Source organism: Macaca nemestrina, chromosome 6 (assembly GCF_043159975.1).
Source record: "Macaca nemestrina isolate mMacNem1 chromosome 6, mMacNem.hap1, whole genome shotgun sequence".
Taxonomy (NCBI): Eukaryota; Metazoa; Chordata; class Mammalia; order Primates; family Cercopithecidae; genus Macaca; species Macaca nemestrina.
Window position 1 is genome coordinate 180,147,818 of NC_092130.1, and position 122,056 is coordinate 180,269,873.

The 122,056-nt window shown below is 59.2% G+C and overlaps 1 protein-coding gene across 5 annotated transcripts; it reads left to right on the forward strand.

Moving 5' to 3' along the window:
- Positions 1-15,439: 15,439 nt before the first annotated feature.
- LOC105464574 (solute carrier family 12 member 7) lies at positions 15,440-118,266 on the forward strand. Of its 5 annotated transcripts, XM_071099128.1 has the most exons (25): positions 15,442-15,543; positions 15,733-15,939; positions 78,094-78,188; positions 78,681-78,803; positions 83,059-83,205; positions 83,756-83,810; positions 85,287-85,417; positions 86,723-86,964; positions 88,175-88,386; positions 89,084-89,251; positions 91,228-91,326; positions 92,312-92,369; positions 93,031-93,205; positions 94,209-94,327; positions 94,784-94,882; positions 95,589-95,708; positions 96,390-96,494; positions 97,231-97,399; positions 103,252-103,447; positions 104,383-104,552; positions 104,673-104,804; positions 107,695-107,802; positions 110,541-110,719; positions 115,160-115,293; positions 116,190-118,266. In XM_071099128.1, exons 2-25 carry the CDS (start codon positions 15,747-15,749, stop codon positions 116,279-116,281), a joined length of 3,321 nt encoding a protein of 1,106 aa, XP_070955229.1. In that variant the 5' UTR covers positions 15,442-15,543; positions 15,733-15,746; the 3' UTR covers positions 116,282-118,266. The 5 variants fall into 5 exon arrangements, with proteins under 5 accessions (XP_070955233.1, XP_070955229.1, XP_070955230.1 ...); XM_071099132.1 differs by lacking the exons at positions 115,160-115,293; positions 116,190-118,266 and adding an exon at positions 111,733-112,098 and having other exon boundaries at positions 15,440-15,543; XM_071099129.1 differs by lacking the exons at positions 15,442-15,543; positions 15,733-15,939 and adding an exon at positions 58,205-58,400.
- Positions 118,267-122,056: the final 3,790 nt, after the last annotated feature.

Consider the following 122,056-nt stretch of genomic DNA (forward strand, 5'->3'; position numbering starts at 1 on the left):
ACCATTTCTGGGCTGGCACAACAGCCTAAGGCCGTGGGTCCCTAGAAATAGAAAATAGATCCTGCGTGTTGTAAGTGGTCCGGCCTGGTGGTCAGGGCTGCACACGGGGCCTTTGGGCTGTGGCTGGGTGGTGGTCATTTCAGGAAGTTGTGCAGTGGGGTCCTGTGATGGGGCATGTGTTGGGATCTTTATGACCTTGAGAATCATGGTTTTTGAGGGAGACCAAGGCCTCTGTGTCAGGGCCAGCCTGATGGGGGTTAGGGGCAACTGAGTTCAACACCAGCAAGCTGGGAAACGTGCAAGTTATCTCTTCCTCTATGCCTCAGTTTACTCATCTGTCCATTGTAGTAATACTTGTGTTTTTAAGGATTCTGCAAAAATAGCATCATGCATATGAAATGCCTGCAGGTTCCTGGAATGGACAGTGCTGAGCAGAGATGGCTGTTATTCTATTTCAGCAACCGAATGCCAAAAATGCGGAGGGGGCGGTGCAGCATAAGGCGGATCTGCCTTACGAAACGGGCAGGGGCTCCACACGTGGGAAATGGCACAGACATTTGGAAGAGTGTGTGGCGCTTTTTCAGGAAATGCAACATCCTTTCACTCTGTGACCCGGCCACTCCCCCCAGGTGCTTACTGGAGAGAAATGGACGCAGACGTCTGCACAGATGCAGGCACAGGAAGGTTTGTAGCTGCTGTATTTTAATATTTTAATTGCCCCAAACTGGAGATGACACAGCGTCCAGGCTCAGGAGCATGACTGGCAGCTGTGGCACGTCTGCGCCGTGGAGTGCTGCTTGGCACCAGGGGCAGGGGCTGTGGACAGAGCTGTGGACACAACAACATCAGGACCACGGTGGGCGAGGAGACAGGAAGGTGGGGGCCTTGTTCTGTGGGGTTCTGGAGCAGGCAAAGCATGCCTGGGGCAGAGACGGCCAGGCCAGCATTACCCCTGGGCGAGGGCCGACCGCAAGGCCAGGACGGAGCTTTCTGGGGGTGGTGCTGATGCAGGTGGACCCAGCTGTCTATGTGGAGCCCACATTCCCCGCTGCCAGTGTCTATGCTGGAGGGCTCAGCTCACCGGCAGTTTGTCCCCAAGGTGGTGCTCAGTCACCATGCACAGGACATTTTTGACCGAAAGTTCTGTTTCTGTCATAAATTGCTCCCTGACCACACCTGCCCTTCTGAAAGCACCTGGTACCCAGATGTGCCCATCCCCAGCTGCATTTCCTGGGTATGAAACTTGAAGGAATTTGTAGCAGGGAGGATGGGACTAAGATTGTGTGTGTGTGGAGTAGGCAGGCGCTACCGAGAGCCCTGCGACCACTCAGGGTTTTGCTTGGCCATAAGGAGCCATGGAGCCTTCTAGGTTGAGGGAGGCCTTTGTGGAGAAAGAAGGAAGCACCTGGATCAAGAAGGTTATTTCAGTTCTTGTCATCATCACCTTCTGGACCGTAAGTGGCAGGCACAATGCTGAAAATAACAGAAGACAGAGGCTACTTTGACTCAGATGTCTGGGCAGGCAGGGCTGGCCAGGAAGCTGGAGGCAGGACCGACCACAGCCTCTCTCTGCAAATCTGTGTCATTTATTCCCTGATGCCAGCACCCTGGGGGTCCCCCTGCCTGAACACCTTCTGGCTCTTCTTAATTGCTCTGAACACCTGGCATCAACTTGATGGGCAGGTGTTTCCCCCATGCCTCCTCTCCCTGTACTGCCCACCCCACAACTGACCTTCCCTGGGTTCCCCACACACCCCTTCAGTGCCTCTCACTTCCCTCCTGATGGTAGGTGTCTCAGGACAGCTACTTTGGGGGGTTTCCCTTTGTGTCACCAGCCACATAAGGTATCTCATTCTCTGCACGTCCCTGTACCATGAATGGATGGATTGGTGGATGGGTAGATGGATGAATGGGTGGATGGATGAATAGATGGATAGATGGGTAGAGGGGTAGATGGATGGGTGGATGGATGAGTAGATAGGTGGGTAGGTGGATGGATGGATGGGTGATTATATAGAGTGGGTGAATCGATGGATGGATGGATGGATGGATGGATGGATGGATGGATGGATGGATGGATGGATGGACAGATGAGTGGGTGGGTGGGTAGATGGATGTATGGGTGAATGGAATAATGGATAGATGGGTGGATGGATAGATAGGTGGGTGGGTGGATAGGTGGATGGATGGAGGGATGAATGGAATGATGGATAGACGGATGGATGGATGGATGGATGGATAGTTGGGTGGGTAAGTGGATAGATAGAAGGGTGAGTGAATGGATGGATGGATGGATGGATGGGTGCATGGACAGATGAGTGGGTGGGTGAATGGATGGATGGATGAATGATGGATGGGTGGGTGAGCAGATGGATGGATGGATGGATAGATAGAAGGGTGAGTGAAAGGATGGATGGATGGACAGATGAGTGGGTGGGTGAGTTGGTGGATAGATGGATGGATGGATAGAAGGGTGGATGGATGCATGGATGGATAGATGAGTGGGTACATGGATGGATGGTGGGTGGATGGGTGGGTGGATGGATGGGTTCATGAGTGAATGAAAGAATGAGTGAATGAATGAGTAGGTGAATTTGTTCTTCATGCCCTGGAGCTGGATCTACCCTACTGTGTCTGTGTGGCCTGTGTCCTATGCACCAGTCTCCATGAACTATGCTCCACACAGAGGCAGGAGCCTGACTCCTGAGAGATATGGGTGTAACCTCTCAGGGTGTTACTCACTGGGGCCACCCAGGAGCTCCCTGCAAAGGCAAAGGCTCCAGGTCTCCCAGTAGGCAGAGCCTCAGTCTCCAGGACTCCCAGTAGGCAGAGCCTCAGTCTCCAGGTCTCCCAGCAGGCAGAGCCTCAGTCTCCAGGACTCCCAGTAGGCAGAGCCTCAGTCTCCAGGTCTCCCAGCAGGCAGAGCCTCAGTCTCCAGGACTCCCAGTAGGCAGAGCCTCAGTCTCCAGGACTCCCAGTAGGCAGAGCCTCAGTCTCCAGGACTCCCAGTAGGCAGAGCCTCAGTCTCCAGGACGTGGCCTGGGGCCGGCATTGTTCCAGCCCTGGGTGGGGTCTTTTACATAAGCCTCTAAGCGCCACCCTAGGAGGGGCTGGTCTTCCCACTCAGCCCTTTGTGTCCTTAGGGGCGAAAACATCTCCTTGCACCCTAGGGGGATGATATTGCTCTGGTGCACCAGGGCCCTTATTGTGTGTCCCAAGAGAGGAGAGGGCTGAATCTGGTTTTTCTTAATCAGAGGGATGGTGTGGCCAGCCTGGGAGGAGGGGCTGCCTGGGCGGAGGCTTCTATGTGGACGTTCAGAGTGCGGCTGTGCTGGCTCCCCAGTGCCTCCTGTCTCGAGGCACAGCTCTCAGGTGGATGGAGGACGGAGGCCCTGGAAACCATGGGCCCGGCTTGTCCCCACCCTGGTTCTGCAGCTTCAGCTGGTGGACAAGAGCTCCCGCCAGTCCCCGGGCCCCCAGAGTCTCAACCTCCCTCCTTGCTCAGAGTCTGTGCTTGTGTCCGGAAAAGGCACGAAGCAGAGGTTGCGGCATTGGCCCCAGACACTCCCTCTGAGAGCCCTGTGCCCACCCTGGGCCTCATGAGCCTCTCCCAGTCAACTGGCTCTGCACGAAAAGTACCCTCTGGAGACAGATTTATCCGAGTGCTGGCTCTTCGTGCAGCCAGATCATGTGGTTTCTGAGGCCAGTTCGGGGAGCTCAAGGGACACATGGCCACGCCTCCCACAGCGCTGGTGGCTTCATCTCAGCAAATTAGGAACAAAACCTTCTCAGTCAATCAGGGTGGGCCCCTGGAGGAAGTGGTGAGGTCACAAAGGTGGAGCAGCTGGCTGTGTGTGTCTGTGTGTACCTGTGTGTATCCGTGTGTATCTGTGTGCGTGTCTGTATTTCTGTATGTATGTGTGTCGGTGTGTGTGTCTCCATATCTGTGTGTCTGTGTTTGTGTGTATCTGTGTCTGTGTATTTCTGTGTGTGTCTCCATATCTGTGTGTTTCTATCTGTGTGTTTCTGTGTGTGTCTGTGCGTGTCTGTGTGTCTGTGTGTGTTTGTCTGTGTGTGTCTGTGTCTATGTTTGTGTGTACACAGATCCACACTGTGAGATGAGAGGCCAGGGGGCTATGTGGCTGGTCCTGGTGGCCCTAGGGAGGAACCTGATGTCCCCGTGGATGTGACCTCCCTGGGCCTGAGTCTGTCCCCGAGTTTTTTGGGCTCCCATGACCCTCAAGCGAGCCCACACCATCCCTCCTGCCCACTGCCGCTTACCGGGCTGAATCCTTGGTGGGCCACAGCCCCCACCAGCTGCGTGCAGCAGTGCCCAGGCCACTCACAAGGGAGACAGAGCTCACGGGCATCTGCAACCCCCTGCACCCAAGGGCCACAGGCTTCTCTTTGGGAGACACCTCAGCGGGGCTTAGGCCAGCGTCCCTCGAGCACCTCTCACTGGAACAGGCTGAGGCAGCCTGGAAACCTAACCTCGATGGGGAGCCCGGGGCCCACAGGGCTGCAGGATCAGGTCACAGCGCTGGGCCAGGCCATGGGTCAGGTGGCCAAGTTTCCATGTTTGCAAGGTTCAAGTGGGGCAGGTCTCACCGTGGGGAGGGGCCCGTGGGCAAGGACTGGCACAGTGATCTTTTGGCATCGGGCAGGGCTGCAGAGCAGGGAGGCAGGCCAGGCCCACCATGGGGGTCTCTGGGCACCCTGACCCTGGGGGTATCCCAAGACTGATCTTTCAGCCCAAATCCAGGAGGCCCATCTGTGATGTCACCCCTGACCCCATAGCACTGGGCACGGCTGCTCGATGAGCCCAGGTAAGAACCAGGACCATGTGCCCCTGATTGGCTACTGGAACTGGGCCGTGGACCCCTCGACTGTGGCTGAGTGTCCCCATACCCCTGCCATGGCCCAGGGGAGAACACCACCCTGACCAGACTGCCTCGCCTGCTCCACAGAAAAATGTGTCCAGGGCCGGGCGCGGTGGCTCAAGCCTGTAATCCCAGCACTTTGGGAGGCCGAGGCGGGTGGATCACGAGGTCAGGAGATCGAGACTATCCTGGCTAACATGGTGAAACCCCGTCTCTACTAAAAATACAAAAAACTAGCCAGGCGTGGTGGCGGGCGCCTGTAGTCTCAGCTACTTGGGAGGCTGAGGCGGGAGAATGGCGTGAACCCGGGAGGCGGAGCTTGCAGTGAGCCGAGATCACGCCACTGCACTCCAGCCTGGGAGACACAGCAAGACTCCGTCTCAAAAAAAAAAAAAAAAAAAAAAAAAAAAAAAAAAAAAAAAAGAAAAACGTGTCCAGAATGTTACTGCTCCCTCAGCCCTCACCCCCTGACTGGCCCCCACAGCTGGCTAGTCAGGCCCTTGCATCACACCTAAACTGAGCACTGCAGGGGCAGGCCCTGGAGATGACTCAGACCTCTGACCCCAGGAAATCCCCAAGGGGTGGGAGCGCAGCCCCTTCCCAGTGGGGAGCCCCAGAGCTCACTGCAGAGCACAGGAGTAGGAGGTTGTAGAGACACTCTCAGGCCACCGAGAGCCCCTCCAGCACTCAGGGCCTCCCTGGGGCCCAGCCCAGCACCAAGCTCACAGCTCCAGCTGCTCACCGGCTCCCTGGCCCCAACCCCCCTCCCCTTCTTCCTAGCAAGGTGGCCGAAGGCTGTGGCTTGGTTTGCTCGTCTATAAAGTGGGGACAGCCATGGCCCCTCCCGCAGGGCTGCCATGGGAAGGAAAGAAGTTCTCACAATAAGCCCTTAGCTGCCTCCTGGCAGGGAGCGAACACGCCCCTTGTGCTGAGCTCATTGTTAAAGAAAGAAATAAACAGACGTCAAAAAGGAAAGAGTCCGGTGACAGGAGGGGATGTTTCGGAGGGAAGAAAAGTCATCAAATCTGGCCAGTCAAAAGCCAAGTTTCTTCCTCAAGAAAAGCAGAAGTTGCCTTCATTGTCATTCTCACCAGGCTGAGGCAGGCGCCAGCTCTCAGCCCCTGTCCCTGAACAGACCTGCTGCCAGGCGGAGGCTGCACCCCAAAAGCCGGGCCCCTGAAGGTCTGGATGTTTCATTTCCGCTCTGCTCAGCGTCCCCTAGAGCCCAAATTCTATCCCAGGCCCAACCCTGTGCACATCACCCACCCTGCAAAATCCCAAGGGCAGCCGCACCTGAGACACAGATTCCTTAGTCTGAGAGAGGACACGCCCACCCCCAGCCCCAGGGCCTTGAAGGGCATCCTCAGGTGCAGGAGGCACACGATAAATGCAGGGGTGACTGGGGGAGGGTTCCAGTGGGTGGCCACCCAGCCAGTGCTGGGTCAGCTGCCCGTCCCGTCATGGGACCCCTCAGGGCCAAGGCCGCCTCAGGAGGACTGGCCATAGGAACACAGCGAGGCCACATCCCCGGGCCACAGACAGCTGGCTTTGCTGACGTGCGGTGGGCAGCTGGCCACCACCCAGTGAGTGGGCAGAGGTCTCGGCCAGAGTGGACCTGGATTGGGGCTGGAAGAAGATTCTAAAAGCAGGGAGGGTACTGGAAGAAAATGAACTCTGCTTTGGGTCATCTGCAGACCCCAGGAAGCTCCTGCTGTGGCCTTGTGTGCACAGAAAGCTGGGAGCCTCCGTGTCCGCATAGTGAGGGCGCCCCGGCTGGATGCGCCTTCTGGACAGTGGGGATGCAGGAGCCTCCCACTCGGCTTCTGTCGTGACTTGCTTCTTGGCTGCTCTTCAGTAGCCGGGCACATGTCCAGCACCCTCCGTCTCTGGGGACTGCACATCCTAGCCACAGCCTCACCCCAACCCCTCCCATAACTCCTCCCTTGGCTAGGGGCCAGCAACACAAGGCCGGGCTGCCTAGCTTAGCCTAAACGTGACCTCCATGGATGGGCAACAGCTGAGGCCCTGGAGCAGCTCCTCCTCCTGCAGGACCCCACTGGCCTGGCCCTGGTGAGGGTGATCCCAGACCTGGCTGAAGGTCAGCAGATGCTCGGCTCTGTGGCGGCCTCCCCCGGCAAGGGGCTGTGCCCTGCAGCTGCAGCTTTCCATAAGTAGCGCTGTCTCCACGGCACCCTCAACCCTGGGCCTTCGTCTCCAGGAAACGCCACTGAGCTAGCTGCTCACAAGGGGCAAATCGTGGACCAACAGACCACGCGGGAGTAGACAGCTGAATGGGACACTTTATTTCAGCAGGTGAAGTGGCGCCCGTGAAAACAAGGTGTAGAGCACCAAGGGGACGTTTCAGGGAGCGCCTGGGCCGGAGGACACAGTGGGTGTGCACCTGGCAGCCAGAGTTACAAAGCGAGTCTGTTGTCTCTCCCACCACAGAGCCTGCCCAGAGGGAGGTCCCAGCCCACAGAGCCAGGGAGCAGTCTCACGCCCTGCACCGTGGGCCATGGAACAGGCTCCGGGGATGGAGCTGGGCCACCTTCGCCTGGTCCTGGAAGTCAGGAACAAGAGCAGCATTCACGGAGGACAGGGCGTCCTGCAGAGAATTCCCCTGCAGTGAGTCATCTCATCCTTGAGCCGGTCCTAGGGAGGAGGCACCATTGTTCTCCCAACTTCCGAAGTGAGAGGCTGAGGCCCTGGGAGGATTCACCTCGGCAAGGGTGTGCAGGAGAAGTGCATCAGTCTGCTGTTGTTGGTAACACCGCATAACAAGTCGAGCTGCAGTTACTTATCCCTGCTCACTGTCGGAGCCAGCTGGTCTAGGCTTATCGGCCTTTCTGGGCTGCGCTCGGGGCTGAGGTTGGGCCCGGAACCTCTCCCCAGGTCTCTCACCCTCCAGGGTCCGGCAGCCTTACCTGGGGTGTGTTTCTTATGGTGACAGCAGAGGCCAAGCCCAGCCTGCTAGAAATCCATTATTGATCCACTATTGATCCAGAGCAGAGCGTGCCTGTGTCCTTCGGGGGTGGAGGGGGAAGGGACCAGGTGTTTGCTGAACAATAATTCAAGCACCCATCGTGATCTCGAGATAGAGGGAACAGAACCCAGCCCTCAGCGGCAGTGGTGAGGGCCACGGAGGCTCTGACCCAGGTCAGCTTCTTCTGCTGTGCTCCCAGCTCCTCCCAGACCTCACGGCACCCCCAGGCACCCCAGGACGGGCCCCTCCCAGAGCTCTGCCCTGAGCAAGAGGATGCCTCCTAAGGAGCAGGGAGGCGGGTGCCACGCGGGAACCCCGGGAGCCATCCCTCTGTCAACATCCAGGGCTGAGAGGGCTACGAGCCCTGCCTGGGCTGCAGAGCGAGCCCCCCGGCCCCCAGGCAGCAGCGACCTCTGCACTCTGCACTCCTTCCCTGCCAGGCCCCTCACTGCCCACCAAAGTGGGGACGCAGGGGCACAGCAGGGGCCCTGATTCTTGGCCAAGGAGACCTCACCCCTGGCCAACGTGGGCCTGGTGGGTGACGCCTTCCCTGGGATGGGCCCTGAGGCCTCCTGATCTGCATCCTGGCCTCCTCAGGAGTAGCCACTGCTTCTCTCTTGATGACCAAAGAGCCACGTCTGCGGCAGAACTCAGGAAGAGACGAGCACTGAGACTCACTCAGGAGGAGCACTGAGACTCAGGAGGAACACTGAGACTCACTCAGGAAGAGACGAGCACTGAGACTCACTCAGGAAGTGAAGAGCACTGAGGCTCACTCAGGAGGAGCACTGAGACTCACTCAGGAGGAGCACTGAGACTCACTCAGGAAGAGAAGAGCACTGAGACTCACTCAGGAGGAGCACTCAGACTCACTCAGGAAGAGACGAGCACTGAGACTCACTCAGGAGGAGCACTCAGACTCAGGAAGAGACGAGCACTAAGACTCACTCAGGAGGAGCACTGAGACTCAGGAGGAACACTGAGACTCAGGAAGAGACGAGCACTGAGACTCACTCAGGAAGAGCACTGAGACTCACTCAGGAAGAGACGAGCACTGAGACTCACTCAGGAAGTGAAGAGCACTGAGACTCACCCAGGAGGAGCACTGAGACTCAGGAGGAACACTGAGACTCACTCAGGAAGAGACGAGCACTGCGACTCACTCAGGAGGTGCACTCAGACTCACTCAGGAAGAGACGAGCACTGAGACTCACTCAGGAGGAGCACTCAGACTCACTCAGGAAGAGACAAGCACTGAGACTCACTCAGGAGGAGCACTCTCACTCAGGAAGAGACAAGCACTGAGACTCAGGAAGTGAAGAGCACTGAGACTCACCCAGGAGGAGCACTGAGACTCACTCAGGAAGTGAAGAGCACTGAGACTCACTCAGGAGGAGCACTCAGACTCACTCAGGAAGAGACGAGCACTGAGACTCACTCAGGAAGAGACGAGCACTGAGACTCACTCAGGAAGAGACGAGCACTGAGACTCACTCAGGAGGAGCACTCAGACTCACTCAGGAGGAGCACTGAGACTCAAGATGTGGATCTTCCAGGAGCCACAGCCCAGACTGGCTCATCTCAGCATCTTATCGAATAGAACGTATTTCCATTTGTGTGCCTTTTAAAAACTAATAGACTTTGGCTGCGCTCACGCCTGTCATCCCAGCACTTTGGGAGGCCGAGGTAGGCAGATCACTTGAGGTCAGGAGTTCAAGACCAGCCTGACCAACATGGTGAAACCCCGTCTCTACTAAAAATACAAAAAGTAGCCAACCACGGTGGTGGGCACCTGTAATCCCAGCTACTCAGGAGGCTGAGGCAGGAGAATCGCTTGAACCTGGGAGGTGGAGGTTGCAGCAAGCCGAGATCGTGCCACTGCACTCCAGCCTGGGCTACAGAGTGAGACTCTGTCTCAAAAGCAAACAAACAAACAACCTAATAGGCTTTAGAGCAGTTTCAGGACTGCTGAAAAATTAGTGGAAAGTACACAGTTCCCACATACCTTCTCCCCACCCCATGAACAAACTGATTATCACGCGACGTCTGCTGGGGTTGACGAATCAGCACTGACGCACTGTGATGAGCCCAAGTCCATCAACCCCTGCTGGGTTCACTGAGCTCTAATCTAACTTTTCACTCCCTTTTGAACCTGCCTGGCTAGCAGCCCCCAAGGCCACTGAGGGGGCACGACTAGGGCTGGGAGGCGCTGCCAGGGGGAGGGAGGGGCAGTGGGAGAGGCCGGGCAGACTCTCCCCACCTGCTCCTGGGCACAGGCCATGTCCTCCCTGCACCTGTCCCCTGTGTCTGCACAGGCACCTCCCGCACGGCCAGGCCTGGGCTGCAGATGTTCTCTGGGCCTTCCCTGGAACACCACAGCCAAGCTGGAAAATCTAGCAGAAAAAGGCGACTCAAGGCACAGACAGAACATTTCATCTGAAGGGGCTGGACCTCACCCCCATAGCACCAGCACACGCCAGGCGCCTGACGCCCTCTTTCTCCTGGGCCTGCACCAGGGGATGGACGCTGCATTCCTCACTGAGGCGACTCAGGTTCTTCTAAACTCTGGGGTTGGCAGCCAGTGTCCTCCAGGTATGAGGGAGGAATCCAGGTATGAGGACATCTAGGAATTGTTGTCTGTGGGGGAGAGAGGGAGCTGGGGTTTTATCGCGTGCCCGGGAGCCTGTGAATGTGGACAGATGAAGCCTCTGATGACTGGCAGTTTGTGCAAAATAATACAGGTGGGGAGGGGAGTGGATTAGGGGTGGAGCCGCGGGCGTTTGCTCAGGACGCCCCCCTCACACAGGTTCAGATACTGGGATGAGGCCCTGGGAAAGGAAACTGCCCAGGCCCCTTCCCGGGACCCCCGGCCGCACAGGCCCCCCTGGTTTCCGGAGCACTGGGCCTGATGCCCCCGCTACGTTTTCCTTCCAGTAGCCTCGATGTGGCCAGGAGTGGGCTTTCCTGCCTCTGCGTGATGAGTAGGCCTGGGCGCACGGCTGTCTCTGGCCCGTGGCACGTGACCGCAATGACCGTAGCCCATCCACACAGGGAACACCTCTGCGGGCTTCTGTGAGGGACCCGGATGTGCGTCTCCTGCAGCCTGGTGCCCTCAGCAGCAGCTCCAGGCCCTTTGCTGGCTGGGGTGGGGGTGAGGAGCCCTCGCTGACCGAAGGCAAGGCCGGGCTGCTCTGGGATGACCGTGAGATACGGTTCAGGAAGCTGGGGGGACCCGTGCCTGGAGCAGCTCCCCATCTGGGATGGGGGCGTCTGCCGTCTCCTCGCCACACTTGCTCCTGTATCAACACAGCTTCACCTGTGGAGGGGACACATGGGAGGCTTCTCTGAGTGTCATCGGTTGGGAGCACAGGCAGAGAGAATGCGGGCAGGGACCAGGCCATGCCGTTGGCAGCGGAGCTTACACGCAGGAGTCCACAGCCGGGCTGGCTGGCAGGCACCGGGATGTCAGGTGCAGGGGTCGTCCCATCCCCACACTCCAATGCCCTCCGCCCAGCCTTCCCAGGAGGCCACCCTTGGAGGCCGTCGCCCCCACCCGGGAGAGAACCCTGGCATAGAGCAGAACCTGTGGACGCCTGTGGGGAGTATCAGGGACTGCTCCAGGAGCCAGAGAGGACCAGTATCACCCCTGACGGGCAGTGTGGCTTTGGCGCTCCCTGCCTGTTCTCCCACCACCCTTCAGCAGCTCCTCTCCAAAGTCAGCCCCTCCAGGGCCCCGTCACAGGGTGGGGGGAGGAGGCGTCCCATCGTCCAACGTCCGGTTCAGTAAATGGTGGGGAGAAAGAGTCAAAAACATCCTATCTCCTGCCTCTTGCCTCCACCCATCTCTCTCTGTCTTTCTCTCTCTCTCCCTCCCTCCCTCTTCCTGTCTCTCTCTGTCTCTCCCTCCCTCTGTCTCTGTCTTTCTCTTCCTCTCTCTGTCTCTGTCTTTCTGTCTCTATCACTTGCCCTGTCTCTTCTATCTCTCTGTCTGTTTTTCTCCCTCCCTCTCTCTGCCTCTCCCTTTTCTCTCCGTCTCTCCCTCCCTCTCTGTCTCCATCTCTCTCTGTCTCTATCACTCTCCCTGTCTCTCTTCCTCCCTCTCTGTCTCTCTCTCTCTCCCTCTCTTTGTCTCTCTCTTTCTCTGTCTCTGTCTCTGCTCCCCACTGCACTCCCATCCCTCCTCACTCCCAAAGGCTCTCCCATTCCCTGGTCACCTACCTTCTTGAGGCTCCCCCAGGAAGGCCTCCAGGTCTGTGATGAGACCCCAGGGATGTGACAGCAGGTGGGAGTGAAGTTGTGGGAGCCCAGGTGCGGGTGACCCCTGGAGGTGATCCCTGGGTCCCTCTGACCTGACTGTGGAATGAAGGCCGGGGATGGGGGGAGGTGGGGGTTGCCTGCATGGGGCCTCTGACCTGGCTGCGGAATGAAGGTGGGGGTGCCTGCATGGGGCCAGACCACCCACCTGGCCCTCGCAGTCGGCCCCCCACAGAACTTGCATCGTAAGTGGCAAGTCTTACTGTTTGCAGATCAGACCTCAATTTTGCAAACTGACAATTGAAAAAATTAGGAGCTATAAATAGGTTGTTAGTCGAAGAGATTAAAGTTGTCATTACAGACAGTGGAAAACAATAACACCGAGAGGCCACGGCTATTTTCAGGGGAAACTGCATAAGCTTCACTGTTTTCTTTATTTAGCAAGATAAACAAAAAGCATGAAGGAGTACTCAGATCAAGACGGGAGGAAGAACCGTCTTGAAAGAAAGTGATAGAAGCAGAATTTAGGACCTGGAGAGGAGGATAAAGCAGGAACAGCGGTGAGCCTTCTCCCCACCGAGGGACGCGCGTGGCCGGTGCACCTCTCCCCGGTCCTCAGCCCTTGTCCTCTCCCCATCCACTGCTCAACACGGAGAACTTACGGGAGCCAGGCTGCATTTTTCTGTCTTTAATGTTTCATAAAAGAACCTGGATTCTTACATCCTTTCTCTCCTGTGGAGGCGTCAGATGATCGGAGCCGGTTGGGCCTCCTGTGTCTCCAGTCCTGTCTTCGGAAGACATTCACCACGGTCCTCCCGGGACACACGCAGCCACTGTCCACGGGAGGCCAAGGGGGCAGTGGCCGCAGTGAGCCCCGTCGCCCAGGCTGACTCAGCATGGCTAGAGGCTTCTAACCGGCTCCAGGACCTCCCAAATTTCTGGAGCAGCCTCCAGCCCAGGGACAGGGTGAGCAGAGGGTGTGGCTGAATGGCAGAGATTGGCGCATTTGGAAATGAAAGCTGGAGACAAGCTGCCCTTGGGGCAGGAGTCCGGAGGAGCTCTCACTTGAGGAACCTGAACAGGGGAGGCAGAAGGCGGGGAGGTGAGATAATCTGAGTTGTGGGACCTGCTTCCTCCTCAAGTCCATCCCAAGCTGCCTCTGGGTCTCAGGGGAGGCATCCAGGGTCGGCCTCATGGGGAAGGGCAAGAGGCAGCCTCCAACTTCCCGGCCGGCACAGTGCTTCCCGGAGACACCAGAACCACCCTCACGTGGGTCCAGGCCAGACACGCAGCTCCACCAGCAACACAGCCCTGGATATTACCCTGGAACTTCTAGGAAATTCCAAAACAAGAACAAAGGGGTGAAAAGAAAACAGAAGAAGTAAAAACAACCAAAAAGGAAAAGATATCATTACTTACAGGTTAAAAAAATTCCTTGCAGGCTGGGTTTGGTGGCTCACGCCTGTAATCCCAGCACTTTGGGAGGCCGAAATCACTTGGGGTCAGGAGTTCGAGATCAGCCTGGCCAACATGGCGAAACCCCTTCTCTACTAAAGTACAAAAATTAGCCGGGCGTGGTGGTTCGCACCTGTAATCTCAGCTGCTCGGGAGGCTGAGGCAGGTGAATTGCTTGAACCTGGGAGTCGGAGGTTGCAGTGAACTGAGATCGCACCACTGCACTCCAGCCTGGGTGACAGAGCAAGACTTAGTCTCCAAAACAAAACAAAACAAAAATTCCTTGCAAAATGCAAGAAGTTGAACTGGAAATGTATTTGAATAATAGGATTTAGAGTTCTGCGAGGTAGAAGATTACAAAAGAAACACACAAGAGCAAAAGGTGTTTGGTTCAGTTTTTACACGTCAGTCCAGTAGTGACAAGAATGTGAATACACACACATAAATTAATGGAAAAAATGTGAGGACCTAGGTGCAAAGATTTGACACCATAAAGATGTCAGTTCTCAGCAAATTTATTTATACATTTAGTGACTTTTCAACCAAATCAGAAATGTATTTGGGGAGAAACTTCCAAAATATTCAAAAGTTCATCTTGGAAAAAGGTGTGGGCAGGTAGGAACAGGTGTGAGAAGGTTGAGCAGGTGGGAACAGGTGTGGACAGATGTGAACAGGTGTGAGCCAGTGTGAGCAGGTGTGGGCGGGTGGGAGCAGGTGTGAGTAGGTGTGAGCAGGCTGGAACAGGTGTGGACAGATGTGAGCCAGTGTGGGCAGGTGTGGGCAGGCATACATGCAGGTGCCATGAGTGGAGGTGGGGTGATGGTGAGAGGGTGTGTTGAAGAAAGGAGTTCTCATCCTCCCTGGTCTTTCCACCAGTGCTAGATGTGCCCTTGAGACCCAGCCTCTGGTGATTTGTCATCTACAGCACCACAAACACGGGTAGGGCACGTTTCTCAGCCTTCTGCACATGAAGGTGTGGCCGCAGGACTAAGTTCTGGCTAACAGAATAAGCAAAGGTGCTATGTGCACTCCTAGGCTGTACTCTGCAAAGGGGTGGCTAGCTACCTTTCCTGTGTCCTCACTCTACTGCTGGGATTCAGATGTGATGGCTGGACCAGCAGCAGCCACTGCAGATGATGAGGGTAGAGTATGACTGGAGGCAGCACAGCTGACCACTTGCTCCCTCTAAGTCACTGGATGTCACCTGAGGCCCTCCCCACACCCGGGAGCTCTTACCCTTGCCTCCCTCTAGAACATACACTTCACAGAGGCAGGGGTTCCCTTCTGTCATCTGCAGGGCCTGGCACAGGTCAGTGTTCATAAATATTTGTTGAATCTGTGAATACATATTGTAAAGTGCTCAATACTTCCACGCAGGGTGGTGGTAACAGCGTCATTAGAAGGGAGGAAAGAGCCAGTTGCAGAATTTGTGCAGCTACAGCAGTTGCAGGAATCCCACTGAAGAGCAGGGGGGACTCTCCCAAGACTTTCAGGGTCCGGGGCTCCCAGTGCCTCCGGAGCCAGGCTGGCCTCCGCCTTCCACCCTGGCTGCCCCGGGGGGCCTTTCTCCCCAGGTGGAAGTCCCAGGAGGAGGCCTCTGCCCCGCACGCTGAACCCTACTTGGCAAAGGGCTGGAGTTTGGGGATCGGGGAGGCGGAGGCCCCAGGTCAGGGCGCCCCTCTCCACAGACCCAAACGCCAGCGAGACCTCCACCCTCACCGGCCCCCTGGACCCGGCCCTCAGTGGGCGTCGCCAGAAACCCCAGGCTGCAGCGCTGCCGCCAGGGTGATCCTTGTTGGTTCCAGGCGGCGCAGAGCGAGGTCTGTTCCTCCCCTCGGGCTTCGGCACCGCGCGCTGACCCGACCGCTTGGCTGGGGCGTCTCCAAGGTCACGCAGCGAGACCCGAGGTCGCTCTTCGTTCTTCGGGGGCTGAGGCTGTGGTCGCCCCGCCGGCAGGGGACCGCCGCCAAGGTGCCAGCCCGGGTCCGCTCCGCCCTCCCGCCCAGTGCCCGCGCCGCGCGGCCCCATCCCAGGCGGTGCGCCTCGTCCCTCCCTCCCTCCCTCCCTCCCTCCCTCCGGGCCTCACTCCCTCCCTCCCGGCCTCCCCCGCCCGCCCCGCCGGCCCCGCCCTCCCCGCGCTCAGGTCGCCGCTCCCCGCAGCCGTCGCGGACACCATGTCCCAGCGCTTCTTGGTGACCCCCGCGGCGGGGGATGCGGGACCCCGGGCCGAGGAAGGCGGCAGCCAGCGCCCCATCCCGAGCCCCCGCTGGGCCCCCGACCCCGGCCTGGACCCCGCAGCCGCGCCCGAGCCGCCAAGCGAGGACCCGCTTCCCATCCTGCGCTACTGCCGCGAGCCCGGCCGCTACGGTAGGTGCGCGCAGGTGCCGAGTCCCCTCGAGGGGCGCAGGTGGGCGGCGGCGGCCTGGCGGGGCGGGGCGGGGCGGGGCGGGGAAGGTGAGGCTCCTGGTCAGCCGGGGGTCGGTCCCTGCCTCGCGTCCCCCCAGCCCAGCCGAGCTCTGGGACCTGGGCCAGTTCCCTGCGGGAGTCCCGCCCTGTCCGCGGCCTGCAGGTGACACCGAGTCGGGGCAGGGGCCAGGGAGGACGCCGTCCGCGGGGATGGACCGACAGGTCCCGGGGCGCCCTCTGAGCTCGCCGTTCCTGCTGCTGCAGAGTCCATACCGGGTCACCTCGTGGGGAGGGAGAGGACCAGGCAGGAAAGGGGGCCCTGTTCCCGCTCAGGGCTGCCTCTCTCAGGACCACTGCGGGTCCCTGAGGCCTTGGGCGGGGCTGTGGTTTGATTGTTTATAGCGCGGAAGGGTCGCAGGAGTCTGGCCCGGAAGATCTGGGAAGCACTGGGGGCTCGTCCCTGCGGGGAGCAGAGCCGTGTGCTCCTGACCACTCGCTGCACACACGGGGGCCCCCGAAGCGGGCGGGGCGGGGGAAAGACAGAGGACCCAGAGCCAAGTCGGCTTGCAGTGGGCTGAGGAGGGCCCTGCCTCGGATCATGGAGTGTCCTGCCAGCCTTGGCCACACAGAGGCCACCAGGCCTGGACCCTGGCTTGGGCTTAAAGCTCATGGCCCTGAGGGCAGATGTCCCTGAGCCGTCACTCTCGCGAGGGACCTGGGTGCCCCGAGGGTCCGTCTGTTGTTCCCGCCTGACAGGGCAGGGCTGAGCTGCTCTGAACACCTGTGGTTACTGCTATGTCTCACCCTGTGAGGGGGCTGGGGATGAGACAGGTCCCAGGCAGAAGAGCCTCCAATGGGCCCTGGGGGATCCAGTTCAGCGTGTGGGGGCCGTGTGTGTCCGTGTCACCTGTTCATGCATGTCACACGTGTGACAGTCCATAGCGAGGGCAGGCTTTACACGCGATGGCTCAGAGGAGCGAGCATCTCAGGCTCCTCAACTGGTCACTGAGCTGGCCTCCTGCAGCACTGCCGGGAACCATGTGAGTGTCCATGCCTGTGTGTTTGTGTGTCTGTATGTGTGTCTATGTGTGTGGTGTGTGGTATGTGTATATGTCTATGGGTGTGATGTGTGTATATGTGTGTATAGCATATGGGGTGTGTGTGTCTATATTATAACGTATGGTGTGTGTGTCTAGGTGTGTGGTGCGTAGTACGTGTGTGTGTGTCTGTGTTGCAGACACCAGTTCTCCAGGACTGCATGCATTGGTACAGGGGTGTGTGGGAGCTGCCGTCTGTGTCTCAACTGGATTCAGCTCAGTGCCCTAGATAGATTGTGGACACACACGTTTTGGAGACAAAGTTAGGGTTAGGGGTTAGAGATTAGGGATTCGGGGTTAGAGGTTAGGGTTAGGGTTAGCGGTTAGGGTTTGGGATTAGAGGTTAGAGGTTAGGGTTAGGGTTAGGGACACATGTGTGTGGAGACGAAGTGGACGGGGCACCTGCCCTTCTGGGTGGCAGCTGTGGCTCTCAGGTCCAGCCCTGTCCTTCTCCTGACTCCTGAGTCATTTCTTATATTCTAGGGTCATGCCCTGCAATGTCTGATATGGGATGCTCTGGTCTCCTCCCTAAAGGAAGACCCTGTCTTCAAACAGCTGCTGTGTGACACTCCCCAGATGTGCACAAAGGTTTCTCTCTAATTCTGAAGTCAGCCTACTCACCAGGGTGCATGTTCCTTTTGATTTTCTCTGTGGAGCCCAGTAACGGAGCTTGTGATTCTGCAGGTTGCCGGTTAGTGTGAACTAGAGCACCAAGTCAGGGCGGCAGGGTTCTCAGGCATCCTCAGGCCTCATTTGTTCTGGGGGAAATGGTTTGACAACATGGCTTGTGGCAATAGGGGCTTCCCCATGGGCACTGCTCTTGGCGTGGGCTGTTCCTTGGCTCTGTAGTGCCAGGGCCACAGCACCCCAGGCATGGACAGGGTCCTGAGTCGGGCTGACCCTACTGGTCTCCTCCACGCCTCATTCCCCTTTCTAGAGAGCCTCGGCCTCTCCCCCTGGTGCCCAGCACACTGGCCCATGAACCCCCTAGAAGCCCCTGAGGAAAGCATGTGGGGGCAGGTGCAGGTCTGAACTCATCTGTCCTTCCTGCTTCGGGCTGTGAATGTTTGCACATTCATGTCGAAGTGGAGGGAGCTGTTGCCTTAATCTTGGATGGAGCAGGTGAGAGACCCTGTTTAGGCCTAGCATTCCCCCACCCACCTCATCTCCTCTTGGGGGGCGGGTGCTCGGAGGCTGGGCTGGAAGGCCCAGGGGATGGGCAAGCCTGTCTCTTCTCCCACGTCAGTGCCCGGGGGTAGAGACCCTGTGCCCACGGCCGTGCGGTTGCCTGGCTGCCGTGGACAGCTGGGCTCCAGTCCTGTGGGGGTTGGAGGAGGATGGCTCCAGCCAATGATCAGCTGAATGATTTTGTGTCGTGCCCACTACATATGAACAGAAGACCTATTATTTAACACTGCCATTAAGACAATGTAAACTAAGTTTAAAAAAGCAAACAAAGATTTTATTGGCATGCCTTGGGCGCCACAGGAATTGCACGCCGGGCGGGCCATTTGTCCTGGGCTGACCTTCCCTTGCAGATGTGTGGCCCGGTGATCAGATGAACTTTGTAATCCTCCAGAGACAGCTCCTCTTTGCTCACAGGCCCCAGGGATAAGCTAGTAATCCCCGCAGGCCTCCCCCATCTCTGTCATACCTCAGTTTTCAATGCAGGAATCCGGACCGACTTTGTACTCACTTGACTTTGCTGTGAATGGCTGGGGTGTGTCGGTGCTTAGGCAATGTGTGGTGGTGGGGTCTCCCTTCTCTAAGGGGGTCTCCCTTCTCTAAGGGGGGGTCTCCCTTCTCTAAGGGGGGGTCTCCCTTCTCTAGCTTGGGGGGTCTGCCTTACTGGGGAGGTCTCCCTTCTCTAGGGGGTGGGTCCCGTCTGTCTGCCACGGGATGTAAACATGCCATTGGGATCCTTGCCCTGCACCAGCACCCCCCTTGGTCCTGCTGGGTGAGCCCGCAGGGTCAGGCAGGTCCGACAGGGGCTTTCCGGCTGTGTTTTTGTATCAAGGAGGGTGGTATCACTTCCTGCTCAGCAGGGAGCAGCCTGTGGCTTCTACACCCAGTTGGTGGCCGGCCTCGGAGTCAGCCTTGCAGGCATGACTGACCCCTGCACACTGTGGCATCTTCTGTGGGCACAGGGGTGGGCGGCCGGGTGCGCAGGGCAGAGGAGAGATGAGCTGGGGAACCCCAGACAATCACACAGCCTCCTAGTCCCACGGGAGGTGGGATGGGATGGAGGTGATGGGGCCGGCTATGTCACAAAGCAGAGGAGAGGGAAGGGGAGGTGAAGCAGGGAACATCAGGCAATGGCAGAGCCCCTTGGCCCCGTGGGAAGGTCTAGCTGGGTGGTGATAGGGCCATTTCACAGATGGTTCCAGAGGCTCCAGAAGGTGAACATGGCTGCACCCCCTCCCCAGTGAAGGGATGCTTGGCCCCGTGGGAAGGTCCAGCTGGGCGGTGATAGGGCCATTTCACAGATGATTCCAGTGGCTCCAGACGGTGAACATGGCTGCACCCCTTCCCCAGTGAAGGGGTACTGATGGCAGCCCCCGTGTAGCTCCCTTTGTGGGACAGTTTCAGTGGGGTCCCAGATCCAGCTATCAGGACATGGCAGGATCCGTCACCTGGCGTGCCCCCAGACCTGGAAGGGATGAGGAAAGGTAGGTCCCCAGCCTGCAAGGAGAGCTGTGTGCAGGAAGCTGCCCAGAGGACAGGACGTTCAGGGAGGTCCAAGTGGCTCAAGGCCACAGCCGACGGGGAGCACAAGCTGTGCGCCCCTCACCACCCACCTCCTGCCTCCCCACTGGGCTGCACTGAACCTGCTCTAGAGGATGGGGCAGGCTGGAACTCAGGGTCCCTCAGCCCGTTGGACCCTTCCTCTGGCACCGGTTGGCCCTTTCATCCCTGGCCCTGGGACACAGACCAGTTGTGAGTCCCTGATTAGAGGGTTGGACCTTTTGTTCCCTGCAGCTGTTGTTATGGCTGGCGGGGCCATCAGAGCCCTACAGACACTCATAATTATACTGGGAGGGTTGTGTGCGGCCCAGACCACTCTGGGAGGCTAAAGGAACCCTTCTCCAAGTGCTAGGGCTGGCATAGGCCGGGCCCCCTGCAGAGACTCCAGCTTGGCAAGGGCAGCCCACTGACATCTTCAATGAGATGTGTGCCGAGGCTGGGCTGAGGTTTCTGTGTGTGTCTGCGTGTCTCTGTGTGTGAGTGGATGTCTGCGTCTCCGTGGAGCGTATTGGGTTTTTGCCGCTTAAGGAGAAGGTAAGAGTTTGTCGCCTGAGCCTTGGAAACTGCTCTGGCTGGGAAGCAGCACTCACAATAGAAGGCGCCTTTGCAAGCCTGAGCTTTGTGAGCTGGGATCCCGGGGACCTGGAACAGGAGGAGGCTGAGACCTGTCCTTGGGTACTGCCCACGGGTCCAGACCCTGCCGGGCACAGCAGTGAGGGCTCTGGGCCCGCCATCTCGGTCCAGCTCCCAAGGCCGCCCTCCCCATCCGGGGACCCCAGGAGAGCGGGCTGCCCCCTCAGCCATTGCCTTCTGTTGGGGGAAAGCCTCAGGAAAATGCCATGTCCTCAGCTGGCTCCATGCTCTCCTTGTCAGGAAAACCAGCAGCGCCGGGCTGCGTCTGCCTGCCCTCCTGGGCCGCTCAGAAACACGGTGTGCAGAGCCCAGGCGGAGGCCGCCAGCTCTGGTGTCTGAAAACCCGCCGGCCCCACTGGGCAGACTCTGTTTTCTTTTTGCTTAAATATTTCATGGAGCTCGGCCCTCGTGTTAATCCATGAGCTGCCTCTAGTTATCCGTGGAGGACAAGTTTGCATTTTGTCACTTTGCTCTTAAAGAAGTCTCGACTTAGTGATTTTAATTTTGGCTTTAAAAGAAAATGCTTGAACACGTGTCCGTTCTTTCTGTTCTTTAGTGTTTAATTTGGCTTCTTTTTCCACTGGAGGGGGCATGGGTTTTGAGACACCAGCTCCATGTATACACCAGAATTTTCTTTAAATAAAGACTTGACATCTGGAAGAGAGCCCGCAGCTCAGCTGCGTGGGGCACGAGCTGGGGTCCTTGTTGGGGTCCTCACCGTGGGCTGGGCCTTTGGGCCTTGGTGCAGGGCCCCACCCAGGTGCCTCCTCTGTTCCTCTGGGTGAGACCTGTGCCCTGGAAATGAGGGATGGGGTTAGGGGGCAGGTGTGTGTCGGCTCCTGCGTGGCTCTGTCTGGATGGGGGAGGGGCAGAGAAAACTACAAGCACAGACCAAAAAAAATGCAAACACACATCAGAGGACACACACAGAGCGGAACAGCTCCCGGGACAGGAGACAGCGTTTGCAAAGCATAGGGGTGATGAGGGGTTCATACCCAGAGGATGCTAAGAACTCCTACAACTCAACAGCAACAACAGACAAATACACCCTTGTAAAAATGGGAAAAAGGCTTGAATAGCTATTTCTCTTTTTTTATTGTTATTGCTTTTTTCTTTGAGATGGAGTTTCGCTCTTGTTGCCCAGGCTGGAGTGCAATGGCACGATCTCGGCTCACCACAACCTCCGCCTCCCAGATTCAAGCGATTCTCCTGCCTCGGCCTCCCGAGTAGCTGGAATTGCAGGCATGCACCACCATGCCCAGCTAATTTTTTGTATTGTGAGTAGAGATGGGGTTTCACCACGTTGGCCAGGCTGGTCTCGAACTCCTGACATTAGGTGATCCACCTGCCTTGCCCTCCCAAAGTGCTGGGATTACAGATGTGAACCACCGTGCCCGGCTTGAATAGCCATTTCTCCAAAAAGATATACAAATGATCAATAAGGACATGGAGAGATGCTTCACATCCTAATCACCTTAATCACTAGAGAAATGCAAATCAACACCAATAGTTGTGAAGACACCACTTCACAACTATTTGAATGTCTCTTATTTTTATTTTTATTTATTTATTTGTTTTTGAGAGGGAGTTTTTCTCTGTTGCCAGGCTGGAGTGCAGTGGCACCATCTCGGCTCACTACAACCTCCACCTCCCGGGTTCAAGTGATTCTCCTGCCTCAGCCTCCCGAGAAGCTGGGACTACAGGCACCTGCCACCATGCCTGGCTAATTTTTGTATTTTTAGTAGAGGTGGGGTTTCGCCATGTTGGCCAGGCTGGCCTCGAACTCCTGACCTCAAGTGATCTGCCCGCCTCAGCCTCCCAAAGTGCTGGGATGACAGGTGTGGGCCGCTGCACCCGACCAGGCTCTTATTTTTAGAATGGAAACTACCATGTTGGTGAGGATGTTACAAGTGGGGACCCTTGTGTGGTGCTCATGGGAATGTAAAGTGGCATGGCTGGAAAACAGATGTCAGAAGTTCATACAGTAGCATCGTAGCATCATAGGATCCACAGTCCCCTTTCTGGGTGTGGTATCATAGGATCCACAGTCCCCCTTCTGGGTGTAGTATCATAGGATCCACAGTCCCCCTTCTGGGTGTGGTGTCGTGGGATCCACAGTCTCCCTAGTATCATAGGATCCACTGTCCCCTTTCTGGGTGTAGTATCATGGGATCCACAGTCCCCTTTCTGGGTGTGGCATCACAGGATTCACAGTCCCCCTTCTGGGTGTAGTATCATAGGATCCACAGTCTCCCTTCTGGGTGTGGCATCATGGGATCCACAGTCCCCCTTCTGGGTGTGGCATCATAGGATCCACAGTTCCCCTTCTGGGTGTGGCATCATGGGATCCACAGTCCCCCTTCTGGGTGTGGCATCATGGGATCCACAGTCCCCTTCTGGGTGTAGCATCATGGGATCCACAGTCCCCCTTCTGGGTGTGATATCATAAGATCCACAGTCCCCCTTCTGGGTGTGGCATCATGGTATCCACAGTCCCCCTTCTGGGTGTGGCATCATGGGATCCACAGTTCCCCTTCTGGGTGTGGCATCATGGGATCCACAGTCCCCCTTCTGGGTGTGGCATCATGGGATCCACAGTCTCCCTTCTGGGTGTGGCATCATGGGATCCACAGTCTCCCTTCTGGGTGTGGCATCATGGGATCCACAGTCCCCCTTCTGGGTGTGGCATCATGGTATCCACAGTCCCCCTTCTGGGTGTGGCATCATAGGATCCACAGTCTCCCTTCTGGGTGTAGCATCATGGGATCCACAGTCCCCCTTCTAGGTGTGGTATCACAGGATTCACAGTCCCCCTTCTGGGTATGGCATCATAGGATCCACAGTCTCCCTTCTGGGTGTGGTATCATGGGATCCACAGTCCCCCTTCTAGGTGTGGTATCATGGGATCCACAGTCCCCCTTCTGGGTGTGGTATCATGGGATCCACAGTCCCCCTTCTAGGTGTGGTATCACAGGATTCACAGTCCCTGTTCTGGGTGTAGGGGCTCAGAGAGACATTGCACACCCATGTTCCCGGCAGCATCAGTCACGGTAGGCACAGGTGGAAGCTACCCAGGTGTCTGTGGATGGATGAACGGATTTGTAAAATGTGACATGTACTTTTAAACAAAAATTATAGGCAGGTGTCGTTTTGAATGGAGCTCCTACACCAGTCCCCAACACATCGCTCCATTTTGATTTGGCCTAAATGCTAAATGGTGTCATCAGACTGAACCTTTAAGGAAGTAGATAGATCCCAAAGCTGACCAGTTTTCCCTGAAAACAGGAGCCTCCAGTCTGCCTGGTCAGTGTACTAAGGAAGTTCTGCTGCTTTAACCCTTACAACAAGGAACCTGAGAGAACCCGATGTCAACTGTCAGCCTTTCTCCTGCTCCGTGTCCCTGCACCCTCTTTACAAAACCCACTGTTGGTCATTGCCCAGGGGGAGCTCTCATTCCTCGATTGAGGCTGCCCTATTCGTGAATCGAGAATAAAAGCCAATTTGATCTACAGCTAAATTTGTTATAATTTTGTATAACATTTTAATACTACATGTAGTGGAATATTATTTAGCCTTAAAATTATCAACAAAAAAATCTAAAGTCTGTAAAATATTTAAAGAGGTTTATTCTGAGCCAATGTGAGTGACCATGGCCCAGAAAACAGCTTCAGGAGGGCCTGAGAACCTGTGCCTGAGGCGGTTACAGTTTGGTTTTACACATTTCAGGGAGAGAGAAGTTACAGGCAAAGCCAGGCTAGGTGTAATTCCAGCTCTTTGGGAGGCTGAGGCAGTGGGATTGTTTCCTTACAGGAGTTCGAGACCACCCTGGGCAACACGGCAAGATCCCGTCTCTACAAAAAATTTTCTAAAAATTAGCCAGGCGTGGTGGTGCGGACCCACGGTGCCACCTGCTTGGGAAGCTGAGGCTTGAGTCTGGGAGGTGAAGGCCGCAATGATCTGTGACTGCGACACTACTGTCAGCCTGGGTGACAGAGCCAGACCCTGTCTCAAAAAAGTAATTAATTAATTAAATTAAAGAAGTTACAGGCAAAGACATAAATCAGTACCTGGAAGGTATACATCGATTCGGTGGGAAACGAGGGACATCTTGCAGGGGAGCGGGGGATTTAGACGTTTTCTGATCGGCATTTGGTTGAAAGAGTTCAGCTGAAGACGTGAAGGCTTGCAGTGGGTGGAAATAAACGCTTGGGTTCAGCTGAGGGACTGTGGAGGCCAAGGTGCTGGTGACATAGAAGCCTCCAGGAGGCGCCCCAGAGAGGACAGAGGGCAGGCAGGGCCTTCACATGTGTGGGGACTCCTGGTGGGTCTCTCCCGGGTGTGGGACCCTCGGCGGGCCTCTCAGGGTGTGGGACCTGGGTCTCTCTGGGCATGGGACTCTCGGCGGGCCTCTCAGGGTGGGGGACCCTCGGCGGGCCTCTCAGGGTGTGGCACCTGGGTCTCTCTGGGCATGGGACTCTTGGCAGGTCTCTCAGGGTGTGGGACCCTCGGCGGGTCTGGATTTGGGGTCTTACCGCCACAGAGTCTGTTCTGCTCTCTTCGGATCTGTATTTTGGAGTTAGTGTCGGTCAGCTGCACCTCAACTCCTAAAGGTGGGGGGGAGGCGGCCGTGACGAGGCGAGTCCCTCCTCCCTCGTATCATGGCAGGAATTTAGTTTTTCTGGTTGCCCTGGATCCCCTTGTCCAAGAGGGGTGCTCTGTTCACTAGGCTGGGGTATTTTGTTTTTAGTTTACGAAAGAAAGGAAATTCAGACCCACACTCCCACATGGATGGAGGCTGAGAACATTGTGTGAATCAAATAAACCTGTTGACGAAAAGAGCGAAAGTCTGTTAAATATTTGAAGAGAGAGATTCTGACCCACATAGAGTGACCGTGCAGTGACAGCCTCGGGAGGTGGGAGGTGCAGCTGGGCCTTAGACATTTCAGGGGGACATGAGACATCCATCAATACGTTTAAGATATACATTGGTCAGGTCCAGAAAGGCGGGACAGCTCCAAGTGGGGCTTCCAGGTCAGAGGTAGATTGAAAAATGTTCTGATTGGCAATTGGTTGGAAGTTATCATCAATAGAAAGGAATGTCAGGGTTAGGATAAGGGGTTGTGGAGACCAAGGTTTCATCATGCAGATAAAGCCTCCAGGTAGTAGGCTCCAGAGAGAAGAGATTGTATGGCAAGTGTTTCTCACCAGACTTAAGGTCTGTGTTGATGTTAGTGCTGGTCGGCTTTTCCTAAATTCCGAAAGGGAGGAGGGCAGCATGAGGCATGGCCGACGACCGCTTCCCATCGTGGCCTGAACCAGTCTTTCAGGTTAAGGTTGGGGTGTCCTGGCCCAGAGGAGGGGTCCATTCAGATGGTTGGGGAAGAGCCTTAGAATTTTATTTTTGGTGGCCGGGCGCGGTGGCTCACGCCTGTAATCCCAGCACTTTGGAAGGCCGAGGCGGGCGGATCACAAGGTCAGGAGATCGAGACCATGGTGAAACCCCGTCTCTACTAAAAATAGAAAAAAAATTAGCCGGGCGCAGTGGCGGGCGCCTGTAGTCCCAGCTACTCGGGAGGCTGAGGCCGGAGAATGGCGTGAACCCGGGAGGCGGAGCTTGCAGTGAGCCGAGATTGCGCCACTGCACTCCAGCCTGGGTGACAGAGCGAGACTCTGTCTCAAAAAAAAAAAAAAAAGAGTTTTATTTTTGGTTTACACCGCAGAGATGGCTTTGAACACCTCTCGGCAGGCCACCACTGCTCCCACCCCCATGCAGGCACCCCAGCCTTCATTCCACGGCCAGGTCAGAGGGACCCAGGCCTGGAGGTCCATGGTCACCAGCCTGGGCGGTCACCCTCAAGGGTCACCAGCATCTGGGCTCTCACAACTTCACTCCAAAAGCCCACCTGCTGGCAGATCCCTGGGGTCTGGAGACCCTCCCCGAGGAGCCTCTAGAAGGTGGGTGAACAGGGAATGGCCCCTCCTGCTGGGAGTGGGTTCCAGGAAGAACCTCTGGGAGTGAGGAGGGATGGGGCAGCCAGACACAGAAAGGTCAATCCTGAAGGATAACACTTGCAGGCAGAGCCTGGAGTTGTCAAATTCTGGGAGATGGAGGCAGAACGGGGGTGCCAGGGGCTGGGGGAGGGGAATGGGAGTCAGTTTAATGGGTACAGAGCTGCAGCTTTGCACGAGGAAGTTCTGGAGAAGGATGGAGGTGATGGCTTTACAGCATTGTGACTGCATTTAATGCCACTGAACTGCTCGCCCGAAAATGGTTAAAATGGTAAAATGTTATGCGTATTTTATCACAATACAAAAAATACCAGAAAGAAAATGCAAGCAGAAAGTAGGGGCCTAGAGATAAACTAAATCCTCCCCCACCCCCAGCCCCTTCCTTCTGCCGAGGACAGAGGCTCCTGATCCTGGCCTCTAGTTTTCTGAGAGGAGGCCGGTTTGATTAAATCGATTCACACCTAGGCAGGTTCTCCGGGGAGGGGGTCGTGTTTAATCTAAATTACTCTCTGCAGGGTGCTATTTCAGGCCTCTTGGAAGAGATATTTTTGTGCAGGGACCTTCCTGTTTCAAATAACATCCTTTGTGAGCCCTTCCTGACTGGTCCTGGAAAGGTCAGCGAAGGGGCTGGCAGCCTCTGATTTCCTGTGGGCAGATTCCAGGAAGGGGCAGCGAGCCTGGCCCCTAGGCAGCCTGCAGCCTCCGATGGCTCCTCGGTGCTCCGAGAGCACGCACCTGGCCGCAGTTACCCCGCTGGGCACTCAGGGCTTCTGCAGGGACACCTCGGCTGGGAATAAGGGGGAGGGTTGACCACCCCAGCAGCTGTGTCCCCACAGGGGAGGGGTCTGCAGAACTGGCCGTCATTTGCTGCACAGGCCGTGTGACGGATGTGGGTCCTCGCTGGTCTTCCAGGCCCATTGGCAGCAGCCTCTGCCTGGCCCTTACAGCCACTCACTGTCCTCTCTCCAGAGACCCCACACCCAAGTGTGAGGGCCGAGTTCTCGGCGTAGGTTCCCTTTGAAGAAGGGGTGATCCCTGGGCCCCCTGTGGCCTCCAGCTGCTGTCCCACGCGGGCTCTCTCCAGCCCTCCAGGCCTATCCTGGCCTTGCCGGCAGAATGTGCTCCTTCTCCAGCCCCTGCCCGGTCAGTCCAGTGGTGCCGGCTGCTGCTGCGTCTTCCTCCCTGGGATGCAGCAAACTTCACATTTTGCCTCAGGACGTTCCAAGTCAGCCGTGGGAAACTGAACACTGGTTTAAAGACACATTGGTATCATCCCTGCTTTCTGGCACTCAGAGGCCTGTGTATGCATGGCCAGGACGGCAGCAGCACCTGTTTACTCAGATGGGCATTTCAGCAGAGCTGGAACTCAGAGACGCACCTGGTTCCAGTCTTTGCTTCCTTGCCTATAATTTTCTCACACGTCCCCACCACAGCCTGGTGATCCGTGGGTCTGGATGCAGGTGTTAATGGAAAAATATCTGTACTCAATTGTAAAGTATGATGTGGTCTGCTGGTTTGAGGGGTCATTTTCAAGGCAAGTGCCCACCGGGCTGCCTGCCTCATCAACTCACCATCACCCAGCATGACCTTACCATGCCCTCCACCCAGTGTGACCCAGAGCTGAGGGCTCCTCCCATTCCACAGTTGAATTCCTGTCCCCAAACTCTCATGATGATGCTGGGACCAAAACAGGTGGGTAGGGGCGGTAGCGGCGGCCTGGGGGCGACGGTTTTAAAGTTGGGGTGAAAACTCTGACTCTCCCGGATCTCGCTCAAAGGGGCCACTCCCTGTCGGAGCTGCCCTGAGCACCCTGGCAGTGCAAGGCCCTGGCATGGAGCCGGGACGTGGGCCCCTGCCTTGTGGGAGCTTGGGCACAGAATAAGCCCCAGACACTGTCCTCTCCCACCACCCAGTGCTGCGTAGGCCAACTTCCCCTCCCCGAGGTTGGCAGGTGCGTCCAGGTCTCCTCCCCGAGGTTGGTGGCTGCGTCCAGGTCCCCTCCCCGAGGTTGGTGGGTGTGTCCAGGTCCCTTCTCTGATGTGGGCGGGTGAGACCCTCCCTGCAGGCCTCTTCCCCCCCTGCCCATTTCTTAACTCTGGGCTGCAATCTTAGAACACGCTGGTGACAGCCGCCCATCTAGCCAGGGGCAGGAGGGCAGGGTGCCCAGTACCAGGGTGCCCAGGAGGCCAAGGTGCTCAGCGCCAGGGTGCCCAGGAGGCCAGGGTGCCCAGCACTCTGCCCGAGCATGTCTATTGGCCCCGGTGCAGCTGCAGGTTTGCTGGTTGGTACTGAGGAAGGTGCTTGAAGTGGGTGCCGGCGCCCTGGGTGGAGAAGCAGCACCAGGACACAGGGAGAACCCTGGGAAGGCCCACAGAGGCGCACGCAGGACACAGACAGGTGCCGACTGAGTCGTGCCCCTGAAATTCGCAGCTGAGGCCCCAGCCCCCACAGGACTGTATCTGGAGCTAGGATCTTGAGGGAGGGATTTAAGGTTAAATGAGGTTGTAAGGAGGGCCCTGACCCAATGGAATGATAGGACGTGTCCGTGTAAGAAGAGAAAGCGACGCCAGGGATGCGTGCGTGCAGAGGAGCGGTGGTGGGAGGACACGGGAGAAGCCGCCGTCTGCGGGCCACAAGAGGCCTCAGGAGAAGCCGCCCATCGGCCCCTTGGTCTTGGACTTCCAGCCCCCAGGCTGCGAGGGAACAATTTCTGGTGTTGAAGCCCCCGCCCGAGGAGCTTTGTTATAATCGCTGGAGCCAGCGAGGCCGGCCTTACACTTGTCCCTTACCCGAGAGGACTGGCACCAGCGCTGCGGGAGGTGGTGGGATGTCGGGAAGCTCGGGTCTTGGGAAATGCCACCTTCCATGGGCAATCCTTGAGCTGCAGCTTCTGACCCTGCGGATGGAGGGGCGTGCTGCCCGTGAGGCTGTGCTGGGGCCCTCAGGGACGGAAGGCCCTGGGTCACGGATGGAGCCGTAAGCTCTGTGGTGCCTGGCATGGGAACAAGCCTTCTTTGGCCGCCTCTTGGTCCCTGTTACTGTGAATACCAGGGCCCAGCGCCCTCCCGGGGTGGAGAATGGGCCAGGAAAGTCCATTTCTTCTTCTGCTGACCTACTCCTCCTTAACTCCCCTGAGTTCTGAGCACGTTGCCCAAAGAACAGGGGCTCTGAGTAAGTTTGGGATGTGGAGGGGAGGGGCGCATATGGGGAGGCAGCTGATGGTCACCGGTATTCTAGGGGGAAGATGTGGGGAGGGCCGTGAGCAGCTCCTGCTTGGAGTTCCGGGCAGCGGTTCAGCAAGAGGGGAGAGGGACAGAGAGAGACACAGAGACAGAGACAGAGAGAGACACAGAGACAGAGACAGGGAGACAGAGACAGAGACAGACACAGAGACAGAGACAGAGACAGAGAGACACAGAGACAGAGACAGAAAGATAGGGAGACAGAGACAGCCAGACAGAGACAAGAAGAGAGAGACAGAGACACAGAGACAGAAAAACAGAGAGAGAGAGAGACAGATGGACAGAGACAGAGACAGAAAGAGAGAGAGACACACAGAGAAGCAGAGAACGGGGAAGAGAGGGGAGAGGAGAGAAGGGGGAAGGGAAGGAGAGAGGATGGAGAGGAGAGGGGAGAGGAGGGAGAGGAGAGGGGAGAGGGGAGGGGGAAGAGAGAGGAGAGGGGAGAAGGGGAGGGGAGGGGGGAGGGAGAGGAGAGGGGAGAGGGGAGGGGAGGGGGGAGGGAGAGGAGAGGGGATAAGGGGAGGGGAGGGGGAGGGGGAGAGGCGAGAGGGGAAAGGGAAGAGCGGGGAGGGGAGACGGGAGGTGGGGAGGGGATGGGGGACAGGAGAGGGGGTGAGTTTTCTTCCTCCTGATTATGGGGGCACCACGGCTTATAGGGCTGGGCTGCCCCTGCCCTGTGGAGCATCTGGGCTCTGTGTGGAGGGGCCCAGTCCGGGGCCCAGAGGTGCTGCCAGCGGTGGCCGGGTGAACTGACTGTGGCCCAGTGCAGCTCCCGGGAGGGGAGCAGCCACCCTGACGCCACCTGCCCTGCCTCTAGCACCAGAAGCAAAGGTGGAGACCGGGAAGCACCGGGAAGTCCTGCAGGGCTGAGGGAAGGTGGGGGTATCTCCAAGCCACAGCCACAGTTGGCGGCTGGGAGTGCTTCAGACTCCGCATGACCAGATCTGACCCTGCCAGCAGCACCCACGATAATGGTGACTTGGACAAAATGAAAGTTCACTTCTCCCTCACTAAGCATTTTGTTCTGAATTTGCTCATCCGTCGATCGGTCCTGGTGAACCCTCCTGTCTCTGTCTGAGTGTCCAGTGGCCTCTCTGCACCAACGGAGCTATTCCTTGTCCACGCCGTCCCATGCAGCACCACCGGCCACACGTGGCTATCAGCACTTGAGCTGTGGCTGCTGTGGCTGAGGACCTGGATCCTTCATTTTTGAAAAAATGTTAACTTAAATCTAAACTTCAGTGACCACACAAGCTTAGTGGCTGCTGTCCCAGTGAGGTCTGGGTGCTGAGGACACGGCGGGGAAGACAGTCCCCAGGGAGCCTTCATCCCAGGAGGGACAGAAAATGAGCTGGGGGAGAGCACAGAGAGGGAGGCAGGGATGGCTGTGGTGCTGTGGTGGCTGTAGTACCTGTGGTGCCCATGGTGGCAGGGACAGCTGTGGTGCCCATGGTGGCTGTAGTGTCCGTGGCAGCTGTGGTGCCCATGGTGGCTGTGGTGCCCATGGCAGCTGTGGTGCCCGTGGTAACTGTGGTGCCTGTGGCGGCAGGGAAGGCTGGGACAGCGGAGTTACAGGCAGTGACATCTCTCCATTAGGACTGGGAGAGGACTGGGGGTCCTACTGCCCAGCACTTGAGAATGTGATGGTATTGGGAGGGAGGTGTTTGCAGAGGTCATCAAGTGACAGCTCACAGGGGTGTGTCCTAATTCAATATGACGGTGTCCTTATTAAAAGGGGGGGTTTGGACACAGAAATAAGACACTCACAGAGCGGGGACGATGCAGAGACACAGGGAGAGGCTGGGGCGGGCAAGCCAAGGAGAGGCTGGAACCAGAGCCCCCCACAGCTCAGGGGAGCAGCCCAGCCACACGCTGGCCTGAGACTTCAGGCCTGAGACTGCGAGACACGTCCGTGGTGTGCGCAGCCTGGCTGCACTCATTTCCACGGCGGCCCGAGCGGATTGATGTAAACTCCCCGTGTCTACCCTCCCCCTCAGCCTGGCCTCTCTGAAGTTGTCCAGGCCCAGCTTGACCACCTTGGCTGCAGCTCTGCCTCACCCTGAGCCTCCCGAGGGGTTCCCCCCGCCCGGAACATTCTCCCATGGCGTTGTCCCTATGAAGCCACTCCGAGCTGTCATGCCGGTGCAGTGACCACATCCCTCCCCAGCCAGTGCTTGTCGACGGCCCTCCTGGGTGAATCCCCCTCCCCTGCACCCCCTCCGCCAGCCACCTGAGCCCTCCCCGGGGCCCTGGGCTCCTCCCTCGCGCCTCTCGTTGCCTGGTGACCAGAGCTTTCTTGTCCCCCTGGAGTAGAGAGTGCGGAGCCAGCAGTGCGGGTTCCTGAGCATGGGGAGTTCCGGGGTTGCTGGGCACACTGGCACTGTCCTGAACCCCATCTCCCTGTTTACAGAACGACACCTCCCTCTGGGGCAGCTGTGGGGAAGGGAAGCCAGCAGGGAGCACCCCCTTGCTGGAGCTGTACCTGTTTCCTCCTCCCTTGCTTACCAGTGTCTTCCAGACCCAGGGGTGGGAAGGGAACCCGGGGAGATGGAGACACAGGTGTGGCCATGCGGGCAGACTGGTGGTCAGGATTCATCTGAGGGGCCGTGGGGACCACGTGACTCATCGTCTGGGATGTGCTGGCTGCGGCAGGGCCGCCTTCCTCAGGAGAGGGGTCTGCCTGGGTTCCCACGGGGCCCTGCTCCCTGCACCAGGTGGGCCGGAGCTGCAGAGTCCCACACCCCGCAGCTGTTGGTACAAGGTGAGGCTTCTGCCTTCCGTGGACACAGACCCTCTCACACCTGTTTCCGCCCAGCACGCTGTTCTGCAGGTTTCCACACCCCTTCAAATCCAGCCTGGGCCAGGGAATGCTGAGGAGTTTACCCAAACCTGGACCCAGATGCAGCCAAACGCAGGCCCCCACAGCCAGCCGGTGATGGGAAACAGCGTTTCTGGGGGACCTTCTGAGGGCAGGACGGCGCCTTTGGGGTGCCGGTTGAGGACAAGGCTGTGGTGCCTGGTCGCTAACCTCGGAGCATGTGATGCCCTGAGACCTGGGATGCTCCGGGAGACAGGGGTGCAGGTCGGGCATGTCCTGACACCTTCCAGCACGTCCCGGCGTGGTCCGCATCGGTCTTCTTGACACTTCTTGGGATCAGAGCCCTGAGGCCCATGCATCCGGAAATGCCATTTAGAGATGTGGAAAATCCTTTTGACTCACAAAATCTGCCTTTGTCTCAGCAAGTGTCCCAGAGCCGTGGGGACGTAGAGGCCCTAGAATGGGAAGTGGAGCTCGGGAACCTTCAGAATTACTCGCCTTCCCCAAAGACATGGGGCCTGCCAGGAGGAGGGGCGTGGGTCATAAAAGTGGGCCATGGCTACCCCAGGGTCAAGCAAGCTCGCCGTGTGCACTAAGGGAAGCAGGCTGTGCGGATGCCCGCGGAGGAGCATGGGGGCCACTCTGCCTCCTGTTTCCCGGCACCCACACCGCTGGGGCCACTGCCTGAACAGTTCTCGAGGTAACCTCGGCTCCAGGTTCCAGCATGTGGCACCTTTGCCGCTGTGCGGACACCATCCCCTCAGATGAAGCCAGCAAGGCCCAGGCAGTGTCAACCACCCCAGCTCCCAGAACCGCATCTGTCAGGCTGAGCCCCGTCTTGGTTGAGGGCCCAGGGCCCTCGTGAGGATGTAGCTGAGCCCCAGTTGCATTTGCCTGGAGTGATTCCTGCCTTCCAGGGGCTGCTCCCCACCAGGGCTGGGCTTGGGTGCAGGCACTGGGGCTGCACAACCTGGGGAGATGCTACCAGTGAGGGTCCCCCCCCAGGATCCCAGCCGGCTGCCATGGAGGCCACGGGCTCACACTTTCCCCCCTCCTCCTGCCTGCAGACCATGAGGACTCAGCAGCCACCCAGTGGGCCACGCCCATGGGGATGAGGAAGGAGCCCCGCTGTGGGGACCATCCGAGGCTTTCAAAGTGCACCTGCTGCCGCCCAGAGGCACCCCTAAGCTTGGGTGAGGGGCCACCCCTGCAGCCACTTCAAAGTCAGGACTTCAGCTTGCTCTCCTTTCAGAGGCCTGGTGGTGGGTGCAGGTCCACAGGCTTCTGGCCAGTGCCTTGGAGTCAAATATCCCCAGCCCACCTCAGGGCACATGTTTTAGGACCCAGCACGTGTTAGGGACCTGGTAGAAAGCCGAGTGCTGCAGATGAACAGACACCCTGAGTCTCCCGCTGTGCACACAGGACTGTGTCCGGCAGTCGGGCTTGGCTTCCTGGGCCTCTCTCTGGAGCCCAAGTCCTTCTGAGTTTGGATCTTGATCCTGTTTTGGTTTCAAGGTTTGTAGTAAGCTAAATGGTGGCCTCTAAAGAGCTACATCTATGTCCTGATTCCTGGAATCCGAGAATATGACCTTATTTGGAAAAGAATCTCTGCACATGGGGTAAAGTTAAAGATCTCCAGCTGAAGTCGCCCCAGTTTATCTGAGCGGGCTCTAAACCCACTGGCAAGTCAGAGACAGAGGAGAAGAGAGGCACGCAGAGGAGGCCCCTGAGGTTGAGAGGTGAAGCAGGCTGGGCTTCTGGGTGGGGTGGGGACTTGGATAACTTCTGTCTAGCTAAAGGATTGTAAAAACACCAATCAGTGCTCTGTGTGTAGCTAAAGGTTTGTAAATGCACCAATCAGCACTCTGTAAAAACAGACCAATCAACACTCTGTAAAATGAACCAATCAGTGCTCTGTAAAATGGACCAATCGGCAGGGTGTGGGCGGGGACAAATAAGGGAATAAAAGGGGGCCAACCCTCCCCACCCCCCAAGTGGGCAGGCAGCAGGCTGGGGCTGAGCTTGTGTGCTGTGGAAGCTTTGTGTTTTTGGTTTTTTTCCTTCACTTTTTGCAATAAATCTTGCTGCTGCTCACTCTTTGGGTCTGTGTCACCTTTAAGAGCTGTAAGACTCAGTGCAAAGGTCCGGGGCTTCATTCTTGAAGTCAGCCTAGACCAATGAACCTACTGGAAGGAACCAACTCTGGACACAGCCTGACCACTCCTGAGAAGAGGAGGGGCGGGTGCCGGCAGCTATCCCTGCTTCAGGGTCACTCAGGAACCAGGAGCCCAGCAACCAGCCCGACAAGAGAGACTGCTCCTTCTGCCACAGCCCGCGGGACCTCCTGAGGTGTCTTTCACAGCACTGGTGTGGACGCCCTGATTCTTTCTCACGGTGTGCCAGGCCCCCGGGAGCCGGTGCCGGGGGAGGGGCTGATCCGGGTGCCTGTGCTGGCTCCTCCGGCGCCAGCTGGACCATGGGTTCTGATGACACACCTGGGCGAGCAGGGAAGGCAGATGTGTGGCCCGAGGACAGCTGTGTGAAGCCCTGGGGCAGGCCCTGTTTGCCAAGTTCAGGATGAGACTGTGGACCTGAGTGGGGACCACCTGGAGGGAACCAGGGTCATTCAGCACCTGTTACAGGGAGGGGTTGGATGTCCAGGCAGGCTGAGGATCGGGAAGGTGTGTACAACGGGAAGGGAAGGTGCAGTTGGGACTGAAGGCTGTCCCCTAGCAGTCGGGACCCTCTGGGGCTGGGTGGGGTGTACTTGACGTCCCTGGCAGGTGCCGAGCTGGAAGGAAACAAGGTGGGGAGACAGGCAGGCAGGGATGGAGTCCTGGCTCTCTGGGCTAAGGTTCTTCGTTGTTCGTGGTCTGATCCTTGTCCTTTGAGTCCTTGGTTTCGTGGGGCACAGACAGGTGGGGCTACACAGGGAGTGGCTCCGGATCGTTCCTGGGCTCCAGTGCTCGGGGAGGAGGGCACAGGTGGCCCCACCTGTGATTGGGGTATGAGTCCTTGGAGTAGAGGCAGGGTGAACTTGAAGGGGTGAGAACCAGGGGCTGCGGCGGCCTCACTGTGGCTCTGTGCACCCAGCTCTGGGCTGGGAAACACTCGCCGTAGACACGCGTGTGTCTGCATGTGTGTGCTGGTGTTGGAGTGTGTGAGCACGTGTGTGTCCTGGTGTTGGTGTGAGCACGTGTCTGTGTGTCCTGGTGGTTAGTACATGTGTGTGTCCTGGTGTTGGTATATGTGCACATGTGTGCGTGTCCTGGTGTTGGGGTATGTACACATGTCTGTGTATCCTGGTGTTGGTGTCTGAGCACATGTGTGCCTGCGTGTCCTGGTGTTGGGGTGTGAGCACGTCTGCGTCAGTCAAGTCGTATGTCTTGGCGGGTGTCAGGAGTCGTGATTTCTCGGAGCTGGGTCGGAAGGACAGTGGAGTGTTTCCCTGTGTTGCGCGGATGGTTCCTTGGGAGGACAAAGCTGCACAGCAGTGCCTGCAGGAGCGGAGATGGCCTTGAGTCTCCCTTATCCTGTGGCCTCTCCACAGGCTTCTCTTCCATGGGCTCTGAACCTTCCCATCAGCAGCTGTTTGCTTAAACACGGGATTCCCAGCATGGATCAAGGGGCCATGTGCATCCGTGTCCTCTGCACCCAAGCCAGGCCTGGAGGGGGTGTGCTGCTTACCCCCACACCCCGCAGGGCCGACGAGGCCACCATTTCTGTGGGGAACTTACAGGATGAGCGGGGAGGGTGTGAGGGAAACAGGGAGTACATCCTGGATGTGGGGACGGTGTGGTCCAAGCTGGCATTGTTTGTCAAACTCATGAAAATATTTTTGGAAAACCCACCAGCTGTGAAACTGCACTCCTCTGAAAGAGACCTGGTGTGTTCCTGCCCTTACCAGGGTGACACACTTCAGCAGAGCCTTCTGTAAACCCTGAATGGGACGTTTCTCTCTCCAGGAACATCGTCACACTATCGCCACTCATGCATGCACCTGAACCCACATGTGGCATCACTTTGCACATGTTCACCCTTACAGAAACGGCACTGGGGGTAAGCACCGCCCTAGACTTGTTCTGGGGCTCTGTCTCCGCACCCCTGTGGCCACTTCACCCCTGGGACCAGCATCATGTTATCTCCATGGCCACCCTGGATCCCAGGGCAGCAGGGCTGGGGGCGAGGGCTGCAGGTCACATCACCCACAGGTGAGCGCACCTGGGCTGGAGCCGAAATGTTTAGTGTTGAGGCATTTGTCCAAGGCCCTGGAAACGGGTCTAGTGTTGAGGCATTTGTCCAAGGCCATGGAAATGGAGCATGGTGGTTGTGTGTGGTTGACTTCCTGGGTCCCAGGAACTCCCTTTGCCTGTTGAGTCAAAATCTCACAGGCTCAGCTGCAAATGCACCTTTTCAGTTTCCTTAGTAGGAAGGTTCTGGCTGGCCCCACAGTCTGTCCAGATGTTTCTCTTTTCATTTTCCATCATTTCCATCATTTTCCGTCTACTCATCCCCATCTTACAGATGAGCAAACCACGGCTTAGGAAGGTCAGTGTCTTTTGTTTGAGATGGAGTCTTGCCCTGTCACCCAGGCTGGGGTGCAGTGGTGAGATCTCGGCTCACTGCAACCTCCTCCTCCCAGGTTCAAGTAATTCTTCTACCTCAGCTTCCCGAGTTGCTGGGATTACAGGCACCCACCATACACCCGGCTAATTTTTGTGTTTTTAGTAGAGACAGGGTTTCACCATGTTGGCCAGGCTGGTCTTAATCTTCTGACCTCAGGTGATCCACCCACTTCGGCCTCCCAAAATGCTGGGGTTACAGGTGTGAGCCACCGCACCCAGCCGAGGAAGGTCAGTGTCTTACCAAGGTCAGCCTAGGTGGTGTCAGGGCTCCGGGCTGAAGTTAGCAAGCATCCTTAAGTCCCACTCACTGGTGCACCTGAGCCTCAACTGTGAGCAGAGGGGAGCAGCAGCTTTCAAAGGCAGGAGGAATCCCCCCACTGGGCAGCAAGGAGCTGGGCCAGCCCATCTTCCCCCTGAAGTGACTGAAGCCGCGGGGCTAAGGCTGCACTGGGAGCTCTGATGACTCCACTGGTGGGGACTGAAGTTAGATCTGATAGACGGTGCCTATTAAAGCATCAGGTGTGCACTGTGGGGAGGGGGTGCCAACGCTGCCTGTGAGTGTCCCAGGGCCCCACTCCCCCAGCTGACCTCCTGACCTCTCCCTGCAGGTGCTGTGCAGGTGTCCAGCTTGAGTTCCCTTTATTGTGGCAAACATACACATTCTGCAACGTTTATGGTTTTTACCACTTTGAAGTGTACAGTTCTGAGGCATTCAGCACGTCCACGCTGCTGTGCGGCCATCCCTGCCGTCCATCTCCTGTCTGCCCAACAGACCCCTGTCCCCATCGCTCACTCCCTCTCCCTCCCCAGCCTGCACCGCCGTCTACATTGGGTCTCTGGATCCGGCACCTCCGGGGACCTCCTAGGCGTGGGAGCGTACAGTCTTTGTCCTTCGTGACTGGCTGATTTCACTGAACGTCCTCAGCTGTCATCACACTGCCACCTGTGTCAGAGTGTCCTTTTCTTTGAGATGAAGTCTCACTCTGTTGCCCAGCCTGGAGTGCAGTGGCTGGATCTCAGCTCACTGCAAGCTCCGCCTCCCGGGTTCACGCCATTCTCCTGCCTCAGCCTCCCGAGTAGCTGGGACTACAGGCGCCCGCCACCTCGCCCGGCTAGTTTTTTTTTTGTATTTTTTAGTAGAGACGGGGTTTCACTGTGTCAGCCAGGATGGTCTCGATCTCCTGACCTCGTGATCTGCCCGTCTCGGCCTCCCAAAGTGCTGGGATTACAGGCTTGAGCCACCGCGCCCGGCCCAGAGTGTCCTTTTCTTTGAGATGAAGTCTCACTCTGTCGCCCAGCCTGGAGTGCAGTGGCACCATCTCGGCTCATGGCAGCCTCCACCTCCCGGGTTCAAGTGATTCTCCTGCCTCAGCCTCCCGAGTAGCTGGGATTACAGGCACCCGCCACCACAACCGGCTAATTTTTGTATTTTTAGTAGAGATGGGGTTCCACCATATTGGCCAGGCTGGTGTGGAACTCCTGGTAATCTGCCCACCTTGGCCTCCCAAAATGCTGGGGTTACAGGGGTGAGCCACCGCGCCCAGCCATGCCCTTTTTTAAGGCTGAACAATATCCTGCTGTGTGGACAGACTCGTTTTGTTCATGGCTTTATCTGCTCACCACCTCTCGGGCTGATTCTGCCACCTCTCTGTTGTGGGTAGTGCAGCTGTAATCACGGGTGTGCAAATACCTGTTCGAGTCCCTGCTTTCAGCTCTTTCTAGCACATATGCAGAAGTGAAATTGCTGGGTGGGAGGGTAATTCTATTAACTTTTTCAGGAACTGCCTTTCTCTTTCCTGTATTGACTGTCCCAATTTACACTCCCACCAGTAGAAGGGGCCGAATATTTTCACATCCTTGCAGCGTTCATTTTCTCGTGTTTTGATAGTAGCCATCTTCATGGGTGTTCAAGATTTTTCTTTTTTTTAAACGGAATTTTGCTCTTGTTGCCCAGGCTGAAGTGAAATGGGATGATCTCAGCTCACTACAACCTCTGTCTCCCAGGTTCAAGTGATTCTTCTGCCTCAGCCTCTCCAGTAGCTGGGATTATAGGCATGTGCCACCACGCCTGGCTGATTTTTGTATTTTTAGTAGAGACACGGTTCCACCATGTTGGCCAAGCGGGTCTCAAACTCCTGACCTCAGGTGATCTGCCCACCTCGGCCTCCCAAAGTACTGGGATTATAGTCGTGAGCCACCTCGCCCAGGCAAGTTTTTTAACCTACTAGAAACACATAGCTGTCCCAGAATTGCAGGGCTGGAGCTGGGAGAGTCACCCAGTTCTCCCACAACAGGAGAACCAGCTTTTAAAGGGGAGGCTGGGCTTGTTCTACACTCTGGCTGTCTGGGGTGTGTCTGGGGTGGGCGAGGGAGTCTGGCTGGGCTGAGCAGGCTTGTGGGCACCATCAAGCCCCGTCTCTCCACGGTGCGCGTGCCAGGAAGTTCAGGGAGGAAGGCCGAGTAGCGGTTAGAACAAGAGCCCACTCCCACCTCCAGCTGCAGCTCCATACAACCCTGTTTGCTATTGCTGCCTCGGTTGGTCGGGGAAATAACTTGGCTCCCCTGGATTACTTGGAAAGTTATTTACAGGGTCTGAGAACCCCGGGGGGTTCCTGCGCTGCCCCTAACCTCAGCCGCTGAGATTCAGCATCAGATGTTCGTACCCTGAAACTCTACACATAGAGCTAAGGAAGTTCTCACCGAGGGGCACACGTCCAGCCTCCCATCTCTGATGGTGCTTTGGGGTGATCCCAGCAAGCACGCCGGCCAGCAAGCGTCCAGCAGCAGCCACAGGGCCTACGAGTGTTTGGGGTTGTTCTCTCCACCCAGTCAACCCCAGACAGCGCTGTGTGGGGTCCCCCTCGCCTCTCTTGCCTTAAGTCTTGTTGATGGAAAGAACAGGTGCCTCATGGCCCTGACCCCACCTCGCCCAGCCGTCTCCCCCAGGACTAGCAGGGCAGGGTTCCCAGGGAGCCGTGTGCATTTGAATGTCCTCCTCTCTGGGAGGAGGTGGGGCTGACGGAATTCAAGCTCAGGTCTGAAGATCCTGAGGAGGCTGGGGAGTTGGGGGGAGCTCTTGCCCACATGCGCGACCCCCAACCACCAGCCCAGCGCAGGGGCACCTGGTTAAATTTTTTTCAAATTAACACAAATAATTCTTAGTAGAAGCAGCTGGGTGTGGTGGCTCATGTCTGTAATCTCAGCACTTTGGGAAGCCAAGCCTGGCAGATCGCTTGAAGTTGGGAGTTCGAGACCATCCTGGCCAACGTGGTGAAACCCTGTCTACAAAAATTAGCTGGGCGTGGTGACGCACGCCTGTAATCCCAGCTACTCAGGAGGCTGAGGCAGGAGAATCGCTTGAACCCAGGAGGCAGAGGTTGCAGTGAGCCAAGATCGCACCACTGCATTCCAGCCTAGATGACAGAGCAAGACTCTGTCTCAGAGAGAAATAAATTCTTAGTAGAAGCAATATTTGGGCCACACTACATCAAAATAAAATTCATCATGTATCTGAAATTTGCGGTGGGCCGAGGGCCCGTGTCTTCTCCGGCAGCCCTGGCCAGGTCCTTTGGCCGTGGTGAGAGCTGGAACTGGAATGGTCCGGAAGGCCAGGGGTCCTCATGCGCCAGGGAACCCTGTAAGGGAAGGGACAGAAAACAGCTTGGGTTTTAGTTCAAAAAAGAAAAGAACTGTTACCAGAAAGGGGCCCCAATCCAGATGACCCCCCCCAGGGACGGTTCTTGGACCTCACAAAAAAGAATTGGAGGCAAGTCCACAGGGCGAAAGCAAGTTCGTTAAAGTGAAGGGATGAAGAATGGCTGCCCGACCAAGGACGCTGTTACTTCTTGATAATGCGCTGAACAAGGGGTGGATTATTCATGAATTTTCCGGGAAAGGGGCGCGCAATTCCCAGAACTGTGGGCTTCTCCCCTTTTTCAGCCATAGAGGGTAGCTTCCCGATGTTGCCGTGGCCTCTGTAAACTGCCATCGTGCTGGTAGGAGTGTCTCGTAGATGCTAATGCAATCTGATCAGCGTGTAGTGAGCAGTGAGGACGACCAGAGGTCACTGGCCGGCCGCCTTGGTTTGGTGGGTACTGGGTATCGGACGGCTTCCTGACCACAACCTGTTTTATCAGTAAGGTCTTAGTGACCTGCCTCTTGTGCCGACGTCTCACCCTGTGACTGAGAATCCCGAAGCTCCTGGGACTGCAGCACAGCAGGTCTCAGCCTCCTCAGACCCAGCCCCTGTTCAAGATGGAGTCACTCTGGTTCAAACGCCCCTGACGGAACCAGGGGCAGTGAACTTCGCCGTGTACACAGCCAGGGTGCTGGGCCCCACCTGGGAATCTGCTTCTGGGGGGTGTTGCCCCACCTCCCGGGAGGATCAGTTTACTCACTGAGCCCTTCCACAGCACAGCTACAAAGAGAGTCCCTTTCCCGTGTCCTGGACGAGGGTCTGGGAACCCACCCCAGACAGGCCATTGCTGGGCAAGGCTCTGGGGGTTGGCCTGACTCAGGGTCTCAGTCCCAGCGGCCATTCCAGGGTGGATTCTGGGGGGCCCAAAGGGGGCAGCCCTAGCCCCTGGTTAGGGACCCGGAGAGGTGAGGTGAGGCCCCCAACACCGGGCAGGAGAGGTGGTCCCGGCAGGTTGCCTGGAGCACACCCTCTGGGGAGGTCCTCAGGGCTTGTGTTGACCACCAGGGCCAGTGCCTGCTTCCAACAGCATGGCGGATGTGCGGGACTGTGCGCCCCAGGTGCTAGGATTGTGTAGAATCCTGAGTTTCTGGAACCATCTGCCTGTTGTACCAACACCGGCTCCTTCCCCCATGCCCTTCAGCTGCTGCTGAGGCGGAGGTGCCCCAAGGAGGGGCCCAGGAATCCCCCTGTGCCAGCCTCCGGGTGACTATCAGCAAGGAGCAGGACAGCCGGGAGGGATCGTGTCCCTGCACATCCCCGTGGGTCCCAGCGTGTCCCCACGTGTCCCCTTGCGAGCCGGGACGTCCCTGTGAGTCCCTGTGTGTCTCTGCGAATACGGGTGCTGAGCTCTGAGTCTGTTTTGCTTTGATTCAGGCCTCCATCCCCCAGTCCAGGCCTCCATCCCCCAGTCCCGCCCCCAGCCCTCCCCCTGAAAACACCGCCCCCTCCCTGACCTCCCAGGGGGCCCCCGGCGGCCCTCGGACCACCCTCTGAGGTGAGGTTCCGTCCGGGACCCCCGGGCTGCTCCAATGCTGTCCCCAGGGCTCACTCCCTGAGCTGCCTCCCTGCTCAGACCGGGCCAGCCACTCCCCTTGGCCGGAAGGAGACTGCATGGGCCGTGCTGAGCTCAGCCTCCTCCTCTGCCCGCTTCTGCCACCCTCCTGCCGCCCTCCGCCCACCTGCATGTGCTGGGTTTCCCTGGCAGGGGCTCCGTGCACCTGTCCAGGTGTGTCTGCTGGAAGCTCCCACTGCTCCCTCTGGGCAGGCACAGGTAAGAATGCAGCACGCCCTCCCTCCCTGCTGCCCCCGCCCCGTCCGAGGAGGTGAGGGGACACACGTGCGCAGCCGCCCCGGCCGAGGAGGTGAGGGGACACGCGTGCGCAGCCGCCCCAGCCGAGGAGGTGAGGGGACACACGTGCGCAGCCGCCCCGGCCGAGGAGGTGAGGGGACACGTGTGTGCAGCCGCGGGCAGGGCTGTGGGAGGCCCCAGGTGGCCTCTCCTGGGGTGGGGTGGGGGCGGGCTTTCACTCAGCCTCTCTTCCTCTCACAGTTCAAGCTCTGGGAGGGCCACGTCTTTGCTCCCCGCCCAGATGCAGATGCAGGCGCACCCTGGGTCCTCCCATCCTCGCTGGGCATCGAGCCGAGACAGGAGGTGCCTGCCCAGGTCCCTTGTCCTGAGAGTGCCTCCTCCCAGCCAGCCTTGCCCAGTAGGTTCCTGCAGGTTAAGACTGAAGCAAGTGCTGTGGCTTCTGGAAGATGCTGGAGGGTCCTGGGCTGCCCAGGAGGCCACTTGATGGGAGCAGTGGAAAAGGGGCCCCCACAGTTAAGACTCCTGTAACCAAACGGGTGCAGTTCTGGGTGATTTTCCGCAGATTTTCTGAACCACATCCAGAAGTAAAGTTATGGAGGTGATATCAAAGCTTCTTGGGTGTTTAAACTTCCTCTTTCAGGGGAAAATGCAGAGGTAGCTTTGGCTGCCCCAGCTGGCGAGGGCATCCCTTGAGCTCTGACCCCGACCCACAGGCTCCTCACCTGGGCGTCAGGTGACAGCTTCACGCCCAGGACACAGTGGGCTGTAAGGTTTCCAGCTCTGACGGCAGCAGGGCGTTCTTTTCCTCTTGAATCACCAGGTTTCGGGTCAGCGGTGTCAAAAGCCCGGCTCCAAGGTGCCTCTGCACGTAATCTCAGCTGGGATCTTTTCTTCCTGTTTAATCATGTCCAGAAATTACATCCCACCAGGGTGACCGCTGTGACTTTCTCTGTGAAACAGTGGGTGCCCCGGGTGTTCTCGTGTTCATCCGCGTGAGGGCTTTGGAAGCCTTGCCAGGGATGCCTGAGCAAGCGCGTCTCTCGGGGCCTGGCCAATGCCCCAGCTGGGCTCCTGGAGCCACCCTCCACCCAGTCTCCCAGGACGCTGTGGTTTCCCTGGTCCTGGTCCTGGACATCACAGGAAGGCTGAGGGGGCCAGGAGGGGAGGGCGCCTGGTTCTGTCCCTTACGCCAGGGGAAGCCCGGAACTTTCTGTGGCCCTCGTGGGCCTGGGGTCCCCTGGGACACTCCTGGTGGCCCTGTGACCACCTCCTTGCCTTGGGTAGCTGCTGAGGCTCTGTGAGACTGGACCTTGGAGGTGGGGGTGTTACCTGAACGTCCTGCCCACCTCTGACTTTCACTTGGAGCCAGGAGGCGTTGCTCCCTGCAGCAGCTCAGCCTTTGGGAATGGACAGAGGGGCCGGCAGCAGTGGCCGCTGGCTGAGGGAGGCCTCTTGGAGGGGTGTCCTCATGTGTCAAAGAGAGATGTGGCTGTCCCCGTGGCGAGGCAGGCCCTGGGCAGCAGCTGTGACCGAGGTTTGAGGAGAGGGGCTTCTAGAGGCCATCATACTTGGGATCCCAGCGGTACCCCCAAGCCTTGCAGGGGGTGGTGGGGTATGCTTGGCCATCAGAGAAAGCTGAAAGCAGAACTCAGTAGAAGTCGTGTTTGACGTGCGTGGGGATGGTGCACGTGGCAGGGAGCGGCGTGACTGAGGGTTCAGCTTGTGTGGGTGGATGGTGGGAGTGGGTCTGGTTTCCGCATGTGTGTGCACATACGTGTGTATGCAAACATGTGATCCGTTCTAGGAAAAGGCTGGGAGCCGTGTAGAGACCAGGCAGACTTGGGGCCACTCCTATTGGTGTGCATGCATGCGCACACACACATACATGCACACGTGCTCCGCTGCAGCCTGTCAGGACTGGTAGTCACAGGGCAGACCCGATGCCCATGGGCCACCAGGTCTGTACCAGTCTCACTGGCCACCGCACCTGCTGAGCCTGTTATTTATCAAATATTTACTGAGCCCCAGTGGTCTCGGTGTGTTGGGGGCTGGGCGGCACTTTTCCTCCCTATGAGAAGACGAATTCTAGAACCTTCCGTTGAGCCTGTTGTTTATCAAATATTTACTGAGCCCTAGTGGTCTCGGTGTGTTGGGGGCTGGGCGGCACTTTTCCTCCCTATGAGAAGACGAATTCTAGAACCTTCCATCAACCACGTGAGGAAGGAAACCCCTGTTGGAGGCTCCATCTGTACCGCGGTATGCTCCAAGGTGTCTGGGTCGGCGTGAGATGTCCTGTCCTGCCTCCATGCATTGCTGCTGGCTTTTGTTAGTCTGAGTCCGGCTTCACTTCCTGGAGCGAGGCCACCGGTTTCCGCTGGGCCTGACTGCCCCGTGAGAGCTCCAGTCCTGGGATTGGGATCTTGTGCTGCAGATCAGCGGGAGTTTACCTGGCAGCTGGGATTCAGCAACCCTGATCCCACCGGAGCTGGCGCGGACTTCCCGCCAGGTTGAGACCACAGGTGCAGGGTGGGGGGTATGGTTCCTCAGGCACCCACCTCCCAGCCACGCCCACTCCCGGCCTTCCTTAAGGATGAGATCTGTTTCCTAAGTGAACTTGCCCCAGTGCATGGCGTGAGAAGCTAAATGACACACATCCTACATTCACTGGTTCTGGAATAACCAGAGATCACGCGCCTGTCACCACCTCCCAGATGAAAACCAGGACGTCGCAGCCCTGAAGAATCCGAGCCACTCTTGGGACACTTTCCTGGGGTGTGGGCATTTCGTCATGCTTTATCTTCCCTTCCTTGGTGACAAGTGCTAATTTGATAACAGGAGTTGTGCAAGATTACTTCTTTTTTAAAATTCCCTGGAATACTTCAATGTAACTGGTATTATTTCTTCCTTCAGTGTTTGGAGGAGTTTACCAGTGAGTCTGTCAGACCCTGAAGGTTTTATGTGGAGAAGGGGGGCAAGGTTAGATCAAGGATTTATTGTCTTCATGATACATAATACTATTGAGAGCTTGTGTTTCTTTTTGTATGGATTTTGGTAGGTTTTGTTTCCCAGAGAATTTGTCTATTTTATCTCCGTTTACAAGATCATTATCACAGAGTTATTTGTGGTGTTTTTATATCCATAAGTTTCCTCGGACTGCTGTGATTACCACACACTGTGGCTTCACAGATATGCCTTCTTTCTCAGCGGTGGAGAAAGGAAATCTGAAGTTCAGGTGTGGGCAAGGCTGCACGCCCTCCGGAGGTTCTAAAAGAGGGTCCTTCCTACCCTGTCCAGCTTCTGTGGCTCCAGGCATCCCTGGGTCTGTGGCCCCATCGCCCCAGCCTCTGCCTCTGTTTCTGTGGCCCCTGCCCTTTGCCTCTCCTCTGTGGCCTCAAACCTCTCCATATAAGGACATCAGTCGGTCAGGCATGGTGGCTCATGCCTGTAATCCCAGCACTTTGGGAGGCCGAGGCTGGTGGATCATGAAGTCAAGAGATTGAGCCCATCGTGGCCTACATGGTGAAACCCCGTCTCTACTAAAAATTCAAAAATTAGCTGGGTGTGGTGGCACGCGCCTGTAGTCCCAGCTACTTGGGAGGCTGAGGCAGGAGAATCACTTGAACCCGGGAGGTGGAGGTTGCAGTGAGCCGAGATCGTGCTACTGCACTCCAGCCTGGCGACAAAGTGAGACTCCATCTCAAAAAAAAAAAGACATCAGTCATTGGATTGAGAGCCCACCCTACTCCAGGATGACCTCATCTTCACGATACGATCCCATCTGCAAGGACCTACCACCCAGTCAGGGCCATTCACAGGTACCCATGTTAGAACTTCAACATATCCTTCTGGGGGAACCCAGCTCAACCCACTCCACTACCTTTATACTTTTGCAGGATCTGCAGTGGTGACCCTTCCCTTAAGCACAGTTTCAGCTGCATCTTACGGTTTCGATAGGTTGTATTTTCATTATAATTTAGTTCAACAGGAAGCCAAATACCGCATGTTCTCACTTACACGTGGGAGCTAAACGATGAGAACCCATGGACACGTAGAGGGGAACAACACACCCTGGGGCCCACGTGAAGGCAGAGGGTGGGAGGAGGGAGAGGATCAGGAAAGATAACTAATGGGTACTGGGTTTAATACCTGGGTGATGAAATAATCTGTACAACAAACCCCCATGACACAAATTTACCCATGTAATAAACATGCATATGTACCCCTGAAACTTAAAAGTTAAAAAACAAAACAAAAACAAATCAGAAGAGAAAAACTAAACACTTCAAAATGTTTTAAAAAGTGAGTAACATCTCAGCCAGGCGTGGTGGCTCAAGCCTGTAATCCCAGCACTTTGGGAGGCCGAGATGGGCGGATCACGAGGTCAGGAGATCGAGACCATCCTGGCTAACACAGTGAAACCCTGTCTCTACTAAAAAAATACAAAAAACTAGCCAGGCGAGGTGGCGGCGCCTGTAGTCCCAGCTACTCAGGAGGCTGAGGCAGGAGAATGGTGTAAACCTGGGAGGCGGAGCTTGCCGTGAGCTGAGATCCCGCCACTGCACTCCAGCCTGGGCGACAAAGTGAGACTCTGTTTAAAAAAACCCAAAAAACAAAAACAGTGAGTAACATCTCAATTATATTAAACATTAAAAAGAATAGGCTGGGCGCAGTGGCTCACGTCTGTAATCCCAGCACTTTGGGAGGCCGAGGCAAGCAGATTACCTGAGCTCAAGTTCAAGACCAGCCTGGCCAACACGGTGAAACCCTGTCTCTACTGAAAATACAAAAAATTAGCCGGGCATGGTGGCCCATGCCTGTAATCCCCGCTATCAGCAACTTGGGAGGCTGAGACATGAGAATCACTTGAACCTGGGAGGTGGAGGCTGCAGTGAGCTGAGATCCCACCACTGCACTCCAGCCTGGCATGAGACTCTGTTTCGAAAAATAATAAAATAAAAAGAATAAGTGAATTCATGGGTTAATATTGTGTAAATATACTATGTGTATATTGTTAAGAATTAGCTTAATAACATGGGTGATTTTTTGGAAACATTAACAATTAAATTAATGAAGATATAACAACGCAGGCAGACAGGCTGGAGTGCAGATAGGCTGGAGTGCAGTGATGTGATCTCAGCTCACTGCAACTTCTGCCACCTGGGTTCAAGTGATTCTCCTGTCTCAGCCTCCCAAGTAGCTGAGATTACAGGCATGTGTCACCATATCCGGCTAATTTTTGTATATTTAGTAGAGGTGGGGTTTCGCCATGTTGACCAGGCTGATCTCAAACTCCTGACCTCAGGTGATCCGCCCCCCTCGGCCTCCCAAAGTGCTGAGATGACAGGCCTGAGCCACTGCGCTGGGCCCAGGTAGACATTTTAACCATGTTTGATATATTTCATATTTTATCATTTGTCCAAAGTAATTGGGATCCAATTAGTCAAAGTTATAAATAAATTAGAAGAGTCTCCCGCCCTAGATAAACTTTCAAAAACCACTGAGATCGGGGCATTTTCCGCAGTACAATTTCTAACGTGCTGACATGACTGCAGATTCGATGAAAATACTACAATACCATTATTATGTATTATTTAGCACGAAAATTCTAAAATAAACTTTAAAAGTGTGCCGTTTGACTTTACTTGTTTTTACCCATGAAGTGATGTTTCTATATGAAAGTCTTAGAATTAAAAAGAATTCACACACACACACACACACACACACACACACTCTTTAGTTTAAAACATTATCTCATTCCGATCATGGCTCACTCTTCAGCACGTGGGTTTCTCGATGTGCTGCAGTTTCCCAGGCCCTGGGGGATTTTCCGTTATCTTTCCGTGGCTGCTCTGTGCTGCGTTCCCAGCTGTCAGAGCTCCCCTCTCAATCCCGTGGTGCGGAGTACAGGCTGGGCAGTGGTTGGGTGTATTTCCACGTAGCTCACCATTAGGTCAGTCTTGCTCATGTGTTGTTCAAATCTTCTTTATCTCCAGTGATTTGTTTTACCAGTTATGGGGCGAGGTATCTTGAAATCTCTAGCTGTTCCCTGGAGCAGTGTCTGCTTCTCCTCCACTTCTCTGGTTTTTGCTGAAGTGGGGCCGTCATCAGGGCGTGAGATTCGAGGCCTGGTCTGCCACCTCGCTTCTCCGGGTAGTGCAAGCATGGGTGTCTTTTCTCTTGATTATTTTGGATTAAACACTTTTTTTATTACTCCGTTTTCTCCCTGTGTTCGCTTGGTAGCTGTGTGTTCTGCTGTTCTCACGGTCATTGCCCTAGCGTCTGCCCTGCACAGACGCCCTTGACGGTCCAGGTCCACTGCGGTCAGGGACTCCAGGGCCTCCCTCCCCCGTGCTGGACACTGAGTGTTTAATGCATCCAGCACCGCAAGGCTCTTCACCTGCCCCGCCAGTCCGTGTTCTCTGAGCTCTGGATTTCAGCGTTTCCACCAGGAACCATTTTCCGTCCACTTGGGATAAATCCTCACAGTCGTCGTTTGTCTGGAAATGTCTTGATTTTGCCTTCATTTTCGAAGGTAGTGTTTGCTGGCACAGAGGTGGAGGCTGCAGCTGTTTCTCTGTACTTCGGAAGCACCCTCCCTCCCACGGTCTTCTGTCCTCTGTGTTCTCTCTGACCGCTGCACGCAGCTACTCCCTCATGGCCAGGCGCTGGAGTTGCAAATCGTTTTGGTTTTTGTTTTTTAAATGTGCATTCCTTTTCTCCTCGAAAGCACAGTGAGGGATGAGGTGGTCTTTAAAATACTTTTCTCTTGGCTTGTGGGCGCTGATCTCTATGCTGAAGATCTCTGGCCTGTGAAGTGTGTCCCTTAGGACGGATCTAGCTGTTGCTAGTTGTTGGGGCAGATTGACTTGCTGTCAGCTGTGGGTTTTGCATTGCGAGGTCCATGGAGGTCGCTGTCCTTCAAAAGCAATCAAAACTTATTTTTAAAATGTATTTTTAACTTATCGCCCTGAGAAAATACAAATTAATGATTTGCAGTATTTGTACAGATAAGTCATTCTCCGTTGAGAGCGATGAATTTAGCAGCGTATTAGCCAGACTGTTCTCGTGATGTAAGCCAAATATTTAAGGTTTCAATGAGGCAATTAGACCAAGCGAGTTATCTCAGAAACTTAATCAAACATGTTTCCTCTTCTCTCTTCTCTTAATGAAACAAACGAAGAAAGTCAAGAAAGAGAAGTGGATTTGGATTCCGTTTGCCAAGCAAAATCTGAAGCTTAAACCTTGAGGATATGCTGCACCAGTTTGCAACACTGTTTGATGGAGGCCCCGAGTCCGGCTCCTTGGCCGACACACACGACGTGTGTCCTCCAAGACCAGGACACTCAGAGAAGCTGACCGTGGCCCCCGGCCCCTTGGCGGGGAACGTCCACTCCTGTGCGACAGTCTCTGGCCGGCCTCGTTGCCTTGCTGAGCGGCTGCGCCTCCGTGGGCCGGGGGCCAGGCTGGGCAGCTTTATTCATTTATCTGGGGCCTTTGGCGGGGGGAGGCTGGACAGCTCAACGCATTTATCTGGGGGTTCTTTTGCCAGGAACCCCAGATGTGGGCTCTCATGCGCCTCCAGGAGCTGGTGGTGTTACCCGGCAGGGCTGTGCTTGCAGGGGCTGGGACCCAAGGGTTCGAGGGCCCAGGAGTGGACCCCTCCCCTCCTCGGAACCGGGGTCCCTGCGACCACTCCTGCTCTGCACACCCAGTATGGCTCTCTGTGCGGCTCCCGGAACCCACTTCCCCACAGGGAAGGTGAACCCAGGGCAAGCCACCGCCTCCCTGGGGCCTCACAGAGTGACCTTGGGCACAGGCCACCCGAGACCTTATCCGAACCAAGTGTAAAAATAGGACAGAAATCACTGCCGGGAGCCAGAACGTGCCCTGCTTATCTTGGGCAGTGGCAGCGGCTCAGCCAGAACGATTAGGAGGTATTTTTGGCCAGATGATGCTGGTGTAGCCACCCCAGGTAACAGGACAGAGGAGCGTCGGCAGAAGGTCAGGCCCCGCTCCCCCAGGCAGCCACGGCGACACCCCCAGTTCCTCCCAGAGGGCTCGTGCGTGCGCACGTGGGGTGCCTCACACATTTTACACATTTTCATTTTTACTTAGATATATACCTTTGAAGTTGTTAGCCAGCACTCTACAGAGGGGGAATAGCAACCCTCGTGCCCATCCGTGCATGAGTGGGTGAACAAAACACGGCCCATCCACGCAGTGGACACTTGACAGCAGAGAAAAGGAAGGAGATGCTGGCACGGGTTACAGCACGCAGGGGCTGTGTGGACGTCGTGCCGCAGGGCCCTGTCTGATCCCCTCCTGGGAAGTCCCTGGAGTTCCCAGATCTGTAGGGACCAAACACAGAATGGCAGGTGCCAGGCTGCGGAGAGGCCTTCAGTTTGGGAGAGCTCTGGAGACCGTCGGTGAAGGTGGACGCACAGCTGTGGGAATGTTTCTTCCGTCAGACACTTAAAGATGGTGAAAATGGCAATTTTACATATTATTTTACTACAATTAAATGGTTTTTTTAGAAAAAGGAAAAAGCAAAGTTAAAACTAATAAACATGTTTACCAGTTATCTGAGCTGGTGTTGAGAATCCAAGCCCCTTGAGGTGCCAAGTGCAGGGGCAGGGGCTGTGCCGGGCAGCCAGAATTTTTATCCCCACACTGCCTGGATGCTGGTGAGATTCTGACACCCCCCAATCCCGCCTGTGGAATGCATTGTGCTGGGAGGTGCAGCGGCTGTGAGCATCTGGCCAGCACCCCGTGGTGTCCCCGGCACACTGCCGATGGCGAGCGTCCCCGGGCGAGGTGGCGTCTGCACGTGCTCCTCCACGTTAGTTGGTCTTGGCCCTCTCGTCCAAAAGCTCAGTGAGATACCCGTACACCTCCCACAGCCCTGGAAGAAGCCACTAGAACCAGCCTTGGTACCTGCGAGGCTGCGGGGCCGGCGCATTTGATGTTATGAGCACAGTTGTTTGCTGTTGTCTGGGTCCCCCACACTCCCTGATTTTTCATCGGCTCCATTAGAAGTGGGTAAGGCCAGGCCCTCTGCGGCCTGTGTTGGGTCCAGGTTTTCTCCTTCTTCCTGGACTCATTCGAATTTCCTGGCAGGAGGCATCTCCCAGTCTAGAGAGACCTTTCATGCAAGACCTTTCACACCCAAGGACGGCTTGGTCGGCCTTCACATTTGGCCAACAGCTCACCTGTGTCTGGCGAGGGCGTGGGTCTGGGTCACGCCTGTTTTTGGTGAATCCCTGGCGCTGCTGTCGGGAAGACTCTTCTGCCGGGTCTGCACGGCTGCCAGGCCTGCCCACGACGTTCTCAGACCGCACTGAAATGCTTCCCCGCGTGGGGTTTTCCTATCTCTCTCTTCGAGGGGCTGAGGCCCATGGACTCCCCGTCATGTAACCACCCAGTGGGTTCGCCTTGCCCGCTGCCCAGACAGAGCTGATTGATCAAGACAGGGGAATTACAGTGGAGAAAGAGTGATTCACGCAGAGCCGGCTGTGCGGAGACTGGAGTTTTATTATCACTGAAATCAGTCTCCCCACGCATTCAGGATCAGGTTGTTGTTGTTGTTGTTGTTGTTGTTGTTTTTTGAGACGGAGTCTCACTCTGTCTCCCAGGCTGGAGGGCAGTGGCGTGATCTCGGCTCACTGCAAGCTCCACCTCCCGGGTTCATGCCATTCTCCGACCTCAGCCTCCCGAGTAGCTGGGACTACATCTACGTAGTGATGGGCTGGGAGCCCATCACTACGCCCGGCTAACTTTTTGTATTTTTAATAGAGACGGGGTTTCACCGTGTTAGCCAGGATGGTCTCGATCTCCTGACCTCGTGATCCACCCGCTTCGGCCTCCCACGGTGCTGGGATTATAGGCGTGAGCCACATGCGCCCGGCTGGGATCCGTTTTTAAGGACAGCTTAGTGCGTGGGGAAGCCAGTGAGCCAGGAGTGCTGATTGGTCAGGTCAGAGATGAACTCACAGGGAACTGAAGCTGTCCTTCTGCGCTGACTCAGTTCCTGGTGGGGTCACAAGATCAGATGAGCCAGTCTATTAATCTGGGTGGTGCCAGCTGATCCATCTAGTGCAACAAGGGTCTGCAAAACATCTCAAGCATTGACTTTAGGAGCAGTTTAGGGAGGGTCAGAATCTTGTAGCCTCCAGCTACATGACTCCCAAACCACAATTTCTTTAATCTTGCGGCTAATTTGTTAATCCTACAAAGGCAGTCAAGTCCTCGGGCAAGAAGGAGGTTTATTTTAACTGTAAACTAAGTTCCTCCCAAAGTTAGTTCAGCCTACGCCCAGGAAGGAACAAGGACAGCTTGGAGGTTAGAACCAAGATGGGAGTCAGGTCGGATCACTTCCACCAACGGTGATAATTTTGCAGACTTGGTTTCACTAGTTGCTCCGTTGCTCCATCTCGGGCTGGCAGGAACCCCTTCCCTGGTGCCTCCCCTGTGAAGGCTGTGCCCCCACCCCTGCAGACCAGGCCCAGCTCACCCCAGCCTGCTCAGCAGTCTCTCACAGCACGCCCCCCACCAGCCTCCTGGCCCATCCCTGTGGCTCTGGGGTTTGAGCAGGACCCACTGCGGCTCTGACACAGAGCCAGCAGATCCCTGATCTCATGCTGTTGCCGGGGTTGGGGGCATCATTGACGAGGGCTGGCCCCGTCCTCCATACCCAGTTCTTTATGACGTCTGAGAGAGGATTGGCCTCGCGTGTCCTGGGCTCTGCTTCCCTTTCCCAAGGGCTGTGTGGCTGCCAGGTTGGGAGGTTCTGAGCCCATCGGGACCCTGGCACGGCCTTTCCCCCTGAGCTGACAGCAAACATTTGCCCACGGTTTACTGGAAAGAAGTCACCTGTGGAGCAGGAACGAGAGCTGGCAGGGGGTGGGTGGGCTTCTGGGCAGCTTGGACTTCAGAGGAGATGCGAACCTCCCGGTGTCCGCAGCTCACAGGCGTCTGAGTGAGATTTGAGTAACATCACGTGAGTAACACTTTGAGAGAAGGAAAGCCGCACACGTGGTCTAAAAATCCTGGAGCCTCCTGAGTGAGGGGCAGAGTGTGTCGGCCTTGTCCACGGAATCTTCCAGAGGGAACTTGAGTGAAGACTCGGTGTCCATGAATTACAGGACTGAGAGCTTTGTCGCTCAAGCTTGACCTTCTGTTGGCGTCACTTACAGTCTCAGACACAGATGGTCTCAGAGGAGCTCTGTTCCGGGGGGAGGCCCTGTCTGTTCCCAGATTCAGCTCCACGAGATGTGCCCCTGCCCAGCAGGCATAGGAGCTGGGAGGCTCAGGACTCAGGCCCCATGTACCCGGCCACTGTGCAGACGGGCTCCCCAGCACCAGCTGAGCCAGGCCCACCATCCACCAGGCCCAGGGCCCCACCCTGAGCAAGCCGGGGGTGCAGAGGGTGGAGGCAGCTTGTGGTGCCTGCCTGGGAAGAACCAGGCATTGTTTGCAGAACCCTTGGGACAGGGCTGCATCTTCAGGGGAGATGCGGCCGTGGGCCTGGGGCTGTGGCTGGGGTCTTCTATCATCGCTATCTACCACAGCTCCCTTCAAGCCCCCACAGGTGGTGGCGGATGTGGGGCTTTAGGGCCACCCTGGCCATGGGCAGAATTCACAGCCCTGGTGGGACTCCTGGGCAGGGAGAGTGCAGGTCCCACAGGCGGCTGGAGCCTCTGCTTCTTCCGCGGGTGTCCACGCACCCCACTCTGCCAGGAGAGGCTCAACACACTTAAAAAAAAAAAGTTTTGTTTTTTAAAAATCACTTTAGCCTTGGGTAACTGGGGCCTCCCTTCCCTCTCCCCTGCCCACTTCCCATTCACCCTTCTCCTGCTTCTCCTTTCTCCCCTCTCTTCTAATCTGCCCTACTCCCTCTCCCCCTACTCAGCATGGGTGCCAGGCCAACAGGCAAGCACCTGGGTGGGTGCCCAGCCCTGCCAGGCAGAAGGCGGGTGGCTTTCTGGTGAGAAGGAGTGTGGGGCCTCCAGGGCCAGCCTCCCCCAGGTGTCCCCTTCCCTGGACACGGAGCTCTCCATGGACGCTCTGCCCACTGACCCCACCTGCATCCTTCAGCCCTGGAGGTGCGTCCTGCCTGGTACCCAACAGCAGGTTCCCAGCCCAAAAGGATGCAGATGGCACATCAGGAGATGAGCCCCCCACCCTAACAGGAAAGCAGAAGTGGACTGGGGGGACCCATGGACCTGGGGAGAAGCTCCGTGTGCAGAGGCACACAGACACCTGGAGGCAGCCTGCACCTGGTGAGAGCCCTCCCAGGCCACAGCTCTGATTCCAAGCCATGGGCACAAGCGGCCTCCTGACTTGGAAGCTGGCATTGAGCGTCCATCCTAATCAATTAGAAACTCCATGTCAGGGTGGCAGGCAGCAGGGACTATTCCGAGAATCTACAAACAGAATGTAACCACCATTGGCCACCTTCTGCACTAAATCCTAGGGTTCCCCTGGCTATGTCCTGCACACGGCCAAGAGGCCATCTCAGACGACCAGGCTCACATCATAAGGACGTGAGATTGCCTTTGAAGAGGCTCCGCTGGGCAAAGCTGGACACCAATGCTTGGAAAGGGCACTAATGGTGATCGACTGAGACCCACCAACGTGTTTCATCAGTGATGTATAAATACACTTGGGAGATCGTCAGGAACCAATTCACCACTGTGAAAACCAACAAGTGAGGGAGAGGCACCCTCGCCCTGCCTTTCCTATGGGCACCGTTATCCGGACGGCCAGACGAACAGGATGAGCCTCTCCCTCCAGTGAATTCCTGACGAAGCCACCGGGCACTGGAAAATCACTGTTTTGCTCCACGAATCTGTCATTTCAGACATCAAGCACCAACGACTGCTGATGGAGGGGCTACCACCAGACAGCGCGTGGCTCCCTCTGAGAGCAAGCCCCTGGCCTTGCCAGGGGACTGGACCCAGATCCCAGCAGTCCCCTGCCTCCAGATGCCCACTTTCAGGAGACACAGAGGCCTGCACCAAAAGATGCAACTCCAACCCAGGTCTCGGGCACCTCCACATGTCCGAGGGCCGGTTCCTACAACAGGTGCCATGTACAGAAAAGGACAGAGGGTTGGAGGTAGGTAGGAAGAGAGCACTGAAAGTCACACAATGCACATTTAACCCAAGGCTGCAGTGTGGGAGGACATACATGGGCGTGGAAACCCACAGAGCGAAGGAAGGAGCCACCAGGCCCCTAGGGATGGGCTATTGACGGGATGGGAGGGGCCTGCAGCGGCTTCTGGGCTCTGGCAAGGTTCTCTGTCTTGACCCGCGGGTGCTTACAGGGTGCTGATCTCTGTAATGACTCACCTAATTAGAATGCAAAAGGCAGACCTCACCCCCTACCCCAGGCCTCCCATAAGTAAGATCTAAGATTTAAACAAGAGGGAGCTTCAGCCATGGCCCTTGGTCCTAGTCAAGATTTTGTAATTACTGAGAAGACCACCCTCGGAGCTGCTGCAGGACCCTAAACTCCTGGGCCTCGGTTTCCTCCTCTGTAAAATGAAGCTGATGAGTCCTGAGTCCAGGCGCTGGCCCTGGCCATAGACCCTCCAAACCAGCTCCTCTGAAGGTCCACAGCCAGTGTGTGGCGGGCAGCCGTCCCCACAGTCCAGGGGTGTGAAACAGAACTTGTACGTGCGACGGGAGCCCTGCACATCTGTTGCTCCTGCTGGCATCACTTGGGGAGGCCTCGTGCCCACGCTGAGCTCTGTCTAACCTTCAGGAATAGCGCTGAGTGGCAACCAGGATTGAATGTGCAGAAGCCCCTGTTGGGGTGACTGAAGAGAGGGTTTACCCAGCACCCTAAGTGTGAACCCTATAATTGACCCCATTGAGCACTTCTGTTCCCACCCCCTGGATCTTTTCAGCAAAGCCAGCCCTCCTCGTGAGGATACCTGGGGCCAGCCCTCCTCGTGAGGATGCCTGGGAACCATTTTATCTTCTGGGGAGGTGGTTTCCCACCTTCCGTCCCACTGACCCAGGGAGACAGCTGACCTAGCACCACCCACAGCCCTGAGCTCCCTTTGGTGGGAGGTGGGGTGAGAGTGTGGACCAGGCACAGCTCCAGACACCCAGGCCAGAGGTACCTTCACCTCTGCAGAGGGCTGGTGCTGGATGGGGGACATTCCAGGAGGGGCCCAGGCCTCCAGCTTCTGCCCAGAAGAGCCCATGGGGCAAAGGGTAGAACCCTGGGCCATCCCAGGGCATGACTGGCTTTACTGGAAATGGCTGGAGAGGCTGGGCTTGCATTCCTTGATCCCACAGAGCCCCGTGATCCCACAGCCTGGAGGCCATCACTCTCATCCAGCTGCCTTTTAGGATTAGACAGGCATGCTGCTAAAACATGGCCAGGCCATGCCCATTTTCCATGTGACAAGAGGCTGCGGCCATGTTTGCCCATACCACCTGTGTTTCTGCTTTGTTGTTGTACAGCAGTTGTGGGTGATTACGAATAAAGGCTGATTCATTGCACCTGTGTGCCATAGCATTTTAGCCCAGTTCTCCATTGACGGACATCTGATTGTTCCGTTTTTCATGAGTCATTTGTTGAGAAATGTGCCAGGTGCTGGCCGGTGGTATCTTGGTGTACGCCTGGCAGGTTCTAGAACTCCACCTTCCCTGCACCACCCTGTGAGCTTCTGGAACATTTCCCAAGGAGGGAAGGGAGGGTTCCAGGGCAGGGGCCGCAGGGCACTCCTGGGGTAGGCGTGGAGGAGACTGGGGTCTTCGTGGGTGGTATCTGTCATGGAGGGGGACACTCCCTCTACTGGGTTAGGTCCCTAACCTGGAGCTGGACCAAGGTCCAGAGGACCCCATCCCCAGACTATCCAAGACTCCTTCCATAGGAGATGCCTTCGCAGCCAGGCTGGGCTAGCCATGAGCCAGGCTAGGAGCCCAGGGTCTGAGCCGGTGTTGACCGCCTGGAGTGGGTGGGAGGACTGTGTGGGAGGTGGGTGCTGGAGGATGGCAGGGGGGGCAGGGGGCTGGAGCAGGAATGGGGGGCAAGCAGGAGGGGGTGCCAGGGGGGGCCAGCAGGAGGGGCCCAGCAGGAGGGGGTGCAGGAGTGGTGGTGGGGGTTCCCGCAGGAGGGCGTGCAGGAGGGGCAGGGGGCTGGAGCAAGAGCAGCGGAGGGGTCGGGGTGGGGGTAGGAGATCGAAGAAGGGGACAAGCGGGGGGGGGCAGGGAGGGGGGCAAGCAGGAGGGCGGCAGGGGGATGGGGTTTCCAGCAGGCGGGGCAGGGGGCTGGAGCAGGAGGGGGTGCAGGAGAAGGAGAGGGGATTCACTGGCTCTGCGAAGGTCGGGGGCGCAGGCAGCGAAGGCCCAGCGTCCTGGGTCGGGGCGGTCGGGCGGACGCAGCCTGGGTTGGGGGGTCCCTGCGGGAAGTCGCCTGGCCCAGCTCCGCCGCGGGCCAACTTTTCTTGGGGCCGCGGGGCCAGCAGGTGAGGTCACGTGGCTCGGGCGGGGCGGGGCGGTCGGGGCTGGTCGGTCGGACCCCGCCCCTGCGCCCAAGTCCCGTGGCGTCGGCGGGAGCGGCGCAGCGCGGGCCGGGCCGGGGCAGGGACTGTGGGCTGCAGGCAGCCATGCCCACCAACTTCACCGTGGTGCCCGTGGAGGCGCGCGCCGACGACGGCGGGGACGAGGCGGCCGAGCGGACGGAGGCGCCGGGCACCCCCGAGGGCCCCGAGCCCGAGCGCCCCAGCCCGGGTGAGCGCGGCCGCACCTGGCCGGACAAAGGCCGAGCGCCCCGAGCGCGGGTCTGGGCCCTGCATCCGGGAGGGGAGGTGGGCGGCGCGGTGGGGGCTGTGGCCGCGGCGGTGGGGCCGGGGTACGGGAGGCGCCCCTTCCCGCGCCCCCACCGCCTGATCTTCTCGGCCCCCCACGAGGGCCCCCACCCCACGTTAGTGGCAGGGCTGGCGGGCGAGGGGCTGTGCCCAGGCTCCGGGTACCATCGGCTCGGGTGGGACCGGGGGCGGAGGTGTGGACGCCGCTGCTGGTAGCTATGGAAACGGGGAGGGGCCGGACCGCGGCTCGAGAGGGAGCCCGGGCCCCTGGGTGGTCCCCGGTGGGACAGGGGTGGCGGTGGAGACCCGGGCGGTTCGGGAGCCGGGGCGTCCTGCGTCCCCTGCGCCGCGGCCGTCCGGTCCCACTAGCCCGGGCCGGCCAGTCCTGCACCCGCCTGACCCTGGAGGAGCCGCCCACCCCCCAGCGGCGGAACAGGAAGGACTGCGCCCTGGCTGGGGAGTGGGCGGCCGCCGGGGCCTTGCTCAGGCCGCGTCCTCCCGGTTCCGGGAATCTGGAGGTTTCTAGCACTTTCACTTTCTCTGGGGGTTGGGGATGGGACTGGGGAGAGAATCCCCCAGCCCTGTTCCCTCCATCCTGGCTCCAAATCCCAGTTACTCCCGGGATCTCAGCCCCATCTAGAAAGCGGAGGCTGTTAGGCCCTTCCCTCCAGAGTCTCTGAGAAGGTGACGGGACTCAGTCCAGCCGCCACCCCGCGTGCTGGCCGTGCCCGCATGTGCCCGGGTCTCATGCAGTGGGTGGCAGCCTCCCTGTTCCCTGGCAGTGGAAGGAAGGAAGGTGAGGTCTATCCAGGGACAAGTCCGGCGGCAGACCCCAGATCCTTCCTAACCCACCATCCCCGGCAGGAAAGGCCAGACATCCCCTCCAGGCAGTTTAGGAACCCAGGGACACGAGTGGGGACCCACCGTGAAGGCACCCACCGAGGCGGGTGAAGAGTGGGCTCAGCTTCCTCTGCACGGAGGCCAGCCCAGATCTTGGAATTGGTCAGGCTGGATGCCAGGCTCAACACCAGGTGAAGTGCTAAGCAGGGTCCATGAGTCCAAGCCCCTTCTCTCCAGTCATCAGGGCTGAGTCAGGAAGCACCAAGGAGGGTGGGCTCTGACCTGGTCTTTCTGTGTGAGCTTTATAGCAACGCCCCCGAAACGCACTCAGAAGGAGTCTTCCCGCCTGGCCGGCCCTTTCTCAAGGCTGATCAGGTTCACTTTTGTCTCTAGACTGTAAGTGTCGTTTGCTTTTAAGCCAGAGGGAATTTTGTGCTTGTTCATTTTCTTGTCTCTTCTACTCTCAAGGCTGTTGAGCGGTACCCTGGGCCTCTGTCTGCCCGGGAGGCAGTGGCCCTGCCGGCGCACTCAGGTCCTGCTACTCAGGTCCTGCTACAGGCGTGTCAAGAGGCTCCCTGGCCCTTCATGAAATCGGAAACAGGAGGGAACGGGCCAGGTGTGGGCTTCTGGACACACTTGAAGGTGGCCTGTGGTGTGAGCTGAACTTGGGAGATTTCTCCGAATTGGCAGAGAACTTGCACCTGGGGCTTTTGTGCTGGCCACGCTTCCTCTTCCACAGAAAGGGCCCGGTGCCCAGCCACTGCCAGGCTGTAACGGGCATGCAGCTGCCCTTCGGAATCCACTTGATCACATCCTGATCTTCAGCCCACAGAGGTGTGGCGAGGAGTCCCGTGATGGGCACAGAGCCTGGGGAAGGAGGCACAGGTTTTGCTTTTTGGTGGCGGTGGTGGTGGTCGGGGGCAGGGGTCCTGCAGCAGCCGGAGCCGCTCCCAAAGGCCTGCTGCATGGGGTCCACGCCACAAGGTCACAGACCAGGTCCAAACCTGTCCAGCCACGGGAGTTACCGGCACCCAAGCTCTTCCTGACTCCATTGCCGTTCCCTCGAATGGTCCATGGAGGTACCATAGAGGTACTTCTGGGCTGGCGCCTGGGTGATGGTGAAGCAAGTTTGGGGGGCCTGGTGGGTTGCTCCCGGGCACTGCTAGGTGGGCGTGGAGAGGGTGTCCTGAGCCACCCCAGCTTGAACAGGGGACTCGGCGTCCTGAGCCCGGGTTGGGGGTTCGGGGGGAGGAGGGGTAAATGCTGCTGCCCAGGCTGCCTGGCTCGACCCAGAACCCAGCAAGGCCGTGTCTGCCCAGCCTGGCTCCAGGAGCCTCCTGTCCCCGACCCCTGCAGCTTCCCTGCTGCCTCTGGCGGAGCCTCTGCGGGAGGCGTCCTGTTCCCAGGATGGGCACTGTGCCCTCAGCACTTCTTCGGACAGAGCTTTTATTCCTGGTTTTATTTTTATGTGAAATGCCTCGTCTTGAAGCGATGGGACATGTTAGCCCTCAGTTTCTCAGTGGGGTGATTTTTCGAGTAGGAGGTGGGAGGACAGTGCTGGGGGCCGGCTGTGTCTTGAGTAGGAATTGGGGGGACACTGCTGGGGGCCGGCTACGTCTTCAGTAGGAGATGGGGGGACACTGCTGGGGGCCGGCTACGTCTTCAGTAGGAGATGGGGGGACACTGCTGGGGGCCGGCTGCGTCTCCTCTGACTTCAGGGTGGGTTGGGTTTTATAACTGACTTGGGGGAGCCCACTCTTCCTCCGTGACTACATCAGGGTAGACTCGCTCCTTCCCAGGTTATACGGATGCGTCGAGGGGTGTCGGGACCCAGGAGACCGTGGGAGGGGTGGGGAGGGAGGGCTGGCCGGTGCCCTGGCCTGTCTGGAAGGTGCAGTGTGCAGAGCCTCCGGCGAGGCCCCGCAGGCCCGGACCACCCACTTTCTAGGAGGGACGTCCACATGTCCGGGGCTCCCTGGGCTGGGAGAGGGTGGGTCCTGCCTGGCACCCCCAAGTCTCCCACCCTCAGCTGGGGCTCTCCCGGGTTTGCCGGGAGCTTTTCCTGGCTCGGGCGCCATTTCCCTCTTTGGGTTCCGTTTCTGAGATTTTCCACTGTGGCTGAGCTCGTGTTGGTTGTCCAGGGGCGGTCTCGCCTCCCTCTGCCCCTGGCCGCTGACAGAGGCCCGGTCGCACAGTCAGCGGCCTGCCTGTCCCTCCTGCTCCAACTACCTCCCGTGTCTGTGTTGGGAGTGCCCTCCTGAAATCGTAAATCTTAGGATAACAAGAGCTGCCACTTCCCGTCCCTACTCAGAAGGCCGTCCTGGGCCATCCTTGCCTGTTGGGTGCTGGGTGCCATGCTCTGCACTGGCCTTGGGAACAGCGAGACGGTGCACGCCGGCTGCACTGATCTGGGGTCCCCTTTGGGGATGCAGGGACTTGGGGGATCATGCATTACATAGGGGGACCATGCACAGAGCATCCGGGTTCCGTCCTTCTGAGTAGGGACGGACAGCTCTTGTTGTCCCCAGATTTCAGGAGGGCGCTCCTGACACAGACACGGGAGGTAGTCGGAGCTGGAGGTGACAGGCAGGCCGTTGACCCTGTGGCTGTGCCTGGGAACGCCTGCAGCAGCTGGGCACCACCTTGTGGGTATGGATGGTCATGGATATGTGGTGGGCAGGCAGGGAGGCTACGAGACATGCATTTTGTGTATCAGCTTCCCTTTTTGAAACCAAAGGAAACAAAAGATACACAGGAAGGTGGTGGCTGCTGGGCATCTAGGCTGGGGCCTGTGCTTCCTCCTGCGCCTGGTATACTCCCAGGCTGTCTCCAGGCAAGAGGCCCTCCTTAGCAGGCATGCGGTAAAGTGTGGTGCCTTCGATCAGCTGGCCGGGCGCATGTGTGCAGTCACCTGTGTGCCTTGTGAGTGTGCAGGTGTATCCATGTGTGAGTCATGTGCTTGCACCATGTATATGTGCACATGCATGTACACGCGTGTGCACACATGAGTGCACTGTGCTCTTGCACAGCTGTGTGCTGTGGGCATGCTCGCGCGTGCGCGTGTGCGTGCGTGTGTGCGTGCACGCGTGTGTGCGTGTATGTGTGCGTGCGCGCGTGTGTGCGTGTATGTGTGTGTGCGTGCGTGTGTGCGTGTATGTGTGTGTGCGCGTACCGTGGCAGGTAGACAGGGACTGGGGCTTCCTTCGCAGCAGAGGGACACATGGCATTGGGTGTCCCTCTGGATATCTGTTCCTTTCCCCTGGGCTAGGCCGGTCAGTGAGTGGCCAGCAGCTCCCCCTCTTGGTGTGGCCTTATGTTCAGGTCTGAACCTGCTCCAGGGCCTCTGATCATGTGAGGAGACCTTTGCCTCGTGGACTTGGTTTCCTGTCTTGCAAAGCTCCCCAGGCCTCTCGGAGTGGGCGAGGCCAGCGGATTCCACAGTGGTTTTCTGTCTCGTGTTGGACACCAGATCCCCTACTTAGAGTGGGTGACTTCTCAGTGCCTCTCCGGTGGTCTGGATGGCTGTTGGGAGGGCGGTGCCAAGAGGAGGGCCAGGTGCTCAGGCCTGGTGCAGGGGGCTGGTCGGGGCTGAAGCCCCAGGCTTGCTGGGGACCAGTGAATGTCGGAGACCTTGCCAGGCGGGCTGGAGTCAGGCAGAGGCACCTGCGGGACCCTGAGGGTGAGTTGGGGGCTGTCCTCCCTCATGCCTGGCAGGAGTGAAGTCACCTCTGTCAGGGCCTCTGCCCTTTGGACGTGGGGCCACGTCCTGCAGAGCTCCTTGGACCTGACCCAGGGATTCCGGGATGGCCCAGGCTCCTGCATGGGGGATGGGTGGCCTTTGTAAATCACAGAAAGCGACCTAGGTGGGCCTCAATCACTTGAGAGGTTTATTTGCCAAGGTTAAGGATGTGCGTAGCACAGAACCACGGGAAACTTCTGTGGTCCGGGCTTTTCTTCTCAAAGAAGGCTGGGAACTTGAATATTCCGAGGGTAAAGCGTGCGTATTAGGGGAAGAAAGAAAAAGAAGAGGGAGGGCAGATAAGAGGCAGGCAGCATTTGATCAGTGTTCACTGAACCCGTGTGTCACACGTGGGGGTAGAGGAAGAACCCCTCACGCCTCACACTCAGTGAATCTGCACATTTACCTACGACACAGTCACCACGGGGTGCGTGAAGTGCTCAGGTGTGCGTTTGCCTCTGGCGAGCAGAGCAACAACTCCTGGTTCTGTCCTTGGTCCCGCACCGTGAGGATGAGCTGTCGTTTCCACGGTCAGGGTGTGTTTTGTTGCAACTGCTTTAGCGTAAGGATCCTGTGGGCCCCAAAATGTGAGGGAGGCGTGTAGCTTCCTACACAGGAAGAAAACAGAAGGCAGGTTGCGTGACCCGTTTCCCAGCGTGACTCTTGCCTGAGACTTAGTGGGTTTGGTCCTGAGATCCTGTTTTCCTTCCATACCTTGGACCAGCGAGCCGTCCCAGGGCTGCCGTCCTTGGGCACTGCAGACAGACCCTGACGTGGCACCGCTGGGCACAGCACTGGGAGTGGAGGTCAGCTCAGGGGGACATCCCAGCCATGAAGGGCACGAGTGGAGCTGACACACCAGTGATCGATTGCCTCTGTGGGGCCGGCCGGCTGCCCGGAGGGCTCTCTTGTTACATCTCTGTTGGAATATGAATTTTCTTTTTTTTTTTTTTCTTTTTTGAGACAGAGTCTTGCTCTGTCACCCAGGCTGGAGTGCAGTGGCACAAGCTCAGCTCACTGCAATCTCTGCCTCCCAGGTTCAAGCAGTTCTCGTACCTCAGCCTTCCGAGTAGCTGGGACCACAGGCGTGCAGTAGCACGCCTGGCTAAGTTTTATATTTTAAGTGCAGATGGGGTTTTGCCATGTTGGCCAAGCTGGTCTTGAACTCCTGGCCTCTAGTAGTTTGCACACTTCGGCCTCCCAGAGCACTGGGATTACAGGAGTGAGCCACCATATCTGGCCGGAATATGAATTTTCTAAGCTGTGCCTTAGACCGAGGTCTGGAGGGCAAAGTTTGATGTTTGATGTTAAGTATTAACCACAGTTCCTGGCTGGGTGCTTTTGATTTCAACCAGCTCCATCAGCTGAGTGTTTCTGGGGGCGGCTCCCAGAGTCATTTTGTGATGGCCGCGTGGTGGGTGGGGCAGGAGTCCCTGGGTGCTGGGGAGTGTGAGACCCGCCGGGGCCTTGAGCGAGCGGCAGTCTGCTCCCTGTGGGGCCTGGTAACCCTGTGGAGCCTGGCGGAGCTGGGCATGGACGGCGTTCAGGAGTGGACCAGCTGGTCTTCAGGGCACTGGGCTGGGCTGGGGGCGTCTGGGGCCTGGTGAACAGATGACTGGGGGCCCTCCTGGTAACTGACACGGTGGGGGCTGGTCTTCTTTGGTCTTCCTTCTCAGAGGCTGGGGAAGTGCCGCCCAGGGACAAGGGCAGAGCACAAAGGGTTAATACCTTTCCTTTGTGAAGAGGAGGGAAACTCCCTTTTGGGGGCAGAGGCCTGTTCTGTGAAGATAAACCTCTGGCTTCGATGCAGCAGCCTGAACGATGAGCTGCCTGGCTGGCCATGCTGTCCAGGCCCTGCCTCTTCCCTTGTTCGTGGCCGCTGACTCCCCAAGGGTCCTGGAGCCTCTGGCCGGGAGTGCCGGGGAACAAGCCTACAGCAGGGTCCCCTTTGGCTGGTCGGTGACTGCAGGACCTCATCCCTGCGGGGAGGGGTGTGTGCTGCTGTTGCAGAGGTCTCAGGGTCTGAGGTGCTTGCGGCCCTGGGCTGTGACGCGGGCCCCCAGCCTGCCAGCCAGTGCCTGTTTCCGCTCTCTCCTTGGGCGGTTTCTTTTTGAGGAAACAGTTGTGGGGAGGAGAGTGCTGTGTCTGAATCACGTGTGAATCAAGGGTGGTTTGTTTCCTGCGTTCTGGGGTTTTCTCGGGCAGCACCCCACACGCACCTCCCTGGTGGGCCACTGAGAAAGGGAGGAGGTTGTGCCTGGAGATAGGGAGGCTGGTGGAGGCATCGCGATCTCAGAGGGGATTAGGCCAGCTTCTCCCTGCAGACACTGCCCGTGAAGGCACCTCCCAGGCCTGGATCGGGATGGGTCAGGGTCTGACACGCAGACTCTCACTGCCTCTCTGGCTGGAGGGGCTGCCCTTCCTCTGGCCGGGACACTTGTGTGTCTGGTCTTCGCCCTTCCGTCTGCACCGCCTCCTTCGCTCTCGGAGTGGGGACACAGGCTGGTTGGACAAGCCCAGGAGGCTGCTCCCCAAGGGCCCAGCCCATCAGGATCTGTTTACTGACCACAGAGTCTGCATTCACTGTGTTGATAAGGTGTCGGAAAACTAATCTAGAGTGAAAAACAGACCAGAACTTGCCTCTGTGGCTGGGGGCCTTGGCTGGGGAGGGAGCTCGGCTCTGTGGGGAGTGGTCCTGGGGTCTGGGATGAGAGTGAGGCCTGTGTTGACCCCTGGAGTCAGATTGCCATCCACTGTGCTGGTTCCAGTGGCTCTGGGAAGTTAGGGGGCTGGGGCCTGAGCTCAAGGCTGGCCATGGACAGCCGCACGCAGCATGCCCGTGTGCTTGGTTGGCGTGTCTGGCTGGTGTGTCTGCCATGGCCTGGAGCCGTCCTCATGGTGGGGTAGCCCCGCTGGCCCTCCCAGCATTCCTGTCCATTTAGACCCAGTGCACAGGAGATGTCCACCTTGTACATGTGCATTCGCGAGGAGGATGTTAAAGTGATCCTTGAACATTTGCTCCGTGCCTCAGTTTCCCTTGCCAGGAGCCAGCCTGTCACGAGGGTGGCAGTGGCCATGACCTCTAGTCTCCTTGGCTCTGTCTGCAGACCTCTGGCGCCAGCGGGTCGGGCCTGGGCTTTCAGGGAGGCTCGGAGACGCCCTGGGCAGTCACTGGGGAGGGATTGAGTGGAGTGGAAATCAGAGGAGGGAAGTGCGCCAGGCCAGGCCCCTCCTGGGTCCCCTCCATGCCACCAAGGGTCCCGACCGCAGCCCAGATGGAGCCTGTAACAGGAGCTGCCCTGGGAGGGCCTGGCAGGTGCGCTGGGGCCCTGCCTCTCCCGCCTTCCTTCGTCTCTGCCCCTGCAGGCTGCCTGGGCCCCGAGCCTCTGGCACTAGGGGACTCAGACGTCACTCCATGGCTCAGACGTCACTCGGGCTGCTAAGGGAGGAGGCTGGACCAGGACCAGCAAAGAGCCACCTGACAGAGGGTTCGGGAAGTGAGTTCACCCGAGGCCGCCTTCCCACAAGCAGGCGTGTCCTTTAGATGGAAGGACTGTGGTCCCAGTGTGTGCCTGTGTCCTGGGCACCCCGCCCCATGGGTGGTGCAGTCTGGGGGCTGTAGCCCCTGGGACTTTCTGCAGATGTGTGTGCTGCAGATATGTGTATGTGTACACGTGTATGTGCAGGTGTTTGTGTGTGACTGTGACTGTGGTAAGGGTATGCACACGTGAGTACAGGTGCGTGTGCAGGTTTGCGAGGTGAGTGTTGTGTGTATGGATGAGTGGGGTACCGTGTGTGCGTTTGAGTACGGGTTTGAGTACGGGTATGGAGAGTGTCTTACGTGTGAGCATGTTTGCGTGTGCACGTGGAAGTGCCTGTCTGTGCATGCGTACCCATGCAAGTCTGTGTGTGTGTGAGTGTGTGTTTTGTGTGGCGGGTGTTCATGTGTGTCTGGCCGTAGCTTGCCAGGACCTTCCAGCCAGGCTTCCTTGCTCCCAGTGCCTCTTACGGTGAGCTGGGATCTCCTGGGCTCTCCTGGTTTACAGGATGCTGGTAGTGGTGTCTGCACAGACCGTTGGGAGGAGGGCCCTTCGGGAATGGGTGATGAAGGGCCTGTTTTTGCCTCAGAAGACAGCACTGCTTTAGCCAGAAACTTGTGCTGGAAGCTTCAGCGCTTACCTGAAACCCCCGGGTCCCAGCCTGAACACTGGGCGGTTCTCTTCCTGTGCCCCCAAGAGCCTCAGGTTCTGGATTTTAGGGGCAGAGGGAGGGCAAGTGTCAGGGGTCATCAGCTGGCGTTCGGGTCCTGGAACCCAAACACACTGTACTTTGGTGCCTGGTGCCATCACCAGGAGCCCGGCCTCCAGGCGGTGGGGGTGGGGGAGTGCTCCTGGGTCTGCGTCTTCACAGGGAGCCCAGCCTCCAGACAGTGGTGTGGGCGGGGGGTGTTCCTGGGTCCATTCAGTTGCGGGCTGTTCCCAGAGGCCATGTGGGCTGATACCACTGGGTCACCACGTGGACTGATGCCACTAGGTCACCACGTGGGACTCATTCTGCTGCAGGTGTCCCTGTGGCTCCAGGGGAGGGTGGCCCCCTGGACCCAGGGGACACACAGAGCCAGGCCTGAGCACCTCCCGGAGTGCAGGGAGCCGGGAAGCCTGGACCTGCTTGTCCCCTGCCCCGGGCCTGGCGCCTCTCTGTGTGCACAGGTCCTGTGCCGCCTGCCACTGCTCTGCAGGGCTGGGGAGCTGGACAGACCACCCACGCTGGAGGGCAGGAAGGGGCGGAGGCTGCCGGACCTGACTCCAGCTTCACAGCCCCTCCTGCCTGTCAGCTGCTTCCAGCTCTAAGAGGACGTTCCTGGAGCCCTTTTCGGAGAATGGCTGTAAAATCCCAAAACGCAGGAGGAATAGGGGGAGGGATGAGCCACTGAGAAAGGGATGAGGTTGTGCCTGGAGATAGGGAGGCTGGTGGAGGCATCGCGATCTCAGAGGGGGTTAGACCAGCTTCTCCCTGCAGACACTACCCGTGAAGGCACCTCCCAGGCGTGGATCGGGATGGGTCAGGGGTCTGACACGCAGACTCTCGCTGCCTCTCTGGCTGGAGGGGTTGCCCTTCCTCTGGCCGGGACACTTGTGTGTCTGGTCTTCACTCTTCCATCTGCAGCCGCCCCCTTCCCTCTTGGGGTGGGGACACAGCCTGGTTGGACAAGCCCAGGAGGCTGCTCCCCAAGAGCCCAGCCCATCAGGATCTGCTTACTGACCACAGAGTCTGCATTCACTGTGTTGATAAGGTGTCGGGAAAACTAATCTAGAGTGAAAAACAGACCAGAACTGGCCTCTGTGGCTGGGGGGCTTGGCAGGGAGGGAGCTGGGGAAGTGGTGGGAGGCTTGTGGTAGGTCCGGTGAGCAGGGACAGGCCTTTGTTAATGCTTGGCAGATAGATGTTTTCTTGCCCAGGTGGCCGCAGCCAGAGAAAACTCAGCAAAGTGGCTCCAGAGGGCCACAGGGCTGCTCAGTGTCGGGGGCTGGAGGCCGGGCAGGGGCGGTGGTGGCCACTGTGTGCTGTGACATGCGTCCATGGGGTGGATCTGTGTGTGGATAGCTAGCACTGGGGGCGCACAGGATGTCTGCCCACTTGCTTACCTGAGGTCGTTTTCATAATAAAATTAAGAGGTAGAAAAAACAAGATGAGAAAAAACTGACCTATGGCCAGCTCTCCAGGCCAGGGCTCGACCTCGCTGCCTTCATGGCTGAGGAGGAGAGCGGCATTGGTCAGCCTGGTGTGTCTGGTTCTCCACCACCGGCTGTCGGCATTTGCTGGCTATTGGGAGGGCTCCTCCAAGGTCTCAGGGGCCCACCAGAGGCCGTGGTTCTGGGGCCTGGACCCAGGCCGGGCCTGCTGGCCAGACGCTGTCAGTCCAGGGCCTGTCTGCTTGGGCAGGTCCTGTTGAGACCCTGGCCCCTGGGGATAGGTCAGCCTGGTGCATGGGGTTCATGAAGACACCAGACAAGCTGTGAGCAGAGCTGCTGCTGGAACTGCTTTAAACCTGGAGGGACGGGCGCCGGTGGCACTGGTCAAGGCCCTGTCCCAGCACAGGTAGGCAGGGCGGTTCACCCAGTGCCAGCTGCCTAGGGCCGCTTGGGGCAGGTGAGCGAGGAGGGGCCTCTGGGGAGAAGGCACTAAAACAGGCTGTTCCCAGGGACGAGGTGGGCCAAGGCCAGGGCTGTTCCCAGAGCTGGGAAGATGTTGGGATGGACGGAGCAGGAGAGCAATGCACACAGCTGTGGGGGAGTGGCCACGGGCGGTGGGGGGCTCAGCTCATTGAGGGCTCCTGGTGGGTGCTCACCACGCAGAACCACACCCCTCCAGGCTCGTGTTTCACCTCCTGTTTCCTGGTGTCCTTTGGTGTCCTTTTCTGTCCCAGGACATGTCCAGCATCCAGCGTGACAGACACCGAGTTCCCAAACCTCCTTGGGCTCCTCTTGGCTGTGACGGTTTCTCGGACTTTCTTTTTTTGGTGACTCTGGCAGTTTTGGGGAGTCCTGGTCCATTTCAGAGAATGCCCCTCAGTTGGGAGGTGTCTGGTGTTTTCTCTCGTGGTTAGCCTGTGGCTGGGTGTTTCCGGGAGGAAGACCCCAGAGGACAGGCGCCCTCCCTGTACACGGCGTCTGGGCACACGCGTCAGCCGGACTGGGCGCAGTCTCCTCAGGGCGCCGTCTCCCCCTCCGTTACCCATGAGTGCAGCTCACCTTCCTCTCCCACCCCAGCCAGGCTTCTGGACCCTCATTCAGGGTTTGGGGTCTCGTTTTGGTTCCCGCTGTTGGATCTGCAGATGGGCTTGCCTTTGGGGCCTGCCGTGCTGTGGATTTGGGGGCTGCTGTGAGACCATCCAGCCTTTGAAAGGCTGTGGAAAGATAGATGACAGCAAGCGGCTGCAGGAGGCCCAGGGTCCGGGCGGCCTGTACAGGGGCTTCTTTCCCGGTGACTCTGGCCGGGTCCTGTGGATTTTTAATTCTGACGGCGTGTCTGCAGAATGAAGCACCGTACAAGCCTCGACAGGCAGCACGGACAGTACCAGCCCCTGCCGTCCTGATGCTGCCCGAGGGCGAGGGACATTCGTGGATGATTCACGGGCTTCATGAGCTATTTGCAGACATCCGCCCGAGTCTCCTTCAAGGGGAAATTCCTGAGCGGCCGCCTCGCCTCGCTGTTCTCTTCCGAGGCGTGTGGGAGCCCAGCCGGCCTGGTGGGAGGAGAGGGTTGAAATGCCGTGGCTGCTACTTCTCGCCCTGGATGCTACTGGCTGAAGGAGCCTTCTTTTAAAGCCTTATTGATCACGTTTCTCAGTGATAACAGGAACCATCACGCACGGTCAGGGTGCGAAGTGGAGCGGCCCAGGCCTGGGGGACCCTGGACTTCCTGCTCCACACTCCTGCCCCACACGCCCGCCGGAGGGACCGTGGTGTTAGCGAAGGGGCCGTTCCCATCGCTCCCGACTGGTCACATGGTTGTTTTTTTTTTTTTTTGAGACCGAGTCTCGCTCTGTCGCCCAAGTGGGAGTGCAGTGGCGTGATCTCGGCTCACTGCAAGCTTCGCCTCCCGGGTTCCCGCCATTCTCCTGCCTCAGCCTCCCAAGTAGCTGGTACTACAGGCGTCCGCCACCTCGCCTGGATAATTTTTTGTATTTTTTAGTGGAGACGTGGTTTCACCATGTTGGCCAGGATGGTCTCGATCTCCTGACCTCGTGATCCCCCCGCCTCGGCCTCCCAAAGTGCTGGGATTACAGGCGTGAGCCACCACGCCCGGCCTGGTCGCATGGTTTTAAGGTGTCCCGAGTTTTGCTGCACTTGGTTTTGGGGAGACCATGAGCTTGGCATGAACTGAGATTCCTGAGTCAGCCTTTCTAAACTGTCCTGGGCAGGCCACTGCTGTGATGTAAAATGTGAAAGGAGCAGGCCTTTACAGGGGTTTCTGTGAGGTGAGTTGAGTATTTCAGTCCTTAAATGTGGAGACAAATCAGAAATGGGTTTGTCTTCTGAGGAGGCGAGTTAGGTGGGGGTCGGTACCGTGGCTCATTATGTGTCCTGACCGGAACCGGGATCAATCCTCTGACCTGCCGAGATGCCTGCCGTCCCCCAGGGGAGACGGACCGGGTCGGGGCCCCGCTGTCCCCCAGGGGAGACGGACCGGGTCGGGGCGCTGCCGTCCCCCAGGGGAGATGGACCAGGTCGGGGCTGGGTTGGTGTCTGTGCCGCTCCTGCCTGAGGCTGGGTCGGTGTCTGTGCCCCGCTCCTGCCTGAGGGCACGCGGTGTCTGGGTGCTGTTTTTTGGCCCACAGGGTGGATTTGGCTGGGGACACTTGATCTGGGTTGTTGGGCCATCCCTTGCCCCCGCTTCACCCAGCCTGTCAGAGGCCACCTGTGCATGGCGCCTGGGCAGGGGCACCGCCGAGGCCTGCCCTGAGGGTTAGACACTGTGGGCCGCCCGGCAAGAACCCTGCCCGTCTCACCCTCCTGCACCGCACACCCAGTCTTTCCTGTGTGTCCGTTTGTCCTCTGAGGAGCTTTCCGGTCATCATGAATGTGCAGAATGACGAGGGAGGAGGTGCCATCCCAGGCGAGTGGCCCTATCCCCAAAACACAGGCGGGGCTCGGCCAGAGGAAAACTCGCTGCCCTTCACAGCAGCCAGGCCTGCCGATGTCCAAGTCCAGGCCAGGGGAGCGCAAGGGACACAGCTGGGTGTGCAGAGGATTAGAGAGGTGGCTGGGTGTGCAGAGGGTTAGATGAGGGGGCTGGGTGTGCAGAAGGTTAGAAGGGGGCTGGGCGTGCAGAGGGTTAGAGGTGGGGCTGGGTGTGCAGAGAGTTAGAAGGGGGCTGGGCGTGCAGAGGGTTAGAGGTGGGGCTGGGTGTGCAGAGGGTTAGATGAGGGGGCTGGGCGTGCAGAGGGTTAGAGGTGGGGCTGGGTGTGCAGAGGGTTAGATGAGGGGGCTGGGCGTGCAGAGGGTTAGAAGGGGGCTGGGCATGCAGAGGGTTAGAGGTGGGGCTGGGTGTGCAGAGGGTTAGAAGGGGGCTGGGAGTGCAGAGGGTTAGAGGTGGGGCTGGGTGTGCAGAGGGTTAGAAGGGGGCTGGGAGTGCAGAGGGTTAGAAGGGGGCTGGGCATGCAGAGGGTTAGAGGTGGGGCTGGGTGTGCAGAGGGTTAGAAGGGGGCTGGGCGTGCAGAGGGTTAGAGGTGGGGCTGGGCGTGCAGAGGGTTAGAGGCGGGGCTGGGCGTGCAGAGGGTTAGAGGTGGGGCTGGGTGTGCAGAGGGTTAGATGAGGGGGCTGGGTGTGCAGAGGGTTAGAGGCGGGGCTGGGTGTGCAGAGGGTTAGAAGGGGGCTGGGCGTGCAGAGGGTTAGAGGTGGGGCTGGGTGTGCAGAGGGTTAGAGGTGGGGCTGGGTGTGCAGAAGTTAGAGGCGGGGCTGGGTGTGCAGAGGGTTAGAGGTGGGGCTGGGTGTGCAGAGGGTTAGAGGTGGGGCTGGGTGTGCAGAGGTTAGAGGTGGGGCTGGGTGTGCAGAGGGTTAGATGAGGGGCCTGGGTGTGCAGAGGGTTAGAGGTGGGCCTGGGCATGCAGAGGGTTAGAGGTGGGCCTGGGCATGCAGAGGGTTAGAGGTGGGCCTGGGCGTGCAGAGGGTTAGAGGGGGCTGGGAGTGCAGAGGGTTAGAGGTGGGCCTGGGTGTTCAGAGGGTTAGAGGGGGGCTGGGCGTGCAGAGGGTTAGAGGGGGGCTGGGCGTGCAGAGGGTTAGAGGTGGGGCTGGGCATGCAGAGGGTTAGAGGGGGCTGGGAGTGCAGAGGGTTAGAGGTGGGCCTGGGTGTTCAGAGGGTTAGAGGGGGGCTGGGCGTGCAGAGGGTTAGAGGGGGGCTGGGCGTGCAGAGGGTTAGAGGGGGGCTGGGCGTGCAGAGGGTTAGAGGGGGGCTGGGCGTGCAGAGGGTTAGAGGGGGCTGGGCGTGCAGAGGGTTAGAGGTGGGCCTGGGTGTTCAGAGGGTTAGAGGGGGCTGGGTGTGCAGAGGGTTAGATGAGGGGGCTGGGCGTTCAGAGGGTTAGAGGGGGCATTGGATTTTTAACAGTCTCTTGGGTGGCGTTTGAGGCATGACGTCCCTGGGACGCACTCTTGGTTCGGGTCTGACCTGGCTGTTTTAACCAGGTGGAAATGTTTGTGCATCTCCCGAGTGGGCACGTCCGTCCTGCTGAGAGCACACTTGCCGTGGCCTCCACAGAGACCAAGCGACACTCTTAAGAAAGCGAGGGGAGACACGTTCTCTTCAAAGGCTCGAAGGTGGCCGGGCGCGGTGGCTCACGCCTGTAATCCCAGCACTTTGGGAGGCCGAGGCGGGCGGATCACAAGGTCAGGAGATCGAGACCACGGTGAAACCCCGTCTCTACTAAAAATACAAAAAATTAGCCGGGCGCGGTGGCGGGCGCCTGTAGTCCCAGCTACTCAGGAGGCTGAGGCAGGAGAATGGCGTAAACCCGGGAGGTGGAGCTTGCAGTGAGCCGAGATCGCGCCACTGCACTCCAGCCTGGGCGACAGAGCGAGACTCCGTCTCAAAAAAACAAAAACAAAACAAAACAAAACAAAAAAAACAAAACAAAACAAAAAAAACAAAGGCTCGAAGGTTGTAGTCATGGTCTGAGGCTGCTTTTGGTAACAAGAACGTGCTGGTGGCTGGTAGAACATGCTCATGTGTTCAGTGCAGTCCCTACGTGGGAGGACCAGCCATACCCCGCTGGCGTGCTCCGTCCCCCTTTTCTGTGCGTCTTTGTGTTCTGGACTCATCGTCTGTGTTACTTTAGTAAGCAGTGAAAGGAGAGACTCACGCCTCGTTGTCCCCACGTGTGGGGCTTTGTCGTGAGGCCGCTGGTGCACAGTCGGACACACGGATCCCAGGTGTGACCCTGTGGCGGTTACATGGTTATGTTTTCTAAGTTTAATGAATTGCTCGATATTCATCCAACTTGAACAAGTTGTTGCTAGTGCTTTTTTCCAACTGCATAGATTGCCTGTAGGAGGCTTGCGTGTGTGTTTTTTGAGGTGTCCTTGGGGCCTGATAGGTGTTGCCATCTTCCCAAGCAGGCTGTGCAGAGGAGACACCGAGGTGAGCAGTGGTTGTTGCTGCTGGGAGTGTTGGAGGTGACGGGAAGGATGTTGGTCTCCTTGGTTTGAGTGAACGTGCTTGCTGTGTACACATTTTTCCTACTTGCGCGGTTCGTAGAAGTTCAGATAAACAGTGGTTGCTTGCTGAACGCAAACGTAGTTCCGTGTTAAGACCCCAACCACCAGTCAACCCGTGCTTTCCAGAAGGGATGTGGGCCGAGCAGTGGAGCCCCAAGCTGCCCTCCTGGTGGAGAAGGGCAGGCAGGGCTCGGCCTCCAGAGCCGCGCACCCTTCCTGCGGGGAAGAGAAACTTGAACCCAAGCAGCTGTGACTTTGTCCAAGGTTGTATGTGGGGTTGGCTGCGTGGGAGGGAGAACCTGAAACCCTCGGGTCCCTCCCTCCCTCACTCCTTTCCTCCCTCCCTCCCTCACTCCTTTCCTCCGTCCCTCCCTCCCTCCAAGAACAGCTGTACCAGGCTCCTGGTCCTTCATCTTCCATTGACTCCCGAAAGACTCGCCAGTCACCGCTGATCTCTCTGTAAACAGTCGGCCATTCTGTCCAGACAAAGGGCCTGAGCAGGAATCCGCTGAAAACATGGGAGAGGAGTGGGGAAGGGCCGTGGATGGGGCTCATTTTGGAAAGACACCTATAATCCTTGGGAAAGACATTTAGACGTATTTTCTTAGTTGAATGTATTTGTAATTTTTATTTTAACCTGATTTTCATGGAACTTCAGATTTCAGAAAGGTTGCAAGACCAGTGTGGAGAACACCCACCCGGCCTTGGCCTTCGTTGCCCAAATATCAACCTCCTGCCGTGTCGGCTGTGTCCCTCCTGCTCCCCGCCCCGCCCTGGGTCTCCATCTTTCACCCTCACGTTGTTTCTGAACGGTTGGGAAGAAGCAGCTGAGTGGTGTCCCCCTCACAGGTGTGTCTCCTAAAGGCAAGCACGTTTCTTTTGGAATCTCTGCAGCGCAGTCCCCGGAAGCAGGGAGTTAATGATCACACACGAGATACCTTTTTCGGATCTCACCAACTGGCCCAAACACGGTCTCTAGAAAAAGAAAGTCTGAGGTCGTGCGTGCACTTGGCCGTCTCTGTCATCTGGAGCTTCGTCTGTGTTGTCTCCCTGATGTTTTTGAGGGGTGGGGCTGCTGTTCTGTGGTGCTGGCCTCTCTGTGGTGTGTCCCGCGGTCTGGGCGTCTGCAGTCGCTCATGGTCGCACCAAGGACCTTATACCCTGAGGGCTGTGCTTTCCGCCGTGGGCACCGTACTGGGAGCACGTGCTGCCCGCCCGCCCCGGGACGGCGATGCCCTCTTTGCTGGCATGGCCGGAACCCACCACTCCTGCAGCTGGTGCCTGTCAGCCAGCCAAGGTGGCCGCCAGTGGGCTCTGGCACATCTGAAACGTACCATAGAAAATGCCCACCCTCCCCCTAGTGTTGTTTGCCACAGTGATGAGCTCCTGGCCTGCCCTCCTCCGGCCACCTCGCATCCTATCTTGGCCGTTTCTTCTGGACCCTCAGCGTCCCACACAGTTCTGTGCAGGGCTAGGGTGGCTGGTCAAGGATGGGCTGAGCACCGCTAGGAAGGGTCCCAGCCTGGTCGTTCCCAGTCTGGGGGGCTGGTGTGCAGCTCATGGGGCAGAGGGCCCTGGGGTGCACAGGTGGGTGTGGGTTTGATGCCCTTCAGCTCCTCACCGTGCCTGGCTGGGGCATGTGCATTTGCAGACCCTGTTCTCCTGGTCATGGGCTGCTGGCTCGGGGGTCCCGGGCAGGCTGTGGTCTCTGCAGTGGCTTGTGCCGAGTTCCTTGTGCTGCTATGACAGTCCTTGATGATGGGCAGGCTGTGGTCTCTGCAGTGGCCTGTGTCAAGGGCCTTGTGCTGCTGTGACAGTCCCTGATGATGGGCAGGCTGTGGTCTCTGCAGTGGCTGTGCTGAGGTCCTTGTGCTGCTGTGACAGTCCCTGATTCCCTGATGATTCCTGAAGGGCAGGTGATTCATGAAGACAGAAACTTCTCAGAGTTTTCGAGGCTGAAAGTCTCAGACCAAGGCCTGGGCAAGTTTGGGGTCTGTTGAGGGCCCTAGGTTCCCTGCCGTGTCCTTGCGTGGAGGGTGGGAGGGTGGGAGGGTGGGAGAGTTCTACTGCTGAGGGCTGGGTGTAGGGACTTTCATCCTTTCCGTGCCTCACCACCTCCTACAGACCCCACCTCCTACAGACCCTGCCTCCTACAGACCCTGCCTCCTAACACCGTCACATGGGCCACTGGGCCTCAACTCGCCAGGGAGCCTCAAGTCCTCCTCCGCCCCAACCCCCTTGTTCATGCCCTCGAGCAGCTGCTAGGATCTACCCCCTGGTTCCAAGCCCTGGGCCCAGCCCCCGGAGGGGTCACCAGCCCAGCCTTCTTGAAAGATGCAGGAGTTGGGGGCTCATTTGCCTGGAGAGCCCGTGGGCAGCATCCTCGACAGGGAACAGTGGGAAATCTTCTGTGTCCCTCAGAAACGGCGGGTTAAGTAGCAAGGCCAGGAGGTGCAGCCTTGACTTTTGAAAGTGAGAATTTTGCCCACATTTGGCTGAATGAGAGATTTTTCAATGCCAGAGGGAGGTACCCTTGCCCTGGGCTGAACAGCTCATTTGCTGAGGCTTTCAGGGGTTTTGTCTTAAATGATAATGTGTGTGGGGGCTAGCATGTGCCCTGGGGCTAGCGTGTGCATTGGGGCTAGCGTGTGCCCTGGGGCTAGCATGTGCATTGGGGCTAGCGTGTGCATTGGGGCTAGCGTGTGTCCTGGGGCTAGCGTGTGCCCTGGGGCTAGCGTGTGCCCTGGGGCTAGCGTGTGCATTGGGGCTAGCGTGTGCCCTGGGGCTAGCGTGTGCATTGGGGCTAGCGTGTGCATTGGGGCTAGCGTGTGTCCTGGGGCTAGCGTGTGCCCTGGGGCTAGCGTGTGCATTGGGGCTAGCGTGTGCCCTGGGGCTAGCGTGTCCTGGGGCTAGCGTGTGCCCTGGGGCTAGCGTGTGCATTGGGGCTAGCGTGTGCCCTGGGGCTAGCGTGTGTCCTGGGGCTAGCGTGTGCCCTGGGGCTAGCATGTGCATTGGGGGCTAGTGTGTGCCCTGGGGCTAGCGTGTGCATTGGGGGCTAGCTTGTGCCCTGGGGCTAGCGTGTGTCCTGGGGCTAGCGTGTGCCGGGGCCTAGCGTGTGCATTGGGGCTAGCGTGTGTCCTGGGGCTAGCGTGTGCATTGGGGCTAGCGTGTGCCCTGGGGCTAGCGTGTGCCCTGGGGCTAGCGTGTGTCTTGGGGCTAGCGTGTGCCGGGGGCTAGCGTGTGCCCTGGGGCTAGCGTGTGTCCTGGGGCTAGCGTGTGCCCTGGGGCTAGCATGTGTCCTGGGGCTAGTGTGTGCATTGGGGCTAGCGTGTGCCCTGGGGCTAGTGTGTGTCCTGGGCCTAGCGTGTGCCGGGGACTAGCATGTGTCCTGGGGCTAGTGTGTGCATTGGGGCTAGCGTGTGCCCTGGGGCTAGTGTGTGTCCTGGGCCTAGCGTGTGCCGGGGACTAGCGTGTGCCCTGGGGCTAGTGTGTGCATTGGGGGCTAGCGTGTGCCCTGGGGCTAGCGTGTGCCCTGGGGCTAGCGTGTGTCCTGGGTCTAGCGTGTATCCTGGGACTAGCGTGTGTCCTGGGACTAGTGTGTGTCCTGGGGCTAGCGTGTGTCCTGGGACTAGCGTGCACCCTGGGAAATGCCCCTTTCTTTGGAACACAGATATGTGGAAGGAAGGGGTAGTGTCACCCTTAGCCACGGTTTGGAGGTGACAGCTGGTGGGGACCAGGGCCCTCCATGCAGGATCTGCGGTTGGCCTTCTGTGCCTGCTTTTAGTTTCTTCTATGCTGACTCTGAACTGTTTTTCCCTCACCAGGAGATGGAAATCCAAGAGAAAACAGCCCATTCCTCAACAATGTTGAGGCGGAACAGGAGAGTTTCTTTGAAGGGAAGAACATGGCACTTTTCGAGGTAACTTATTGGAAGAAGAAGGTGCCAGGGCCGTTGCTTTGATGTGGAAAAGTAAAGGAGCCCCTGGGGGCCCCCAGGCCGGGGCCTCCCACAGGACTGGACACCACGTGGAAGGAACCGGGGCCTCCCTGTCCCGAAGGCCATGGAGGGGACCCAGTCCCGCACCTGAGCTGGGATGTGGTCCTCGACGGGCGCCTTCTGGGGTCCTTCCTGGATCGAGGGTGTTCCAGCCCCACGGGAACCCCTCAGAGCTGCTGAGTGCTGGCCATCCCGGGGTCCCTGCCATGGGTGGGTGGTCCCACTCAGTGAGGCCTGGAGCCCCGGCCTCAGACTCAGACCTCCACCCAGGTGTCCAGGCCTCTCTGGCTGGCTTCAGACCCAGGGGCGCAGGACCGGGCAAGAGCCTGAGCTCCACAACCTGAACATGGGGAGGCAGCCTGGGGGCCTGCGGCGAGGTGAGGGCCGCCTGTGACCTATGTCCACACCGCACAGGAGGAGATGGACAGCAACCCCATGGTGTCCTCACTGCTCAACAAGCTGGCCAACTACACCAACCTGAGCCAGGGCGTGGTGGAGCATGAGGAGGACGAGGAGAGCCGGCGGCGCGAGGCCAAGGTACTGCTGCCCTGCCCATGCCCGGCCAGTCCCCACCCCGTGTGTCCTGGTAGGTCAGATCACGCCGGCAAAGCAGTTGCTTGTCAGAAGAGTTGCCCTAAGCAATAGTGTCGTGGCCCCGTCCAGCCCTTTCTTTCTGGGAGGACTCGATGGTGCCTGCCCTGCAGCTCCGGTCCAGCCCTCTTCCCTCTCCACTGTCCGGGAAGCATGACATCCCCCACACAGCTGGGCGGCCGGGTTCCCTGTCGAGAAACGAGCTTGGGCTGTTTTGTTCGTTCTGCGGGAGTGGTCCTGTCCCCTGCTGTGGAGAGAATTCTGAATGGTTCCGAGAGGCCGGGACGTGGCCCCTTCCAGAGGGTGCTGTGGCCTCCGAGCTCCCGGGGGGCCACCCTCCTTTTCGTTTCCTGTCCAGGACACTTAGCCTGGTAGTGTTTTCCCTGCAGTTTTATTCCTGGAGGATTTGTTTCCAGGAATCCGTCCTAGGAAACGAGGGGGGTGCAGTGGGGATTCCGTAGAACGTTTTCCCCTGGGTGGTTTCTGTGGGCGACGAGGTGTGGAAACCCCTTGAGCGTCCTCTGGAGGGTTCTGCCGTCCCCTGCGCAGACGGGTTGCCTGAGAACCACCCTGAGGCCTGACGCCCTGAAGTGATGCTCACAGGCGAGAGAGACCCCGTACCCATGTTGGGAAAAGTCTCATGGGCGGATGAAACAAACGCTGTCCTCGCTGTGGGGGTGCGACAGGTGGCTCAGTTTCTTCTCAACTCCCTCTCCTGTTAAAATCTTCCAAATACGTGTGCATTGCTTTAGAATCATAAGATACAAAAAACAAACAAAAAATCCACCGAAGGAAACCGTGCAGTGCAGGCTCCGCTGTGAAGCCAGGCGACGTCCTCCCCCAGTCTTGACACAAAATTGTCATTTCCCGAGTCAGCCCTGAGCCTGTGCCCCGCTCCTTCGGCAGACAGCTAAGGGCATGTATTGGCTTTTTAGGATGATTTTTAAATTCCCCTATTATTTTCCCTAACTTTCTAACTCTAGAAATACTCTCAGGAGACCCCTGTCTTCTCAGGAGGGAGGGTTTTGTGGCACCAGGTAGGGGCCAGTGAGCAGGAAGGAAGGAGGTGCTGAACCGGGTGCCCACCAGGTCCAGGGAGGGTGGCCCCCCTGCTCTGACCTCCACCTAGTGGGGCGTCCCTTGGCTGGCCCCCTGCCCTCCCCTGCATCTGCCTAGCCTGGGCTCTGTGCTTTGCGTCGGCGCCAGCCCTGAGCGCCTCCTGCCAGCGTCCAGTGTTCAGCTGACCTGGATCCCACACAGCGATGGGGAAGTCAGGCCCCTGAAGATTTCTCTTTCCTTCCTTTTACTGTAAACACAGTGGAATTAATACTGCATTTCCAGGATACCTGAAGACACTTGGTTTTGTTTTTGAGAAGCGTCACTCTGGGGTTGAAGTAATCAGAGATAAGTGAGGGACGTGACCGTGTGGCCACCTCAGGGTGGGGCCTGGCCTGACGAGGGCCCTCAGCCCTGGCTGTTGTCCCAGGACAGGGCAGCGGCCTCTTCGGAAGCTGCATCTCTGGACCTCTTTGTGGTTCCCCTGCTGGGCCCTTCCCGGCTGGGGGAGCCTGTGGCCACCCCGCCTGTCCATAGCTCGGCCAACCCTTGGGGTGGGGCCATCACTGCTGCACGTGGACGCTGCAGAATTGGGTGTTGCCATGCCGGGCTCAGCACTCAGCACCTCTCGGGGGTCTCATGCAGGCTGGGCGCTACCTTGAGGCCTCATGGGCTCAGGCTGGTGCCCTGGCACCAAAACTCCGGACGGACAGGCCTTCCCTGTCTGTCCGCCTTCGTGCTGGAGTTTGTGTCTAGGGAGATGTTGGCCTTCTCCAGGGAGCAGGTGCCTTCCCATGGGCCTGGTCCGAGTGCTCCGGGAACTGGCTTCAGTTCCAGCTCGGCTGGGCTCAGGCACCACTGACCTGGCCACCCAGCTCCAACCCCTCTGCCTGGTGGAGCCCAGCCTGCCATGAGGTGCCCATAGAGAGCACACCCCAGCTTCTCTCACCCTACTTGGTACCGAGACATGAGGAAACGTCCAGGCGGGTGCGTTTGTTGACGGCACACCGTGGGCCAGGATCCAGGAGGTTCCCACCTGGAGGGCTCTCCCCGGCCCTCCCTGGCAACCCTACCCCCAGGCCGGTGGCTCTCAGGCCTCTGTCCCTCGGGGTCAACATTGCAGGTGCTCGAGGCTGGTGCAGCCTGCGTTTCAGTCGGGGAGGGACCAGGGCCTGTGACCCCAGCAGGCCTGTTGTGTGACGATGGCAGGTTTCAGTTGGCAGTGAATCCTTCAGCTCCCTTTGGGGACTGTGGCTCGGCCCCTGGGGTGGAAGGGCAGGGGCCGCCCCTCGTCCTCTTTGGCTAGGCTCAGAGGCTCATCCCCAGCAGACCTGCTCCCATTAAAAGGGCCAGGCATCTCCAGCCTCCCGCGCCTGAAATTGGGTCGGGTTGGGCCTTATAAGTTGCCTTTTAGGCACAAACCGAGAGGCTAAGGCCAGCCATGCCCTTTCGTGAGGAGTCGGGATCCCCCGCCTTTGGCAGAGTATCAGCTTCTGACTCGCCTGTCACGGGGCCGTGGGATCTGAGGCTGAGCCTGGAGGGCAGGGTCCCCTGTGTGGACGGCGTCTCTGCCTGGAGCTCTGCCTGTCGGCTCCTGCGTTAGCTGAAGCCTTGCTGTGAAGTCACAGCAACAGTTGTCCCTGGAGCCTTGCTGTCACCCCTGCCCTGGGTTCTCAGTTTTATCCCATGAAAATGTCCCAAAGCCGGTTCTTCTCCATCTCCCACCACGTCTGTCGTTTGCACCAAGAACAAGGCGTACCCAGATTTGGAGGGCCCAGCAGCGGCCCCCGGCCCCGTCACCCTCTCCTCTCCAGGGCCCCTGTCACAAGCAAGTTGCTCCCCTGTTGCTCCCCACCTAGGGCTCAGGGAACCAAGTGCATCCCCCAGGCTCTCAGAGCCAGAGCTTCCCATGCTCCCGGCTGCTCTCTTAAATTATTTTCTCCAGGGTCCTAAAGTCATTGGAGCCCTAGATCTCTGCCGAGCCCTGTACTCGGCCTGTCTGTGGGAGGCGTTCCGGCACAATGACCCCGGAAGCCGCCCTGTTTGCTTTTGTGGTGTGGTGCTAAACGTGCTCTCCCTGGGAGCTGTCCATCACTTGGTCCCCTGTTCCCATCTGGCAGCCGGCCCCATCCCCAGGCCTGGGCTGTGTGAACCCCAGGATCGAACCCCCTCCTCAGCCTCCTCACGGAGCCTGTTCTGATCTGCACTGTGGCCGTTGTTCACAGGAAATGTCTTCAAAGAAAACCTTCCCCGTTTTCTACATTGACCTTGAGATGTTTTCCTGTTAAAACGTCACCTTGTGCTGGGGCCAGCCGTCACCATGGCTCCAGGTCCGAGCCATGTGCCCCTGCTCATGGCAGGAGTGGGGCTGAGCAGGCAATGGGGACAGAGCTGAAACTTCTGCCCCAGCCTGGCCGGTCCCGAGCGGGGCTGGGGGGCTGCCTCGCAGGCACTGACCTGCTTCTGGCTGTGCTGCTGGTCCTTGCCTGTGCGGGTTTCTTCAGGGCCACGGGGTGTGTCCCCCTCTCTGGCACAGGTGTCTGAAGCGGGCTGCCTGCTCCATGCTGGGGCAGGCGGGGTGGCCCCAGGGTGGATATCTGAACCTTTGCTGTTATATTGTGGTGACCTGGGCCAATGCTGAGCTGTGGATTTTATTTTTTTTAATTTAATTTTATTTTTTTTAGCTTTATGGGCAGCAGCCGTTTCTTCCCTCCGCCGGCTCTGCTTCCATTCCTGAAGTCTCAGGCTCTCCCCGGATGTCAGGTCTGAGGCCCTGAGCCATCCAGGGAATGGAGCTGGGGGCCCTCCTGTTCTCCCTCTAGTTTTTCCCATAACTTTTCCAGTGTAACAGGTTCCCCTCCGTCGGGGAGGCACAGCAGAGCGTCTGCATCTTGGTTCTCTGCCAACCATGTGGTTCTGCTCCCCTCCCCTAAGCCCCCGCCCCCGGGATGGTCAGGGTCCCACCCTGGGCCTCTCTCTGAGCCTCCGTCTGTTCCGGGACGGACTCCTGTCCCCTCCAGTCCCCTTCTGCCCCTTCCTGCCCCCACGGCCGCTTTGCCTGCCCAGGGCCTGAGTGCAGCCTGGGGAGGGGGCTGCCTTCGGGTGTGGGGTCCGAGCCCCCGGCACACGCTGTGTTCCGTCGCAGGCTCCGCGCATGGGCACCTTCATTGGCGTCTACCTGCCGTGCCTGCAGAACATCCTGGGCGTCATCCTCTTCCTGCGCCTGACGTGGATCGTGGGGGTGGCTGGTGTCCTGGAGTCCTTCCTCATCGTGGCCATGTGCTGCACCTGCGTGAGTCTCCCCGGCCAGTGTGGCTGTGCCTTCAGGCGGGGGCAGCCGGACAGTAGGGCCCTCCCCAGACACCCGTGTAGAGGTTGTTCAGCGCCGTCCCCTCCACGAGAGCCGGGGCAGCTGTGGGGATGAGACACCGCACTGGCCGGGGTTAGCGCTGGCGTGTTGATTGGCGCTGGCACCTCATTTACCCGTGTCTGTGGAAAGGCATCTCGGCCGGTGGTGGGTGTTGTGGGGTGGCCTCAGGGGGCTGAGGCTTCCAAGGGAAGGGACACCCTGTGTTTTGACGACATCACCTCCAGTTTGGAAGGACCTTGGGTACTTTCAGGTGTCCTTGTCATAGGGAAAGGGGTGGGAACCAGGACACTGCATGCCTGGTGCCCGGGAGCCTCCGGGTCCTAGTTTCCCAGCCACTCCATTGAGATGGAGAGCCCTGGAGCCGGGGGCTGACTTTCGGCGGGAGCCAGGCCATAGACCGCGCCTTGGGAGTGTTGCGATGCCGGCAGGCTCTTGGAAAGCTCTCCTCAGATGGCCGCCTGTCTTTCTGCAGACAATGCTGACCGCCATTTCCATGAGTGCGATCGCTACCAACGGCGTGGTGCCAGGTAAGGGGTGCCTGAGTCCTGTTAGAGGAGTCTGTGTGTTTCCGCACGGTAACTGGGAGGAGGCCGCTCCGCGAGGCAGGGCCAGGGGCTGCCTGGGGGTCACTGCCAGGCCTTCTGTGTGTTCTCCACTGGCTCCTCTGGCGTTTGAGCCGTGAGGTCACGGCTGTTTGGTTTTCTTCCCCATTTTGCTGCATGGTGACTGTCTCTTGCCAGGGTAGGCAGTGCCCACCGGGCAGCGGGCTTGGGAGGGGGAGGCACGGGCGATTCCAGTGATGCCTGTAGCCTGGCATGTGCCATAGGCTGAGTTCTTGGAACCTGTATCTCATGAGGGAAGGTGAAGACAAAACGCTGCCCTGACCTTGTTAATTACTAATAAATTAATTACAATACGTAATAACTAGTGAACTGAGATGTTAATTAGTAATAAATTAATTACAATACGTAATAACTAGTGAACTGAGATGATGTTCATCAGCAATAAATTAATTACAATACGTAACAACTAGTGAACTGAGATGATGTTCATTAGCAATAAATTAATTACAATACGTAATAACTAGTGAACTGAGATGATAATTAGCATTAAGTTAATTATAGTACGTAATAACTAGTGAGCTGAGATGATACTGTTAATTAGTAATTACGTAAATAGCTAGTGAACTGAGATGATGTTAATTAGTAATAAATTAATTGCAATACGTAATAACTGGTGAACCGAGATGATATTGTTAATTAGTAATAAATTGCAACACGAAATAACTAGTGAACTGAGATGATGCCACGTCTGCTCCCTAGTGCACGTGTCCTGCGTGTGTTAACGGCCGGGCTTGTTCAGCACCAGGTCCTCACGCAGCTGGCCCCCACCCCCACGGGGGCATTGCGTGGTGCTCAGTGGTCTTCCCCGGCCGCAGGAGAGCACGAGGGCCCTCACTGGGGGTCTCCCTCAGCAGCCAGGGGACCAGTCTCTGCTTCTTGATGACTGCATCCGTTAGGGCCCCTTCCTCATGCCACACGCACTGCTCAGAGCAGGGAGAGCCGCGTTCTCCAGGCAACCCTGGGGTCGCTCCCAGCTTTCCCGTCAGCCATCGCATGCGTGGTTCACAGTCTACCAGAGAACTCCTGAACATCCTGGTTTCTCTTTTGCCTTTTTTATAAGCAAAACGTAGTGGAAGTGGGGGCTGGGGCTGCCATTGATGTATGCAGGCCTTTTTCCCGGACGTGCTGGGGCCTCCTGCCCCGACCTCACCTGGTCCTCATGTCCACGAGGGCACGGTCGGTGTGGAATGAGTGCCGAGCCTCGGGAGGGGAGCGTTTACCGTGGCAGCCGGACGTCTTCATGTGCTGCTTTGCGGTGGGCGAACACGCTGCCTTCGCAGAGACAGGCCTTCCTTCACTCACGAGCGACAGCGCAGACCGCACCTCAAGTCTGCGTCCAAGCGCGCCCCTGACCCGCGGCCGCCGCCTGTGTCTCCACAGCTGGCGGCTCCTACTACATGATATCGCGCTCGCTGGGACCCGAGTTCGGAGGCGCTGTCGGCCTCTGCTTCTACCTGGGCACGACGTTCGCAGGGGCCATGTATATTCTGGGGACCATCGAGATCCTTCTGGTGAGCATGCTGCATTGGAGCGTTCCCCACCCCACAGTCTGCGGCAGGACGCCAAGGGGCCCTGCCTGACCCGCTCTGTGGCACACACAGCACACGGAGCCATCCCGACCCCACTGCCCTGACTGCCCCTGGGCTCTCCCTGGCGGAAGCCGTCGGCAGCGTCCACTCTGCAGCGACCTGGGTCCCCCGTGAGCACCATTGCCGCCCTCTGCGAGGGGTGCCTGGCATGAGCTGGGTAGACGTCTGGGCTGTAGATCTGAGCCCCGCATGGGTGCGGCCCTGCAGTCTGAGCTGTTTTGGGGCAGGGTTGGAACTCGGCTTAGAAGAACCTCTTGCCAGGATCCCAGCCCCTTCCCTGCCTGATTGATTTGGGCACTTGGCCAAGGGTTACGGAGCCCAGCAGTGTACGGCCAGGTGATGTCATCACCTTCCCAAAACAGGCTCAAAGCACGCCCCACATCACCTGAGCACAGCTAAGAGCTGTGGCCTGAGTTCCTTGGTCCCCGTGGGGACAGGAACCACCCTCTCTGGCTGCTGAGCACCACCCTTCCTGTGAGCTTCTGAAACCCACCGTCCCCACAGGGCTTCAGAGACGCCCACCTGAGCCCCCGTCCCCAGTCTTTCTGCCCCTCCCTCCGCTGCCAGACCTGGTTCCCGGCCTCCTGGGCTCTTGCAGAGAGCCACATGGCCGAGAAGTTTCTGAAACCTTTCAGTGGGGTCGCATCCACCTCTGTCCCACCCTGAGTCCCCTGGCCATGCCCCTCGGTCTTTCCTGCCCCGGGTGCCATGGCTGCAAAGACACTGTGGCTGCCGCACTCCCCGGACTGCCTTTGGTGGGGATGAGTGCCGTGTCCTCCATGCCTACTGTACCCCAGTCCTGTCCTGGTCTTGAGGAGCTGAGCAGCACCGTCTCGCATCTCCGTCCCTTGAATTTGGGCAGAACAGAGGTTGCACCCAGCCGGCGTGGTCAGACCCAGTGTTTGTCCAGGACGTCCAGCCGGGATGGGCCGAGCTCTCTAGGCTGTCACGTTCCTCTTAGCAGGTGTTTCTTTTGAGTGTGGACGTGCGGCCGCCCCGGGTCCTGAAGTTGCTTTACTCTCAGGTGCCCGGGTGGCTCCTGGGAAACGTGCAAGCCCCTGGCCGTCCATTGCCCGTGCGCTGACCCCGCGGGCTCCGTCCAGCACGGATGCCTCCCGATGGCCCCAGCGCCTGTTGGGAGGAGGCCCCTGTGTGGCGCTTGCAGGAGGGAGGGGCGCTGGGGAGTTCTGTCCGGGGACGGCCTCCCAACCCGTCTTGTCCCTGCAGACATACATCTCCCCGGGTGCGGCCATCTTCCAGGCAGAGGCTGCGGGTGGCGAGGCGGCCGCCATGCTGCACAACATGCGTGTGTATGGCACGTGCACGCTGGTGCTCATGGCCCTGGTGGTCTTCGTGGGCGTCAAGTACGTCAACAAGCTGGCGCTGGTCTTCCTGGCCTGCGTCGTGCTGTCCATCCTGGCCATCTACGCCGGCGTCATCAAGTCTGCCTTCGACCCCCCGGACATCCCGTAAGTCTCGGGGCCTCTGAGCCGTGGGTGGTGTGTAGGGCTGGGGCCAGGTCCCATGGGCTCTGCCCGCCTCTGGTCCGTCATCCTTGACACTGAGCTCCCCGCGAGGGGCGGGACTGGGTGTGACCACGGCAGGAACCCCTGTGGGCTCGTTCTGAGGATTATGGGAAACCTAGCCGTGAGGCGGGCCGAGGCATCCTCGTGGCCGGGTCTGAGCGTGAAGACCCTCCTCAGTGGCAGGTTTCAGGGGTGGCCGGCGGCCTGAGCACGGTCAGGTGGCACCGAGGGTCGTGGGCTCCCTTCTCCCTCCCAGAGGTGCTTGGAGAGTCTCTTTTCTTGTCCTCTTGGAGGAGAAGCTGGGAGGCGGCCCACGTCCTGGAACACGAGAGTGTCCACCAGAGCCCTCAGGAGCGGGTCCAGAAAAGGCCAGCAGCCAAGCCCCTCGAGGTTCCCAAGTTTTTGCCGTCTCCGTGTGGAGGGAGCCCCTGAAGGAATAGCCTCATAGAGGCCTCAAAACAGAGGGAGGCAGAGCAGCCGCAACCCTGCGAGCCTGTTTTAGGGAAACACAGCTCTGCCCTTCCCTGGGGCGCCCGTCCTGAGACCCCTTGCTGATGCCTGAAGCCGTGGCCCCGTGTAGACTGTTTTCTACACACAGGCCTGGTTTACACACCAGAGGCGGCACTCCTGTGCTCTTGGCCGTTGGGACGTGGCAGGAGGGTGGCTTGGACTCAGGCACTGAGATTGTGACAGCCGACCCGGCCAGGACACCGCCGAGGGCCTCAGGCAGGAGCGACTGCAGCGTGGCTGTGTCGGCACGGGGGGTTTGCGGGGTTCCACCTCACTGGTTTCCACTGCGCAGTGGAAAACGTGTGAATTGTTTATGTCTAGAACACTCCAGTTAAGCATGTTTGGACCATGGGTGGCCGAACCATGGATGAGGGGACGGCTGTACGGTATACAGCATTCCTGCTGCAGCCTGGCCCGGTCCCGGGTCCCTGGTCCCCGGCATGATCCGTGACCCTTGCGTTCCTGCTGCAGCCTGGCTCGGGCCCAGTTCCCGGCGTGATCTGTGGCCTTCCTGTCTTGGGAGGTGCAGGGTGCCAGGAGCCACTCGCGGGTGACACCACGGGTGCCCATTGGAGGAGCCGGGTGGGGCAGTAAAAGCCACTTCGGCAGCAGCACACGGCCGTGCCTCCCTGTCCCGCCCTAGGGTCTGCCTCCTGGGGAACCGCACGCTGTCTCGGCGCAGCTTTGGTGCCTGCGTCAAGGCCTACGTCACCGACAACAACTCAGCCGCCTCTGCACTCTGGGGCCTCTTCTGTAACGGCTCCCAGCCCGGCGCCACGTGTGACGAGTACTTCATCCAGAACAATGTCACCGAAATCCAGGGCATCCCGGGCGCGGCCAGCGGCGTCTTCCTGGGTGAGGCCCGCAGGGCTGCAGCAGGGGCTGGGGGTGGCGGCGGCCGGCGCTGGCCCCGGTGGACACTGTCACCGTAGAGTCGCTCTCAGGGCCCCAGTTCCTCCTGCCTGGCCGAGCCCCTCCCCAGCTGCTGCTGACGAGCCTGGGGTTCCCTGTGCACACCCCTGGCAGAGCCACAGAAGCCAAACATAGCGTGGCGGGGAGATGGCCTCTGTCGTGGTCAGCAAGCTGGTCTTAAAGCCATGGATTTATGTCCACGACCACCTGGCCGTGTGTGTGGGGAACTTGCTGTGTTAGTGAGGGAGCGGTGGCTGGGCAGTGACACCCCCTCTGTGTGTCCTTCCCTGAGGAGAGGCTGCCCTGGACCCGCCCCAGGGGCTTGAGGGAAAGGACCCCTGGCAGGGTACACGAGACCTGCTCCAGAACCCGAGACGGGAGGCCCAGGCTTCCCAGGAGTATGTTGTTCCGCACTGAGGCTTCTCTTTAGTGCTGACCTTCCTTCCGTAGACGCAGACAGGTAGCTTTCCCAGAGGTACCGTCTCAAAAAACTTGTTTGAATTGGAGCCTGCTTGCAGCGCACAAGCTGTGACCCTTCTCCTCCGGCCACCAGTGGGACCTGCCAGGGAGTGGCCTGCCCCGTGGTGTGGGCGCTGGACGGAAGGTGCCAGAAACCCATGGGATCTTCCTTGTCCGGCAGAGAACCTGTGGAGTACGTACGCGCACGCAGGGGCGTTTGTGGAGAAGAAAGGTGTGCCCTCGGTGCCTGTGGCAGAGGAGAGCCGCGCCAGCACGCTGCCCTACGTGCTCACCGACATTGCGGCCTCCTTTACCCTCCTGGTTGGCATCTACTTCCCCTCCGTGACCGGTGAGCCCGCCGCTCCAGCCGTCTCCTTCTCTTTCTTTCTCTCCCTCTCTTTTTCGCTCTGTCACCCAGGCTGGAGGGCAGTGGCGTGATCATGGCTCTCTGCAGCCTCGACCTCCTAGACACAAACATTCCTCCCACCTGAGTCTCCCAAGCAGCCAGGACCCCAGGCACACGGCACCACACCCGGCTAATGTCTGTATTTTTTGTAGAGGGGGAGCAGCTGGGACCCTAGGCACACGACACCACGTTCAGCAAATGTCTGTATTTTTTGTAGAGGGGGGTCTCCCCACATTGCTCAGGCTGGTCTCAAACTCCTGAGCTCAAGCCATCCTACTCCTCCCAAAGTGCTGGGATTACAGGCATCTTGAGTCACCGCGCCCGGCCTCTCTCCATCTTTCCCTTCTTCTGTCTCTCTGTCCATCTCTCTGTCTCTGTCATTCTGCCCTCCTGTCTCTCTCTCTTTCTCTCTCCTCCTCCCCCTTTCCCTCTCTCTCTCTGTCTGCCTCTCTCTGTGTCTCTCTGTCCCTCCCTCCCTCTCTCTCTGTCTCTGTGTCTCTCTCTGTGTCTCCCTCTCCCTCCCCCATCTCTCTCTCTCTGTCTCTCTGTTTCTCTCTCTCTCTATGTCTCTCTCTGTGTCTCTTTCTCTGTGTCTCTCTCTGTCTCTCTCTCTAGTGTGTTTCTTCCTGTCCCTGCTTATCTTGCCTGTTTGGTTCAGGGGAAGCGGCTGAGGTCTCCGCTCTGTGTCCTGATGGATTCGTAAGACGCCTGTCTGCCGCTCTCCTGGGCAGGCCTGTGTCAGGAGAGGCTGTTGTAGGGTTGCTGAGAGTACATGGCACAATATTAGCAGACGCCTAGGAGTGGCCTCGTGTGAGCTCAGAGGCCGGGGACCTCGGCCCTCTGTGTCCTCCTCAGACAGTGGGCCTTGTTCTGACCGGGGGTGGGGCCCTTGGTTGTTCCCCAAGGGGTGGGGCCGGGCCCCGTGCTCCCCCCGTCACACGCACATGCCCCCGGCTGTCTCCACTCGGCCTTCCTGTCGGGATGCCCCTGACTGGCGCTGGCTGCTTGTGTGGCCTGGGCTGCCCTTCCGGTCCCTCCCATGTCTGCTCCTGGACTTTATCTCAGCGCATCTCAAAGCCCTGGAGCCCAGGGTCAGCCACAGGGCCTGGCCCAGCGCTGGCGTCTCGTGTTTACCTCGCCACCCCTGAAGGTGGGCCCGTCTCACCGTGGAGGGGGCGATCAGCCCGGGGACCTCTCCGTGTGCTTCCGCTCCAGCCTACCCCGTCCGTCTGCTCTCAGCGCCGTGGGTGGAGGGCGCGGGGCAGAGCCTCTGCGTGGCTCCGGGTGTCTCTATGCTCTACCGCACCGGATTGTGCGCTCTGCCGCCTTCCAGGCCACCCTGAGCACAGGCGCTTCAGGCTGTGCCTTGGATGGGACTGAGCCAGGTGTCAAGTGGCCGCCACCGACCCGGCTTCCCGGAGCTCTGTGGGAGCCGATTGTGTGGAAATGCCCGCGGCCGTGGCTCCCTAGAGGAAGGTGGTGCCCACGTGGCACTGCAGCAGGAGGGGTCACAGCGTCTGCCCGCCCGGCTGGCTGGGCTCTGAGTTGTTCTGGGGTCTCATTCCGAAAGTGCTTAGGTCCTGGGGGGCCTGTGAGCCATTGCTCAGCAGCGTCCCTGGGCTGGCCCTTGGTCGTGGGATTAACGCAGGCTCCAGAGGAGCCCTGGGTGTGGGGGGCGTGGGGTCAGTGTTGGGGTCAGGCCTTGTCCTCGGTCCAGGGGAGAGGTAAACGTGCCTGGGCCTGCGTCCCCCCAGCCGTGGTCCTGCAGCGTGGGCCGGTGGAGCTTGGACTGCAGCCTCGGGAGCGGCTCACCCTCGGGGTCTCCCCAGAGACCACCTTTCCGGCTCTCTGGGCAGGGGCTGCCGTCACATGGCACTGACTCCTCAGATGGGTCTTGGCAGCATTTTCCATGTTCGCAGGTATCATGGCGGGTTCAAACCGGTCCGGGGACCTCAAGGATGCGCAGAAGTCCATCCCCACGGGGACCATCCTGGCCATAGTGACCACGTCTTTCATCTGTATCCTTGGAGGGGTGCAGGCAAGGGAGGTGCGGGTTCCAGCCTCTGCCTGGGGGGAGGCCCTCATGCCCTCCCCGGCTCAGCACTGCACCCTCGGCCACTGGCGTGTGACTTCCCGGGTGAGGCCGGGCTCTGACCACGTCATCCTCCCTGGGAGACGGGGCTGGGGCTGCTGTCAGGACCCCGGCTTCTTCGCCACTGTGTGATGCCGTCGTAGATAAAACAGAAGCAGGCACCCTGCTGCCTGTGGACAGTGACGCGCAGCTGTGTGTGGTGTGTGCCATCGGCAGGCTGGGCCCGTGGGGCCTCTGGCTTCTCAATCCCAAGGCTGCCTCTTTCCAGCCGAGCATCGTCCCCTCAGCGAGGTCCCCTGCCGATCCCTGGCGGTCAAGCACCAGGCCAGGTGTGTCTCCACCACCCCAGGGCCCTGTTCTGTGATGCTGGACAGAGCCCCGGGAGGGTGTGCTGAGGACGCGGGGGACAGGACGTGCCCGGGATGGGACGGGGTGCAGAATGGTCCCTGCCCAACTGGAGCCAGCGCGTCCCCCTCCTACCCCACCCCCCGTACCTGAGGACACCCTCCTACCCCACCCCCCGTACCTAAGGACACCCTCCTACCCCACCCCCCGTACCTAAGGACACCCTCCTACCCCACCCCCCGTACCTGAGGACACCCTCCTACCCCACCCCCCGTACCTGAGGACACCCACCTACCCCACCCCCCGTACCTGAGGACACCCACCTACCCCACCCCCCGTACCTGAGGACACCCACCTACCCCACCCCCCGTACCTGAGGACACCCACCTACCCCACCCCCCGTACCTGAGGACACCCTCCTACCCCACCCCCCGTACCTGAGGACACCCTCCTACCCCACCCCCCGTACCTGGAGCCTGGGGCCAGCGCGTCTCCCCTCCTACCCCACCCCCCGTACCTGAGGACCCTGCACCCGCAGACCCGCCTTTCCTTGACGAGAGCTGTAGATCTCTCCTGCATTGTGCTGTTTGGGGCCTGCATCGAAGGTGTGGTCTTACGAGATAAGTACGTTTCCATCTGCAGTTTTCGTGCAAAGCCTGTCGTCTTCATGGGTTTTCCTGAGGACGAGTTCGACTTTGAAATCACATCGCCCTAGGACTTCATGTCCGTGTACAGAGCTGACGCCGTCCTGGTCCCAGGGTTGGGATCCCCTTGGTCTGATGTGTGTCTCTTCCACCGGAGCCTAGAGCCTGGGGAACCGTTCAGAGCCGCCTCCAAGCCCTGATGCAGCTGGGGGCACAGGCCCTTCCTGGGGAGGCCACAGGGGTGTGGACGGGTGAGGCTTGGCCCTGGGAGAGCCCCCAGCCCTGCTGCCAAGTGGAGAAGTAGTGGGGTCCCAGGCAGGTCGTTGCTGACCTGCATCCTCATGGGATGTGCCTGTCTGGCAGCCCCGGGGATCCTGGGTGGTCCCTGACTGAAGCTGATGCCAGGCTGGGTCTTCCCTGCTCCCAAGAGCGACCCTGAGGTGAGCAGGACCCGCTCCCCCGCTGAAGACCCTCCAGAGCATTCCGGCCGGGCAGAGCCTGGTGGAGGTTTCAGCCAACGGGGACTGGAGGTCAGGCCTCAGCTTTCCAAGGAGCCGCTCCCACCACACCGGGCCCCTCGGTGGGACAAGACGTTTTGTCTGATTTAGGCACATTTCTGAAAACCGCCCGCCCGCCCGCAGGTTCGGGGAGGCCCTGCAGGGGAACCTGGTCATCGGCATGCTGGCCTGGCCCTCCCCCTGGGTCATCGTCATCGGCTCCTTCTTCTCCACCTGCGGCGCCGGCCTGCAGAGCCTCACGGGGGCACCGCGCCTGCTGCAGGCCATTGCCCGTGATGGCATCATCCCCTTCCTGCGGGTGAGCCCTGCGTCCTCGGGGAGGGGACCCTGGAAGGTCAGGGTCGGGCTCTGTTCCCCTGCGGGATCCTCACAGTGCCGTGTGTGGGGCACATGCCTGCAGCTTGGACCCCGTGGTGGTCGTTCTGCCCCGGCCGTTGCTCTGAGCATGGGAGTGGTGGGTGGTGAGTGGTGGGCAGAGGCAGCTCCAGCCCTCCTGCCTGCAGGTCCCTCCAAGTGCAGCCCCGGGTGTGTCAGGAGCGGCTGTCCAGAGGTGCCTGGTCTGTTGTCTGGCCAGAAGCCCCCTGCCTGCCTGCCACTCCTTTCTCTGTGTGGCTGAGCTCTTCAGCCCGTGGGAGGTGGCGCCACCAGCCTGCAGCCAGAGTGTGTGGCTGTTCTGAGGATGGCACAGACGCCCGCATTGGGTCCTGTCCGTGTGCTGTGCCCAGAGCTGCCGATTGTGGCTCCTCCTGCCACTCGGGCCCAGGGGAGCTGTGGGAAGGTTGTGGATGGCAGAGCCGTCCTCGCCCATCGCCGGTCCCTCAGCAGGGTGCCGACCCACAGGGCCTTTGTGTGGTTGCATCTTGTCAGTCCCAGCCGGGCCTAGGGCCTGGTGTCCGGGAAGGGGACGGACACACAGACCCCGTGGGCCTCAGCTTCTGGGAGGTGAGGGCGGCCTGAGGGTGAGAAAGGTCACTACAGGGTCTGGGGAACCGTGAGTGCCCTGGAGACGCTGGTCCTGTGTTGTGTGGTCGGGGAAACTGAGGCAGGTGGGGGGTGGGCTGAGGCCACACAGGTTGCAGGCAAGCCCGGTGCAGACACAGCTCTGAAGCCTCCTGGGCTATAGCCCTTTGTCAGGGCCTCTTCCCAGGCCAGCCGGGTGACGTCCCGGGGACCTACTGTGAAAGGCGGTGTCTGCTGGTCTTTGCCTTTAAGACTCATCTGGGCTGGACCTGACCAGACTGCAGCTTCTCTCCTAAAAGGGTGGTGTCATCTGCCCCATGTTCCTGCCCTTGTCCCTGCAGGTGTTTGGCCACGGGAAGGCCAACGGGGAGCCCACGTGGGCGTTGTTGCTGACGGTCCTCATCTGTGAGACTGGCATCCTTATTGCCTCCCTGGACAGCGTGGCCCCGATCCTCTCCATGTGAGCCCCCACAGGACGGGGACCTGGGGTTGGGTGTATGGGCCTGGAGCATGGGGCAGTGTGGACGGGAGGCCCTGCTCAGGACAATCAGTAAACAGGCAGGGCCAGCCGTGGGCAGTCAGGATCCTGCCGGGAAGGGAGTTGGGCCGGGGAAGGCAGGTGCACAGGCCTCCAGGCAGGCGCCGGCCAGGGTCTGCCGGGGACAGTGTGGCTGAACAAATGGCTGCTGGGGAAGGGACAATGGCCCATCTCTTGATGGACCAGGCGGCCACAGGATGACTGGGGCCTGAGGGGGCCTGATTCGGAGTCAGTCTGAGTCAGCTTATGTACAGAGACACGGGGAGACAAGACGCAGGTGGGAGGGACAGTGATGACAAGGGTGGTCTCCCAGGTTGCAGTGACTGGGGGCTTGGAGGGGCCCAGCCGGTGCGTGTCAGTGTCTGGTCGTCCCTGCAGGTTCTTCCTCATGTGCTACCTGTTCGTGAACCTGGCCTGCGCCGTGCAGACCCTGCTACGTACCCCCAACTGGCGTCCACGCTTCAAGTTCTACCACTGGTGAGGCTGCTCAGCACGGGCGTCAGGAGCCCTGCAGGCTGGGACACTGGGTGCCTCTGCCACTGGGGAGGCCGCTCAGCACGGGCGTCAGGGGCCCTGCAGGCTGGGACACTGGGTGCCTCTGCCAGTGGGGAGGCCGCTCAGCATGGGCGTCAGGGGCCCTGCAGGCTGGGACACCGGGTGTCTCTGCAAGGCCAGCTGCCCTGGGCCTGAAGACCCCAGGCGGGTCCTCGACTGTTCCTTTGCGGAGTAAGCCCCTGGGCAGCTGATGAGACTGTGGCCTCTCTTTGCCTCTGCACCTGAGGAAGGCCTCTGGTTACGAGGATGCCCAGGTGTCTGTGTGCCGCCTTGTACCTCCCGTGGTCAGCCGGCCCTCCCAGACTTGGGGCGTATTCCATCAGGGCTGTGGGCCTTCTTAACTCCCCTCCTCGGGAATCAGGTGCTGGGTGGATGCTGCAGCCATGGTGTTGCGTGCACAGCCGAGGTGCTGTGTGCACGCTGGGAGCTGGAGCTGTGTACTGGGTCTTGGAGTAGCGGCTCCCACAGGGGCCCAGGGAGCCACGTCACCCCTCAGAGGTGGTTGGGTGCAGGCATGGTCGTCAGGCATCAGTGACTGTTTTCCTGGTGTTAACAGAGAGTTTCACTGAGGGAGGGGCAGTGTCCGTGTGGCGTTGGGCCACCCCTGAGCCACTTGTCCCGCCCCCAGGACCCTGTCCTTCCTGGGCATGAGCCTGTGCCTGGCACTGATGTTCATCTGCTCCTGGTACTATGCGCTGTCCGCCATGCTCATCGCTGGCTGCATCTACAAGTACATCGAGTACCGCGGGTAAGCACCGTTAGTCCCCCTCACGGACCCGGTGCACAGGATTGCGGGCCCCTCTCACACTATGCCCAGGGCAGCTCCCTAGAGGGGCCTCCCTGGTGCCCGAATGTTGTGTGCCATCCTGGGAGCAGCTGGGAGCACATGCAGGTGGGCTGTGCTGTGAAAGCCAGGGTTTCTCTCCTGCCCCCAGCTAGGCCAAGGTGCCTGTACTCGTGGACAGTGTCTCCAGCCTGGAGCTCTTGTCTCGTGCCGTCCTCGGCAGGCGGTGAGCCCATGGCTGACTATTCCTGCTACATGTCTCGCGAGGTGTCCCCAGGTTGTGCCTGTATTCACTTGGCAGCCACGGATGTCCTTCCCCATGCCCCAGCGCCCTCCCTCCCTCCCCTTGCACCCGCCTCCTTCCCAGGGTCCAGCCACTTCCCTGTCACAGGCCTTCTGCTCCCCACCCTGCGAGGAAGGCGCCTCACGCATGCTGGACGTAGACCTCATTTGCTCCATAGCCACGGCACCCTCTGACCCCGTGGCTCCTGGGACGGGCTCCCTTGAGGGCAGGGGTGGGCACGGAGGCCTCCCTCCTTATCCAGGGACTTTTTCCGAGGGTCCTGTTTGCCCTGACTCACCTGCCCCCAGAAGTCCCCTCTTTCCCAGATGGGCTGAACAAGCCCCCCACTTCCTTTCCCGCAGTGCCGAGAAGGAGTGGGGCGACGGCATCCGCGGCCTGTCCCTGAACGCTGCCCGCTATGCCCTGCTGCGTGTGGAGCACGGGCCTCCCCACACCAAGAACTGGAGGTGAGTACTGCCCGTGCCCCGTGTTCCTCAGATGCACAGAAGAGCCGTTTCTGAGGTTGGCCTTTGAGTGGGGACCTTGGAGTCTCAGGGGCGTCTTACCTTCAGCCGCTTGGGCACGGTCTGGGGTGTGAACACTGCCTGGTGCAGAGCGAATTGCACAGCTGGGGGCCTTGGAGCAGCGGGGGTGTCCCTGCTGCAGGGCGGGGGTGTGGGGAGCCGGCCCCTCTGCCGGCACAGCCCTGGGCTTGGGGTGGGAGAGGGTGGCTCCTGCTGAAGCACAGGTCATCTGTAGGAAGCCTCTGCCCCTCAGGGTCTCAGCGGCGGCCTCAGGCCTGTGCCCTGGGCCAGTGTCCCCTCAGGGTCTTGGCAGGGGCATCCGGCATGTGTCCTGGGCCATTGTCTCACCTGTCCAGCATGTCACCTGTCCCACCTGTCTAACCTGCCTGTTCACCTGTCCTGCCTGGCTAGTGCCCACCTGTCCATCGGCCCTGCCTGTCCCACCTGGCTTGTGTGGCCTGTCTCACCTGTCACTTGTTCAACTTACCCCCACCTGTGTCATGTGTCTCCCCATCCCATCTGTGTCACCTGCCCCTTTTGTCACCTGTCCCGCCTGTCATGTGTCCCCCGTCCCACCTGTGTCACGTGCCCCAGCCGTCCCGCCTGCCCTGTTGATGGGCCGTGTGCGGGTGTGTGGGTGAGTGTTGCCATGGTAACAGCCGCCCCACGCCCGCTGCAGGCCCCAGGTGCTGGTGATGCTGAACCTGGACGCAGAGCAGGCTGTGAAGCACCCCCGCCTGCTGTCCTTCACATCTCAGCTGAAGGCCGGCAAGGGCCTGACCATCGTGGGCTCGGTGCTGGAGGGGACGTACCTGGACAAGCACACAGAGGCACAGCGGGCCGAGGAGGTGGGCAGGGCAGGGTCTGGGGGCCGGGCCCCTTTCCCACCCGGGCTGCACAGGAAACGCGCCCTGGTATGTCCTCATCGCGATGTGTCAACACGGTGCCGTGCATGGCGCTGCTGTGTTTCAGCCGTGACGGTGGCTTTGAGCTTGGAGCAGTGTGCTGAGGCCTGGGAGTGCCAGCCGCACCCCGGGACGCTTGGGAGGCGCTGAGGGCCGTTAGCTTTCCAAGGGCGAACCCTGGGACCGCCTCCTCCCGCCGTGGGTGAGCCCCGTCCAGAGACGCAGTCATGGTTCTGCTGCAAGCTCAGTCTCCTCCACTGTTTGAGCTCACTGGGGGCCGCGTCAGCGTGATGCCCGTGTGCGGCCGAACTTCTGCCCACTCAGAGCTTTGTGGGGAGGGACGGGTGAGTGCCCTGCGCGTGTACCGTGCTGCTACAGTCGGCTCCCCCAGGACATCGGGGCCTGAGACTTCATGTCTTCATTTCTCTGATTTTCAAACTTCTTATGGAAGCTTCTCCCTGTCCGGAAATGGAATTATGACACCGTCAAAGCCCGCGGGTCCCGTCACGCCACCTGGAGTTACTTCTGTATTTCTCGCTAAAGCGGGGAGTTTCTGAGCACCCACCTGCATGATTTTCATGCCTTGAGCCTCCTTCTTCCCCCTCGTGTCTGTGGGAGTCTGTGGAGCCTACCCAAAGTGCCTGTTGTGGTGGTGTGTGTCCGAGGCCCCTCCCATGCGGTGCCCGCTCTGTCCTTGCTGTGGGTCGGGAGCCAGCTCCGTGCTGTCAGGCCCCCACTGGGGCCTTGTGGGTGTGTCCAGGCATCTGCAGGTGGCCCCCGCTGTCCATTTCTCTGCACAACCACAGCCGCACTGAGGCCCGTCCAGATCCAGGCCGGTCAGCCTAGGGGTGGGAACGCAGGCCGTGGGCGTGTGGACGGTGGCAGCCTCAGGTGGCGTGACCTAGGGCCAGGATCCGTGGAGGTAAAACATGGCCCCCGCCCTTCCCGCCACCTTGGCCACGTGGACGGCTGCCCTCTCAGGCTGCTCCACAGGGTCGCTTTTCCAGGGAAGACAGGAGATGCTCTGGGCCTTCCCTTTCCCTGACAGTGGCATCGTGGCTCACCACAGGTTCAGGCGTTAGCTGCTATTGACTGTGAACCTGTGGATTTAGGTATTGTGGTTTTCAGGGGCATGTTCACAGTCCTGGTCCCCGTATGTCCCTTTCTGTGTTGCTTATCCCGTGCTGGAATGCTCTTAGGAGGAATCCTGGAGTTGGAACTGCCCCGATGGTGTGGATTCTAAGAATCCTGGCACCACCTGACCTCCCTGGAGGTGTGTGAAGGCGCGTCTGTGCACACGAGGGACAGGGCCGGGATTGCAGTGACTGGGGGACAGGGCCGGGATTGCAGTGACTGGGGGACAGGGCCGGGATTGCAGTGACTGGGGGACAGGGCCGGGATTGCAGTGACTGGGGGACAGGGCCGGGATTGCAGTGACTGGGGGGATGATGGGACGGCCTGCCACGCTCTGCCACAGTCATCACTGCCATGGGAAGAGCTGCCCTCACTTTCACTCTCACATCTAATGCAGCTCACAGCCAGATCCTCTCCGGCTGACAGCCCTTCGGCTGGGGGCTCTGGGGCAGCCTCAGACAGGAGCCCGCTCTCGCGATGGGAGACTGAGCCCACCCTGCCCCTGCTGCTCTCAGCGAGCCTTTGGCTGTGACTTAGCTGCATTAGTGGTGAGGGCTGGAGCCAGCTGCAGGCCCCGCCTTCCCTTGGCTGCCTCTGGGGTGCACTGCTCTGGGGAGCTGTGTTCTCCTCCACTGTGGCTATGTTAGTGTGAAATTAGAGAAATATGGGCAAATCTTTTTTTTTTTTAGTTTTTATTTATTTATTTATGTTTTGAGGCAGAGTCTCACCTGTTGCCCAGGCTGCAATCTGCAATGCAATGGTGCGATCTCAGCCCACTGCAACCTCCACATCCCGAGTTCAAGCAATTCTCTTGCCTCAGCCTTCCAAGTAGCTGGGATTACAGGTGCCCACCACCACGCCCGGCTCATTTTTGTACTTTTAGTAGAGATGGGGTTTCGCCACGGGGGCCAGGCTGGTCTCGAACTCCTGAGCTCAAGTGATTCGTCTGCTTCGGCCTCCCACAGTGCTGGGATTACAGGTGTGAGCCACTGCGCCCGGCCTGAGCAAGTCTGTAAAGCATAGACTTTTCTCTAAGAAGCGTGCGGCTTCGTGACTCATGCAGTCGCCAGAGGCTCACGCACGCCCTTGTGCTCGGTTCTGTGTGGCACTGATTGGCACGAAAGGGGTCCTAAGGCGCTGGCGTTCTTGCTCCCCGCTTGTAAAGGGCCCACTGCCGTCCGGGTTGAGGTCTGTCTGCATGGGGGCCTCTGTGGCTGCCGCACCGGGCTGGTGCGGGGACTTGTGGTAACAGGGCCCCCTGACACAGTGCTGAGTTCCTGCCAGGACAGGGCAGTGCCGCGTCCTCCTGAAACCCTGCAGTCCTGCAAGGTGGTTTTCCCAACGGTGAGGCCGGAGGAGAGGGGAGATCCCCAGCTCCGACTCCTCGGAGCCAGCACGTGGGGTGAACACAGCAGCCGGTCCTGTGGGAAGTGGCCCCCGTGACGTGGCTCCAGCACTTGGAGACCCTCAGGGCCCCTCCAGTGGCTGCGTCCAAACTTGGCTGATCCTGAACAGCGCTTTCCCTGGGCTCTGGTTTCCGGCCAGATGGGGGCCCAGGAACAGAGAGCCTGAATTGCCCTGCAGAGGGGTCTCGTGGGGATGAGAAGCAGCCGCATAAAGGGGCCGCTGTGCAGCCTTTGCTGAAACAGCCGTGCTTCCTGCCGTCTTCCCACGTGACCCCTGATGCGGGCGCTTCCCGGCGCCTTCCTGCCCAGGGGCCGCTGTGTCTACCCCACAGCCTCCGCCTCCAGCTGGTCTCTGCCTCGCTGGGGCCCCTGCCTCTGCTCGCTGGCTGGTGCCCCTTGGGGGTAACATGTTCAGGCCTTTCCTGACCTAAGCAAAAGCCTCAAAGAGGAGCATATCTGCTGGCCCTGCACCCTGTCCTGTCTTGCCCCAGGCAGCTGGGCAGAAGGTGGAGGTGTCGAGAGCAGGGTGTGGGCGAGGGGTGCCCGAGGAGGAGCGGGGCTGTGGGAGAACATTGGGTGTTGTTTTGTGTATGGAGGGCTGGTGGAGCTCTAGGTGTGAGCCAGGGTAGGGGGTGAGGACACCAGTCAGGCTGACATAAGGGCCACTGGAATCTTGGCAAAGGATTCAGGTGGTGGCTCTGGTCTCTGAGTGGCCCAGGGCTGCCATGATGGGATAGAGACCACACGGCTCACAGCAAAGGGCGTCTGTTCTCTCCCAGTTCTGGAGCCCGGGAGTCTGAGATGAAGGAGACCACAGGCCACGCTGCCTCCAGAGTCTCCTGGGAGGATCCTCACGCCTCCTCCAGCTCCTGTGGCCCCAAGGCGACCCTGGGCGCCGGTCCCTCTGCCTCTGTCCACGCCTGCACGCAGCCGCCCCCTCCCAGTCTGAGAGCTCTTCCTGCCTTCATCCTGTAAGGTCATTTGTCAGTGGCTTCAGGGCCCAACTCTGACCCAGGATGCTCTCTCAAGATCATCACTTAATTACAAGGTTCTTCAATACATCCACAGAGACAGTTTTTTCAAATAAGCTCGCATTCTCAGGTTCCCGGGGCCGGGATGTGGTATCCTCTTTTTGGGGGCCACCATTCAACCCACTGCAATTGTGCTCTGGGCCCTAAAATTCATATCTGATACACGTGTACAGTATGTTCACCCCATCCCAGCGTCTCCCAAAGTCTCAGCCCTGCACAGACCAGCTGAGTCCCAAGTCTCATGTAAATCTCATCGCTCAGAGCTCCCAAATCTCATCCTGTAAGCATCCAAACCAGAAGCCAGTGAAATGTGGGATCTGGTCCATCCTGGACAGAACTGCTCTCTCTGTAGATCTGTGTGGACAGAACTGCTCTGTCTGTAGATCTGTGTGGACAGCACTGCTCTGTCTGTAGATCTGTGTGGACAGCACTGCTCTGTCTGTAGATCTGTGTGGACAGAACTGCTGTGTCTGTAGATCTGTGTGGACAGCACTGCTCTGTCTGTAGATCTGTGTGGACAGCACTGGTCTGTCTGTAGATCTGTGTGGACAGCACTGCTCTCTCTGTAGATCTGTGTGGACAGCACTGCTCTGTCTGTAGATCTGTGTGGACAGCACTGCTCTGTCTGTAGATCTGTGTGGACAGCACTGCTCTGTTTGTAGATCTGTGCAAGCAAGGAAGTGGTTATCCCAGAACGCAGCAGGGGACAGTCCGGGAGAGGCATGTTTGCTCCAAAAGGGAGAATCAGGCGGGAAGGGGCCACTGGTACCACACAAGGCTGAGACCCAGCAGGGCAGGCTCTGGGGTTCCAGGGCTTGAGGTTGCCCGATGATCAGAGGGTGGAAGGCCTGTGTCCACACACGTGTGGCTTTAGTGCATGGCAGGCCCTCGGCCACGCTTGTGCAGACCCCCCATGGAGTCGAGCCACTCAGACACCCCCAGGAGGAGACTGCACACAGCAGTGACCCCCACCCCCCCCGGGAGGAGACTGCACACAGCAGTGACCCCCCCACACCCCGGGAGGAGACTGCACACAGCAGTGACCCCCACCCCCCCCGGGAGGAGACTGCACACAGCAGTGACCCCCCCACACCCCGGGAGGAGACTGCACACAGCAGTGATCCCCCCACACCCCGGGAGGAGACTGCACACAGCAGTGATCCCCCCACACCCCGGGAGGAGACTGCACACAGCAGTGACCCCCGACCCCGGGAGGAGACTGCACACAGCAGTGACCCCCACCCCCCCCGGGAGGAGACTGCACACAGCAGTGACCCCCCCACACCCCGGGAGGAGACTGCACACAGCAGTGACCCCCCCACACCCCGGGAGGAGACTGCACACAGCAGTGACCCCCACCCCCCCCGGGAGGAGACTGCACACAGCAGTGACCCCCCCACACCCCGGGAGGAGACTGCACACAGCAGTGACCCCCCCACACCCCGGGAGGAGACTGCACACAGCAGTGACCCCCCCACACCCCGGGAGGAGACTGCACACAGCAGTGACCCCCACCCCCCCCGGGAGGAGACTGCACACAGCAGTGACCCCCCCACACCCCGGGAGGAGACTGCACACAGCAGTGATCCCCCCACACCCCGGGAGGAGACTGCACACAGCAGTGATCCCCCCACACCCCGGGAGGAGACTGCACACAGCAGTGACCCCCCCACACCCCGGGAGGAGACTGCACACAGCAGTGACCCCCGACCCCGGGAGGAGACTGCACACAGCAGTGACCCCCACTTCCCCCCGGGAGGAGACTGCACACAGCAGTGACCCTCCCCCACTGCCATTGTTCTTAGGGTTGCTTCATCCTGGACCTCACGGCCTCTCTTTAAAGAGTTGCTAGTTTGACCCTTTTTCGGGTGTTTCTGAGGCACCAGGTGTATGAACCTGGCCCAGAGAATCCAAGTGAAGTGGCGGGTGGGTCTAGAATGTTGTGGATCACCTCAGAGAACTGCCTGGCGTTGTGTGCCCAGAGCAGCCCTCCACATCACCTGCACATGCATCAGTCGCACCTGCTCTGTGTGTCTCTCCCCAGAGAGACACACGCACACGCACACAGCGGCACCGCAGCACACCATTGAGCTTTCGGGCCTTCCCTCCTGCTGGGTCCACGGAGCTGGTGGGGGTGCTCTGGCCACCGTGGGTGGTGGGTGTGGGTCTGTGCGCCCCGCTCCTTCTTGGGGGCCGTAGCACTAACTTGTCCTGTCTCCCACAGAACATTCGGTCCCTGATGAGTGCAGAGAAGGCCAAGGGTTTCTGCCAGCTGGTGGTCTCGTCCAGCCTGCGGGACGGCATGTCCCACCTGATCCAGTCGGCCGGCCTGGGCGGCCTGAAGCACAACACAGTGCTCATGGCCTGGCCTGCGTCCTGGAAGCAGGAGGACAACCCCTTCTCCTGGAAGAACTTCGTGGGTAGGTGTGGCTGGTGGCCCCTTGGCATCCCCTCACTGTCCCCTCTGCATTCCCTCACCGTCCCCTCACTGTCCCCTCTGCGTCCCTTCACCGTCCCCTCACTGTCCCCTCTTCCTCCCCTCAGCGTCCCCTCACTGTCCCCTCTTCCTCCCCTCAGCGTCCCCTCACTGTCCCCTCTTCCTCCCCTCAGCGTCCCCTCACTGTCCCCTCTGCATCCCTTCACCGTCCCCTCACTGTCCCCTCTGCGTCCCTTCACCGTCCCCTCACTGTCCCCTCTTCCTCCCCTCACCGTCCCCTCACTGTCCCCTCTTCCTCCCCTCAGCGTCCCCTCACTGTCCCCTCTTCCTCCCCTCAGCGTCCCCTCACTGTCCCCTCTTCCTCCCCTCACTGTCTCCTCAGCTTCCCTTCACCATCCCCTCACTGTCCCCTCGACGTCCCCTCGATGTCCCCTCGCTGTCCCCTCGATGTCCCCTTGATGTCCCCTCACCGTCCGCTCGCTGTCCCCTCGCCGTCTCCTCGCTGTCCCCTCGCCGTCTCCTCGCTGTCCCCTCGACGTCCCCAGGACTGTGCGCTGTCAGGTCCCGATGGGCCTCGAGGCTGCCGGCCTGAGGGTGTGTGCTCCGAGGCTGTGGAGGGCTCTGGCCCGGGGAGTGGCCATCTGAAAGCGTCCAGGCACTCCCTCCCCTTCTCCCAGAGCCCACGAGGGCTGGGGGAGTCCCTGGGCACATGACCAGCAACTGAACTCTGCTGTGAGTCTCTGGCTGGGCCTTGGAGGAGCTGACGGAGTGAGGGTGGGGGCTTTGCGGGGACGCCACTCACCTCGCCGTGCCCGCCCCTGCGCCGGCTCTGAGTCCCGGGGGAGGCCAGACGCTTCCGCCGAGGCCCGTCCCGCACCCTGGCCTCAGGTGACCTGCGGACGGCCGCCTCTCTCACAGACACCGTCCGCGACACCACCACCGCGCACCAGGCTCTGCTGGTGGCCAAGAACGTCGACTCGTTTCCGCAAAACCAGGAGCGCTTCAGCGGGGGCTGCATCGACGTGTGGTGGATCGTGCACGACGGCGGCATGCTCATGCTGCTGCCCTTCCTGCTGCGCCAGCACAAGGTGGGGTGCGCCGGGGACGGGTGGGGACGGGGATGCACCGGCCGGAGCACGGCTACCCCACGCGCCGCGGGCCGGGCAGGCTCCTCCGAGGACCCGCAGCGACGCCCGCCCCGTCTCCAGGTGTGGAGGAAGTGCCGGATGCGCATCTTCACCGTGGCCCAGGTGGACGACAACAGCATCCAGATGAAGAAAGACCTGCAGATGTTCCTGTACCACCTGCGCATCAGCGCCGAGGTGGAGGTGGTGGAGATGGTGAGGCCTGCGGCTTGAGGGGAGGAGGTCGGAGGGGAAGTGGGGAGGAGGTGGGGGTGGAAGTGGGGGTGGAGGGGGAGGGCTGTGGGCCTTGTGAGGTGGAGAGGGGGATGGGGAGGGCTGTGGGCCTCGTGAGGTGGAGGTGGAGGTGGGGAGGAGAAGGTGGTGGCGATTGTGGTGGGGACTGCCAGGCCTTGTGGGGTGGTTGAGGAGGCTTGGTTTTGGAATCGTCAGGACAATGCAGAGAGCACAGAGCCCCGTTGTCCCTGTTGACACCTCGTGTAACCTGGGCGTGGGTGTTGCCCTAGAGCCGGCGTCGACGTCTCCGTGTGCCCCATGGTCTCATGTCCTCCTCGGCCCGGGGCCCTGTCCAGGACCTCACACCTCAGTGGTATTGCCATGGTGGGTGCACCTCTGAGCACCTCCCGTTTGGGGTGCTCTCCCCAGATGGGCTCAGTCCCATGGCTAGAAACCACACATCAGCAGTTGGGGCTGGGGGAGAAGGGCACTGGTCAGAGGGAGGCCGGGCCGCAGCCATCGCGTAGGACAGACAGCCCCTCAGTCAGCTGCAGGTGGGGCCTGGACAGAGACTCGTCCTGTCCTTCAAGCCTGGAGAGGACGGGGTTGATGGGCGGAGGCCTGACGTGGGAGTGCTTGCTCCGGGCCCCCAAGCATGAAGCTCTGGACCCTGGGGGTCTGGTGGGCCCCTTGTGCTGGATAGAACCATGCTATTGCTCCCTACCAGCCCACCCGGATCCACGGCTGTGCCTTCCCCTGTGGTCCTGTTGGCGGTCCTGGGACTTTGTGGGTTCTGACCCCATGTGGATCACACCAACTACACTGGCCTTGAAGTCAGAACCCGCAAAGTCCTGATTTCTTCTGGCTCCCGTGACCCCAGCGCACGGTTTTGCAGGCCCTCGGTGGCCTGGACTCCTGGAGGTGGGTGCTGGGAAGACATAAAGCTGGATAGAGACTGTCATGCTGTCCCCCAGGAAGCCATCTGTGCCCCTGCAGCAGCCTGGGAGGTGCGGTCTCCGCAGCCCCCCAGCCCCTCAGCCCCCCAGCCCTGGGTATGGCAGAGGCCCCAAGCACCTGCTCCTGGTTTGTGTCTGGCTGTGAGAGGCCAGGCATGGCTTCGTGCCCCGCCGACAACCTTCTGTGTTTCTGCGTCAGTTCCCGTGGAGCTCGCTTGTCCCGTGGGGCTGCTTTTCTTCTTGCCCTGTGGGACCTTTCCGAGGCCGAGGCTGAGGCCTGCGTGACGCCCGGCGGTTTTCTGCCCAGTTTTGTACACTGGGCTTAGTTTGCACGTGGCCGTGTCTTCGGGGACGATGGCTGGAGTTTGTCTTGCTTGGACGAGGCTTTGCAGGTTCAAGGTTGTAGGAGTTATTATTGGTGCTAATAGTTGTATGAATAACGTTATTTCCAAGTCATAAAACCACTTAGTAAAATGGTAACAAAATGCTGCCTGGGAGAACCAGCCCTGCCAGGGGCCCAGGTGGGGCAGCCACTGGGGCCCAGAGGAAACAGGCAAAGTGAGCCCATGGCCCCTGCCGCACCCCCAGCCGTACCCCAGCACCCCTGTGGTGCCAGAGGCAGCTCACCAGCTCCTGAGCAGGGGTTGTTAGCTCTGAAGTCCGGGAACCTGCAGTTCCCAGCATCCCCGATGCTCCCGGCCACATCTCTGGCAGGGCTGGTGCTGCCCGCCCCCCGTGGCCCTGGCCCCAGGTACAAGTGTCACCTGGCTGGAGAGGGGTGTGTGGGCCGCTGCCATTCAGTCTGGCATGCTGTTTGTTTTTTAAAAAAATTTTTGAGACAAAGTCTCGCTCTGTCCCTGAGGCTGGAACCTCCATCTCCTGGGTTCAGGCAATTCTCCTGCCTCAGTCTCCCAAGTAGCTGGGACTACAGGTGCGCGTCACCGCACTTGGCTAATTTTTTTTTTTTTTTTTTTTTTTGTATTTTTAGCAGAGATAGGGTTTCACCATGATGGCCAGGCTGGTCTCAAACTTCTGACTTCAAGTGCTCCACCTGCCTCAGCCTCCCAAAGTGTTGGGATGACTGGTGTGAGCCACTGGGCCCGATCTGGTGTGCTGTTTTAAACACTGGTGCTTAACAGGCACAGCTGCTCCCAATTCCCATGAGCCGGGTGCAGCGGGTGAGACCCAGGGGTCCCGCACAGGTGGATGCAGGGGTCCCGCACGGCGGGTACAGTAGGTGAGACCCAGGGGTCCCGCACAGGTGGATGCAGGGGTCCCGCACGGCGGGTACAGTAGGTGAGACCCAGGGGTCCCGCACAGGTGGACGCAGGGGTCCCGCACGGCGGGTGCACCGGGTGGACGCAGGGGTCCCACACAGCAGGTGCAGCAGGTGAGACCCAGGGGTCCCGCACAGCGGGTGCAGCAGGTGGATGCAGGGGTCCTGCATGGCGGGTGCACTGGGTGAGACCCAGGGTCCCACACGGTGGGTGCTGAGGTTGTGCTGTGGCTTCTCCATGTGTCCTGGGTGGGTTTCCCGTGGTGCCGAGCCCCCCTGAGCATAGACAGTGACACCTGTGGGCGTGGATCCTGCAGCCCCATGGGGCAGTGCCTTGCCCTGAGCTGCGTGCGCCGGGTTGGTTTGTGACTGTGGCCTTGTCCTCACAGCTGCCCTTGTGCCCGGTCGGAGGGTCCTGGGGAGGGACATGAGCAGAGTGTGTGTGCAGCGTGACTGCCCGTTGTCTCACACCTTCCTGGCCACTGGGCGGGGGGCCTGAGAGCCAGAGGGGGCCTGTGGGGCCCGGGACACATGGCCTCTCCCACCGCTCAGGGCAGCTCAGTCTGGGTGCCGGGGTGGTGGTGGAGGCAATCATGGTTCTGTGCACACCGGGCTCACTCTGTGCTTGGGAACTTTCTAGGTTGAAAACGACATTTCTGCTTTCACCTACGAGAGGACACTCATGATGGAGCAGAGGTCACAGATGCTGAAGCAGATGCAGCTGTCCAAGAACGAGCGGGAGCGAGAGGTGCGTGGGGGCCGCGGCCACAGAGATCAGACTTTCTGAGAAGTACAGCCGGCTTCGCTGAGTCTTTCCTGGGACTCTCTTGCAGCCCAGGAGGGTCCTCCAGGGAGCATTCCTCAGGTGCTGCGTTGCGGTCTCAGCCCCCGGTCCGCGTGGAGGTGGCAGAGGCCCTGCAGGAGCACAGGAGTGGGGTCAGAGCCAGAGCGCGTCAGAGCCTGGGCGTGTGGGTGCCTGGTTAGAGGAGCGGCGGCCTGCCAGAGGCACGCTCACGTACAGGAAGGGACAGGGCCGGGACCTTTGAACTTAGCTTTTCTGACTGAGCAGCGATGCAGGCGGGAGACGTGGGGACCCTCCCCAAGGGCGGTGCCCTCTGACAGGGTCAGCGGCTTCTGAGCCAGATGAGTGCCCACATGAGTGCCTGCAGCTTCTTACGATGGCTGCTTCGTCTCACAGCCTGAAACCCCAGAGCCCCTCAGCGCCCTTCCCCGCAGCGTGCGCAGATTCTGTCCTGTCCAAGACCAAGTGGGAGGGGAGAGTGAGTGTGTGGGGAGGGAGGGAAGTGAGCTGGAGAGGAGGTGCCACCACACCCTGCCACCAATGCAGACCTGCTCAGCCTCCGCACATGGAAGCTGCTCGCCCAGCCGCAGAGGCTTGGGCTCCGTGGGTACCTGTAGGCTGCTGAGGATGTCCAGGTGTGTCCACCTGAGCTACACTGGGCTGGGCCCCGTGGCCACTGTGAGACCCTGAGGGCAGGCGTTTCTGGGGTCACTTCACGCCGGAGGACGGTGTGGGGGTCGCCTGGTAGCAGGATGCTCAGCTCTGTGAGGTCACGGCCCCGTGGGGTCTTCATGGCTCCCACCAGGCTGGCATCACACACGTGTCTGTGTCTGCAGACCAGGTGCAGGCGATGGTTTTCTGAGACTACAGTGGCAGCAGCGGCAGGGACAGAGGCTTTGCCTGCCCTGGGGCCTTGGCCTCAGCAGGAACCTGCAGTACACGGGTCTGTGTATGGGGCCATATGCGCCGCCAGCCGGAATCACTAAGCAGTGACCACCCTCTCCCCAACAGAGAAGCGTGGCTCTGCCCGCTCCCAGACCCCGGGAAGGTCAGGGTGGGCACAGATGTGGGAACCAGGGGGGATGCCCAGCTTGTCTGTGGACAGAGACCCCTTCCACGGCGGCCCGGGCAGCCAGGAGTGCTGGGAGGACCCACATCCTCTGTTTCTGTCCAGGCCAGGTCCCTGAGCTCCAGCAGGGTCGCCCTGGCATCACAAGGGTTCAGCCCAGGTCCAGCCAGGAGCAAGAATCCACCCACGGCTTGATGGGAAGTTCAGTGTGGAGAGTCGGCAAATGCTGAGCGAGGAGGGACCGGGGGCGGGAACGGCAAGCTCGAGCTCGAAGGGCGCCTGCTGGGCCAGGGCGGGGTTGCAGGTGTCGCTGCTCTGCAGAGGCCGGGGTTTGGCTGAGCCACTGTGCAGACGCTGGCTGGGCACCCTCTAGTGCCCTACACGGTGGCCCTCAGGGCCAGGTGGGCGGCGCTGGCTCTGGCGAGAGCGGGCAGCCCTTGGGCTCTGGTTTCGCGTTCAAGGCCACGGGAAATTTAGGCTGGGCCGGGCTGTGAGGTGACTGCAGGGCCAGCCACAGTGAGTAGAGGCCTGGGGCCTGCTGTCCATGTCCAGAGAGGGAGGCAGCCCCAGGCCCTCCCCAATCTGTGTCAGCCTCTTCCCTTTCTGGAAGGACTGGCATCCAAGTTAAGCATGTTTATTTGGGGAGGAAGAACCTGGTCCAGTGAAATCACTCTGGGCCTTTGGCTTTTTAAAATCATCCCGGGGCTCACAGACTCCTGAAGCCCCCGGGACGAGCGGCTCCCCCGGGCTGCGGCACAGACTCAGGCAGGGCTCCAGCCACTGTGGGAGAGGTGGCCATTCCGGCACATGTGTAAATATCACTTCCAAGGTGGCACCCGTGTCTGAGAGCTCCCACTGGCCTCCCCTTCAGACTGGCCACAACAGCAGGAGAGCGTGAAGGGTACAGGGAGGGAGGGAGGACCCCGTGGAGGGTGTTCAACCACCAGGGACTGTGCCGTTGGTGCGACCTCGCAGTGAGGGCACCACTTCCCCTTCGGCGCCTACAGCGAGGGGCGGACGGTGTTCTCATTTTCCTTGGATTATCCGAAGTGACCTATGGGGCCGGCCCTGTCATTGGCCCCAACGGTGCCCCACAGGGCCCCAGTCAGCCTGGCTGGCCCCCAAACGTCCCCTGGCTGGTCAGACACAGCCTGCTTCCCTGGGACAGGGCCTGGATGCTGGCACGGCCCCACCTGCCCCGAGCCTCCCTGAGACAGGGACGCCTGCATGCCGGTTGTGTGGGCGAGCGGGTGGTCTCGGGCGAACACAGTGTGTGTGGAGCCCCGCCAGGTAGGGGGAGACTCTCCCAGCACGTGTCCCCTCCTGTCAGCACGGGGTCGCGGGGCCTTTCTCTCCAGTTCAGGGCCAGGGCGGGACGGTGAGGGGGTGAAGATGGGAGGAGGAAGTGAGCGTTTGGTCGGGAAGCCTGGGAGGAGGGAGGCAGCCGCGGGAGCGGCGCAGGGCCAGTGTGGGAAGCCAGGCTGGGTCCCGGGTCAGGCACGCAGGGCCCTTCTGGTTCTGTGGGCTGGCCTCGCCTCTGGCCTGGCGTCCCGGGTCGTTCTCGCCCGGGGGAGTTTTGAGACTGGCTGGTCTCAACGAATCCCGGTCCCACCAGGCCCAGCTGATCCACGACAGGAACAGTGCGTCCCACACCGCAGCAGCGGCCAGGACCCAAGCGCCGCCTACGCCAGACAAGGTGCAGATGACCTGGACCAGGGAGAAGCTGATTGCCGAGAAGTACAGGAACAGAGACACCAGCCTGTCTGGGTTCAAAGACCTCTTCAGCATGAAGCCGTGAGTGTCCGCGCATGTGACAGATCCTGGCAGTGCTGACCTGACAGTGAGGACAGAGTCCCTTCCCTGACCACTGAAGAGCTTCGGGGCAACCCCGCAGGCCAGTGGGCCCGTTAGAGAATAGGGAGCCGCCTGAGCGGGCACTGAGGGGTCCTGCTGCTGCCAAGGCCGGGCCCTGAGTTCAGTCCTGTGGCCGGGCGCTGAGGGATCCTTCTAGTGCTGAGGCCGGGCACTGAGGGGTCCTTCTAGTGCTGAGGCCGGGCGCTGAGGGATCCTTCTAGTGCTGAGGCCGGGCGCTGAGGGGTCCTTCTAGTGCTGAGGCCGGGCGCTGAGGGGTCCTTCTAGTGCTGAGGCCGGGCGCTGAGGGGTCCTTCTAGTGCTGAGGCCGGGCGCTGAGGGATCTTTCTAGTGCTGAGGCCGGGCGCTGAGGGATCTTTCTAGTGCTGAGGCCAGGCGCTGAGGGGTCCTTCTAGGACCTAGGCTGGGCCCCAGTGTTAACCACACAGCTGGGTGCCAAGTGGTCCTCCTGGTACCTAGGCCGGCCCCGAAGTCAGCCCTGCAGCCAGGCCTGCTCTGCTCTGCTGTGCAAGCCTCACTGTGGCAGGCAGATGAGTGTTCCATGGAGGCGAGGAGGCGTGTGCCGGCGGGCACGGAATTCCTGGCCTTCACCCTGTGGGTAGTTCAGGCTGCTGTCAGGCCCCAGGTCCTGCCCCACGCCAAGGCTCCCACTTGTGGCCTTGGGCTGTGAACACCGGGGCTGGACAAGGTCCTTGGGGGTGTGGGTCTGGTTCTGCAGACGCAGCCTCTGAGTCCCAGGGTGACAGCACCAGAGACACCTCTCACCTGGGGTTGGAGCCAGATCCTAAAGCTGGATTCTCAGGAAGGACTGGGGGCTCCCAGGCCCTGTGGGGTGGGACGAGGTGGCCTTCTCCCCGGCAGCCGTGATGTCTGGAACAGCCCCGGTGCTCACCTCTGAAGTCAGTAACGCACTCTTGTTTTTCTCTGCTGCATAGAGAATGGGGAAACCTGTAAGTCCACTCGCTACTACCAGGTTGCCTCCCGGGCCCGGTTGCCCTGCATGCCTGTGTGTGCATGGCCTGTGTGTGTCTGTGTGTGTGTGTTCCAGGCCTGTGCTTGCCCTGTGCACGCTGGCCTGTGTGCATCCGAGTGTGGCCAGAGCTTACCTAGCGCTGCTGCAGCTTTCACATCAACTTCCTGTTGCCTTTGCTCCCCTCTGTTCACGGTGGCTCCAGCACACACCTGAAGCCTCTTCCTAAGTGAGGCCCAGGAACTGAGACCTGGGAGGTGGCCGAGCTGCTCTGGAGTGGAAGGGAGGCACGTGCCTCACAAGGCCCGTCAGTGAGGCCCAGGAACTGAGACCTGGGAGGTGGCCGAGCTGCTCCGGAGTGGAAGGGAGGCACGTGCCTCACAAGGCCCGTCAGTGAGGCCCAGGAACTGAGACCTGGGAGGTGGCCGAGCTGCTCCGGAGTGGAAGGGAGGCACGTGCCTCACAGGGCCCGTCAGTGAGGCCCAGGAACTGAGACCTGGGAGGTGGCCGAGCTGCTCCAGAGTGGAGGGGAGGCGTCCGCCTCGCAGGGCCCGTCAGTCCTTCCACGTCCTTCTAGGTTGGGCGCTAGCTGAGTTGTGCCCCACGTGGAATGCCTTCCATGTTAAAGCGTACACCCTGGGGATTGACCGTTCAGTCTCCAGGCGGAGAGGGTTGCAGATCAGTTCTCTGTGTGGTCGGACCCTGGGGTGGGAGCTGCTTGTGTCTGAGCTCCGGGGTGGGTGGGAGGGAGCACCCTGGACAGACCCCCAAGCTGCTCCCTGGGAGTCCTCGACGCTGTCTCTGTCCCCTGCCTGCCCCTGCCAGTAACCGCCTGGGTTGTGTTTTCCTTGTGGGCAGGCAGTGCCTGGGGCCTGAGTGAGGAACGCCTTGGCTGAGTGGCCACACTTCCCTTTTTATCTTTAACCCTGAAATCTGAATTAATCAGACTTGAGAAACTGCAGCTGTGTGGGAGGCGTGTAGGGAATCCCTGTACTTCCTGCTCCATTCTGTGAATCTGAAAGTGCCTTCAGAATAGCGTATTAATTAAAGCTGCAGAATGAGGACGCAGACCCAGGAGCAGGGTTTGACACACACATGCACGCACACTCGGGGACCTGCAGTGGCACCTGTGCCTCCTCCCAGCACCAGGGCTTGCCTCTCCTGGGCTGGGGCAGGGGCAGGTCCCCACAGGCCTGTAGGGTCAGGAGAAGGTGGGCCAGAATGGAAGACCCGTGGGCTTTGTGTTCACGTGGGGCGTGCATTTGGGACGGCACTGACTCTCCTGGCCCAGCAGTTCCTTGGGGTTGGGCTGGAAGTCCTCCGAAGATCTGGAGGTTGGGCCCTGACCTCTTCTGGGCAGTGCAGGTGTGAGATGTGCGCAGCTTACTGTGACGTCACTGGGAGCGCACTTAGGAATGTCTGTGCATTTGTGTGCGTGCTCGCATGTACCTGTCAGCGCACCTGCAGGTGGACATGTACCTGCCTGTGTGCATGTCTGCGTACGTGTTAGTATGCATGTCTGCACATACTATGCATGTCTTACACGTTAGTGTGTCTGCACCTGTTTGTGTGCACATTATGACTGCACGCCTATTTGTGTATGCATGATAGTGTGCACGTGTTTGTGTATTAGTGTGACTGCATGCCTGTGTGTACATGTCAGTGTGTCTGCATCTATGTGTGCGTGCGTATACACATTAGTGTGCTTATCTGTGCCTGTGTCTGCACTGGTCCTCCTTGCTGTGGCAGCCGGCATACTCCACCAGCAGCCAAGGGACAGGTCCCTGCTTCCCCCCAGCACTCACTGCTGTAGACATGCTGCCTTCTCCGACCCCCCCTTGCCCCTGGCCTGGTCTCACTTCCTGGCGTTGCTCTTTGTCCCCAAACACACTGGTAATTGTGGTCTATCCAGAAGTCGAATTCAAAGTTCCAAGTTCCTGTAACGAAAGCCCCTTGACTGTACTGTGGACAGAGACCCCATCTGTAATTAGACCAAGCTGGAGAGGAGATGAAAGGCCTCTCCGTGTTCCTCCTGGAAATTGGTGGTTGTGATCAGGTTTATTTGGCTTAAGGGTCAAGTGGATCAAAGGGCGTGAGCCTGGACGGCGTCCGTGGGGCCTCTCCGTGACCCTGCATGGGCGGGCTCTGTCTGTCCGCCGCCGCCCCTCTGCGTCCAGGGCACTGGTGACCTCCCCAGGGGGCCACGGTCACGACTGTGCTGACTGCAGCTGGCCTGAGACCCGCTCTGACTTGCAGGTCCACACACAGGCCGGGTTTTTCCAACACAGAAACGCGAGTGCTCCCCTAGGGCTGCCCTCTGCCGGCGTTTCCCGAGGTGGCTTCCTGGAACGCCAGTTCTGCTGCGGTTTCGGGGCCTGCCTAGGGAGGGGACCATGGGGTAGAGGAGGGAGGTAAGCTCTGTCCCGCAGGGGCCTGAGCACTGCACAGCATGATTCTGCAGTGTCCCCAAACCTGGTTGGCTGGGGAGTCTCCTGGGGGGCCGCGGCCGGGCCCAGGCTGCCAGGGACGCTTTGAGACATGGACTGGCCACGGCAGCTTCGGAGAGCAGACAGGGAGGGCCGTGGAGCAGAGCTGCGTTGTCAGTGAGAACGGAAGGCCGGGGCTGGACGGCCACACAGTGGAAGTGCTTGTCCTTTAGCCCTTGGCCAGGCAGGGGCAGGGTGGGCTGTGGGAGGGGACCCCAATAGTGGCCACTGTGAGCGCCTGGGCCTCCAGCTGAGTTCTCGGCAGACCCTGCCCCCCCGAGAGCTTCAGCAGCCATGGCTGCACAGGCCGGGGGTACCTCGGGGCCTTTCCTTCCTGAGCTTCTGGGCCCTGGACCCAGTCGTATCAGGACCCTTGGAGAGGAGAGGAGAGGATGGGAGGGGAGGGGAGGGGAGAGGAGAGGAGGGGAGAGGAGGCCACGTGTGCTCAGCCTGACGGGTGGTGCTTGGCAGCGTCTGACATGGGGTTTAGGGGCAACGCCATGAATGTCAAGAGAAATGTGTCAGCCTTGAAGGCGTCAGGCACACGGGACACCCAGATGGTTTCCACTCTGTTCTGCCTGCTTCGCAGACGTAGATGTAGTTGAGAAAGCGCTTGTTGTTTGTGTAGTGTGACTAGCCCTTAGAAGCTTGGCAGCCTTAGTGTGCTGAGTTCTAGGTGCCTGGAGGCCAAAGCACCCACTGCTGAACAGCCGCCCCGCTGCAGTCAGCGCCTGTCGCTCAGAGCGGCCGCCTCTGCATCCTTCAGGGTCAGAGGAACCGCCTGATCCTGACTCACACAGCCCTTTCCAGCGCGTGTAAATGTGGCTCATCAGGGCTCGGCTCAGCCTCATGTCCAGAGCGTGGGGCGCACCTGCTGCCCGCTGACCGTGCCCACCTCCCCCGCAGGGACCAGTCCAATGTCAGGCGGATGCACACGGCTGTGAAGCTCAATGGCGTCGTCCTCAACAAGTCCCAGGACGCACAACTGGTCCTGCTCAACATGCCAGGGCCCCCCAAAAACCGGCAGGGAGACGAGAACTGTATCCTTCCCCGCAGTGTGCCTGCTGGGCATGTGGGCATCCCCTGGCGGCTTCTCACTGAGACCTGGGATTGTGGGTCCTGTGAGCAAGACTGGCTTCCCGCCTCTCCTTCAGCCCCAGGCCCTGGGAGCTGCGACTGGGATGCAGTGGGGCTCTGAGGCCAGTGGTGACGGGGCCAGAGTTGAGGCCAACCCTGCATTGGTGTGGGAGAGGGAGGACCCGACTACAGTACCAGCCCCACTGTCTCCGGGTGCTCAGGGCTGCCCTGGGGCTGGGAGGCTCCCTGTTGTGCACCCCCACAGCGGCTGTGCATCGTGGGACCTCTGCTGGGGCTCGGCCCCACCCTGCCCGGACGATGGTGGGAGGTGAAGAGCCCAGCTCGGCTTTAAGGCCCCAATTAGCCGCAGCTTTGGAATTTGTGCTTTGTTGGGAAGGAGAACTCCGCGGTGCATCTGGGCGTATTGGCACAGACAGGGCGATGCCTGGCACATCCCTGCCAGGTCGGCATCAAGAGCTGGGGCCAGTGAGGGCATGTCCTCCACGGGTCCTGGTCAGGAGCTGTGGCCCAGGTCCCCTAGAGACTGGCAAGGACCCAGTCCTTTGGCTGGGGTTCCCTGTCGTGGGGTCAGCACCGTGGGCTCTGTCGCTGTCTCTGCTCATCCTTCCTGTGGCCACGGTGCTCCTTCTCTTTCCTGAGCACCGGCCTCTCTCTCCCCTGCCTTGCCTCTCTGTGCCCGGGGGTCTCTCTAATCCCCACCCCTCTTCTCACCTTGGCTCTGGCTTTCACAAATCAAATCTTAGCTAACTAGGAAGAGGATAAAACCTCGCTCCCAACACGATTCCAGCTACACACGCCCAGGTGAGATCAGCTCTGGCCTTAACTCTGTTGACCACAGACATGGAGTTTCTTGAGGTCCTGACCGAGGGGCTGAACAGAGTCCTCCTGGTCAGGGGTGGCGGCCGGGAGGTGATCACCATCTACTCCTAACGCCCAACAGCGTTGCGGCACGCTGGGACGGGCACGGAGGACGGCGTGGGCGGCCTGCACCTGGGCTTGGCCCAGGGAAACAGCAAACACACCTGTCCCCCAGTGATGCCACCCGACCTGCCCGTGGGGCTTCCTACGGAAGTTTCTAGGCCCGTCACCTGGGGCTCTCCTGTTCGGCAGCCTTAAACGACAGGCTCAACCAGCAAGGGCGCGGCTGGACGATTTCCTTGCGTCCGAGGGCAGACACTGCTGCAGGAGTGACCTGGACGTGGCCGCATCTTCTCGCAGGTCACAAGACGCCAGCGAGCCCTCGCCTTGGTTTCTGGAAGTTCTTTTCTTGGCTGGACTTACCCAGTGGTTAGGTTGCATTTCTACCCCATCCAGAACATTCTTGGAAGAGCACCCGGAGCTGAAGCTGTCCCTGGTGATGAAAGTGAAACGTCAGCCCTGGCCGTGGCTCTGCTCAGGGCCCTGGTCACCTCCGAGTCGCTGTGTTCCTTGACTGTCTTTGTGTTTCTGCACCTCAAGGCAGGGAGGCTGGAGGACTCTGTCCATGCCCGTGTCACCCTCGTGTGGGAGCATCTGGGCTCAGCAGGTCCGCGTTTCATGAGCTGAGGCGTGGGCTGGGGCCATCTGGAAAGGGAACTCAGCTTTTCTGGAATATGGTGGATCATCTGTTGTGTGTGTGGTGAACACGGTGTGTTCGTCAGGGCCTATGCTCCAGGAAGGAGCCCCCAGTTGTGGCTCTGCCATGCCGGGCTGTGTTCGTAGCCATCCGAGTCTCCATCCGCCTTCAGAAAACCAGCCACTTCTTTTCATAAGCACTGACAGGGCCCAGCCCACAGCCACCGCTGCCGTCAGTGCCTCGCACAGGTGAATGCACTGAAACCCAGGGGCACATGCACACGGAGTGAACACCGAGTTCCCATACGGCCCATGACAGCCAGGACTCTCCATCCCACCCCACCCCAGGAGCACGGCACATGGTTCAGCCTCTGAGCCGGCTCACACGTGCCATCCCCACCCGGGCGCTCCAGGGAAGGTGGACACGGCCCCTGCGTGGGAGGTCCTCGGGCAGCAGTGGCGCCTGGCGTCGGACCTGTCTGGCTGAGTCCCGGGCGTCCCCTTCATGGCCTGTGCCTTGCGTGGAGGCGGCGGCGGCGGCGGCACTGAAGAGATACCTTTCAAGGGCCCAGCACACTTTGCACTTCCGCTGTGAGTTTGCTTTACAGGCTGTGGTCACATTTGCAGACTGCGAGCAGTGGCACCGACTTGGGCCTTCCTTTGTGTGTGGCGTATTTATTTATTTAAACACCCCAGGGAGTTACATGGTAAGGAGGTTGTCCATAAAGAGCTTGCTTCTATACTGGAGGCCCCAGATGGCCAGGCCTCGGGCTGCGTCCGGCTTGCACGGTCTCCCGAGGGAATCAGCCCCATCAACGAAGTTCAAATCAGGGCAGAGGCTGCACTTGTGCCTCCAGACAGTGGTTTCCGCACCAGGCTGGCATTGCTGTAGAGTGACGGAGGCCTAGAGCATGTCCCGGACATCACAGCGGGGCTCAGCAGTTCCCACAGCCTCTGCCTGCCTTGGCTAAGTGTGAGTTAAGCAGCAAAACTCTCCTCCGTGTATGAATGGGGCCAGCAGGTCCTGTGTCCCCTGCACCTGGAGGAGAGCAGGCTAGAGGCACAGTGGCCGCTGGGTGCTGGCTCTGAATGTCGGTTGGTGGCTGGAGAACAGCCCTGTGTGCTGGATGCCTCTGAGGGCCGCTCAGTCCCACACACCAAACGGCTCGTGAGGGCTCAGCTCTGCCTCCACCCTGGGCTGCAGCCTCTGCAAGCAAGCGACAGGCATCCTTTCTGTTATCAACTCCATGTAACCAGTAACTACGGCCATTTATAATTGACTCCGTTTCCTTTTGTAGGTTCCCTGTCTTTGTTCTTTGTATGATTTTGTTAGTAGAAAAATAAAGTCCGATGAAATCTGAGTATGCTGAAGAATCTCTCGAGTCTCATTCAGCATAAAAGTTAGACAACTGGAGAAAATGGTACTAGCCGCCCCTTCTCTAGCAGCAGCGTCAGGGCTGACCAGCCACAGCCAACGCAGGTGGCTGGAGAGTGACCATATGAATCGGACGAGGGCTTTAAATCATGTCATCAGTTTGGAACTGACCTTACCCCAAACTTCCTAGTGCTGCATGTTAAAATGACCCAATCTATGTATTCATTTTTGAGACAGTCTCTGTTGCCCAGGCTGGAATGCAGTGGTGCCATATCAGCTCACTGTAACCTCTGCCTCCCGGGTTCAAGCTATTTTCCTGCCTCAGCCTCCCGAATAGCTGGGATCACAGACATGCACCACCACACCCAGCTAATTTTTGTATATTACTAGAGATGGGGTTTCACCATGTTGGCCAGGCTGGTCTCGAACTCCTGACCTCAAGTGATCTGCCCACCTCAGCCTCCTAAAGTGCTGGGATTACAGGCGTGAGCCACCGTGCCCAGCCATTTGATTTATAATTTATATAAGGATGGAGGCACCAGAGAGTTGACCTGAGTGGGGACAGCACGTTCTAACGCGGTGAGATGCCACCTCTCGCCTGTGATTGGCCACAGCCAAAACAGTGGAGAACCACGCTGAGGACGTGCGGAATCGGACCCTTCTTGCGGGGTTGCAGCCACATGGGAAGGGCCTGTGGTTCCTGAAAGTGCGAGACACAGAGCTGCCCCTTCCCCAGCAGGTCCACTCCTGGTGTGTGGCACGGCCTCAGGAACGGGTGCACGCAGGTTCACAGCAGCCAAACTGGACGCGGTCTGAGAACATGCTGAGTCCATGCAGGCTGTGCCTGCTGTGGGCCTCATCCAGCTAGAACCAGGAGCCAAGCTTGGAAGCCTCTCGCTCTGGAGGAAGCTGGACACAAGGGGTCTCACGCTGTGGGACTCCACTTAACGCGAAATGCCAGAGCGGGCCAGTCACAGAGGCAGGGTGTGCACTGACAGGTGCCGGGGGTGGGCTGAGGGAATGGGGGAGATGGGGGATGGGGGGAGGCTGCTCATGGGGTATGGATTTCTTTTTGGGGTGAAAATGTTCCGAAATGGCTGTGGTGAAGCTTACGTGACTGAACGTGCTGGAACACTGCCTCGTGTGTGTCGAAGGGTGAATTATGTGTGTGAAGCTGTTGGGCACCGTCTCCAGAGGGCCTGACACATGGTGGACAGGAAGGGACACGGCACAGGAGGGTGGCGGGTCCTGCTCTGGCTCTCAGGCCACAGGAGAGTGACCGTGAGAGCAGCGTTGTCCTCAGACCCCTGACGGGTGAGTGCTGGTTGCACCCAGGAATCCACACCCGGGACTTGGAGCACAGGAGTGGCCAGCTGGGGTGGGCCTGCTATCCTGAGGGCCACGTGCTCACAAATTCCAGCAGGGAGGTTTGAGGACCCACTGATACCCACACGTCTAGGACCAGGGCCCAGTCAGAGACCCCGAGGTGTCCCCTTCCCTGGGAACCCAAAAACCAGGCTGCCGCCTCGCCTCAGTGGGTGCTTCCCAAGGAGCAAGAACTCGGCTAGAGCAGTCACCCACTCGTTCCCTCGTTCCCTCATTCACTCACCCAGTCGTTCTCCCACTCATCTGCACACTAATTCACTTACTGCTCATCCACCCGTGCCCCGCCTCACCCATTCATTCACCCACTCACCACTCACGGTCACCCACCCCATTCATTCGCCTACTCGTACTCATTTACCCCTCAGCCCCTCACTCATCGCTGTCATTCACAAACTCAGTCACTGTTCCATTCATTTATTCACCCATTCATTCATTCATTCCCTAACTCACCCACTCATCCTTCACCCATTCACTCACTAATTTACACCAGGTCACTCCCACTCATTCAGATACAGGCTGGTTCAGCTACAAGATCATCTGCTAGTCAAAGTCTACACAAACGTAAGAAAGAACAAAGCTCTTGGTTTCTGTGACACAGGCCTCTGTCCTTGTGTCACCTCTGTCACCCGGTCTCCTGCAGCAAAGCCTTCCTGGCGCCAGCATGGTGGGAAGACCTGGCCGAACGGCAGGTAGAGCTGCCCCAGGAGCAGGCTGTGTGCCGGGAGTCCTCCGAGGAGCCTCCGCCTCTGTCTCGCCTGCAGTGATGCATGGCCTTCCTTCTAGTGGCACCCACGTCCCCCGACGGGTGTGACCCGGGAGCCAGAGCAGGACCTGATGCCATCCTGTGCTGTGTCCCTTCCCATCTGCCACGTGCCAGGCCTGCTGGACATGGTACCCAACAGCTTCACACACACAATTCGCCCAGGCCCAGGCCAAGCTGCTGCAGCATAACTGACGAGACACACCAATCTTTACACGTGGGTGTTTAATGAATGACACCCATTCAGCACTGGCTCACTTTCTGTGCATGTGTGTTTTTTGCAGGGTTTTTTTTGGAGGGGGTTGTGGTTCTTGTGTTAGTCTGTTTTGCATTGCTATAAAGGAATACTTGGCACTGGGGTATTTATAAAGAAAAGAGGGGTAATTGGCTCCCCGTTGTGCAGGATGTACAAGCACGGTGCCTGCATCTGCTCAGCTTCTGGGGAGACCTCAGGAAGCTTCCACTCAAGGCAGAAGGCAAAGGAGGGGCAGGGATGTCACATGGTCAGAGCAGAAGAGAGAGGGGGAGGTGCCAGTTCCTTTAACCCAGCAGTCCCCAACCTTTTTGGCACCAGGGACTGGTTTTGTGGAAGACAAGTTTTCCACAGACGGGGTGGGGGGATGGTTTCGGGATGCAACTTCCACTTCCAATCATCAGGCATTAGATTCTCATAAGGAGCACCCAACCTAGATCCCTCGTATGCGCAGTTCACAGCAGGGTTCGAGGGCCCACGAGGATCTAATCCCCCTAGTGATCTAACAGGAGGTGGGGCTCAGGCAGTCGTGCTCCCTCACCACTGCTCACCTCCTGCTGTGTGGCCCGTTCCTAACAGGCCACAAACCGGTAGCAATCCACAGCCTGGGGGTTGGGGGCCCTTGCTCTAAAGAACCAGATCTCCCACGAACTCAGAATGAGAGCTCACTCATCACCATGGCGAGGGCGCCAAGCCATTTGCCAGGGATCTACCCCCGTGGCTCAAACCCCTCCCACAGGCCCCACCCAGCACCGCGGATCACATCTCAACATGAGACTTGGAGGGGACATACACCCAAGCCCTGTCCATTCCCCTTACCTCGTTCAGGCTCAGGTGTGGCACCCTGAGGCACCAAGGGCCCTGCTGGGTGAGGCAGGCCCCAGCAGCTGGAGTTGGCAGTGGTGTCAGCGACTGTTTCCGGGGCTCTTTGAGCACCAGACCAGAACAACTCTGCTCCTGTCTTGTGTTTGCTGGAGTTTCGTCTGCACTGACAGTTTTCGTTTTTAACACCAAGGTTTAGAGGCAAAGCAGGCTGAAGCCCAGGCCTGGCAGAGCCTCCCTCCTCCCCAGTCGGTTGGCTGAGCCTGGCCCAAAGGGTGTGCAGGGATCTCCAGTCGGCGATGTCACTTGGGGTCTGATAGGTCCTCCGGGACTAAACAAACAAGGTCCCCTCAGCGTGAGGCCACGTGTGACATCACTGCACCCCCAGATGAATCTTCCTCGTGTGTCATCCCCAAAGCAAGTGCCACATGAGTGAGATGCAGTCATCGCCAAACCAGGGGCTGCCAGGCACCAGGCCAGGCAGTGCCTCCAGGGGCTCGGAAGTGCCTGGAAACGCTGTGAGCGCTCTGGCCTCAGGAACCCCGAAAATCCCTC

What these genes read in the sequence shown, in the direction of transcription:
- LOC105464574 (XM_071099128.1), top strand. Translation starts at nt 15,747, where the DNA reads ATGTCCCAGCGCTTCTTGGTGACCCCCGCGGCGGGGGATGCGGGACCC. An exon ending in GGACCATCGAGATCCTTCTG is followed by an intron (nt 85,418 to 86,722) that starts GTGAGCATGCTG and finishes TTGTCCCTGCAG; the next exon opens with ACATACATCTCCCCGGGTGC. An exon ending in AGGCACAGCGGGCCGAGGAG is followed by an intron (nt 97,400 to 103,251) that starts GTGGGCAGGGCA and finishes TGTCTCCCACAG; the next exon opens with AACATTCGGTCCCTGATGAG.